Here is a 144,179-nt window from a genome sequence, read left to right on the forward strand (position 1 = left end):
TTTTGGCCGCCTGTATTTTAATGCTCAGGGTTATGTTCCTACGTTGTTGGAGAATTAGCTTGCTATGTCTTGCTCTGAAACTTGTTGGCTCTTGGGTGGAGCTTGGTTTCAGTGTAGGTATGGTGGCTTTTGGATGAGCTCTTGTCGATTGATTTTCCCTGGAGTCAGGAGTTTTCTGGTGTTCTCAAGTTTTGGATTTAAGCCTCCTGCCTCTGGCTTTCAGTCTTATTTTACAGTAGCCTCAAGACTCCTCAATCCATAAAATACTGATGATAAAAATCTAGGTTAATAGTGTAAAGATTCTCCACAGTGAGGGACACCCAGAGAGGTTCTCAGAGTTACATGGAGAAGAGAAGAGGGAGGAGGGAGATATAGGTGACTAGGAGGAGAAAGGGGGAATCAAAAGAGGAGAGAGAAATCTAGCCAGTAATCAATTCCCTTTTTGCTCTCTATACTCTGAGCACTCAGAGAGGTTCACAGAATTACACAGAGAAGAGAAGAGGGAGAAAGAAGATAGAGGTGACCAGGAGGAGAGGATGGGTAGTCAAAAAGAGAGAGACAGATCTAGCCAGTAATCAGTTCCCTAAGTGTTCTCTATAGCCTGGAACACCCAAAGAGATTCACAGAGTTGAGTAGAGAAGAGAAGGGGGAGGGAGGAGATAGAGGTGACATGGCGGAGAAAAAGGAAAGTAAAAGGTGAGAAAGCAATCAAGCCAATAATCACACTGCTAAGTAAAAATAGGTACTGAAGATTGGATTCTTAAAGGTACAAAATTGATAACAAATACCAAACAGCAAAGATTAAAAATCTTGAGTAGAGGTTAGACTCTCAAAAAGACAATATTAAAAAAATTGCAAAAATTATTTTAAAATATATGAAATTTTCTTTAAAAATAGGGTCTTTTTTTGCAAGGTGATAGTAGATTTTAAAAATGAAAATTAAAGGAGTAATAAAGAACTTAAAAATTAAAAAAAATTAAAACTAAAACAATGATAATAGTAAAATATATCTAGGTATTTCTCTGTAGCTGTTGAGGGCAGTGTGGGGTCAGTTCAGTTTCAGACATTTCTTTATTCCAGCTTATACTTCTTCTCCAGGTCTATAGCCCCTTCCAATGTAGTCAGTACTAACTACAGGGTTTTAATCTGTTGCACCTGTCAATTCCAAGGCGGTTCCCTCTTCTTTGTTTATTTTGGCTTCCTCTATTTGCAAGTCTCTTCAGTGTCTAATTTCTGCCCTGACACAAGGAGGTGAAGGTGGTCATTTATTTAGGCTTGCTTGTTCAGTTGTACTGTGGGGAGAGACAGACACTGCAAACAAATATCACTGGTGTGTGTCAGGTGTGCTCATAGTGTCTGGGCCACACTGGGCTTGCCCCCGCTCATGGTGTGTGTGCTTTCCTGGTCTACACTGCTCAGGCTCCAGGTTGCTCTGCTGGGAACTGTCTAAAGCCGGCCCTGGGTTGCGCGCACTTCCCAGGTCTAAGCCACTCAGGTTCAGGTTCTTGGGTATTCCACAAAGGCACAGATTTGGTTGGGCCTGCGTTTTATGCCCTTCCCAGGTCCAAGCAGCTCAGGCAACCAGGTGCTTGGCGAGCGCACACTCCCCAGGTACGTGGTGCATCTTATCACCTCCCCCACCCCAGCTGCTAGGTTTCCTGGGTGCTCAATGGGAGTGCCGTCTCAGGTCTGCTGTGTGTCTCCTCTGGGGTACTGATCTCTAGCTGCAGCCTGCCTGGTGGATGTCAACCGTCCAGGATCCCAGGAAGACTTGGTTAGCAACTGGGAGCCTGCTTGCAGTTTGGTGGAGGATGCCATCTCTGGGGCAGTTTGCCCCTTGACTTCCAGCTCTGGCTGTTGCCCACCTGCCTCCCTGCCTCCAGCGGCAGATGGGCTGGTCCACAGCCGGCTAGCTCTCCTCTGGTATTCACTCAGTCCTTTGTTTTATGAGAGGGCCAGCAGTGCCTTAAGTTAGAGCTTTTTGTGGGAAAGTTCTCTCTCTCTCTCCTCTTTTTTTCCCCCCTCTCTGGCTGTCCCACAGTCTGGGTTGCTATCTCACGTTAGTTCCCTCAGATTGTCCTCAGGGCATTCAGTCCCAGTCTTTACCCTAAGCAATGCAGCCCGCACCTCCCTGTTCAGCCCCCACTTGCTGGTGGCAGATGCGAGTGTCTGGGCTACTTCTTCTCTGGGAGTTGTGGTTAGGTGTATAATCTGTGGGGTTTATTAATTTTTTCCTCCCGGTTACGTTGCCCTCTGAGATTCCAAAACTCCCCACAGACTGGCTGGTGAGAGGTTTCCTGGTGTTTGGAAACTTCTCCTCTTTTACGACTCCCTCCCTGGGACAGGTCTCCCTCCCTAACTCTTTTGTCTCTCTTTTGATCTTTTATATTTTGTCCTACCTCCTTTTGAAGACAATGGGCTGCCTTTCTAGATGCCTGGTGTCCTCCGCCAGTGTTCAGAAGTTGTTTTGTGGTATTTGCTCAGCATTCAAATGATCTTTCAATGAATTTGTGGGGGGAGAAAGTGGTCTCCCCATCCTATTTCTCTGCCATCTTCTCAATCTGATTTCTGTATTGACCATTTGGTGATGTTCATGTGTAGTGTTCTTTTGGATTGTTGGAAGAGGGTGTTGCCATGACCAGTGCATTCTCTAGGCAAAACTATGTTAGCCTTTGCCCTGCTTCTTCTTGTACTCCAAGGCTAAATTTGCCTATTACTCCAGGTATCTCTTGGCTTCTTACTTTTGCATTCCAGTCCCCTGTGATTAAAAATAAATCTTTTTGGGGTGTTAGTTCTATAAGATCTTGTAGGTCTTCATAGAACTGTTCAACTTCAGCTTCTTCAGCAATACTGGTTGGGAAATAGACTTGGATTACTGTGATATTGAATGGTTTGCCTTGGAAAAGAACAGAGATCATTCTATTGTTTTCGAGATTGGACCCAAGTACTGCATTTCAGACTCTTTTCTTGACTATGAGGGGTACTCCATTTCTTCTAAGTGATTCTTGCCCATAGTAATAGACATAATGGTCATCTGAATTAAATTCACCCATTCCAGTCCATTTTAGTTCCCTGATTCCTAAAATGTTAATGTTCACTCTTTTCATCTCTGTTTGACCACTTTCAATTTACTTTCATTCGTGGACCTAACATTTCAGGTTGCTATGCAACATTGTTCTTTACAGCATTGGACTTTGCTTCCGTCACCAGTCACATCCACAACCGGGTATTGTTTTTGCTTTGGTTCTGTCTCCTCATTCTTTCTAGAGTTATTTCTCCACTCTTCTTCAGTAGTATAATGGCCTGGGCCATTCTTTTTGCCTTTTCATACTATTGATGGGACTCTCAAGACAAGAATACTGAAGTGGTTTGCCATTCCCTTCCCCAGTGGACCACGTTTTGTCTGAACTCTCCACCATGACTCATCCATATTGGGTAGCCCTATATGGTGTGGCTCAGTTTCATTGAGTTAGACAAAACTGTAGTCCATCTAATCAGTTTGCTTAGTTTTCTGTGACTGTGGTTTTCATTCTGTCTGATGGATAAGGTTAAGAGGCTTATGGGAGCTTCCTGATGGGAGAGACTGACTGTGGGGGAAACTGGGTCTTGTTCTGATGGGCAGAGCCATGCTCATTAAATCTTTAATCCAATTTTCTTTAGATGGATGGAGCTATGTTCCCTCCCTGTTTTTTGACCTGAGCCCAAACTATGGTGGAGTTAATTAAGATATTGGCCACCTCCTTCAAAAGGTCCCATGCATGCACTGTCTCACTCAGTCCCCTTGATCCTGCAGCAGGACACCACCAACCATGCCTCTGCTGGAGACTCCTGGATGCTCACAGGCAAGTCTGGGTCAGTCTCTTGTGGGGTCAATTGCCGGGAGCTGGTGAGGCATTTCACTCGTGACAAAGGTCATGAGGAAGGAGACTCGGCATACGCAAAGGCGGGATCGAGCCTCAGGAGTCCGCCCGGATATTCTCGAGCATTTTCCCCCCAAAACCAGATTCTGCCTACTTTATTGCTTTGTGCTCTCACCTCTGACTTTACTGGGGGCTGTCCCCTACCACCATCTCACTCTCTCTGTCAAAGAGTTAACTTACAGCTCCAATTAATAAAGTTCCTGGGCAATTAGGAGTGTTTAAATCCAAACCCCTCAGATGGCTCTCTAACTCGCCTGACAAGTTTACCCAGACTCCTACAGCTATGCATACGATTGTTTACAGTCTCCCAGCCTCGAGAGGCACGGGAAGCTTAAGATATTCAAATAGCTTAGAGCCTCTCAGAGAGTTAGAAACTGTCAGAATAAGACTAGTAAGGGATTTCATTGATGAGTCAATGTTTGTTGCCAAGTTTTCACATCCCCTGAATTGTATCCTTGAATATGTATTAATTAATAGTTGGTATGTAGAAAAAATAAGTAGTGGCCTTGGTGTTAGTAACTTTAGACCCTTAAGGTAATAAATTCTTTCCTTTGTTACATCTACCCTATAGGAATGCAATTTTATCTTTGGAAGATGGCAAAGTAATTAAAATAATTACTCTTAGAGAAAATAAGTCTTTGTTGATAAGTCCTTGTCAAGAGTCATAAAATATTAATAGGCCTTCTGGCCAGAAGATGATGTAAATCACCTAAACCATTTGTATACGATAAATTTGCAGGAAAAAAACCCTGGTTTTTGATAAGAAACAAAGACTGCTGACTTTGCATTCCCTATTATCCTCTATGTGTAACTTAGGGTATATAAGCCCCTGTTGAAAATAAAGCTACGGGCCTTGCTCACCAGCGCTTGGTCTCCCCATGTCATTCTTTTCACATTCTGGCTGAAGTCTCCATCTGGAGCGCGGAACCCACCATGCTTACTAATTATGCCTGGGCTTCTAAGACCCACTCGAGAAGGTGTCTAGGGTGAGGCACCTTCCGCTATTCGAGAGGGCGCCTGCGGCCTACTTAAGTGGTGCAAACTTCTTGTCTTGAAGTTTTATTGGTCTCCCGCGTAAACCAAGCTACTCAGCCTCTTTTCTCCACTGAATTTTCCTACTGAGCTATCCTCATTCTATTACTCTTATATCTCTAATTAGCATATAAATAGCCGCCTAGGCCGTCTCTCCTTCGAATACCCTGGATCAGCCGGGGCTGGTCCCCGGCAGTCAATGCTCCTTTCTCCCGGGCCCTGGTGCGCACAAAGTTTTGTTTGTGTCCTCTAAGAATCTGTTTCCCCAGTCCTGTGTAAGTTCTGTGATCAAATCCCACTGGCCTCCAAAGTCAAATTCCTTGGGGATTCTCAGTCCCTTTGCCAGATTCCCAGGTTGGGAAATCCTTTGTGGGTCCTAGAACTTCTTAACAATGTGAGAATTTATTTGGTATAATTAAATTCTTGCAATGTCATAAACATCAGATGGCAGAGTAGAAGGATGTGCAATCATCTTCTCCTATGAGAATTTCAAAATTACAACTCACTGCTGAAAAACCATCAACAGGAGAATGTTGGATCCCTCGAAGAAAAGATACCCCATGTTCAAGGACAAATGAGAAGCCCCAACAAGATGGTAAGAGGGGCAAAATTGCATTTAAAATCAAACCCCATACCTGCCAGAGATGCCCAGGGGGCTCAAACAAAAACTTGTGCACATCAGGACTCAGAGGCCCCACAGAGGCTGAGTCAGACCTGCCTTTGAGTGTCTGAGTGTCTTCTGCGGAGGTATGGGTCAGCAGTGGCCTGCCTCAGGGACAGGGGCTATGGGTACAGCAGAGCTGGGTCACATAGTGTGTGGCATAAGCCCTCTTGGAGGAGGTCACCATTAACCTCACCACAGAGTCACCGAGCAGATGACCAACAAACGGTAGAACAATTATACCAAGTAAATTGACTGTGTGGATCATAACAAACTGTGGGAAGCTCTTAAAGAGATGGGGATACCAGACCATCTTACCTATCTCCCGAGAAACCTGTATGTGAGTCAAAAAGCAACAGTTAGAGCCCTGTGTGGAACAACTGATTGGTGCAGGATTGAGAAAGGAGTACAACAGGGCTGTCTGCTGTCACCATTTACTTAAACTATACACTGAGCATATCATAGGAAATGCCAGGCTTGATGACTTACAAGCTGAAATCAAGATAGGTGGGGAAAATATCAACAACCTCAGATACACGGATAATACCACTAGAATGGCAGAAAGCAAAGAGGAGCTAAAGAGTCTGTTGATGAGGGTGAAGGAAGAGAGTGAAAGAGCCAGCTTATAGCCAAATATTAATAAAACTAAGATCATGGCATATCCAGCCCCATTACTTTATGGCAAACAGAAAGGGAAAAGTGGAAGCAGTGACAGATTTCCTTTTCTTAGGCTCTAAAATCACTGTGAATGGTGACTGCAGCCATGAAATCAGAAGATGATTGCTTCTTGGCAGGAAAGCAGTGACAAACCTGGACCCTGTGTTGAAAGCAGAGACATCACTCTGCCAAAAAAAGGTCCATATAGTCAAGGCTATGGTCCTGCCAGTGACCACCTACAGTTGTGAGAGCTGGACTGTAAGAAGGCAGAGCACCAAAAAATCGATGCCTTTGAACTGTGGTGCTGGAGAAGACTCTTGACTGTCCCTTGGATGGCAAGGAGATCAAACCAATCAATCTTAAGGGAAATCAACCCTGAATACTCATTGGAAGGACTGATGCTGAAGCTGAAACTCCAGTATTTGGGTACCCTGATGGGAACAGCCAGCTCATTGGAAAAGTCCCTGATTCTGGGAATGATTGAGGGCAGAAGGAGAAGAGGGCATCAGAGTATGATGGCTGAATGGCATCACTGATGCAATGGACATGAACTTGGGCAAACTCCAGGAGATGGTGAGGGACAGGGAGGCCTGGTGTGCTGCAGTCCATGGAGTTGCGGAGTCAAACATGATTGGGAGACTGAACAACAACAACAAAACCCCTAAAGATTAGCAAGACTTAACTCACCCTATATCAAGTATTAGCAATAATTGTCAAGGGGAAAAGAAACACATACATTGCTTTTTTTGGATTATAATCTGGGATGACCACTTTGGGAAACAATTTTGCATCATTTATGAAATTTCAACATTTCCATAACCAAACCACTGGTTATAAACTTTCAGTTTCAGCGTTAGGCAAGTTACTGTGCATGTGCATCAAGATGTGTAAACAAATATTACTATAGCATTATTCATAGATGCAAAATAAGTAAATGCACAGAATGATAATAAGAGAAACAACTCATGTCTATCCAGATTCAAATGGGTAAACAAATTATAGTACTTTCCTTGTAATATAATATTATATAGCTGCTGCTGCTGCTGCTGCTAAGTCGCTTCAGTTGTGTCCGACTCTGTGCGACCCCATAGACAGCAGCCCACCAGGCTCCCCCGTCCCTGGGATTCTCCAGGCAAGAACACTGGAGTGAGTTGCCATTTCCTTCTCCAATGTGTGAAAGTGAAGAGTGTAAGTGAAGTCACTCAGTTGTGTCTGACCCTCAGTGACCCCATGGACTGCAGCCTTCCAGGCTCCTCCATCCATGGGATTTTCCAGGCAAGAGTACTGGAGTGGGGTGCCATTGCCTTCTCTGTATTATATAGCAGTCAAAATCAATAAAACAAAGCTATATGTACCAGTACATTATCAAAAGTATCATTTAAGCAATGGAAAAACAAAACATATTATTCCATTTATATACATTTCAATAACATAAAACTAAACAGTGTTTTATTCATATATCCATAAGTGATAAGCTTGTGAGAAAAGCAAAAGAATAATTAACAAAATTTTGTGTTATGATCATTTTCCTTGGAACTTATTTCTGTTCCAATTATTATATCCTTTCAGATTAATTTCTAATTAGAAATTTTTTCTGTAATTTTAAACTTAGTATATAATAGAGGTTCCCAGGTGGCACCAATTGCAAAAAAATTGCCTGACAATGAAAGAGATGTAAGAGATGTGGGTTTTATCCTTGGGTCAGGAAGATCCCCTGGAGGAGGAAATGGCAACCCACTCCAGTATTCTTGCCTAGAGAATCCCACGGACAGAGGAGCCTGGAGGGCTACAGTCCTTAGGGTTGTAAAGAGCTGCCCAACTGAAGCGACTTAGCACACACATATACAATAGAAGTTATAAACTGTACAAAGTTTATTTGTTACCCTTCTTTTCCCAAAAATAAGGTTTAAAATAAGATGTAAAATAATCAAAAAATCAAATTATAGGGAGGATAACTGAGCCTGGAAGAACGAAAACTTGGATGAAAACATAAAATTAACCCTTGGGCAGATGTCATATGGCAGAGAAGGCAATGGCAACCCACTCCAGTACTCTTGCCTGGAAAATCCCATGGACGGAGGAGCCTGGTGGGCTGCAGTCCATGGGGTCTCGAAGAGTCCGACACCACTGAGCGACTTCACTTCCACTTTTCACTTTCATGCACTGGAGAAGGAAATGGCAAGGCACTCCAGTGTTCTTGCCTGGAGGATCCCAGGGACGGGGGAGCCTGGTGGGCTGCCGTCTATGGGGTTGCACAGGGTGGAACACAACTGAAGCGACTTAGCAGCAGCAGCACCAGACGCCATATAGAGGAATGAGTGCTCTGATTTTCCAAACATAGTGCCTTAGGAGAGAATTAGAATGAAAATCACAGAGTCATAGTAGGTAGATAGTGGCTATTTTTTAAAGTGTGTTTGTATATGTTGAACATGTATGTATTTTTAACAACAATAGATTTCAATATTTACAAATTATAAATACAATTTAAAATATAGAGATATAGTCTGATATTGTTTTCCATTTTTTAATTGAGCTATTCATTCTCTTGCTGTTGTTTTTCAGTGTTCTTTATATATTCTGGATACAGTCCTCTATCAGATATATGATTTGCAAATATTTTCTCCCAGTCTGTGACTTGTCATTTCATTCTCTTATGTGGTTTTAAACATTTGTATGATCTGCCTTGGTGTCTCTTTATTACTTTTTAATACTGGCAATTTCCTAACCCTTCCTTACTGGTAGTTTCAGTTTTCTCAAATTCTTTTGGTATAGTTTCATTTGCGTGCATAGTCGCTCAGTCATGTCCAACTCTTTGCAACTTCGCCAGGCTCCTCTATCCATAGAATTTTCCATGCAAGAATACTGGACTTCCTTCTCCTGGGGATCTTTCTAAACCAGGGAGCAAATCCATGTCTCCTGTATCTCCTGCATTGGCAGGCAGACTCTTTACCACTTGAGCCATCTAGGAAGCCCTAGTTTTTATGAAAAACAACCTATTAGCTTTTTTGATTCTAGAAAGAATTTTTGTTTCCTGTTATTTCCTGTTCCAAAATTCATTTTACTTACTTCTGTCTACATTCATTAAGTTTACTATGCTTTTCTACTTTTTTTTTTCTTTTTTTGAGATACATGCTTAGACCATGATTATTTGTCTTTTGGACATTCTTTCTGCCATACTAGTATAAGCACCTTATGTTGTCAATTATTCCATGAGCACAGAATTGGCTATATTCCACAAACTTTTTATATCATAATTTTGTAACTATTCACTTAAAATTTCATTCTAATTTGCACTTGACTCTTTTTTTTTTTAACTTTTGAAAAGAAGACAACATATTTCAGGCTATCAAAAATGTGATATTCATATTTGTCCTTTGTGTTTGATCTTTGTTAATTTGATTAATATGTGTCTTGGGGTGTTTCGCCTTAGGTTTATCCTGTTTGGGACTCTCTGGGTTTCTTGGACTTGGATGATTATTTCCTTCCCCATTTTAGGGAATTTTTCAAATATTATCTCCTCAAGTATTTTCTCATGATCTTTCTTTTTCTCTTCTTCTTCTGGGACCCCTATGATTTGAATGTTGTAGCATTTAATATTGTCCTGGAGGTCTCCGAGATTGTCCTCATTTTTTAAATTCATTTTTCTTTTATCCTCTCTGATTCATTTATTTCTACCATTCTATCTTCTAATTCACTAATCCTATCTTCTGCCTGTTATTCTACTATTTGTTGCCTCCAAAGTGTTTTTAATTTCATTTATTGCATTATTCGTTACATATTGACTCTTTTTTATTTCTTCTAGGTCCTTGTTAAACCTTTCTTGCATCTTCTCAATCCTTGTCTTCAGGTTGTTTATCTGTGATTCCATTTTGATTTCAAGATTTTGGATCAATTTCACTATCATTATTCAGAATTCTTTATCAGGTAGATTCCCTATTTCTTCCTCTTTTGTTTGGTTTGGTGGGCATTTATGCTGTTCCTTTACCTGCTGGGTATTCCTCTGTCTCTTCATCTTGTTTAAATTGCTGAGTTTGGGGTGTCCTTTCTGTATTCTGGCAGTTTGTGGAGTTCTCTTTATTGTGGCGTTTCCTCACTGTGTGTGGGTTTGTACAGGTGGCTTGTCAATATTTCCTGGTTAGGGAAGCTTGTGTCGGTGTTCTGGTGGGTGCAGCAGAAAAAGAAATAAAAGGAATCCAAATTGGAAAAGAAGAAGTAAAACTCTCACTATTTGCAGATGACATGATCCTCTACATAGAAAACCCTAAAGACTCCACCAGAAAATTACTAGAACTAATCAATGATTATAGTAAAGTTGCAGGATATAAAATCAACACACAGAAATCCCTTGCATTCCTATACACTAATAATGAGAAAACAGAAAGAGAAATTAAGGAAACAATTCCATTCACCATTGCAACGGAAAGAATAGAATACTTAGGAATATATCTACCTAAAGAAACTAAAGACCTATATATAGAAAACTATAAAACCCTGGTGAAAGAAATCAAAGAGGACACTAATAGATGGAGAAATATACCATGTTCATGGATTGGAAGAATCAATATAGTGAAAATGAGTATACTACCCAAAGCAATCTATAGATTCAACGCAATCCCTATCAAGCTACCAACGGTATTCTTCACAGAGCTAGAACAAATAATTTCACAATTTGTATGGAAATACAAAAAACCTCAAATAGCCAAAGCTATCTTGAGAAAGAAGACTGGAACTGGAGGAATCAACCTACCTGACTTCAGGCTCTATTACAAAGCCACAGTTATCAAGACAGTATGGTACTGGCACAAAGACAGAAATATAGATCAGTGGAACAAAATAGAAAGCCCAGAGATAAATCCACGCACATATGGACACCTTATCTTTGACAAAGGAGGCAAGAATATACAATGGAAAAAGACAATCTCTTTAACAAGTGGTGCTGGGAAATCTGGTCAACCACTTGTAAAAGAATGAAACTAGAACATTTTCTAACACCATACACAAAAATAAACTCAAAATGGATTAAAGATCTCAACATAAGACCAGAAACTATAAAACCCCTCGAGGAGAACATAGGCAAAACACTCTCCGACATACATCACAGCAGGATCCTCTATGACCCACCTCCCAGAATATTGGAAATAAAAGCAAAAATAAACAAATGGGACCTAATTAAACTTAAAAGCTTCTGCACAACAAAGGAAACTATTAGCAAGGTGAAAAGGCAGCCTTCAGAATGGGGAGAAAATAATAGCAAATGAAGCAACTGACAACTAATCTCAAAAATATACAAGCAACTACTACAGCTCAACTCCAGAAAAATAAATGACCCAATCAAAAAATGGGCCAAAGAACTAAATAGACATTTCTCAAAGAAGACATACAGATGGCTAACAAACACATGAAAAGATGCTCAACACCACTCATTATCAGAGAAATGCAAATCAAAACCACTATGAGGTACCATTTCACACAGTCAGAATGGCTGCGATCCAAAGTCTACAAGCAATAAATGCTGGAGAGGGTGTGGAGAAAAGGAACCCTCTTACACTGTTGGTGGGAATGCAAACTAGTACAGCCACTATGGAGAACAGTGTGGAGATTCTTTAAAAAACTGGAAATAGAACTGCCTTATGATCCAGCAATCCCACTGCTGGGCATACACACTGAGGAAACCAGAAGGGAAAGAGACACGGTACCCCAATGTTTCATCATAGCACTGTTTATAATAGCCAGGACATGGAAGCAACCTAGATGCCCATCAGCAGATGAATGGATAAGAAAGCAGTGGTACATATACACAATGGAGTATTACTCAGCCATTAAAAAGAATACATTTGAATCAGTTCTAATGAGGTGGATGAAACTGGAGCCTATTATACAGAGTGAAGTAAGCCAGAAAGAAAAACACCAATACAGTATACTAATGCATATATATGGAATTTAGAAAGATGGTAACAATAACCCTGTATGCGAGACAGCAAAGAGACACTGATGTATAGATCAGTCTTATGGACTCTGTGGGAGACGGAGAGGGTGGGAAGATTTTGGAGAATGGCATTGAAACATGTATAATATCATGTATGAAACGAGTCGCCAGTCCAGGTTCGATGCATGATACTGGATGCTTGGGGCTGGTGCACTGGGACGACCCAGAGGGAGGGTATGGGGAGGGAGGAGGGAGGAGGGTTCAGGATGGGGAACACATGTATACCTGTGGCGGATTCATTTCGATATTTGGCAAAACTAATGCAATATTGTAAAGTTTAAAAATTTAAAAAAAATGCCAGCAAAAAAAAATGTGATATTCACAAGGATACAAGTGAATATTAAAAATAAAAAATAAAGTAATATCATTTGTCCATTTTCAGTTTTGCTTGACTGTATATGCTTTGGTATGAGGTGTTTTTTCCCTAATACCTTAGTAAATGGTGTACTTAGTCCATTTTGTTCCAAGAGTTATTGTACATTGTTGTTTCTTAATTTCTAAGCAGGTAAGACTATGTTGGTAGGGTTTTTGTAATTCATTTCCAATTTCATGTGTTTTATGATAAAAATGTAATATGTACACATATTTCTTTCTCTTAAGTGTATATCATATATAATTGTGTATTGAAAAAAAAGATACTTTATGTATAGGAGAACAAAGGTAAAGTTGATTGTTGCTTTTTTATAAGAAGCTAAGTAACCAAAAGACAATGAAAAAAAATTCAACCTAGAATTCTCTTTCAAAAGAAAATGTCTATCAAAAACTAAGGTATTTCTCTAATAATGAGCAATGTTGAGCATCTTTTCATGTGTTTGTTAGCCATCTGTTTTGTGTTTTTTTTTTTTTTTTTTGTAGCACAATTCAAGTTTATTCCATTTGTTCTTGCAACACAAAACTTAAACACAGTATTATTTAGCATTCTGATGTACATGAACTAGGATAATGAGAACCCCAACTGTGTCAAATGTATTACACTGTGGAAAAAATGAACTCAAATATATCAAAATGCACAAAGCACTAGTCTTCCTCCATTACTGCTTAGAAAGATATGATTGTTTCTCCATTTACAAAATAGAATCAGGACAATTTAAATTTTTAGAATTTTGCATGCAAACACTGCAATTGCTTATGTAGGAGGGCACTTCACCAGCTTCTTCTATACACAATCGAGTATACAATATTGCATGGAAGAAAACAGCAGCTCAGTTGAAGTTTTTAGGGAAAAAATCAAATAGGTACATATAGACTTGAAATCCATTATCTGGGGAAGGAAATCAATGAATGAAGGGCCTGCTTGCTGGCAGCTTCCACCCATGGCATCCACCTACTTCTCTTTCAGGCCCCACTGGGTTTAGAAGGTTAGCTATGCAGAGAACTACTGGGTCGATTCGGTGCGTTAGCTGAACTGTAAGTCTACAGGCGCCAGTCTGAAGCTGCCAGGGGGAACCTGTTAGGATACTAATGTAGACAGGCAAACCACCTGTTTTCACTTGAAATAGTGCATATGAAAAGACTGACTTAATACAAAACTACAGAACATGCAAGATTTTTTTTTCTGAGATGTTAAATATTACTGCAGTGGAGAACAAAACTTAACCTTTTACTAATGCATGTAGTACCAAAAAAAAGCAGACAAGGTTTTAGCTTTCTTTACTCAAAATATGAACATTAAGTGTTGTAAATTTCTCTGCCAAGTGGTTCAGAAATACATTATAAATAACCTAGTTAAAAAAAAACAAACTCTAAACCATCTTGGTCAGTCTATTCTATGTTTATCTGTTATTTTCTCAAGCAACCGCTTCATAATTACGGGGTTTACAAAATGGCTGAGAAAGAAGAGGGAAGGCAAAGTAGCCTCTACTGCATTACAGGGAACACCAGGATAAACTGTACAAAGAATCACATGGTCTCTGGACCAGTGACTGGAGGAAGCAGACCAGATTTAGGAATGATAGAACAGCACACTCTCTACAGTAGCCCACTACAGAAAACACTCGGAAAGTAAAGGTGAAAACTGTGTAGAGAGTAAAAGTCGAGCCTTTTAAACAGCAGTATGCCAAGAAGCGAAAACAAAGATACCAGAACACCTTGTACGCTGACAGTACACGCTGACAGAGTGCCCTCCATCTTCAGCGAGGATCACTGTGTTTCAGTTCAGTGATGGCATAAAGCACTAATTACTGACTTCTAATCCAACTCTAATAGCCTGCATCAAGACAGCAGAATTAGCCACAGGTATCAAAGTATTTAAACCAGTATTCTGTGATTGTTTTCTTGGACGCAGGAAAATTCCAGGGTTAGGCTAGTTTTAAGTGAAAAAGCCACAGGATAAAAAAAGGGTTCACCAGGGAAAAATACACACAAACAAACCCACACATCAACCAACCAATCAGCAACTGGTAAGATTTGTTATTGGCCAGGCTGACTATTCTTGGTACTAGTTTAACCCTGTTGTAGGATGCTACATGGCCTTAAAAAATTGTCATTAATTCTTTATTAACCACAATCTGAATACAAGTCCCTAACCCACCCTCCCCCCACTTTTAAAAATTTGAGGTACATTCAATTATTGCATGACATGGCTAAGGAAAAATGCTAGTATTTTTAGTAAGCATATATGGATGGCAAGTCAAATGAATCTTATTTTATATGCAGGACAGCAAATTTAAGGGTATATGTATGTTTTAATCAGCTGTACTGATTAAACACAAACACTATTTGTGTTCTTTGGATAAATGTCTGTTTAGGTCTTTTTCCCACTTTTTAATTGGGTTGTTTGCTTTTCTGATATTGAGTTGTATGAGATACTTGTATATTTTGGAAATTAATTCTTTGTCAGTTGATTCCTTCGCTATTGTTTTATCCCATTCTGAGGTTTGTCTTTTCACCTTGCTTGTAGTTTCCTTTGCTGTGCAAAAGATGTAAGTTTAATTAGGTCTCATTTGTTTAGTTTACATTTATATGCATTACTTTAGGAGGTGGGCCATATAAGATCTGCTTTGATTTATGTCATTGAGTGTTCTGCCTGTTTTCTCAAAGAGTTTTATAGTTTTTGGTCTAACATTTAGGTATTTAATTCATTTGAGATACCACTCACACCAGTCAGGATGGCCATCATCAAAATGTCTACAAACAGTAAATGCTGGAAAGGGTGTGGAGAAAAGGGAACCCTCTTGCATTGCTAGTGGGAGGGTAAATTGATATAGCATTATGGAGATTCCTTAAAAGACAGTATGGAGATTCCTTAAAAAACTAGGAATAAAACCACCATATGACCCAGAGATTTCACTCATAGGTATATATCCTGAGGAAACCAAAGTTTAAAAAGACACACATAACCCAGTGTTCATTGCACCACTGTTTACAATAGCTAGAACACGGAAGCAACCTAAATGTCCATTGACAGATGAATGGATAAATAAATTGTGGTACATATGTACAATGGAATACTACTCAGCCATAAAAAGGAATGAATTTGAGTCATTTCCAATGAGGTAAATGAACCTAGAGCCTATTATACCAAGTGAAGTAAGTCAGAAAGAGAAATATAAATATCATATACTGATGCATATATATGGACTCTCAAAAGATGGTACTGATGAATTAATTTTCAGGGCAGCAGGGGAGAAACAGACATAGAGAAGAGACCTATGGACACTGGCATAGGGGAGGGGGGAGAGGGTGAGATGTATGGATTGGGTAATATGGAAATTTACAATACCATCTGTAAGATAGATCGCCAATGGGAACTTGCTGTATAACTCAGGGAACTCAAACAGGGGCTCTGTAACAATCTAGAAGCCTGGGATGGGGAAGGAGGCTTGGGAGAGAGGGGACGTGGGTGTCCCTATAGCTGATTCTTGTTGATGTATGACAGAAAAGCATAAAATCTGTTAAACAATTATTTTTCAATTAAAAAAATAAATAAATTGGTTTCAAAAAAGGTTAAAAAAAGAGAACACATGTATACCTGTGGCGGATTCATTTTGATATTTGGCAAAACTAATACAATTATGTAAAGTTTAAAAAAAAAAAAAAGCTGACAGACTTAAAATCTTCAAATACTTACTGCAAGAAATGCAAATAGATTTCCTCAGACAACTCTTCTAAACAAAGGAATAAAGACCACCAAAAATAAGAAATAAGTGGGCAAATATAAAAGTGAAAGGAGACACTAGGTCCATCCATGTCTCTACAAGTGACACAATTTTATTCCTTTTATGGCTGAGTAATATCCCATGGTATATATGTACCACATCTTATTTATTCATTCATCTATCAATGGACATTTAAATTTCTTCCATGTCCTGGGTATTGTAAATAGTGCTGCAATGAACATTACAGAGACATGGATGAGCCTAGAGTCTCATACAGAGTGAAGTAAATCAGAAAGAGAAAAACAAATATCATAAGTTAATGCACATATATGGAATCTAGAAAAGTGTTACAGATGGACCTATCTGCAGGGCAGGAACAGAGACTCAGATGTAGAGAATTAACATATGAACAATGCAGGGAGCAAAGAGGGTGGGATGAATTAGGAGATTGGGATTAACATATATACATTATCACATGTAAAATAGATAGCTAGTAGGAAGCTGTTGTATAGCACAGAGAGCTCAGCTTGGTGCTCTGTGATGACCTGGACAAGTGGTATGAGAGTTGGGAGGGAGGTCCAAGAAGGAAGGGATATATGTAATCACTGCAGATGGTGACAGCAGCCATGGAATTAAAAGACACTTACTCCTTAGAAGAAAAGTTATGACCAACCTAGATAGCATATTGAAAAGCAGAGATGTTACTTTTCCAACAAAAGTCCTTCTCGTCAAGGCTATGGTTTTCCCAGTGGTCATGTATGGATGCGAGAGTTGGACTGTAAAGAAAGCTGAGCGCTGAAGAATTGATGCTTTTGAACTATGGTGTTGGAAAAGACTCTTGAGAGTCCCTTGGACTGCAAGGAGATCCAACCAGTCCATTCTGAAGGAGATCAGCCCTGGGATTTCTTTGGAAGGAATGATGCTGAAGCTGAAACTCCAGTACTTTGGCCACCTCATGTGAAGAGTTGACTCATTGGAAAAGACTCTGATGCTGGGAGGGATTGGGGGCAGGAAGAGAAGGGGATGACAGAGGATGAGATGGCTGGATGGCATCACCGACTTGATGGACGTGAGTTTGAGTGAACTCTGGGAGATGGTGATGGACAGGGAGGCCTGGCGTGCTGCGATTCATGGGGTCGCAGAGTTGAACATGACTGAGCGACTGATCTGATCTGATCTGATACCTAATTCACCTTCTTGTACAGCAGAAACTAGCATATTATAAAGCAACTCTATCCCAACTAAAATATATACATAAATAAATAAAATTAATCTTTATTGAATTTTAAAAAAAAGGGAAAGTAAGAGAAAGAAAACAAAATGGAAACTTTAATCATAAGAAACCTGGAGTGGATATGATACAAAGTATACTATAAGACACCCACTCCCGAGTTCTTGCCTGGAGAATCCCAGGGACGGGGGAGCCTGGTGGGCTGCCATCTCTGGGGTCGCACAGAGTCAGACACGACTGAAGTGACTTAGCAGCAGCAGCAGCAGCATACTCTAAGGCAAAGAATAATACTGGATATAAATAGAAACATTTTACAATGATAAAAATGTCAATTTTTCAAGAAGACATAGCATTCCTAAATATATGTATACCTAATAATAAAGGTTTAAATCATGAAGCCAGCAATAACAGACTCAAAGTTAGTCTAATACTCATCACTCAATAATTAGAATAAGTATACAAAACAGTAAAGGTATAGAAAGTTTGGACAATATTATCAATAAAATGTCTTCTCAGAAAAATATATTGTCGGTGAAATAAAAGGGCAAGACTATATCCCAGGAGAAAATATTTGAAATAATTATAACTGACAAATAAGTTACATACAAAATATAAAAAGAACTCCTATATTTCAATAATAAAGAGCAAACAGCTCAATAAAAGCAAGCAAATGTTTTGGTACATGGTACCATGTCTGTCACCAAGGAAGATAAGCAAAAGGCTAATAATTATATGAAAAAAGTACCCATCACTATTAGTCATCAGCTAAATAGCTAAAATCACAATTCACCCATTAGAACGGCTAAAATTAAAAAATAGTGATACTAATTATTGATGAGAATCTGGAGCAATGGGATCTCTCATAGGTTGCTGATGCACATCTTGCAACATTTTAGTGAAAGTAAGTGTCATCCTGGGGTTAGATTTTTGCAAGTGGTGGTTTGGTGGCTTAGTCACTAACTTGTGTCCAACTCTTGTGATTCCATGGACTCTAGCCCATCAGGCTCCTCCACCCTCAGCATTTCCCAGGCAAGAATACTGGAGTGGTTTTCCATTTCCTTTTCCAGTCAATCTTCCTGACCCAGGGATTGAACTCAGGTCTCCTGCACTGCAGGCAGATTCTTTACTGACTGAGCTACCAGTGAAGGCCTTAACTGTGCAAAAGAATCTGGGGAAAAAAAATGAGCTCAGAATTTTTAACTCCTAACTTAATATTCACATGCAAGATCTAAAAATTATATAACTTCTCAGACTGACTTTTACCTCCTATAATCATAGATCCTAAAATTCTGAAAATCAAACCATATCTAACACTGTAGATGGTTGAATTACAATGCAGACTGAATCTTCAACTTCACAAGTCTTAGCTGTTAAAGCTAAGGCATTTATTGGGAAGGAATGGAATTCTGAAAATTGAGATGGGGATATAAGGGCAGATCCAGATGAAGCCACAGCTCAGTTCAGTTCAGGTGCTCAGCTGTGTCTGAGCCTTTGCAACTGCATGGACCGCAGCACACCAGGCCTCCCTGTCCATCACCAAATTCTGGAGTTTACTCAAACTCATGTCCCTTGAGTTGGTGACGCCATCCTCTGTTATCCCCTTCTTCTCCTGCCTACAATCTTTCCAAACATCAGGGTCTTTTCAAATGAGTCAGCTGCTTGCATCAGGTGGCCAAAGTACTTGAGTTTCAGCTTCAACATCAGTCCTTCAAATGAACAGTCAGGACTAATCTCCTTTAGGATGGACTTGTTGGATCTCCTTGCAGGCCAAGGGACTCACAAGAGTCTTCTCCAACACCACAGTTCAAAAGCATCAATTCTTTGGCACTCAGCTTTCTTTATAGTCCAACTCTCACATCCATACATGACTACTGAAAAAACCATAGCTTTGACTAGATGGACATTTGTTGGCAAAGTAATGTCTCTGCTTTTTAATATGCTGTCTAGATAGGTCATAACTTTCCTTCCAAGGAGTAAGCGTCTTTTAATTTCATGGCTGCAGTCACCATCTCCAGAGACTTTGGAACCCCAAAAAATAAAGTCTGCCACTGTTTCCACTGTTTCCCCATCTATTTGCCATGAAGTGATGGGACTGGGTGCCGTGATCTTTGTTTTCTGAACATTGAGCTTTAAGCCAACTTTTTCACTCTCCTCTTTCACTTTCATCAAGAGGCTCTTTAATTCTTCTTCACTTTCTGAAATAATGGTGGTGTCAGCAGCATATCTGAAGTTATTGATATTTCTTCCAGCAATCTTGATTCTAGCTTCTGCTTCATCCAGCCCAGCGTCTCTCATGATGTACTCTGCATTTAAGTTAAATAAGCAGGGTGACAATACACAGCCTTGATGTACTCTTTTTCCTATTTGGAACCAGTCTATTGTCCCATGTCCAGTTCTAACTGTTGCTTCCTGACCTGCACACAAGTCTCTCAAAAAGCAGGTCAGGTGGTCTGGTATTCCCATCTCCTGAAGAATTTTCCACAGTTTATTGTGATCCACACAGTCAAAGGCTTTGGCATAGTCAATAAAGCAGAAGTAAATGCTTTTCTGAAACTCTCTTGCTTTTTTAATGATCCAGCGGATGTTGGCAATTTGATCATTGGTTCTTCTGCCTTTTGTAAAACCAGCTTGAATATCTGGAAGTTCATGGTTTACGTACGGTTGAAGCCTGGCTTGGAGAATTTTGAGCATTACTTTACTAGTGTGTGCGATGAGTGCAATTGTGCAGTAGTTTGAGCATTCTTTTGCATTGCCTTTCTTTGGGATTGGAATGCAAACTGACCTTTTCCAGTCCTGTGTCCACTGCTGAATTTTCCAAATTTTCTGGCATATTGAGTGCAGCACTTTCACAGCATCATCTTTTAGGATTTGAAATAGCTCAGCTGGAATTCCATCATCTCCACTAGTTTTTTTTTCTAGTTATGCTTCCGAAGCCCCACTTGACTTCATATTCCAGGATATCTGGCTCTAAGTGAGTGATAACACCATTGTGATTATCTGGGTCATGAAGATATTTTTGTACAGTTCTTCTGTGTATTCTTACCATCTCTTCTTAATATCTTCTGTTTCTGTTAGGTCCATCCCATTTCTATTCTTTATTGAGCCCATCTTTGCATGAAATGTTCCCTTGGTATCTCTAATTTTCTTGAAGAGATTGCTCATCTTTCCCATTCTATTGTTTTCCTCTATTTCTTTTTTTTTTTTTAAGATTTATTTTATTTTATTGTTTAACTTTACAATATTGTATTGGTTTTGCCATATATCAAAATGAATCTGCCACAGGTATACATGTGTTCCCCATCCCGAACCCTTCTCCCTCCCCATACCATCCCTCTGGGTCGTCCCAGTGCACCAGCCCCAAGCATCCAGTATTGTGCATCAAACCTGGACTGGCGACTCGTTTCATATATGATATTATACATGATTCAATGCCATTCTCCCAAATCATCCCACCCTCTCTGAGGAAGGCTTTCTTATCTATCCTTGCTATTCTTTGGAATTCTGCATTCAAATGGGTATACCTTTCCTTTTCTCCTTTGCTTTTCACCTCTCTTTTTTTCTCAGCTATTTGTAAGGCCTCCTCAGACAGCCATTTTGCTTTTTTGCATTTCTTTTTCCTGGGGATGGTCTTGATCCCTGTCTCCTGTACAATGTCATGAACCTCTGTCCATAGTTCATCAGGCACTCTGTCTATCAGATCTAGTCCCTTAAATCACTTCCATTGTATAATTGTTAGGAATTTGATTTAGGTCATACCTGAATGGCCTAGTGGTTTTCCCTACTTTCTTCAATTTAAGTGTGAATTTGGCAATAAGGAGTTCATGATCTGAGCCACAGTCAGCTCCCAGTCTTGTTTTTGCTGACTGTAAAGAGTTTCTCCATCTTTGGCTGCAAAGGATATAATCAATCTGATTTTGGTGTTGGCCATCTGGTGATGTCCATGGGTAGAGACTTCTTCGAGGCATGTAATTTCAAGTACTGTGTATCTTCCATTTTCTCGTCCTACCACACCCAATTTTTGTTAATATCCCACCCCCCTGTAGAATCTCACTGGGTTCTACTCCCCTCCAGTTTTCTTTATCAACCACAGACTATCACCTATGTGTCCCTGGGTAGTTTACATATTCTCTTTAAAAACACTTTTTTTTTTTTTTTTAAATTTGAGGGTAATTGCTTTACAGTGTTGTGTTGGTTTCTGCTGTAGAGCAATGTGAACCAGCTATATGTATACATATATCCCCTTCCTCTTGAACGTCCCTTGTACCCCTGTATCCCACCCCTCTAGGTCATCACAGAGCAGCAAGCCAAGCTCCCTAGTTTCATAAACACAAAGAAGTCATAGGCTATGCGTATTAGGCAACCAGAGGTTACAGAGATTTTCCAAGACAGTTGCCATTTCAAGTATCCTATTCTATTTCCCAAAGTACACTTGTCAGACTACGTGTTCTGGTTTAGGGGTTAGAAAGTACATTTAGTCCAGCTAAGATGTAATTCAGCCCAGACAGACCAGGTTTGTATAACCTTGGTAATGTTAACAAATCAGCAGCTGTAGAACCTTTCATTCCTAAGCTTCAGAGGACAAACTGCTGATCCGGAGGCATCATGGATCAAATCACATACTGCCTAAGAAAACTTCTCTGAAAATGGTGGCCTAGTAGGATAAAAACAAAAATCCTGGTCTGATCCTTATGGACATTTCAGCTTATGAAGCCTTTGACAGCACTCCCAGCAGCGACTGTGGCTCCCTGCTTCTCTGCACGTTAACATTGTTCTGAATGAGATTATAGCACTTACTGCAGATGTTTTAGCTCAGTTCAGTTGCTCAGTTGTGTCCAACTCTTTGCAGCCCCATGGACCGTAACATACCAGGCTTCCCTGTCCATCACCAACTCCCAGAGCTGCAGTTGTTTAATATACACTTATTTACTGAATTCTATGTGCCAGGTCCTATGCTAGTTAGGAATACAGATATGGGTTAAACCTAGCCCCTGTTCTCCTAAGGGCCTGGGATCTAGACGGGGGGTATATGCATTAATAGAGTTCCCAAAGGTAACAAGTGACATGGTAGAGATCATGAATGTAGAATCCTAGAAGAAGGAGCCCCCAGCTTGGCATGGTAGAGCACAGTGGGTGAATTTGATCGTATATCCATACCACATGGTCACTATCTTTTATCTTCTACGTGAATGAGCTCATCAAAGAGGTCTACACTGCACACAACCACATCCATCCTCTTCATTCCTAATGCCTTTTCCCCAGCTTTACCCAACTGAGCCATTTTTAAAAGACTCAGCTTGAGGGCCACTTACGAGTGGTGTTATTCTGACCACACCTTCTACAAAATAAGACTAATTCCCTTTGCTTAATATTTTCTTTCTAAAACAGTGATATTGATAATAAAATAATTTTTGATAGGCATTTTGCCTGGCTCTTTCTGTCCATTATCATAATAGCCTCAAGAAATAAACAAGAGATATCTGTTAGCATTCCAGTTTTGAAAATGAGACAAGAGACTTAGTAACTTGCCCAAGATTGTAGTGTTTCTTATATTCATATAAACTATGAACTCTATGACTTATTTAATTGTGTAACCCAAGGAACGTAGAATAGGACTGTGCCTATGATAAATTATAATCGTAACAGATTTTTGTGGAAAGAAATTAATGATTGGATGCTAGACAAAAGTGAAGCTCAATTCACCTTCATGGTAACTTTGTGAGGTAGGTGTGGGGAAATTGACAGGATGGTGCCAGTCAGGTTCTCTCACCCCATGCTCTCATGGCCTCTTGCCCCATGATCTGTAAACAGTGATTTTGCACAGTGATGTAATGACTGAGATCATCTGGAGCCCTAGGCATGTGCATCACAAGGTACTCGCTTGGCCGTGGACTGCTGTGTGCAGTTCACCCGTGTGAGCTTCACCATGAAAGCCCTGGCTGCTGCTGCTTTTGGGCTACATTGGAGTGACATCATGTTTATGTTATATGAAGTTATGTTATGGCTCCATCATAATTATGTTGTGACTGCTCCTATGGTTGCTGAGTCAGCCAGGAGAGATACTGTGTTATGGCTGCCATGCCAGCCAGGAGAGAATAAATGTGTCTGCAGTTCCTATTGTTCCTTGAGTCTCCTTCCAGTCTCTTAGCTCATGCCTTGCTTACCCTGGGTTCAGGGAAGAGTGCAGACAGCAAGAACAGGGAGACAATTGGTCCTGTGAGCAGGATCAGCAGTGCAGTAGGGAAAGCACATGCCATTATCCCCACTTTACAGTTGAGGGAGATTAAGTAATCTGCCCAAGTCCCACAAGCAGAAAAGGCCAGACGTCCATCTCAGGACTCCTAGCCCAAGACCTGTATCCCACCATTCCTTCATCCTGTTAAAGCAGCAGATGCCTTTTCATTATGTCTTCACATGTCAAAAAGCAGAATAAAGTTATGCCAACACTAAAAAATCAAGCTGAGTTCCAGGGTTTCATTATCTGTGATCTCCTACCCCCAGAATATTGAATGCTATATTAATTAATCACAAATATTCATCAGTCACTCACTGCTCTCAGTTTTGGGCTATTAAGAAATAGTCCTGGCTGAAAAAGATTTCCCTGGTGTAGAGCAAATGGCATCTGACCAAAACTCCTTTTGGTCCCTATATGTGTGAGTCTGCTTCTTTTTCATTATATTCACTAGTTGTATTTTTTAGATTCTACATATAAATGATGTCATACAGCATTTGTCTTTGTTTGACTTATTTCTCTTAATGCAAGGTCCATCAAGTCTGTTCATGTTGCTGAAAATGGCAAAGTTTCATTGATTTTTATGGCTGAATAGTATTCCATTGTCTATAACACATCTTTATTCCTTTACCTGTTGATAAACACTAAAAATACTGTAAACTAGTGAGTAACAAAAAAGAAGCAGAGTCACAGATATAGAGAGCAAACTAGTTGTCACCAGGGGGGAGGGGGGGGAGGGGAAGAGAGGTAGGGGGAGGGGCAATATAAGAACAGAGGATTTAGAAGGTACAAGCTATTTGGTGTAAAATAAGCTACAAGGATATATTGTACACCATAGGGAATGTAACAAGTATTTTATAATAACTATAATTGGAGTATTTCCTTTAAAAATTGTGAATCACTGTATTGTACACCTGTAATATATTATACATCAACTCCATTTCAGTGTAAAAAAACTCGTTTTGGGTTTTTCAGTTCTTGATAGGTCATCACTAAAGGATTCTTTAGAAAATAAGTTTTTACCACTTTTAATAGACTTTTAATAAGTAATAATTGATTACTGCTTCCTTAAGTTAGAGAGATCAAACTCTTCAAGCAGGGGTGGAAGAACATTTTTTACTAGCGAAAAAGCTCAAGCAAATTTTGATATTCAAGGTCTGTGACTTCATCATTCATGATGATGGGGAAACAGTGGAAACAGTGACAGACTTTATTTGGGGGGGCTCCAAAATCACTGGAGATGGTGACTGCAGCCATGAAATTAAAAGACGCTTACTCCATGGAAGAAAAGTTATGACCAACCTAGACAGCATATTAAAAAGCATAGAAATTATTTTGCCAACAAAAGTCCATCTAGTTAAGGCTATGGTTTTTCCCGTAGTCATGTACGGATGCGAGAGTTGGACTATAAAGAAAGTTGAGCGCCGAAGAATTGATGCTTTTGAACTGTGGTGTTGGAGAAGACTTGAGAGTCTCTTGGCCTGCAAGGAGATCCAACCAGTCCATCCTAAAGGAAATCAGTCCTGACTGTTCATTGGAAGGACTGATGTTGAAGCTGAAACTCCAATAATTTGGCCACCTGATGCGAAGAGCTGACTCATTTGAAAAGACCCTTATGCTGAGAAAGATTGAAGTGGGGAGGAGAAGGGGACAACAGAGGGTGAGGTTGTTGGATGGCATCACCAACTCAATGGACAAGAGTTTGAGTAAACTCTGGGAGTTGGTGATGGACAGGGAGGCCTGGCATGCTGTAGTTCATGGGGTCGCAAAGAGTCGGACATGACTGAGCAACTAAACTGAAGAAGGCAAAGAGAAAATCTAGGCATTCTTCAGGATAAATCAACCTGATTTGAAGTTAAAAGGAGGGAGAATAAAACTAAAGAAGAAAGGAAAAGGGAAACACCAAGCTTGGTATTGACAGCTATCATCTATCCCAGTGTAGTCCCTTTCTAGCTGTGTGACCACAAACTTTTCACTGACTCGCCTTGAGTATTACTAGTTCCTCAGAGAAAAAAGTGGAGTAAAAGTTCTGATATCATAAAATCATATATATATTCACCAAGAATATAAGCAAATTAAATTTGAATTAAGATGAAAGTTGTATTCTATTGTATTTTTCAAACATTTTATTTAAATATAGTTTATTTACAAAGGTGTGTTAGTTTTAGGTGTATAGCAAAGTGATTTATTATATTCTTTTCCCTTATGGGATATTACAAAATATTGAGTATAGTTCCTTGTGCTATACAATAATTCCTGTTGGTGATCTACCTTATACATAGTAGCGTCAACCTTCTAATTTCTCCTTGCCCACCCCTTTCCCCTTTGGTAACCATAAGTTTGGTTTCTATGTCTATGGGTCTATTTATGCTTTGTAAATAAGTTCAGTTGTATCATTTTTTTTTTAACAATTCCACATATAAGTGATATCATATGATATTTGTCTTTCTCTGTCTGGCTTACTTCACATAGTATGATAATCTCTAGGTCCATCCATGTAGCTGCAAATGGCATTCTTTCATTTGTTTCATGGCTGAGTAATATTCCATTATGTGTGTGTATATATATATCACACACAATGAAATATGTATATTAACATATATATCATATGCTCTGTATACATTCATCTGTTGATGGACATTTAGTTTGGAAAGCTGCGTGATAGAAATTAAAAAGTAGAAAGGAGTCAAAGAAGAGGGAAAAAAGAGCAAGGTCAAAAAAGACAAGAAGAAATTAATCCCAAGAATGATGTAATCTGACCTCAAATGATATAATCTGACCTCAAAACAGAATTGCTCATGCCAGAGATACCTACAAAGACTCTAAGGAAGGAGAAATTGGAAGTAGGAAGCTATGTAATCTCATATGTAGAAATGATTTGAGAAGTTAAAGAATACATCCAGATGTGAGCAGTGACTACACACTAAAGCAATATAACCCATCACTCAATATCAGGTTTATGCAAATGGTCATAAAAGTATAATATCAGATATCAGTCTAGAGGTCCAGGTTTAGGGAAATTTGACAGATGGCCCAGCTGGCTGAAATCTAAGAACACCTTTTTAAAAAAAGGGACCAGGCAGAGGCATTATAAATAAACCTGACCACAGACTACAGAAAAATATTCACTCCTGTATCCTTCTCTTTTTCTTATCCACTTACACAAACTATGACTTTATTAATGTTAACCTCCAAAGAGGAAGATTGAAAACGAAAAATTGTATTTTTTACATGCATACACATTCACCCATGAATCTTCAATAAAGATCACAAAGACATTATTCAAGATTTTCATTCTATTACCAAACCCCAAAATATGCTTTAATGCTGAGTTTGTTAACTCCACCCTATGGAGTCTGGCATAAAAAATGAGCTCCAAAATAGAACCAGAAGATTCCTACTCTAGGCTCAGCTATGCTGATGCTAACTGTGTGACCTTGCTAAGCCCTTTAGATTTTATGAGCCTCAGATATCTCATATGTAATGTGACCATTTAAATTTTACCTACTTTAACCACTTCATAGAGTTATGATGACAATCCAGTGAAATAAGGTTGAGAAAATCTGTACAACAGCATTTATTATTAGGTCGTTGAGTAGAATATTGAGTAGAATATAGTACTGAAGAGGCTAAAGTATCTCATGTATTTGGTGGGCCTGATTAAATTATATTCTAGACTCTCAAGACACACAGATGCTAAGGAATAAGATATGGCCCCAGCCTTTATTCAGGTCACAGGAATTGGCTGGAAGAAGGGAGTAATGCGGCTGAGATAAGGACATATTCTTGATTTTTCTTCTGGCTATCCTACAGAACTGCTTACTTTCTCTGCTCATGCCTCTGATGATTGGCATTAGCGAGACATATCAAGGAGCCAACTAACCTGAATGAGACCAGGAGAAAAGAGCCTTAGTTTACAGATTTCAAAATCTTTTCATGCATAATATTTTATTTACTCCTCACCACCTCTTTGTGTTATAGAAAATCTAGGTAGTCCTGCTTTTGCACACAAGAGCCTCAGGGAGTTACTTCTGCTGCCCAAGATGGTGTAAAGGAAGAACCTAGCCTACAGCTCAAATTTCCTGATTCTAAACCATATATATTGAGCCAACAAGAAAGAAATGATGGTTGTAACTAGAAAAGCCATTTTTTTTCATTTCTAAAACCTAATACTATCTACACAAAATTTTCTGAAGTTTGCACTCATAGTTCAAAAAGGCATTGATTTAGTTTTTACCAAAATACGCCATCTGTATCTTTAAAAACCTCTTGAAGTCTATTGCCTATCTTGAGGAGCTAAGATCAGAGTAAACACTTTCATTTGAATTTCAGATGCCTTTATCTTCACCATGCAGACACTCAAGAGGTAGCCAATAAATAAAACAGAAGGTCCCTCACACAAGCTAAAAATATATACTCTTTTGCTTCTTCTACCTATTTTTGTTCATTCTCAAAGGACTCAGTTGAGAATATTTGTCAAGATAAGACACATGCAACCCTCAAATGCCAAAAGGGTGAAATTAGCCTGCTCTTCCAGTTTCTCTCTTAAAGTGAAATAGAAATGTTATTAGAATGAAAAGTCGCAATAGCTATCCACCATTAAAAACTCAATAATTACCCATTTCTTTTCTCTGTTTTTATTTTTTTAACTGTTAGCAAATTGTCTGGGATTGTGCAGGAATAAAGAACCTAAGAGATGTCTGACCTGCTTACATGGAAAATGAGCAAAGCCAGAGAGCCAAGGAAATTCAGTGCATAGCTGCCTTGAAAGAGATGAGTAGGTGGCCACCTATCTGGAAGGGTCTAAGGCAACAGGTCCCAGAGACTTCCTGTCTGTCTTGGTGCCAGCCTCCCTTCCTCTCAGACTTGGTGTTTATCACATTGGACACCAAATGTGATGGGTTGTGGGAGGAATACTGTTTCTGGAGGGCATAATTAAAAGCCAAATCATTTCCTTTCATGGATTGTCCAAGGAATTTGGGGAGAAAGGGGCATCAGAAGTTTTCATGTCCATACTTTTTCAGAAGTTAAAATACGAGACCTTTGTTTTTCCAACACTTGTCAAAGAAGAGAACCTCCTAACTGTTCCACATAATTATCCTATCCAGTCTTTAGGGACATGTCTTTGGTGGGTGTAAAGGAAGTTTCCCAGGGAAGATGGTATCTCTACTCTAATTCTTTAAAAACATGTAGGAGTTAACTAGGTGATACAGAGAGAATCTGAGGAACGTACTGTCCCATAAGCCTACAGCATATGGAAGCATGATGAACTGGAGTTCTGCAAGATGTCACCCAAGAGTGACTAGTCTAGAGAATTTTGTGTATTAGGCTAAGGATTCAGGATACTCTTCTCTAAGGCAGTGGCAAGCCAAATTTTAGAGTTACAACACATTTTTAAGAGTAAAAGCAATGTGTAAGGCATCCATATGAGAGAGGATGTAATACCATTACCTATTAATTTAAAATATTTGAAATGACAAGTTAGGAAACTCAGGTGTGTTTCTAACTGAACTTGTATTTGCTTTTAAAACTTGAGTATTTGAAACAGCTCAGCAGATAAAGAATCTGACTATAATACAAGACACATAGGAAACATGGGTTCAATCCTTGGGTCAGGAAGATTCCCCTAGAAGAGGAAATAATAATCTACTCCAATATTCTTGCCTGAAAAATCTCATAGACAGAGGAGTCTGGCGGACTCCCTTAAGGGTAGTGTCATCTGCATTTCTGAGATTACTGGTATTTCTCTCCCAGCAATCTTGACTCCAGCTTGTGCTTCATTCAGCCTGGCATTTCACATGATGTGCTCTGCATATAAGTTAAATAAGCAGGTGACAACATATAGCCTTGATGCACTCCTTTCTCATTTTGGAACCAGTCTGTTGTTCCATGTCCAGTTCTAACTGTTGCTTCTTGACCTGCATGCAGGTTTCTCAGGAGGCAGGTCAGGTGGTCTGGTAGTCCCATCTCTTGAATAATTTTCCACAGTTTGTTGTGGTCCACACAGTCAAAGTCTTTAGTGTAGTCAGTGAAGCAGATGTAGATGTTTTTCTGGAACTCTCTTGCATTTTCTATGATCCAACAGATGTTGGCAATTTGATCTCTGGTTCTTCCCTCTTTTCTAAATCAAAATGAAACATCTGGAAGTTTTCAGTTCACATACTGTTGAAGCCTAACGTGGAGAATTTTGAGCATTACTTTGTTAGTGTGTGAAATGACTGCAATTGTGTGGTAGCTTGAACATTCTTTGGCATTGCTTTTCTTTGGGATTGGAATGAAAACCGACCTTTTCCAGTGCTGAGTTTTCCACATTTGCTGGCATATTGAGTACAGCAGTTTAACAGCATCATCTTTAGGATTTGAAATACCTCAGCTGTAATTCCACCACTTCCACTAGTTTTGTTCATAGTGATGTCTCCTAAGGCCCAGTTAACATCACACTACAGGATGTCTGTCTGTAGGTGAGTGATCACCCCATAGTGATTATCTGAATCATGAAGATCTTTTTTGTATAGTTTTCTGTGTATTCTTGCGATCTCTTCTCAATATCTTCTGCTTCTCTTAGGTCCATACCATTTCTGTCCTTTATTGTGCCCATCTTTGCATGAAATGTTCCCTTTGTATCTCTCATTTTCTTGAAGAGTTCTTTAGTCTTTCCCATTCTGTTGTTTTCCTCTATTTTTTTGCATTGATCACTTAGGAAGGCTTTCTTATCTCTCCTTGCTATTCTTTGGAACTCTGCATTCAGATGCTAAAGGAGTAATTGTTAAGCATGAAGGATATCTGTTTGGGAAAATTATTATAGGGATAATGGAAAGGAGTATAGTGGCTCATATGATAAAGAATCCGCCTGCAATGCATGAGACCCAGGTTCAGTCCCTGGATTGGGAAGATCCCCTGGAGAAGGGAATGGCTACCACTCCAGTATTCTTGTCTGGAGAATCCCATGGACAAAGGAGCCTTACAGTCTATAGGCCCATAGGGTCACAAGAGTCAGACATGATGGAGCAATTAACATTTTCACTCTTTATACTTTTGAGAAGTTTTTCTGGACTAACCCTACCCTACCATTTCTCTAGTATCTTGCAGTTCTTTGATAGTAACTTTAAGAACACCTATTATTATAGACATGTGAATAAGGCATAACATGAATATTGTTCCAAAGGAAAAACACCACAGGATGCGAACCAGATCCTCCGTAAGTAGTATGTCGTTATCCAGACACATAACTTTGGACTAATCATTTCAGCTTAATGGGCCTCAGTTTTCTCATCTTTAACACAAACATGGAGAAGAATAATTTCTGAGGACAGCAGAGTGGCTTTTAGTGTGTGTGACCTATGTTACTGGACTGGTTATCCCAGGCAGTTCATCGATCTGACTGACCAGGCAAGAGGATGCCCCCTCTGTTCCCAGAGCTTCAAGTGCTTTTGCTCCCAGCCCCCTAGCTGCTGGTATCTCTGCTGAAGAGAAGCTTTGTGGAGAGAGGAGGACTGGACATTTATAAATTAATTTATTTTAATTGGAGGATAATTGCCTTACAATATTATGATGGTGTTTGCCATGCATCAACATGAGTCAGCCATAGGTATAAGGTGTCCCCTCCATCCTGAACACCTCTCCCATCTCCCAGCCCACCTTATTCCTCCAGGTTGTCACAGAGCACCAGCTGTGTGTGCACTGCATCATACATGGAACTCACACTGGCTTTCTATTTTACATATGGTAATGCACATGTTTCAATGTTACTCTCTCAAATCATCCCACCCTCTTCTCCCACTGAGTCCAAAATCTGTTCTTTACATCTGTGTCTCCTTTGCTGCCCTGCACATAGGACTGTTGGCACTATCCTTCTAGATTCCATATATATACATTAATATATGGTATTTGTCTTCTTCTCTCTGACTTACTTCACTCTGGATAATAGGCTCTAGGTTCATCCACCTCCTTAGAACTGACTCAAATGTGTTCCTTTTTATGGGGACTGGACTTTCATCCTGAGCATAAGAGAAGATTTGTAATGTCTGTTCCAGTTCTGACATTTTCTGAACCTGAATTTTTCTTGTCACCCTGAAACCATGCCTCATAGACATGACAGAAGCTGATGGATAACAGGCATTCTTGAGCTGGTCTTGCAGAGCAACTGATACTTGTTAAAATTCCTCTGTGTGAGGTGGATGAATCTAGAGCCTGTTATACAGAGTGAAGTTAAGAAAGAAAAAGACAAATATTGTGTATTAATGTTTATATACCAGCTTCCCAAATGGCTCAGCAGGTAAAGAATTTGCCTGCCAGTTCAGGAGATACAAAAGAGGCGGATTTGCTCCCTACATCAGGAAGATCCCTAGAGTAGGAAATGGCAATCCGCTCCAGTTTTCTTACCTGGAAAATTCCAAGGACAGAGGAGCCTGGTGGTCTATAGTCCATGGGGTCAGAAAGAGTCCAAAACTCATATATAGAAATCTAGAAAAATAATACTGATGAATCTGCTTGCAGGGAAGGAATGAAAATGCAGAATGAATGTGTGGACCCAGTGGGGGAAGGAGAGGGAGTGATAAATGGAGAAAGTAGCACTGACGTATGTACACTATCGAGTGTAAAACAGGTGACTGGTGGGAAGTTGCTATAACACAGGGAGCCCAGCCTAGTGTTCTGTGATGACCTAGAGGGATGGGATTGGGAGAGGGGAGGGAGACCCATGAGGGAGGGATGTATGTATAATGATGACTGATGCACGGTGTTGTATTGCAGAAACCAACACAATATTGTAAACCAATTTTCCTCCAATTAAAAAATTAAAAAAAAATCCTTCTGCTTGTAAACTGCCTTTAAGCTCATCTTAGGTTATTTTTTCCTTCTTTTGCTTCCCCTGCACCCTGTCTTTTTTTTTTTTTAAGTTTATTTTTAGCCACACCAAGAAGCATGTGGGATCTTGTTCTGCAACCAAGGATGGAACCCATGCCCCCTGCAGTGGAAGGGCCAAGACTTAACCATTGGACTACCAGGGAGTGGAAGTCCCACCATGCCACCCCAGTCACCACAGCCTTTAAATTGTATGCTTAAACAGCTTCATATAGCCTCAGGAATTTGGAGTCAGCTCTTGTCCAGTGCAACTCAGTTAAGGGTAGTTGGGGGCCACTGACCCTAAAACTGGGCCTGTGCAGTTGTCTGATGAATGTCATTGTGACATCAGAGGGCTGGAAAACTCCAGCCTCAGATCATGAGAAGCACCTCCATCTTGAATATGCAGAAGTACATAAATAAGATATGCTGTGCAGAACACTGATTACTTCATCTTTTCCCTAGGTCCAGCCACCTTTCCCCATGCCTAAGATCACCCTGCTTATCCCATAAATATCCCAACTCTCTCCCTTTCAAGGAGATAGATCTGCAACTTCTTTTCTCATTTCATCGCTTAGTTGCCTTGAGAATAAACTCCTTGGCCACAAACTTTGGAATCCAATGTTTGGCTTGCAGAGTGTTTGATAAAGAGAACTAGTTTGGTAACAATCCCTGTTCTTGTGGTCAGTAGAATTGTGAATGAAGCTCAAGTAGATACTATGGCTTTCACTGCTAAATTAAAAAGTAATAAAAATATATTCAGTTAAAAGAAATAAGCAAATATCAACCTCTGTTCATCTTTATGCATTGAATCCCCTAGGCTCTAATTCCTCTTTAAGTGTCTGTGTTGTTTTCAATGGTACAATCTGAGGTAGGAACCTATTTCTCATAGGTCACAGACAGGTCCTTCCTGTGGCAGACAAGGCACCACTTCTTCAAAATATAATAAAGTCTTCCAAAGTCACCTGCAGGAGGTGACTGCCTGTCTCACCCCTGCCTATCTGTCTCACACCTAGGATTCTCTCAAGGTGAGAGTACTTTGAAAATGTGACCTCGTTAAATAAGAGACCTGGCAGCCTGGCCATGTGGGGCTGGCTGCCAAGAACTGAGCAAAGACTGCCTCCTCAGAAGCTTGATGTTTTAATACAATTTCAATCCATGTTTTTAATTGTTTCAATACATTTAAACACTTGAGAAAGTAGAAATTGACTGAAAAGTGGAAAAGCATGGAATTTGAACTAGGAATTTGCCAAATAAAAACTAATTTAAGTGTAGAATGCACTGAGGCACTGGGGAGCCATCTGAAGAGTTAAAGGTGTTTGGAAAGTGGTTTGTGAGCAAAATAATTTTCAAGATACTCCTGATTCAGAAAATGTAAACTTAGCAAAAGATTTTGGAGACCACATAGCTTGGGGAATATGGCTTACATCACTAATAGGTGATAGAATGGACTACCACTAGGGCAGGGGTGAATTTATCCAATTTTATTCAAATTAGAATCAGCGATCTTAATGTTCTGAGGGGCACATGTGGGTCCTTTGGTCTAGTGAACTGACAGGTATCTGAGAGGCAATCTGACCTCTAAATTTTATTCTGCCACTGATTCACATACTGACCTGAGACATCACTTAATCTTTGTGGGGGAGACTAAAGTATTAGTGATCTTTGCTCTAATAATGCTTCTCAGAAAATCATCCAAGATAATGACAATAAAAAAAGGAGAATAGATGGTACTGAAATGATTCAGAGTGATAATATTTACATTCAAGCATCTACATTAAATATACCTGCTATATTGGAATTGTTAATGAGAACTTACCAAGCAGGCATTCTCTAACCTCTCAACTCCTCTCTCCCACTCTCCCTTCACATGAATTCTCATCAGTTTCTTTCTGTAAACTCATTTTATTTATGCCCCTTTTCTGCATACAAATTTTCCCTTTCACCCAGTCCAGTCCCACTAATTGTATAATTTGAACCCATTACCTAAACTATCTGAGCACCAAATCTAAGGTCATAGAACTGAGCTGTTTGCAGTGGCTCATGGATTTTAGATCTTTCACAAGTTCAGGAAGAGAAAGGAATAAATATACTCACTATTTCAGGATCCAAATGATATAATGAGCTGAGTCAGTGCTAACAGAGAATACTTACATCAGTAAGTTGTTGCCATCTGAATCCAAGGGAATGTAGTGAACAGTTAATGAATATCAGACACTTTGCTATCTCTCTTTCTGAGTTTTGCATGTCAAGCTGTATTACAGTTGATGTTTATTAGGAGAGGGATATTCCCACCTGTTGTTGTAAGGAGCATAGTGAATAAAGCAGCCCATCTTAAGGGAGAGTTTCACATCCAGAATGTTCAGGAGTCAAGAAGGAATCAGAGATTGTTATATAGATACATATTTAATATAATAAATGTGATTGTGGTTACAGATACATATTTGGTGCTTTATCAAGTAGTATGAGTTACAGAGTACACAACACGTTGGATACAAAATTTGAAGATAAACACAATTGTTCCTAAATGAAAAACATGGGATACATGCTGATGAATGGATTTCCAAACTTTCATTTCCACTCTTTTCTCCAGGCTGGTCTCCTGAAGATGAGTTGCAAGTTGTAGCAGTCTTAAAAAAAAACTCAGTCCCCCAAATTCTAATAACATGTAATATGAAAAGAACTTTTGGCAAAAATTATCCAGATTACTCCTCTCCATTGGAAAAATTTGCAACATTTCCCACTGTTTTGTTTATGCCTTAGCTTATACATGTTTCTAGATAGGGAGTTAAATGCTTTAATTGTATTCGTTATTAGATAAATGTGGTTAGACTCAATTATTTTAAATGTATCCTCATGCCAGAGGAGAAGAGAAATGGAGACATAGGTGTGAAAGAGAAAGGAAAATTTTCTCAGGTGAGAAAACAAGAGACTTATCAAACTAGATATAAATGTTGAGTGAATTTTTATCTTCTCTACTAGAAGATAAAATTATTGTTAAACTGTGAGGTGAGGATAATATTCCAAAGTTTGGTTATCTGTCTTTTTCCCTTTACTGTCTGCTGTGAGTTTCCATTCAAAACTAATAGTGTCTTAGTTGGAAGACTTGATCTTTTCCGTTACAGGATGTTGGGGGAAGCCTTTCTTTTAATATCTATTGCTCTGATCTGCCACATGACCTGTTTGGGTGAAGATACATTTAACACAGGGAGTGGTTGCTAAATTGTTAAGGAGCCTTGTCCAAAGCAACTATTAAAGACACACTTGTCTAATAGAATGGAGAGACTGGAAAACCCATAAACCGAGATTTAATAAGACCTCATGTCCAGAACCTACAGAGAGTTGTCTGGCCCTTGGGTTTGGACATTCAGATATTAGAAACTGAGTTCTCCATGCTCTGTTCTCTGGCACATGCAAACCCACTGGGGAAAGGATGCCCTCCGTGTTTCTTCTTTTATCTAATCCAAACTCCCTAGGATTTTAAAATGGAGTTTCACATCTAGCTTCATTGTTACTCAAGAAATGCCTGCCTGCAAATCTTGGTGGTGACACCAAAAAGTTATTTGATTTTCAATCAAGTGGAGTTGCTCTTAAATGTTTCCTAGTAAATGGACTCACCTTGTAAGTAAGTCTAGGCACTTACTTCTTCACCACTTCTCACTCCTCCTTTCCCCCCTTTCTTTTCTCATGACCCTATTTGTACCAAACTTGCTAAATTACTGGGAAACAAAGAAAATGACTACTAGAAGGAATGATTTCAAGGGTAAAAATCATTTCCCTGAAATATAAATAGCCTTTGAAATGATTCTCAAATTATCAAATTTATGATGGGACAGATAGATTGAAAAATCCCTGACAAAGAATGTTTATTAGTTTACCAATTGATTTGTTATACTTTGTGAAATAATTATAACTCCACTCTGTTGAAAGGGGGTGTATACAGAGAACAACAACCAAGCAAAATTGATGGCTCTATAGAAGGCAAAAATAAAAACAATTTCTTTAACAAATTCTTCTCTTTACGCACTAAAACCTGAAATATGCTTAAAGCGTAATTTGTACAGTAGAGAATGAGCACATGGGTGGTTTTGGCAGTGGGGCACAAAATGTGTTTATAAATTTGCTTCTACTGATTTGAAAGCAAAATTACTGAAACACATCAGTTCTACATTTCAGAAGGTGTCTGTGTGTGTGTTGGTGGTTGCTCATATGAACAAGCACTGAGTTAGCACATAAACATGGAACACAGTCTCCTAACTTATTCCAGAATAGATAGTCTTCCTCTTTGTTCTGGTCAAATTTGGATACTAATCTGATGCCAAGCTCAAACTATATCAAACACAAGCAGAGAGACAGGGCGTGGGGGTTACCCGGCCTCCCTAACCTTGGGTTTCTCTCAAAGATGAGAAGCATGTACTCCTGTTCCCATCGACCACCTCTCTACATCCCAGATCTACACAGGACTGTGTTACATTTTCTCCAGGGAGGAACATATCAGCACCAAGGGCTCCTCCACTGAGCTTCATACTGTACCGGGCAATTTACTCTAGGGAGATTGCGGAGGAGGGGGAGGAGGGAAAGGAAGTGATAAACAGACATTACACATTCTTTTCCTGGAAAGATCACCCCAGTTTTCCCAACTTCCCAAAATTTAAAAGAATGCTATTTTGTTTGTTTTACCATGGAAATTTTTGGTAGTTCAGTTTTTTCTCTTTTAAGTTTAAAAACACTCTCAAAATATGTCAAAGAACTTTCTAGGGCGACGTTTATATGCTTGCTCTTTCATGTGGGGCTGTGATATTTATATTCCTTTTAATTTTTTACTTAGAAGAGTGTCTGATGTGTGTGTTTATCCTGCTTTAAATTTAAAATCATGTTTACATTTATATTACATGTCACCAGTTGACTGCAAGGCATTCGTGCTTCTTGTAGCCTTCACAGCTCTGCCCTCCTGGTGCTTTTCCTGCTTTTTCTGCCTCCTGTGTTTTCAGCTTATGAAAAGGCAAGGCCCTTTTTATCCTCCACTGACAAGTCTACCCACTTACATAGGATGTGCAGTCAATTTGTGAATACGGTAAGCTTGAGTCTTTGTAACATCAACCATCTTGGTGAACTTTCTAGTCTCTAGTCAGTTCTCTGGGTGTTTGTAAACATTTGGTTACTTCAAATAATATGAATAAAAGATTTGAAATTTTAATGACATCAGAGTTTGATGCACGATACTGGATGCTTGGGGCTGGTGCACTGGGACGACCCAGAGGGATGGTATGGGGAGGGAGGAGGGAGGAGGGTTCAGGATGGGGAACACATGTATACCTGTGGCAGATTCATTTCAATATTTGGCAAAACTAACACAATACTGTCAAGTTTAAAAGTAAAATAAAATTTTAAAAAAATGTTTAAGCATTTCAGAAAAAACCTAGATTCTTTGGTTCTTACATTTTCTAGCTGCTTGAGCAAGTATAGGATTGGTGGTTTTATACCCCTTTGGGGCAGCATAGACAGATGCTGAAAAAGGTCGTGCTGGGAATTCTTGTGAATTGCTTGTCACTCTCACACAAATAGACATGGTGAGAACTTATCTTTCATGCTCTCAATGTTGACTGGGCCTGTCAACCTCTTGACAATGGAGTTTCTTTGAAGTGAGCAATATTGACACATGTGAATGAACTCATACCAGACTAGCAATTGTTGGCACTAGACCCAGTCACTCCAACCCATTTTCAGAGTTTGAAATGGCAAGTATTCAGAAAGGGCACATTAGTCTTTGAAATAACAAAAATAAGAAAAACCCAACAAATGTAGTCAGTGTTTACTCCAAGAATACAGTCATATAGTTGCTTTACTTTCAATATTCTTAGTGAATAACTGAATTAATAGGTTACAGATGTGTGAAACTAGGAGTTTTGTAAATGAAAGAAAGAAACAAAAGGAGGAAATACAAGACTAAACAATGTAATCTTCTACTTAAACATTTAAGATGTTTATTAATCCCTTAAAAATCACTTTTTTAATTAACTCACTATCCTCACTTAGTTACCCTCATACACAGTTGGTCTCTTTATTACTAGATTATGTATTGCTTAGTCAAATCTACTAAAGATAATAAAAAATGCTAGTAAGACTTATAATAATGAAATACAGCATTAAAAGTTTAAACCTACTAAAAATTGGCTATATGTAAGGCATGTACTGGTGATGGACAGGGAGGCCTGGCGTGCTGCAATTCATGGGGTTGCAAAGAGTCGGACACGACTGAGTGACTGAACTGAACTGAAGGCATGTTAGGGGTATAAATGTGTGTTTTGACTATAATACAATTCACTACTATGGTGAGCAAAATAAGGAGGGGAATGAGCAGTTGCTAGAAGATCAGATCATTTTGCAAAATGCAGGGTACTGTAAAACTCTATCTCACTTAGAAAGTCTCTGCATTTAGTCAAATTAAGTTTTCTGAAGATAATTAGCTATTTTGAAGATAATCATCATGTACTTAACAAACCGATGGCACCATCGGACAACTACCCCTTTTAGGTTTGACAAGATTTCTCCCTTGTAGTATACAGCCCTCTTGATATTGAGGAGGAAGACCACTGCAATGAGCAGCATGTTTGTGTTTTACATGATTGGAGTAAGCAATTTTGGAATTTTGCACTCACACAAATTTTAACTAATTTGAAAATGGAAACCTTGGGCCTACTTTTAGAGGCATAGATACGTTTATAAAGCAGTCCATTGGCAATCTCAGGTCACTGATTTAGTACAGAATTTGGTAACTTTATGTGTGGGAAGGTCTGAGGGAATTATAAGAAGCCCCATGGATTGTGTTCAGATTGATTTTATATAAACACAATATATTCTTGGCTGTATCTCTTGTTTATAATCTCTAGTTAACACAAAGATGGTCTCAAAGGAAGACCAATGTTTTGAATGATGTATTTGCTTAAAAAAATCAAATAGTGGTTGCCTCATAAAATGCCTACCACATTTTACTAACCAAATTCAGAAAATAATGAGGGGCCTTCCTGGATCAGAATTAAGACAACAAATGAGATCAGTTAATCTCACTTGAAATTGGTTTTTCCACGTCCATATTCTTTTTCATCCCAATTTAGATGGCAATCCATTACCAAGTGGAACCACATTCAATGATATCATATTTCTGCTTTATGTTTCCCTAAGTAGAGTTTTTCTGTTGTTCTGACTGAGTTTCACAACAACCTACAAGAGAAGAGCTTAATTGAGAACAGGGGCAGGAAGGGGAAACTGGAAAAGGAAGACATTGGGGCAATAGATAATTATCCAAAACAATGTGGGCAAAAGAGTAAGCAACCCTCCCTGGGGCTTTCCATCTAAGACTCTTTGAGCAAGCTGCTATAGGAAGATATGTGGGTTGCTGGAAAGTGCAGGGTGATTATGGGTGAAATAACTCTCAGGATGATTCTCACAGCCTGACTGCATTGCTACTTGATGAACTCCTGATAAAATTCAGAGCGCACAAAGCGAGGCAGCGAATCCTTCTCCATCAGAGCATGGATTCTTTTCTGGGCCACGTCAAAGCTACTTGGGGAAGGCTCCACCAAATTCTTCACTGTGATTTCCTTCGTGAAGTGATCAATATTCACCTGTGAGCCAGAAAACAGGGATCACTGAGTCAGCCCAGGTTGTGGGATTTGAGGAGGGGTAGGGAGAAAAGTGTTTCTCACATAACACATGAGGGGAAGAGAGGCATAGGAAATTAGAATAGCTTATCACTTCTATTTTATATACAGTAGGGTAAGGCAGCTGGTGCTTCAACAAATGCATGACTCAGATTACGATCTAACCGGTATTAGGCACCCAGTGTTAGAAATAAACAACTCATTCAGGCAGACCTCGTATAAGCTTCTCAATAACCCTAAAAAATGAGTCTTTCCTTTTCTAGGAGAAAGACAGATAGATAGGGACTTCAAGATCACAGAGCTAATAAATGTATTTGAAGGCAGAGACTCAGAATTTGAATCTAGGTATCCTGCTGCCTAATCCCATAGTCTTCCTACCACAGCATTTGGTTTGACCCCTAATGGGGAGAATGAAGAGAGAGAAATCAGGGATCCAAGACTTTATGCGTGTCTCTAGAAGAATAAGGAAACTTGGTTTTTTCCTGAAACAAACAAAGACATGTGGTTTTAGCACAACATTCATAACAATAGCAACTGATATTTATTGAGTGCTGAGAACTTTACTTTCACCAGCACTGCACTGTGAACTCCTTGAGTCTTACAACTCTGAGAGGCAATACTGACATCCACATCTTACAACTGAGGAGCAGAAGAGTTAAAGCAATTTGCCCAAGATCATAAGGGGTAGTTAGAAGATTCAAAAGCCCAGCAATGTTGCTTTTTCCCAGGAGACTGGAGTGTTGGGAGGCATCATGGCTTATTTGGCCTGAATGCAGGGCCATTCTACACTGTGTCACTCCCAGGGACATCATTCATGCTAGGGTCCATGTGAATGGTCCCCTGGGCTTGTGCAATGTACAGCCTGCCTGGGCTTGCCTGAGTATGATTTGAGAGAAATCATTGTTTATCATGTTGTTATTCCAATGACTCTTTTACCTGAGTGTACAGAAGAAAGAAACAAAACCCAAATCAACCAAGGGTTCTGAACTGAAACATTAGGAAGTGTTTGGGTCTCTCCTGGGCTGCTAAAGTTTCTTGATACTGAGAAAAGCTATCTGGGCTCAAAGAATTATGGAGTGTCTTTAGGTCAGAGTCAGGGACAAAGGTGTGACTGGAGACAGCCAGGCCAGAACAGACATGAGTGTCTGTGATCGAAGGTCCAGGACGAAGTGAGTTGAGGCTGTGACGTGCTTTCCACAGGTGAGAGCAACCTGTGTGTTTTATGCAGGAATGGTGGAAGACATCACAGACTGCGCTGGAAACGGCCTCCAAGGTGAGGTAGTCAGATGTCTGTCTTCAAAGGTGAAGACTCCGAGATCCAAAGAGGTCAATTTATATGCCTACAAACAGCTAATGAGGAACAGTCTGTTATTCTTCCTGCCACACTAAAGCAATGCTTCTTCCTTCTCTTTAATATATACTGAACTAGATGAGCAGCCAGACTGCTCATCAGCCAAAATAGTTGAAAATTTTAAAGCTAAAAATGATAAAATCTCTAACAATTATAAAGCTATCTGTTAATCCTATTTTTTAAAGAATTGATATGTTTTTTAAAGAAGTGATACATATTTTAACCTCTCTAACACATAAATGGGAGAAGGCAATGGCACCCCACTCCAGTACTCTTGCCTGGAGAATCCCATGGATGGAGGAGCCTGGTAGGCTGCAGTCCATGGGGTCGCTAAGAGTCGGACACGACTGAGCGACTTCACTTTCACTTTTCCCTTTCATGCATTGGAGAAGGAAATGGCAACCCACTCCAGTGTTCTTGCCTGGAGAATCTCAGGGACAGCGGAGCCTGGTGGGCTGCCGTCTATGGGGTCGCACAGAGTCGGACACGACTGAAGCGACTTAGCAGCAGCAGCAGGTATTTATACACATACCACACACATACATGAAATTATTACAATTAAAGAGAATTGAGAATTAAAAAGCTTTAGTTAGAAACTTGCCCAAAGTCATACATCAAGATAGGTCTGGAGTTGGTATATCTGCATCCATTCATCTCATAAACATTCACAGAGTATTTATTATGTAACAGGAGTGGGATTTACATCCCTCTGATGCTCAACTCAGAGAATGGAGGCCAAAATTATTTTAATTAGAGCCCAACGTCCTTATAATGAAGGCCATCATTTGTGTGTTCTAGTAACTCAGCAAGGGTTTTATTTATTTTGAAACTCCATTCTTAATTTCTCATATTTTCATGATACCTATGAGTGTTCTAGTAAGGAACTTTGAGAACAATGTTTTCCTAGAGCTCAGAGCAGCTAGCAATAGCCTGGATGCATCTCCATCATTTGCATATACTCAAATCCTAGACTTCTGTGAAGAGGAATGAAGGTGGTAAGAAGATAGGTTGGAAATGGGAAATCAGTCAAAGTCAGGAAATTGTGTCAAATTTAATACTAACAGTACATTAATGTCCTTGGTAACATCACAAATAGAGGTTCCATGCTGACAGAACAGGCCAGCACAAAGGCCATCAGAAGTAGGGGAAAGCCAATACATACGCATGGGGTGTGAGACTGAGAGGTAGAAGAGGGGATCTAGGGAGGATTACAAAATAATTCCCTAAGACTAAACCCAGATGCGTGCTAGGATTCTCATTTTCTCAACTTGACCAGTAGTACTCTATACCCTCTGCTCCTCACCTCCACCTCCTATGTCATGGAGGTGGCTCATTTGTTGGCATTAGGTATATAATCTAATTTGATTATTAGATTATAATAATCCATTCAGATAAAGTTGCCCTTTAAAAAGGATCAGTGATGAGTAATGCATTACCAAAGGAATAAGTCTCAAATGATAGAACCTCAAGAGTCTAGAACACCTGTGAGACAAAAAAGATATTAGGGTTTCCCTCTCTCAAATCATCTTAAGTTAATTACTACCTGCCTAAAGGGTTTGCTCAGATCATCTCTGTACCTGACCCCAAATTTTGATGAAATGTTTGATGTCCAGATTGGATTACAGTGTGCAATGTGAAATCAGTGACCTGACCAAAACACGATGAATGGGTCTTGCTGAGGCCATCCTGAATTCCACAAAAAATCTTTTCAATTCAGTTTTACAAATAGGAAAGGGCAGATAAACTGCCCTAAAGCCTCTTTGAAATCAACACACATCTTTAAGAGTTAATTAATATTGTATTGTCCTCCAACATCTGTAGCATTGTTACCGTGTGATTATTTGGTTTTCATGAGTAGAAACCTTGTCCAGATCAGAGAGTAAATGAAAAAGCCCTAGGGGAGACCAGAGGGTGGTGGAGAATGGGATGGAAAAGAGAGAATTTTCACCAAAAAAGAAAAGGAAGGAGGAAAGGAGAAAGGGGAAAAGGTGAAGTAATAGAAACATTCATCAGACATTAATTTGTTCAAATGCTGAGATATGTATTTTCACATCCACTGTTTAATTTCATCCTCACAACAATCCTGCAAAATAGTCTTCATTATCCTCATTCTCCCAAAGAAAGAAACTAAGTTCAGAGAGACTGAGTACTTCACCCAAGATCATACAACCTGTATTATCCTCATTTGTGATTACATGCTACTAAGAGAGACCCATACTGCTTAGAAAGTGGTCTAAACAGAGTTCAAGTTCACATCTGCTTGATTGTATTGCTCTCCCTTTGCGTTCAGTAGGTGTTTAAGAAAGGTGGCCCACTTTCAAATAGGAATTACCTTTAGCTGCACAATGTATTGTAGATGGAAATCCTTCCTGGGAAGTGGTTGAGCTGACCCCCATTGACCACTCTCACCCACCTTCCAGTCAGGACCAACCTCTTTAGGAGCCTCCACTTGGATGAATTCTTCATAAATTTTCTTTGCCGTCTCAGCCATCTTGACAGGGGACTTGATCTTCTTGTAATCTTCACAGGCCATCCAGAACTCAAGATTCTCCTCACTGAATTCAGACTTCAGGAAACTTTTGAAGCTGGCAAGTCCATCTAGCAAGGAAAAAGGTTATTTGAGGAAATGTATTCTATCTGATCTGTATCTATATCTGTATCTATCTGTATATCTGTATATATCTATATGTATATCTGTATCATTCTGTATATCTGTATATATCTATATGTATATCTGTATCAATCTGTATATCTGTATATATCTATATGTATATCTGTATCTATCTGTATATCTGTATATATCTATATGTATATCTGTATCTATCTGTATATCTGTATATATCTATATGTATATCTGTATCTATCATCTGTCTATCACTATATCCCATGTTATAGCCTAGGTTTATTTGTAACACATTTCTGTTATTTGCGTAAGAACTTTACTAAAGTTAACTCATTTGTTAACCATTACAAACCTAAGAGGCAGAGGCTGCTATATCCTATTTTACAAATGAGGTCAGACAGATCAAGTAACTTTCTATTAGTTAACCAGCTGGTAAGTGGCAGAGCTGGGATTCAAATACAGACAGTCCATATTTGGGTGATGAAAGTTTAACTGTACATAGCATTGAGGAACACTGTGAGCACTAACGCCATTCTGGATACTTACCAGTTACCAAAAAGAAAAAAATACACTGAAAACTTGATTTGGTAGTGTAAGGAATATTAATGTTTACTCTCATGTATCAACTACTCAGTTTTTTTCTTTCTAAAGTTGATTTTTGGAGCAAATACTATGTTCCAGGAATTATGGTAAGTAAAATAGACACGCTACTTGCCCCAGTGAAGATTCTGGGGAGGTAGAAAAGAAAATGATGAAACACATACAAAAATTGTGTACACAACAAAAGAAAGCAATATGAAAGATAGTAAGAGTAATAAAAGGGTCCTAACCTGATTTTACATTTAGAGAAGGCCTATATGAGAAAGTGAGACAGGAGACCTGAAGGAGGAGTGGTAGGGCCCTGATGAAGGGGGCCTACGTGTAGAGCAGTTACTACACCCATCAGTGAAACATCAGTCTTTAACACATATTAAATTAAGTGTGACTGTTGTGGTTCTGTTTTCAGAGTACTGTCGCTCATGTAGAATATATTGCAGCTTGTAAACCCAGGTCTCCTGCATTGAGGGCAGATTCTTTACTGTCTGAGCCACCAAGGAAGCCTATTTTATATATATATATATTATATATATATATATATATAATACAAATATGTATATTAGAGATTCTTGGGTCTGATCCTTTTGTTTTCTTTTTCTTTCTTCTAATCTTGTTCTGCTGGAGGAGGCAATGGCACCCCACTCCAGTACTCTTGCCTGGAAAATCCTATGGATAGAGGAGCCTGGTAGGCTGTAGTCCATGGGGTCGCTAAGAGTCGGACACTACTGAGCAACTTCCTTTTCACTTTTCACTTTCATGCATTGGAGAAGGAAATGGCAACCCACTCCAGTGTTCTTGCCTGGAGAATCCCAGGGGTGGGGGAGGCTGGTGGGCTTCCATCTATGGGATCGCACAGAGTCGGACACAACTGAAGCGACTTAGCAGCAGCAACCTTGTTCTGCAGCTCTAAGCTCCAAAGTGGTAGATAAGTTGAAGGCAAGGTCAGGAATTAGGAAGGCAATGAAGAGGAACAAAGGAAAAATCATTTTATACCTTCAATATTTTCCTCCTTTTAAAGGTGACATATAGATAGATAGTTAGATATATATGTAGCTAGATAGAGAGATATAGATAGGTAATTCATAAATAGATAGATACTTTTTTTAACCCCAATTCTAACAAATCTGTATGTACTGAGAGAGAATCCACACACATTTATTATGTAAGGTAAGTGGACTTCTAAAGGAAGGAGAGAAAATTTTAGCTCCCCACAGACTATATCAGAGTTACAGGCATGCCTGGCCTGGCGTTTGCCTCCCAGGCTGAAGGCTGGACTGACTGGAACCTCAAGGTCTACATTTCCTCTAACTTGTCCCTCATCAGAAGACACTTCTACAATTCATTAGTTTTACTTGGAGAACATAGTCATGTACTGAATTCACTTCCTTTGACCTAATTTCTATTTCCATTCTTCTTGAATATTTCTCCCTACTTCTTTTTATAGATTCTAACTTTCATTCATTAGTCATTGCCCAATACATCAATTTCAAACAATATGCACAAAATATCATGATTAAGCCAGAAATATAGCATTGTCAGTTTTCAATTTTCCTTCTATACATTTTGTCTTTATATCCTTCACAGTTCCCAGCAATTGCACTCAGTTTTAAAGAAACAGAATTGCTGAATTATAAATAACTTGGATTAGGGTCACTGATAATTCTGGATCCAAACAAGAAACTTTGCATTTTAATCCCTTCTCCCTGTACTTAATATAAAAACATTTCTTTTTAAATTGGGCAACACCTAAAAATACATTGGGGAGTGATGGTAGGTATGATAAACAAATTTCTCTAATAACTGACCTAGAAGAATTGCTTTAAAACCACTTAATAACGTTCACCAGAATAAGATCAGATATATTTTCCCTCACTCCTGCCCATATTTCCAGGACTATGTGATTTCATAAGCCTTTCAGGTATGACCTAAATCAAATCCTTTATAATTATACAGTGGAAGTGACAAATAGATTCAAAGGACCAGATCTGATACACAGAGTGCCTGAAGAACTACGGACAGAGGTTCGTGACTTTGTACAGGAGGCAATGATCAAAACCATCTCCAAGAAAAGGAAATGCAAAAAGGCAAAATTGTTGTCCAAGGAGGCCTTACAAATAGCTGAGAAAAGACAAGATAGGAAAGGCAAAGGAGAAAAGGAAAGATATACCCATTTGAATGCAGAGTTCCAAAGAATAGCAAGGAGAGATAAGAAAGCTTTTCTCAGTGATCAGTGAAAAGAAATAGAGGAAAACAATAGAATGGGAAAGAGTAGAGATATCCTCAAGAAAATTAGAGATACCAAGGGAATATTTCATGCAAAGATGGGCTCAATAAAGTACAGAAATGGTATGGACCTAACAGAAGCAGAAGATACTGAGAAAAGGTAGCAAGAATACACAGAAAACCTATACAAAAAAGATCTTCATGACCCAGATAACCATGATGGTGTGATCACTCACCTAGAGCCAGACATCCAGGAATGTGAAGTCAAGTGGGCCCTAGGAAGCATCACTGTGAACAAAGCTAGTGGAGGTGCTGGATTCCAGTTGAGCTATTTCAAATCCTAAAAGATGATGCTGTGAAAGTGCTGCACTCAAAGTGGAAGTGAAAGTGATGTTGCTCAGTCGTGTCCAACTCTTTGCGACCCCATGGACTGTAGCCCACCAGTCTCCTCCATCCATTGGATTTTCCAGGCAAGAATACTGGAGTGGGTTGCCATTTCCTTCTCCAGGGGATCTTCCTGACCCAGGGATCGAACCTGGGTCTCCTGCATTATAGGCAGATGCTTTACCATTTGAGCCACCAGGGAAGTCCATATGCACTCAGTAATTTGCTGCACTCAATATGCCAGCAAATTTGGAAAACTCAGCAGTGGCCACAGGACTGGAAACAGTCAGTTTTCATTCCAATCCCAAAGAAAGGCAGTGCCAAAGAATGTTCAAACTACCACACAATTGCACTCATCTCACACACTAGAAAAGTAATGCTCAAAATTCTCCAAGCCAGGCTTCAACAGTACATGAACCATGAACTTCCAGATGTTCAGATTTAGAAAAGGCAGAGGAACCAGTGATCCAATTGCCAACATCCATTGGATCATCAAAAATGCAACACAGTTTCAGAAATATATCTACTTCTCCTTCATTGACTACATTAAAGCCTTTCACTGTGTGGATCATAACAAACTGTGGAAAATTCTGAAAGCGATGGGAATACCAGACCACCTGACCTGCCTCCTGAGAAATCTGTATGCAGGTCAAGAAGCAACAGTTAGAACTGGACATGGAACAACAGACTGGTTCCAAATCGGGAAAGGAGTATGTTTATTGCTTATTTAACTTATATGCAGAGCACATCATGAGAAATGTTGGGCTGGATGAAGCACAAGCTGGAATCAAGATTGCCGGGAGAAATATCAATAACCTCAGATATGCAGATGACACCAACCTTATGGCAGAAAGTGAAGAAGAACTAAAGAGCCTCTTGATGAAAGTGAAAGAGGAGAGTGAAAAAGTTGGCTTAAAACTCAACATCAGAAAACTAGATCATGGCTTCTGGTCCCATTACTTCATGGCAAATAGATGGGGAAGAAATGGAAATAGTGACAGACTTTATTTTGGCGGCTCCAAAATCACTGCAGATGGTGACTGCAGCCATGAAATTAAAAGACGTTTGCTCCTTGGAAGAAAAGTTATGACCAACCTAGACAGCATGTTAAAAAGCAGTGACATTACTTTTCCAGCAAAGGTCCGTCTAGTCAAGGCTATGGTTCTTCCAGCGGTCATGTATGGATGTGAGAGTTGGACCTTAAAGAAAGCTGAGCGCTGAAGAATTGATGCTCTTGAACTGTGGTGTTGGAGAAGAGTCTTGAGAGTCCCTTGGACTGCAAGGATATCCAACCAGTTCATACTAAAGGAAATCAGTCCTGAATATTCACTGGAAGAATTGATGCTGAAGCTGAAACTCCAATACTTTGCCCACCTGATACAAAGAACTAACTCATTGGAAAAGACCCTGATTCTGGGAAAGATTGAAGGCAGGACGAGGAGGGGACAACAGAGGATGAGATAGTTGGATGTCATCACCAACTCGATGGACATGAGTTTGAGTAAGCTCCAGGAGTTGGTGATGAGCAGGGAAGCCTGTTGTGCTGCAGTCTATGGGGTCACAAAGAGTCGGACACAACTGAGTGACTGAGCTGAATGAACTGAACTGATGTGTTATCATTTAGTGAGACATGAATCAATAGTACATGCTGAAAGAAGAAATAAAGACTGAGTTTTCTCTCTGTCATCCTTAAAGTTTTTATTGTTCCCTGAATAAAAGGTGTCAGTTAGTCTCTGCCTAAATGAGAAAATTCCCAGGCACTTTCCAGCTGCTGGGAAATGACAATATGAATGAAGTCTTATGAGCTCCCACACTATCAGGTCTAAGACTGCAGAGGAAGCAATAACTTCACAGAATAAGTGTAGGGCAAATTAACTCTCATTAGCCTCATGTCCCCATAACATAGTGATTCAGGCGTTCTGAATCACCCTTTCCACATCTTTGAAAAAGGTAGGGCTAAAATTCTAGTCCTCCAAAACATTGTTATTTATGACCTGAGGATACATTCCAGGATGCCACAACAGTAACATTTACCACATTACCAAGACATCCTAGACAGGGAATGAGCTCAGAAAATAACATTTCCTGGATTCACGTAAGAGAAGTGATCACTTTTTTTTTGTTTTCCCATGGGATTATTTGCTACTATGACTCTTTCTCCCAGAATGCTGTTGATTATCTGAGTTCAAGATTCGAGTTTCACTTATCTTTGCCCCTCTTTCAAAAGTATCCCACCTCTTAGTGTAAATCTGTGGATCTAATATTTAATAAAGGTTCAAACTGAATAAAATAAGACTCACTGAGATAAAAATTTCCTCCTATGTCTCAAAACTGAAGAGAACAAACATTAAGGAAAAATAAATTTACTGATTTTGCTATTGCTGCAGTATTTTATTTCATGGGCAAGTTACCTAAACTCTCTCTGTCTTGGTTGCTTCTTCTGAAAAATACAAATTGTTTGCATATCTAAGTGCTAAAATTATTGAAATCATTAGATAACCTAGTATATGCAAAATGTATAGAACAGTGACTGAATAATGAATGTAAGCTATTGCTTTTTTATAACTATTGCTTTAAAGAAAGTTGTGACTACTAGTGAGTAAGATGATGATAAAGAACAGCCAGACAAAAGAAGGGAGAAAATTGGAAATCAAAGAAGAGAAGTAGAGGAGAATGCAAAGACAGAAACAAAAAGAGGAGCCAGATCCAGGCTATTCCATTCCCCATGCAAGAGTCCAAATCTCAAAGATGTTTCAAGAAAATGTTCTGACCTTTTGGAATTCCTGGGGCAAAGAGATTCACATAAAAGTTGTGTGGCTACTGGGCTATGTTTCATTCTTTCTCTGCTCTTAAAAATAGTCACATGGAAGAGTTTAATGTCACTGTCTCATTTAAACTCCCACATGCAATCTGTTTTTGTATTTAAAAAGCAGTGCATCAGTTATGTGCCCCATGGACCTTCAAAAAGAAAACAGATGGTTCTGTATATAAAACTGAAGACGAAAACATAAGAAATTGGTGTTTTCTCAGAACAGAGTCAAATATACTTGGCAATTAAAAAAGATTTTGAATAGGTTATTAGGTAAGGCCTATTAGGTTTTAATAGGCTTAATATAATCAGTAAAAAATAAATAATTATTCTGTACACAACACAGTATTGTAAGTCAATTATATATCAGTAAAGAATATTTTCTTAAATAAAAAAATAATCTTGTGGAACAGATTGAGTAGCAGCTTAACGGTCTTACTTTTTTTAAAGGTTTGGTACCAATTGATTTCATTTTCACTCAAAAAATTTTAGTAAAACATGGATTTAAGGAAGGCTTGAGGGACTGTATCAATGATGAGAATCAATATCCTATATCAGCACAAGAGAATGTCAAATGTTCCTCATAAGTCAACAAACATGACACTCTCTGAGGTTAAATGATTTAATTTATCAAACAAACATGCAAAAAGAATCATGTTTCTAGTGCATGTTTTTCAAATGTATCTTTCTTTATTACCTACTCTGAATCAATCATAGCTAATGTCAGAACCATAATAGTTCTGGTTATAGACCATTGGTTTTTGCAGATGCAAAGAATATCTCATAAGAACTGAATTGCCAAAGTTTGGCTTAGTTATTCACAATGCATGAAAGTTAGTGTCTGGGGAAATATGTCAAAAACTGTCTCTTTTAGGCTAATGGTGTTGGGGTAGAATTACTTGGGCATGCCTATCATTTCACTGGTCCTTCTTTAGAAATAGACAGAGAGAAGCAGAGACAAAGGAGCAAGAGAGATAGTGTCATAGAAGCAGAGATGGATGGGAAAAGGGAAAGACAGAAAGGAAGAGGGAGACAGAAATGTGTAACAGAGAAACAGAGGCGGGGAGGGAGAGGCTGTCCTGCGTGCCCAGGGCACCACCTCCTGTAGGGTCTGGCTCTTTTTCATTTCTCTGAGACCTCTGTATCCACACCAGAAACGCTTTTTATTATTTGTGCTGGTTTGAATGAATAAATACCCTTTCAAGGAAAGACTTTCGACTGGAACAGTTATCAAATGTTTTCCCAATTATTACTTGGGGAAATTATCCAAATCTTAAAAGTATTAATTACTTAAGAAGATAATGATGTGGAACTTAAGATTATACACACACACATATATACTCAAGACCCATACATAGTATATATAATTTTAAAATATTATATCAAATTAAAATGTGAATATTACATATATATTTGCACACACATATATATGCATATACATATTTCCCCTTTAGACGCAAAAAACATTACTGCAAGAATGTCGGATCTCAAGCTCACACCATGGAAATCAACTATTTGCAAGCTGAAAAACTTCAGTCCCAAAATGCTAGGTGTTAACACTAAGTGCCTCTGGCTTAACTTATTCTATTAATTCTCTATCTCCTAAAAGCCTGAAATATATAAACATGTGGCCCTAAGGATTAGTGTGGCTGAAAGGATTGTGAATGGGCATATAAATTTATATCTTTCTCCTTAATAGCTTTAAAAACATGACAACAGTTTTTCTAATTTTGTTTATTGATAGTAGCAATAAATACCTGTACCCAGGGTATGCATAATTCATTTGTCAGGTATTGGCCCTAAGCCACAGGTAACACAATTAATAAGTCAACTGATAAACATAAATATTTTTTTCCTAGTTGACTTCATGAAATTTCTGTGTGCCAGAAGGATAATGAAGTCAACATTAACCCAGTTACTCAATAAATGTTTGTTGAACACTTTATATGCACAAAGGAGAAAAGGAAAGATATAAGCATCTGAATGCAGATTCCAAAGAATAGCAAGAAGATGAGAAAGCCTTCCCCAGCAATCAATGCAAAGAAATAGAGGAAAACAACAGATTGGGAAAGACTAGAGACCTCTTCAATAAAATTAGAGATACCAAGGGAACATGTCATGCAAAGATGGGCTCGGTAAAGGACAGAAATGGTATGGACCTAACAGAAGCAGACGATATTAAGAAGAGGTGGCAAGAACACATAGAACTGTACAAAAAATAGCTTCATGACCCAGATAATCATGATGGTGTGATCACTCACCTAGAGCCAGACATCCTGGAATGTGAAGTCAAGTGGGCCTTAGAAAGCATCTCTACAAACAAATCTAGTGGAGGTGATAGAACTTCAGTTGAGCTATTTCAAATCCTGAAAGATAATGCTGTGAAAGTGCTGCACTCAATATGCCAGCAAATTTGGAAAACTCAGCAATGGCCATAGGACTGGAAAAGGTCAGTTTTCATTCCAACCCCAAAGAAAGGCAATGCCAAAGAATGCTCAAACTACCGCACAATTGCACTCATCTCACACGCTAGTAAAGTAATGCTCAAAATTCTCCAAGCCAGGCTTCAGCAGTACGGGAACCATGAACTTCCAGATGTTCAGGCTGGTTTTAGAAAAGCCAGAGGAACCAGAGATCAAATAGCCAACATCTGCTGGATCATGGAAAAAGCAAGAGAGTTCCAGAAAAACATCGATTTCTGCTTTATTGACTATGCCAAAGCCTTTGACTGTGTGGATCACAATAAACTGCGGAAAATTCTGAAAGAGATGGGAATCCCAGACCACCTGACCTGCCTCTTGAGAAACCTATATGCAGGTCAGGAGGCAAAAGTTAGAACTGGACATGGAACAACAGACTGGTTCCAAATAGGAAAAGGAGTATGTCAAGACTGTATATTGTCACTCTGCTTATTTAACTCATATGCAGAGTACATCATGAGAAACGCTGGGCTGGAAGAAGCACAAGCTGGAATCAAGATTGCCAGGAGAAATGTCAATAACCTCAGATATGCAGATGATGCCACCCTTATGGCAGAAAGAGAAGAGGAACTCAAAAACCTCTTCATGAAAGTGAAAGAGGAGAGTGAAAAGTTGGCTTAAAGCTCAACATTCAGAAAACTAAGATCATGGCATCCCATCCTATCACTTCACGGGAAATAGATGGGGAAACAGTGGAAACAGTGTCAGACTTTATTTTTTTGGGCTCCAAAATCATCCAGTTGGTGACTGCAGCCATGAAATTAAAAGACACTTACTCCTTGGAAGAAAAGTTATGACCAACCTAGATAGCATATTGAAAAGCAGAGACAGTACTTTGCCAACAAAAGTCCGTCTAGTCAAGGCTATGGTTTTTCCTGTGGTCATGTATGGATGTGAGAGTTGGACTGTGAAGAAGGCTGAGCACCAAAGAATTGATGCTTTTGAACTGTGGTGTTGGAGAAGACTCCTGAGAGTCCCTTGGACTGCAAGGAGATACAACCAGTCCATTCTGAAGGAGATCACACCTAGGATTTCTTTGGAAGGAATGATGCTAAAGCTGAAACTCCAGTACTTTGGCCACCTCACGCGAAGAGTTGACTCATTGGAAAAGACTCTGATGCTGGGAGGGATTGGGGGCAGGAGGAGAAGGGGATGACAGAGGATTAGATGACTGGATGGCATCACTGACTCGATGGACATGAGTCTGAGTGAACTCCGGGAGTTGGTGACTGACAGGAAGGCCTGGCGTCCTGCAATTCATGGGGTCGCAAAGAGTTGGACACGACTGAGTGACTGAACTGAACTGAACTGAATCACTTTGTAGTACAGCAGTAACACAACATTATAAATGAACTATACTTCAATAATGTAAAATTTTTTAAAAGTCAGAAGTTGATAATATTGAGAAAGTTTCAAATTAATGACTTTGGTGCTCTGCCTCCAGATATTAGATATTGATTCTATCACAGGTAAGCAGAAGATGACCTCGCCAAAAACAAGACAAAAAATGTTGTTTGTATACATTTCCTCATACATTCTTTGCCACCTATTCTATGTCTATGAATCTTGATGGTCCTGTGGGAAATATTTTTTAAATCCTTATTTTCGCAAAGCATTGAACAAAGTTTCATATTCAATTTTTATAGTGAGAATGGAAAAATGTGAGTTAGATAATTTACATAAATACTAGTTTTAGGGAGAATGATTCAAGATTTTTGTATTACCGTGCACTTCCTGTTGTGAAATTATCCAGATGAAAAAGACTAACTCCTGGATGTCAATGAGTTTATAATCTGTTATAGGAGGAAGATGCTGTGATCAGAGCACGATGCAGTGAATAACAAGTAGCGGAAAAATGTGCAAACTAACTGTGCTGTAAACTCAGAGGGAGCATAAATCATTCTGGATGGTCAAGGAAAACTAGGCATTTAGTACTTAGATTCGCTCTAGTGGGAGAGGAGAATTTCAACTGATAGAGATATGAATACAAAATCTTCTCGTCAAAGGGATGACACATAGAAATGGAGGGGAGAACAGAGCAGTTTGACTGCAGACCAGCAATAATAGTTACTATGGAGAATTCTAAGAACTAGAAATTTAAACTCGATACTTCCGACCTTGGGAGTCAGTAAGGATTTTGCATTGAGAAAAGGCAAATAGTGCTCAGGTGTATTGGTATTAACTTGGAGAGGAGATCTTGCTTTCGCTTTTGTCATGTCTTGAATGAAGATACAAAAGGCATGCTGCCAGAAGAGGAAAATAAGGTTCAGAGAGGTTAACAACCTGTGGCTGGTTCCAAAAGCAATTAATAGCAATTTGAAATACCACCCAACCCATGCCTCAGAGTTTAGTGATATGTACACTGATACACCCAATCCATATCAAGCCATTCTGAGCCCAAGCTGGAAGATGAAGTGTCTCTATTTTACTGATGAAAATTTTAAGACGAACAGAGGTCAAACTACTGGCTCTGCTCATTCAAGTAAGCAGGACAGATGGGAATACAACTTGTACTCAGGAGCCCTCCAGACAACTCATTTTCACATTCTCCCAAGGTGAGCTAGATAATCATACTCCCTTGGCATCCTTCCAAAGTTGAAGAAATATCATAATTTGAGAAGAAGGCAGTGGCAACCTAAAGCTGCCCATTTTTTTGGCCTCTTTCCCCTGACCTTTATAAAAATAATTCAAATTTACGGTTGTTCTTTTTTCCCCAAACTTACAATTGTTCTGCAGGAGCTTGTCCAGGGAATCACGCCACTGCAGGGCCTCGTCCAGCGAGGGTCTAAATTAAGCATTAGGAAAGAAAAAAGGAGACAGAAAAAGCTGCATTAGAAGAAAGTTAACCACATACACCAACAATGACTTGGACCTGCTTTTCTTTGAAATGTTATAGTTAATGACATTCTCAGAAAAAGAGAGTTACAGTTGTTTTATTCTGATCAAGTGAGTTTGATGAGCTGGGTTTGATTTCCTACATCTATCTTGCATATTTTCATCTTTGTTGAACAATGTGGTTAGGGCTGTCCCTTTTCAGAATCAGAGTGTATTTGTCATGAAGCTGTGTCTTGATATTCTTGGGTATCCCATGACAGGGTCTCCAATTGTGGTCTTTTCTTTCCAAATGTAGCTGAATAAAATCCAATTTTCCTACTATGGGTCTTGAACTCATGTTCCCTGCTTCATCAGGGCTACACTTTAAACGCCAATTTAATCCACATAGAGCATTTTTTTTCTGATCTTTGCAGGATTTATTCATTTTAAACATGCCTTTTCTCCCTAGCTTACAAGGAAATCTGCTTATTAAAGCTACAGAACTCCCAGTGGGAGATTATATGCTGACAACCAAGATTTTAGAATCCAATAAAAAATAGATAAAACTGAATCTCAAATAATACAAACAAATCATCGGTACAAACTAAAGCATGCATTTAGGAAGAAGTTTGTACTGCACATTTATAACCAGGGGCCCATGAGGCTCAGCCCTAGCCTGAGGTCACTCAAAGAGCATTTCTTTCACATTGACAGCCAATTGCCATCTCACTGGGGCTGACGGAAGATGCAAGGTGTGAAGCTGCCTCCTGGTGGAAATATTACCATAGCACGTCTACATTGAAAAAAATCTGGAATCAAAAAAAATGTGGGGGGTACTTCTCTGGTGGTCCAGTGGTTAAGACTCCGTGCTTCCAGTGCAGGGAATGCGGTTCGATCCCTAGCCCGGGGATGTGGTTCGATCCCTACTAAGGTCTCATATGCTGCATATCATGGCCAAAAAGTTTTTTTTTAATGCAGGTGCATTTTCCTGCCCAAACAGAACAGGATAATTTTTTTTTTTTTAAGATTTACTCTTTCTGAAAAGAAAAGTGAGACTGTGAATCAGTTCAGTTCAGTTGCTCAGTCATGTCCGACTCTTTGTGACCCCATGAACCACAGCACACCAGGCTTCCCTGTCCATCATAACTCCCAGAGTCCACCCAAACTCATGTCCATTGAATCGGTGATGCCATCCAGCCATCTCATCCTCTGTCGTCCCCTTCTCCTCCTGCCCTCAATCCCTCCCAGCATCAGAGTCTTTTCCAATGAGTCAACTCTTCGCATCAGGTGGCCAAAGTACTGGAGTTTCAGCTTCAGTATCAGTCCTTCCAGTGAATGTTGAGGATTGATTTCCTTTAGGATTGACTGGTTGGATCTCCTTGCAGTCCAAGGGACTCTCAAGAGTCTTCTCCAACACCACAGTTCAAAAGCATCAATTCTTTGGTGCTCAGCTTTCTTCACAGTCCAAATCTCACATCCATACATGACCACAGGAAAAACCATAGCCTTGACTAGACGGACCTTTGTTGGCAAAGTAATGTCTCTGCTTTTCAATATGCTATCTAGGTTGGTCATAACTTTCCTTCCAAGGAGTAAGCGTCATTTAATTTCATGGGTTCAGTCACCATCTGCAGTGATTTTGGAGCCCCAAAAAATAAAGTCTGACACTGTTTCCACTGTTTCCCCATCTATTTCCCCAAAAGTGATGGGACCAGATGCCATGATCTTTGTTTTCTGAATGTTGAGCTTTAAGCCAACTTTTTCACTCTCCTCTTTCACTTTCATCAAGAGGCTTTTTAGTTCCTCTTCACTTTTTGCCATAAGGCTGGTGTAATCTGCATATCTGAGGTTATTGATATTTCTCCTGGCAATCTTGATTCCAGCTTGTGCTTCTTCCAGCCCAGCGTTTCTCAAGATGTCCTCTGCATATAAGTTAAATAAGCAAGGTGACAATATACAGCCTTGATGTACTCCTTTTCCTATTTGGAACCAGTCTGTTGTTTCATGTCCAGTTCTAACTGTTGCTTCCTGACCTGCATATAGGTTTCTCAAGAGGTCGGTTAAAATAAGCCAAAAATGGGAGTAACAGATCTGATTAAGTAATCTTTAGTGGTTTAATTTTCCTGACTAGAAACACAGATGTAATGAATCAAAAACTCAACAAGAATTCCTTGGAAATTTATATTTAACAAGAAACTACCTTCTCACCTCCCTTTTTCTTCTGATTAGTATAAAGGAACACAGGGAGGAGAGAGGAGAAATGACATGAGGAAGGAATTACAAGCATGCCCCTATATTTTTCTGCCTCATTTTATTTCTAACCAGAAAAGGAGCTATTTTCTACAAGTCAATAACTCCTCTGGGCTCTTCTATATTACCTCATACTGAGAATTTTTCCTTTGCATATACTAGTTTGTACCTACATCTTTTTCACAAATGGCCTTATCCATCTTAATTTTTTCACTACAGTGGGTTTAGTATTATGCATATGACACCCACCAAGTGTTTATTGATTGCTGACAGAAACAAGAAGACATTAAATAATTGAACAAAAGAAACAGAGCAAAGGAAAGACTGAATTGGCTTCTGATTTTATAAATACCTTTGTAAAATGAAGTCGCCTTCCTGTCCTCCATCTCCTCAGGCTAGTGTGGAGGGGCACAGGGAGAAGAAATGGCAAGAGCAGGCACACCAAACTCAGGCACATTACCACATCCAATTTGTCTCAAATGGTCTTGCTAGAATGAGGCTAATGGTCACTATCAACAGCACATCACAGCCAAGATTAAATTCCTGAAAACGATGTGTGCAGAACTTGCTTGGGGGTAATATTAGTCCAAATTGATTCAAGAACACAGTCAAGCAGAACACATCCCCCACAGCATGAAGCCCAGTACTCTGATTATCAGCCTAGGAGGTGCCACAGGTTCATCCTGTCCTGATTCTCAGAATTTGCCATTAAGTCTGACTTCTTTGAAACGAGATAGGTGCAGATCTAAATGACCAGTAAGTATCCTGGTTTACAAGGTCATTGCTGACCACAGAGAGTGGGCACAGAGTTTCTGTCTGTGGATTTGGAGGAGAGGAGGAAACCAGTCCAAATGAAAGGCAAGATAAACATTTATAGAGATGCTTAACTGTTTTATAATAGCCAGTGTAAATACCACTTGGTCCAGGAAGTGATGATCTCAACTGGAAGAGCTCTCTTCCTCTACTGAACTCTTATCACGTTTACTTTTTGAATCTTCTACAAGGCAATGATACTCACTGCCTAGATGAGCATACTCACTGCCTAGATGCCATAGCTTGTCAGTCACAGAGAGATTTTTCCATTCTACTTGCTGATGGTGCATTCCCTGCAGTATTAATCTACCCTGCAATATGCATGTCAGATTAATGCATAAATTAATAATGGTTCAGTTTGCCCAAGTTTAGTCTAATTGATGAAAGCTACAAATTACCCAAAAACTTAGAGTACAAATATTTTAGCCCCATGAACTGTGACTATAGTTATAAGCAACTCTGGCACTTCCTTAACTAGAACCATGGGAGAATATTTTATTCTCTCTAAGCACTGGTGGTTTTCTTTTTTATTTTCTTCATAAAAAAAAAAAACTACATAGTCTCTGGCACATATTTAAAGTTGCTTTATGGTGTTCTCGCTCTTGACAAGAAAAATGAAATCCAGGTTATTTATTGGCATTTAAGTGCCTGTTCAGCTCTCCCTTCTTTCCTGCAATATGTCTGCTCATGTCCAGCCTCAAGTTCATAGACATTTATTGAGGTTTCACCCCAAGACCAACAGTGACCTGAGCACCGTGGATGGGGATACATATAAACACACCTGCCACTTTTTGATGTCTATTCACTTGTCAGACATTGTGCATCCATCTTTAATCCTCACAACAGAGCTCACTCTGCAGTTTACCAGGCTGGAGTATGTGTAGGACACCACTTTCTAATTGTTCTCTCCTATGCAATCAGTCCATTCTGAAGAAGATCAGCCCTGGGATTTCTTTGGAAGGAATGATGCTAGAGCTGAAACTCCAGTACTTTGGCTACCTCATGCGAAGGTGAGGTGACTCATTGACTCATTGGAAAAGACTCTGATGCTGGGAGGGATCGGGAGCAGGAGGAGAAGGGGACAACAGAGGATGAGATGGCTGGATGGCATCACTGACTCAATGGACGTGAGTCTGAGTGAACTCCGGGAGTTGGTGATGGACAGGGAGGCCTGGTGTGCTGTGATTCATGGGGTTGCAAAGAGTCGGACACGAATGAGCCACTGAACTGAACTGAACTGATGCACAGGCTAGGGACTTTTACATGTACAGGTCATTCTAGAGTTATAAAGTGGTAAAACAATAACAAAAACGCAGGTAAAAATTAGTGACCTTGACAGAGAGAAAAGGAACATCTAGAATATAAAATAAACTATAAAAATATCTACATCATCTCCTGAGCATTTTGCAATTGATTATTTCATGAGCCATGATAACAGTTATTGTAAGCTATATATTCATGGTTTCATGACACGTTTATTGTTCATTATGAGGACCTGTAGTGGAGTCTTAGGGAATGCTCACATATAGAGGGAGGGCAAAAGTGGGAGCCCTTAGAGAGAGAGAGGGCAGGGGGAGAATTTAAAGTTAGAAGTTAAGGAGGAGAGATTTAAGACGGCCAACTGGTGAGCAGAGTCAAATTCGGCCCACAAGTCAGGAGTTAGCCCTTAATGATAACAGTTTCAGTGAAGTAGTAAGGTTTCGACCTGATAAAGGGAGTTAAAGAAGAAATGGAAAGCAGTGATTTTCCATTCCTAGAGTTACCCAATGAAAGCAAAAGGAAGGGATAGGAATAGAAGAGATGACGTGCTTGTGGCTGGGGGTGGCAGGGTGCACGTTTTTCAGACTGGAGCATGGTACTTGTTTGCTTTATTGGAAAACAGTCCAGAGGGGGGAAAAAGCAGTCAAGAGCACTAAAATGGTAACAGAAGCTGGCCTTGGGCAGGAGGGATATAGGCAACTTTTTTCTATTTTTTCCAATGGTTCAATTTTTTTTTTCTAATGAGAGGAATGAAATTATATTTAAAATAGAGAAAATGCTTTTTTAAAAGGGATTGCTTTTTTTAAAAGATGAGAGGAGTTAAAAATACCTTCCATCCGGAGAAAGTCTATTTTTTCCTCTGAGGTTTATTTTCTTCTCCTTGAGAACAACGTGGGTAAAAGGAAAAAAATACAGAGAATCTTGAAAGTGAGGGGAACAGAGATCAGTTGAGCTCATGCAGAACACAGTCTTCTCCTGCTAGTAAAAAGGCATGGAAATGTGCCAAATATAAGGTGGTGAAAGGGGTTTAGGAGTTTGGCAGAAGATGGGAAAGCTTTGTAGTGGTCACTGTTAAAAATGCAGTAAGAGACACACAAATATTCTCTAAGGATAAGAAGGATTTTTCCAAAACAATTCAAACTTCTGGAAGAAAAAGGGGGCTGGAAGACAAGAGAAGAAAATAATCCAGTAAACGTGAGCCTCAGGTTTTCTTCCAAAACTGCTTCTCCCTGAATCCCTGTTCAGCCAAATATTTCAAGTATCTATGTGGGATATTAAAGCCGAGAATCAAAGCAGGAAATGTAGCACTATATTTATTTTTTAAAAGTTAATTCCAACAGATCAATAACCTCCACATTGTTTATTTCGAAACAGACTTTTTGATCTTCTGCTATAATGAAATATGGTTCTTATTCTCTCCCAGTGCTTGGTTCCTGCTCTCTACATTAAATTAACTTCCCTTTTTCTAAATGCAGAAAACTCAATTATGCCTCACTTCCGGTTTGGGATCACTTTGAAGTAATAAAAGGAGGAGAGTGGAAATATCCACTTAGACTGATGAAAAAAAAAATTTGAAAGGAATAACCCATCTCTCTAGCTCCCAACCAATCCAGCTACATTAGTGGAAAGGTCATTTGGAGAAAAGATTGTCCAATTTATACAAATGTTAAATTTTAAAAGAAATGGAGGTTCAAAGGCATTCCTCTATTTTTACCACACTTCTGTGATCTCTGCAAAGCTTTTAGGTAGTAGAGTGAATGGTCTTGAATACATTTAGCTCTTCTTCTCACTTTCCTTTCTTGATTTTAGGGGTGTCATTGTTTTAAAGAGAAGATGGAGTGCATTTGTCTAGTCGGTCATCGGCCGTGTATTTAGTGGACCAACAGTAAACACCGAGAATTCTGTGAGTAGTGATGTTGCTGCTGCTGCTGCTAAGTCACTTCAGTCGTGTCCGACTCTGTGCGACCCCATAGACAGCAGCCCACCAGGCTCCCCCGTCCCTGGGATTCTCCAGGCAAGAACACTGGAGTGGGTTGCCATTTCCTTCTCCAATGCATGAAAGGGAAAAGTGAAAGTGAATTCGCTCAGTTGTGCCCGACTCTTAGCGACCCCATGGACTGCAGCCTACCAGGCTCCTCTCTCCATGGGATTTTCCAGGCAAGAGTGCTGGAGTGGGTTGCCATTGCCTTCTCCGGAGTAGTGATGTTAAGTTACAGTAATATCAATGAAATTGTGGATTAGGTTCACTGCTGTAACATCTTGAATCTTTGGAATTATAGTTTCCCTCCATGCCTAAATATGTGGGGTGGTGGCGGAGGACTGCAGAAGTCCTATAGAAATATTAATTTATGGACTAGGGAAGAGCTGTTTGATGTGCTTTAAATAGAAGCATCTGGTCAAGTATTCATTCCTGCACCAAGCAACAGTCTTCGTTTCCTCTGTGGGACCTTGAAGGGACAATGGGTTGGAGAAGAAACTATTAGACTTGTTTCTCTTGATGCCAGCCTCTTCTTGAGTGAACTGTTCCCACTTATATCTCCCTGCTGAGGAAGCAGTCTTGCATATTTCCTGAGCAGGTGAGCATCCGGTCATCGTAATTAATTGGATCAAGAATGCTCACCTCACCCAAGGACAGCAAGTGAACAGGTATTTTAAAACATACTTACGATGTCCCAAGATGAGGTCTTATCGTTTTTGTTTAAGCATCCTGCCAGTAAGCAATATTATGCTCCATATACAGGAGAGTGTAAAAAAAAAAAAAATCCTGCTTATCAATACAAACCAACTCTCTGAGGACTCTTATAATTCTTGATGAGTCACTGAAGGGAGTAGTTCTACAGAGGGATGGTTCTCTCCACTTGAAGAATAGCCATCCTCCAGAAGTAGAGAGTGGAATCCATAATCATGACTCACTTCTGGGTCTTGGCTGGCTTCTCCGGCTTCTCATTGTATGGAATGACAAGGTCAATGGCAGATTCCGGCTTTTGGAGGAGAATTCCCAACTTGATCTTAATCTCCTTGGCCCTGAAAAATGAGACATATGAGGGGAAAAGAACACTGCATCAGCATAGAGATCTAAAAAAGATTTCTTTGCATGTCAGAGAAACAAAAATGAAGAAAAAACCATTTCACTGTGGTGGTGGAAAGAATACTAAAATAGAAATTGGGTTACATAAATTCTAATAACATTTATCAAGCTCTTAATACATCCCTGGATAATACGTGTTATCTCATTTTAATCTCAATTGTTTCATATGTATTTTTTCACATTATATGTAGCAGATAGTATAGTATTCCCACTTTACAGATGAAGAAACTAATGACAGAGAATTCAAATAACTTAAGATAACCCAGCCAGTATGTGATAGAAATGGACCTCACCCCAAGCTGTCTGATTTTAAATTCACAAGTGCAACTCACTGTATTGCCTACCAGGGCTCTGGTCCTAGCTCTGCCACTAATTAAACACGTAACATTTGGGAAAAGGTAATCATTTTTTTTTTTTATTGCCAGACCTCAGTTCCCTCATCTGTAAAATAACAGTTAACCTAGATGTTTCCTTTAGCCATTTCCAGCTATAAAGTTAAATTATTCTGCTTTATGATTAATTCTCTATAAAATGTTCTTTTATATGCATTTGATTTTCTGCACCCCCTTGCCCATTGTTCCACAGTGGCTCTTGTAGCAGCATCGTCTATGCAGAAAGCCTTCAGTAGATGAGTATTAATTATCAATGGACTGACTGTAACAGCATTATACTACTCCTTTCTGTCTTCAACATTTTAGTGAATACATGTGGTCCGAAGTCTGGGTACTTCTCCATCCTAGGATACAACTCTTTTTATGCCCAGTTTCAAAACTAACTTCCTAAATTACTCATTATTTTCTCACAAGTCTGAATTTATAAAGCACCAAGCAGATCTTAAAAATGAATCCATATGACAAGCCATTGTATATTGAGAGAGACCCAAAAAGCTGTCCTCTCACTGCCACCTTAGCACTTCACTCATGCTTTTAAGATATGGTTTATCATATTGCAGGACTTCCTGGTGGCTCATCGGTGAAGAATCTACCTGCGGGCATAGGAAATGCAGACTTGATCTCTGTCTGGGAAGATCCCCTGGAGAAGGAAATGGCAAGCCACTTCAGTATTCTTGTCTGGGAAAATCCTATGGACAAGAGGAGCATGGCAGGCTACAGTACACGAGATTGCAAAGAGATAGGCGTGACTTAGCGACTGAACAATTATCATATTGCATTATGGTTACTGACTTATGTGTCTGTTTCCCAAGCTGGATATAAGACCTCTTTGCAGGAGGGAATTGAGTCTTAAATACCTTTTAACTCCAGTGTATAGCATGAAGCTTGGCAGCATAGTCAACTTTCAAAAATATTTGCCAAAGTGAACTAAACATATCTTGATTTTTGTTCCTTACAAATCTGCTAACATTTATCTCCCAGTCAATGCTGATCATAATCAAAGTCTCAGAGGGCTGTAATGGGATTGTGAAGTCATGTTGTGGTCTGATAGAATTGTGTTACTATAAACACACTTTCTTCATCCATTCACGTGAAGATGGTACTGAGGCAATTAAAAAATATAAAATACATGAGATTAGCAATTATGGCCACTAGGGAGAAAAAGGAAATATACTGTATAACTTTATAAAATCATAGATAATCAATCATATCATAGGTTCCTTTAGTACAGTAAATGTGATTTTGGAATTATTGGTCACTCTCACAGTGTCTTTTCCTTTTCAGTTCTTCCTGCTTCTCTTCTTTCCCTGGGACCCACTGTCTGACATAAACCAACTCAGGTACCACACTATAGCAGCCTGAACTCAGCTGTGTACAACATTATGGCTGAACTGAGAATGTTCTGCTAAGCGAGCTTATATAAAACATGAGAAGAAGAATAAGCATCAGTTTGATTCCAGACTTTATAAGTTGCTTAAATTATCTAATGTTTAGTTTTTTGCCTAGAAACTGGGACTAATAAAATAGTACATACTCATAGAATTTTGTGATGATTTAATACACTAATGCATGTGAATCCCTTAGAGCAGCATTTGGCATGTAATACTGCTGCTTCAAAGTTAGTCCTAACTACACAATCATTCTTTTCCAGCCAAATTCAAGCCATGTTCCCTAGCTTTGAGTACCAAAGTAAAATATTCAAAAACTTCCCACATGTTACTAAGAATTAATACATCCACTTCCTCCCATATTCTACCTCTAGAGACAAGAACTGCCAATTTTATATTTATCTGAAGGAAGAAAACAGTATTTGGCTGTGAAAATGCTGGCCGTGTGTGTGGCTGCCCTCTGCTGGCCAGTGTGTAGAACTACAACCAGAAACACTAGGCTCACCTTTTCATCAAAACAGGATAATCTACTTAGACCTTGAAGAGTTCCATCCAGGATACCTCTCCTCCTGGTCCCATAAGCCCCTCACTTCCTGACCATAGGAGAAGGCATGAAGCAATTGTTTCACTTGACCCAATAGTTCACTCACCAATATTTAGATAAAGATTATCTGTGCTGTGCTTATTTGTGTCCGACTCTCTGCGACCTCATGGACTACAGCCCAACCAGGCTTCTCTGTCCATGGGAATTCTCCAGGCAAGAATGCTGGAGTGGGTTGCCATGCCCTCCTCCAGGGGATCTTCCCAATCGAACCAAGGTCTCCTGCATTGCAGGCAGCTTCGTTGCCATCTGAACCACCAGGGAATGGTTCTCATGTTTTGCTTTTTCCCCCTCTCAACTTCTATATCTTTTCCTCTTTTGCTCCACTTGCCTTTGTAAAAAGGCAGAGAGATATTTGTGTTTGATTGCCTAGTGAAAGAGTAAGCTGGACACAAAGAGGTTATTAGAATGAAGGTGTTGAACATTTTCAGATTTCGTTTATTCATTCCTACTTTGCTCCTTGATCGTGTTTACTGTGGCATCAGTATGCAGAAAACAAACACTCAGAGAGTTTTGCCTTTACCTGCAAGGTGCTGACAGCCTATTGACGTCTCAAGCTTGTGAACAAGAACAGTGGTTGTTCAAGAAGAAGGCAGCAGAGCATGGTGGAGGAGCCCAGCGCTCACGAGGAGGAGCCAGGAGGGCTTCTCAGAAAAGGCAAGGGTGGAATAGCAGTCAGCAAGGTCGGCGAGAAAAGGCTGGGACCTCCGGGGTAAGAAGAGAATGTTCATATCATTTGAAAGCATTAGTCGCTCAGTCGTGTTCGACTCTTTGTGACCCCATGAACTGTAGCCCTCCAGGCTCCTCTGTCCATGGAATTCTCCAGGCAAGAATACTGGAGTGGGTTGCCATTCCCTTCTCCAGGGGATCTTCCTGACCCAGGGACTGAGCCTGACTCTCCCACGCTGCAGGCCGATTCTTTACCGAGCCACTAGGGAAGTCCATTTGAAGGTATGCAAAAAGTGCTTCTCCATTGCCTGAGTGTAAAGTAATTGGAGAGAGCAGAAAGCAATATTGATGAAGTCTGTTCACTCTGTCTCCCCTTCCTGATAGAAGGATGGATGAGAGAGGAACCTCTGTATAGTATGCAGCCTTCAGCAAATTCTGTATGAGAGACCGAAAAGAGGTAAAATTATTGAAAGTTGCCTTCAAAGAGGTGGCATCCTATCTTATAAACCTGTTTCAAATTTTTGTTTGCTAACTCTTTCAGATGCATTTACTCATTTAAAAATACTGTCTATAAACAGTGGTTAAATTCTCCAAGACATCCTACAAAAGCCTTTTAAAACCAGAGTGAATCAGAACCCTTGTACAATTTTATCTATATCATTATTTAAACTTGTCTTTTTGAAAGATAGTCTGGAAATCAACTGCAATTTATAATATTGCCTATAGAAAATCATATTTCACTTCCTCAAAGTAGAGAAACACACGAGAACATACGATTCCTCTTTTCCTCATACTTGCCCTGGGGGTGTAAGGGAGAAAGGAGATGCAGTGCTTCAGAAAATACTTCTTTCTATGTTTAGTGTAGGTTCCAATGTATGATGTTAAAATGTCAGCGCACTTGAGAAGTCTGTTTGATTGAATTAGGGTTTTGAGAGAATACAGAGAGTGAATAATATTACTGTTTTTCTTATAAAACAATAAAAGTTTAAAAGCTGAACAGTTCGACTGATGCTGAGGTATAAACCACTTGAAATACCTTACTCTTTTTGGAAGAATAAACAGCGTTACTACATTTGTTTTTCTCAAGATTCCTGGATTACTTTCCCTCCACTTTCACCCCTTCCTCCCCACCATAGTGACACACACAGATATGGGAATGAAACAACAACAACTGGAAAATCAAGCAGAACAAAAGCTCAAACCTTTCTATTTATTTTCCCCTTTAAAACACAAGGCTTCCCTGTGGCTCAGCTGAATCTGCCTGCAATGTGGGAGACCTGGGTTGGATCCCTGGGTTGAGAAGATCCCCTAGAGAAGGGAAAGGCTACCCACTCCAGTATTCTGGCCTGGAGAATTCATAGACTGGATAGTTCATGGGTTTGCAAAGATTCAGACACGACTGAGCAACTTTCACTTCACTTTAAAGGCAAGCTTGAATGTATCTGACATTCATTTAATGTCAAAACAACTCCATCCAGAGGAGGAAACTTTCTAATGTGACTTCACCTCAGTCCTTGGCTCTATTTGACCGCCCACCAGGCAGTTTTCCTAGCTTTATTACATTAAGGCTTGTTAACAGGAATCGAATCATATCGCCTCTTGTCTCACCCCCAACCTTGCTATCTTTGGTTTTACAAAGAAAAACTTGTTTTGAAATAAAATCATTGGAAATGCCTGGGTGAAAATTTTAATTAAGGGTTCAGAGGAAGATAATCTTTTCCCTAGATTACTCACATTACTGATTTCAAACTGAAAAGAGTTTGAATAATTGTATGGTTGTGAAATTTTAAATCCGTCCCTTGTGTGGGTATGTTTTCAGAAGGCCCTGGGCTGCTTCAGTCCTTCCGACTAATTGGTGAATTGAGGGAAAGCTGTTACCTTAAAAGGTGAGTAAGTGTGGAAAACAGTACAAGCAATCACTAAAACAAAAATGTAGCAGAATAAAAATGCATATTTTAATTATGTTCAAATAAACTTTGTCAATAACCAACTATATATAAAGTCCTGTGCTGGGTGTTTCAAGGGTTACAAAGACGTCCCTTGTCTAAGAGATACGTGGGACAGGTGAGTGTAAGACACATACGTGTAAATTATTTGCTACATACTTTGCTAATCATGGATAAAAGTGGAGGGGATATATTAAAAAAAAAAAAAAAAGTAGGCCCTAGCCTCAAGGAGCTCCAATGTGATAACATGAAAACCATATAATGGCAGGCACGTGCTCCAACAGCTGCTCCTACTGTATTCTCTAGAGCCCTCTGTATTGTTCATTTGTGGTCTTTGTCAATTTACATTATATCTCTGCATATTTATTTGAGTACCATCTGTCCCTCTCCCACTAGAATGTCAGGTCCCAAGAGGGTTAATATCTGTTTTGTTCACAACTTCAGGTTCAGTACTTAGCCCAGGGCCAGGCACTTAACAGGCATGTAATAAGGATTTACTATGTAAAGCGATGAATCAGTAAATGAATGAATAAATTGCTAGGTTATAGTAAAACTGCATTTTGGAGTGGGTGGGTGAAATCCTGGGATGAAGCACAGAAGAAGTCATCAAGGACTAAGCTGTCTCTGCTTTGGTTAACTGGGGAGAGGTTAGAGTCATTAAATGACTAGAAGGACTCTCACTGAATTCAATTTCTGTCTGAGAAGTTGGAAACAGACAAGTGAGGGCTCAAACTGAGTCTGCTCTTCAGTCCCTCACACCAGGTAGAAAAGGCAGGCAGAGTAATTACAGTCATTAACAGTCTGACTAGAATCCATTATGAGGCCACAGTTTATCAGGTTTTACTTAAACAGAAGTAGCCGCGAGGCACAGACTAGTTCTGAGGTTGGATGTATGTTTTAAACAGCCAGGAAAGAAGACAGGATGGAAGAAAATCAGGAAGTATAGGACAGGATTTTACAATACATTTCCAAAAGAAGTGTTCTAACCTGTCCCCTATCAAGGACAATCCAATTTTAAGCCAATCCAATTTAGATCTGTGTTGCAGACTTAAATCTGTGTTGCCGGACACAGGACGGTGAGCTCATCAGTGAAGCACGTCTGTTCCCTGCTGCTGCCTCCTGAAGAAACACTACAAACCTTGTTTCTACAGGGGCAAAAAGGACATGACCTTTCTTGGCTCCAAAAAGAAATGTAATAAATACCCATGAAAGATAAATAAAAGTTCCTAAAGCACTGATTTGCAATAAGACCACAGCTGGAGAGTACTGGCAACCGGATCTGAAAGCAGAGGAATAAAGGAGCTCTCTGAGTTCTTGCTGCCGAGATCCGAGTCATGTAGACAGAACCCCCGCAGAGGCTGATGGAGAGAAGGGGGCCCAGGGTGTGTGTTCACTGTGCTGAACCCACCCAGAGAGATTCATTTGGTTCAAGACTGGACAAGCCCTTGTTTCAATGAACAAGCTGTTCATTGAAAACTTGTTATCAGTAGAGTTTGTCTCTCATGAGAGACAAGGGTGATCTTGAAAAACCTCAGAAGAACATAAGGAAATATCACTGGAAAATCAGGTCAATTCTCAAACTCCACAGGATCCCCCTTAAAATCAAGATTGATTCTCACGTGCAGGGAGAAGGCCCTCCAGGGTCATTTTGGTGGAAAGAGAATGTATAATTTTGGCATCTACCATTTTCCTGAAATAACCTTCTTCTATCTGAACTAAAGAAAATCCACTCGTTGCTCATCAGAAAGTGGAAGAGTAATTTACTAATGCACTGAGATACCATGTTAAAATATGCATTTTTTTTTTTACCTGACATATATTATTAATATGATACATTGTGGAAAATGACTCTGGGTTACTCAATATGAAATACCCCTTAGTGGTCCAAATGATAGAATGATGAAGAAAATGCTAAAGCATACACAGTATTATTATTACTTATGCATTAGGATATAACTCCAAAGTGACAGCTCCGTTTCCAGACACAATTGAATCATCCTTGGTAGCGCTTTAAGTTCTCACTTATATGAAATCAGTTAAATAGCCAGCACTGTCACACTATAAGATGGCTAAAAAAAATTGAATTGACGTCAGTTGTGCTCAATGGATGCATAATACATTTGTCTATTGTAACCTCTCAACATTTAATGTTTTCTGATCTCTTCATTGGGCTTCCCAAGTGGCTCAAGCGGTAAAGAATCCACCTGCTAATGCAGGGGACCCAAGACATTGGTTCGATCCCTGGGTGGGGAAGATCCCCTGGAGAAGGAAATAGCAATCCACTCCAGTAACTGTTGCCTGGAAAATCCCAGGGACAGAGGAGCCTGGTGGGCTACAGTCCATGGGGTCACAAAGAGTCGGACATGACTGAGCACACACACATGCACACATGCACACACGCACATACTTTCAGTAAGTTCTCGTAATAACAGCTACTTTCATTCTAATGCTCAAGTTCTTAACTGCTCCAGATTAACTCAGCATCAGGGCCCTAGACAGGCAACTGCAGTAACCGACTATGGACCTCGTCTACAAGCTGACTGACTTTATTTCATAGATTCACATTGAGATAGAAAAGACTGGCCTTAGTAGCTTCTCCTTTTGCTCACTTATTTATTCAACAAATTAAAAGTATGTTTATTAAATGCTTGCCATGTGCCATAGACTATTACAGGTTTTGAAATTCTTGTGAAACATAAAGACAAGATCTTCTCACAGAGTTTACGTTTCGGTGGGGTGAGACAAACACAAAATCAGGAATCCAAACAGTGAAATGAAAACTTTCAGCTGCTTGTAATTGCTACCGTGTGACACTGTGTAAGCATTAGCTTCAACTATTTGTCCTAATCACAGTGGTCAGCAGGCTTTTGAAAAAGCCCACGGGGTGGCTGCTGTAGGTGCCTTAGTTGTCCTTACAGAGGGCAGACCCCATCAGATGCCTTGTCAATTACCAGAGCACGTTAGAAGTGAGTTTTTACTCGTAGATTTGTTCATTAGAGAATGGGCTCTCTACAGTCACAATGATAGTCAAGTCATTTGTACTGGTGATACTATTGTGGAAACTCACATCCACCCCATAGAAAGGTTGCTGCTGCTGCTGCTAAGTCGCTTCAGTCGTGTCCGACTCTGTGCGATCCCATAGACGGCAGCTCACCAGGCTCCCCCGTCCCTGGGATTCTCCAGGCAAGAGCACTGGAGTGGGTTGCCATTTCCTTCTCCAATGCATGAAAGTGAAAGTGAAGTTGCTCAGTCGTGGCCGACTCTTAGCAACCCCATGGACTGCAGCCTACCAGGCTCCTCCATCCATGGGATTTTCCGGGCAAGAGTACTGGAGTTGGGTGCCATTGCCTTCTCCCATAGAAAGGTTATAAGGATGTAAATAGCTCTTCCCTCTTATAGATGGCAGCTGTGACTTCATTCCTAAGTAGTCCTATATCCCCTTGATTCAGAGGTTTCTTGTTGACTGATACCAGCTACAAAGGTATTAGAATCCCACCTCAGGGGCCTCCCTGGTAGCTCAGGGATAAAGAATACACCAGCCAATGCAGGAGACAGAGGTTCTATCCCTGGTCTGGGAGATCCCATATGCTGAGGAGCAACTAAGCCCATGTGCTACAAATACTGAGCCTGTGCTCTAGAGACGTGGAGTCCCTGTGCCACAAGTACTGAAGCCTGCGCACCCCAGAGCCCATGCTCCACCGTAGGAGAAACCACTGCGATGAGAAGCCTACGTGCCAAACTAAAGAAAAGCCTGCAGCAATGAAGGCCCAGCACAGCCAAAAAAAAAAAAAAAAGGATCCCAGCTCAGAATTTTATTGTCAGGGTGAAATTTTCCTGCAAGTTATAGTCAGAGCACAAAGAAGAAGCCTTTATTAAAAGTACAGAACAAGTTGTGTACATATTTTGCACCAATGTTAACAATTATATGCCTAAGTAAGTATGGAACGTTGGGTTTCATTATACATATGGTGATCTTGCTTTTATAAGCTGGTAGTGAAGCTGTGCAGAAAGAACTAAGCATCATCCACCACTAACCAGTAATAGCTAGCTACAGTTATCTACAAGAAGAACCTAAGAGTGACAGGAATAAGTTGATTTAGGCTAGTTTTCAACAGCCACTTAGAATCTATGGCACCTTAGACAAGTTATATAATGTCTCTTGGCCTCAGTTACATCATCTGTAAAATGAGGAAAACATTACTACGTATGTGCTGTGAAAAGTTTCCATGTGGTATGTATGAGATGATGCATGCAAAAGTTAGCTCAGTGCCTAGCACATACATGGCATGCAATGCATGGCAACCATCATCATTATCTCTACTTATTTAACACCCATCTTGTTTCGCCTAGTATTACAGTTTATAGCAGTTACTTTTAACTTCTGGGATATTAGTATTTGATTTCATTAAGCTCCTTTTCTCTTCATGGGATGAGTGAATTATATGCCCTAAACACTACTTTCCTGGTGAAATCACAAAGATACTAAAGCCTGAGAACTGGGAAAAGTCAGAAGCAATTTCTGGTGACTCTATACTGGGGAAGATAGAGGGAAAGCTCCACATTGAAAGCCAGGAAGATATTTGGGCTGCAAAGCAATGATGAAAACAGAAAGTGAGGCCCTCACTCACTTAGAGGCAGTTGGGGAAAGTCTTCGTTTGTTTGTTCCCTGTCGGTCAAATGCAGGCTGGGCATGGGAAGATCCATAGAGCCTGATGATGCGTTCTCTTCCTCGGTCACTTGAGGGAGAAACACATTCTGTCTCTCCACACCCCTGATATTTCCACGTGTCACTGGACTTTCATTCTAATCACATGATCCCTGAATCTAGGTGCAAGGACTCTAGCTGTGGGCAAGAGTTCCCTCCTCACGGTACGCAGGCAGAGAACAAGTGGTCTGCAGCAACTCTTAAAGATAATCATGATAACATATAAAATGTTAATGAACTGAGGTGTCAGTTCATGCTTTTCTATACTAATAGTTTTTCTTCTGACCTTCAAGAATGTAGGTGCTTCTTGAAAGGATTTGTGCTTTCTTACTTCTGAAGGAATTGTGCTGTAAGGCCCAAAGCAGATATTGATTGAAGATAATATCTCATTTCTAGCTTTTGTTTTCCAAGACCCTAAACTCGCTGGGGAGATACACAGGCTTGATCCTCAAGAGAAATGTTGCTTTTGATGAGTGATAAAGAAAGAGGCAGAGAAACAGAGGGGAAAAGACGGAATCTTTGAGACAAGTTTACAGGACTCTGGTTTAGGGTTCTTTAGCTGATCAACACCCCCACTCTCCCCTGCCACACACACACATTTGTGGGACTCCAGGGAAATGCCAGGATCACAGACAGGGACAGCTATATGGTGCTCATAATGAGACGACCTTTTTAGTCCTGGAGCTCCCGGCTTCACTCAAGCTAATACCCAGACACAAACAAGGTTCTTGGAATGACTTCAAGGCATTATGATGCTTCAAAAAAGAACATTGAAACATGTAAAATATCATGTAAGAAACGAGTTGCCAGCCCAGGTTCGATGCACGATACTGGATGCTTGGGGCTAGTGCACTGGGACGACCCAGAGGGATGGTATGGGGAGGGAGGAGGGAGGAGGGTTCAGGATGGGGAACACATGTATACCTGTGGCAGATTCATTTTGATATTTGGCAAAACTAATACAATTATGTAAAGTTTAAAAATAAAATAAAATTAAAAAAAAAAGATAAATAACGATGTTGTTGTTGTTCAGCCACTAAATTGTGTCTGACTCTTTTCAACCCTATGGACTGTAGCATGCCAGACAGACTCCTCTGTCCTCCACTGTCTCCTGGAGTTTGCTCAAATTCATGTCCATTGAGTCATAAATAATGATATCTGCCTTTTGAAAATTGTTCAAAAGTCATCCTTCTATAAGTGTGAAAAAAAAACCCCTTAAAAAAAACAGGAAGCATTCAAGAGAACTTACTAACCATATGGTTGATGAAACCATGGAAACTGAGCTAAATGTGGCCAACTTTCCATTGCTGAAGAAAATTCACCAAGAAAAGACAAAACCAGCTGTTGTGGATAAGCTCTAAGTCATATGACATCTGGATCAGTCCAGATGATTTCATAAGATACTTTCCAGATCTCGAGTTCCTTATTGCAGTCACAAGCAACATGTTGGATTGTGTTCAATCTTTCCCCTGCCCTTGGCAGAGAAAATACCCAACTCCTAACTGTGGCAAAACTCCCATCTCAAGTTATATAACTGAAAGAATTTGCCAAGCAAGTAGGCTACAGGTCAAAGAGGCTGTTATGAGAGAGAAAGTGAAGTGGAACTCTTCCCAGTAGAATCTGGCTAATGCCAAAATTAAGCAATTTTTTTCCTAAAAGGCATTAGCCAGTATAGCACAGTGGTTAAGGGAATGAAGGCTGAAGTCAAACTGACCAGATTTATCTTACTATGTGTATGACTTTTGGCAGATTTCTAAACCTTACCTTGCTTCAGTTTTCTCATCTATAAACTAGAGATACTAATGATACCTACCTCAAAAGTTTTTCATGGTGAAGAAATTAGTTCTTTTATATGAGATGCTTATAGTATTGCCTAGCACAGACAATGGAATCCATAAATGACAGGGACTATTATTATTATTTACTAACTCCTGTGCTAATGAAGGAACATGTCTAGCTTATTTACACACAAAAAAGACAACTGTCAACATATAACAGTAGGAAGGAAACTTAGGAAAGAGTGAACAGTAACATTTGCCATTGACTAAACCCTGTTTTCAACTCTGTCACTAATTTGCTGGGTGAGCTTAAGAAATTTGGGTTCTCTTGTCTTCAGTCAAAAATAAGGAGAGAGGAAGGAAACAAGTTTAGTGAGAAAACCTGTAATATCTTCTTTAGCTATTATAAATTAAGACTTCAAGATTATCATACTCAACATCTTGAGAATATAAATGAGAAAGCCAGGACTTGAGATGTGAAATGACTTGTGAATGGTACCATGGATTCCTTTTCTCTTCCATCCTCCTTCCCAACATCTCATCAGTTCAGTTCAGTTCAGTCACTCAGTCGTGTCCGACTCTTTGACACCCCACAGACTGCAGCGCACCAGGCCTCCCTGTCCATCACCAGCTCCCAGAGTTTACTCAGACTCATGTCCACCAAGTCACTGATGCCATCCAACCATCTGATCCTCTGTCATCCCCTTCTCCTCCTGCCTTCAATCTTTCCCAGCATCAAAGTCTTTTCAAATGAGTCAGTTCTTTGCGTGGCCAAAGTATTGGAGTTTCAGCTTCAGCATAAGTCCTTCCAATGAATATTATCCCAACATCCCATGTTTATCTATAATTAGAATGTTCTCCTTCTCATAATTTACAAAATCTGTGATTCACATTTGACTGTCTTCTTCATTTCCAATAGCTAATCTGTCACAAATGTTGTTCAATCTTCCTAGAAAATTCTTTTACGTGTGCTTTTTCTTCTCCATATCTAAATTTAGCACCTTTCTCCAGGCCTGAACTAGGATTCCCACCTCACCATTTCCATCTTTCTACTTGAATGTATCCTACACTCACTACCAGAGTACAATTTTCTCCTTGTTTGTAATGGCTTTCTAGTATTTACGATGATTCTCAAACTTGAATATGCACCCCAGTCACCAGCATGTCTGGTTAAAACACAGATTTCTCAGACTCATCCCAGAATTTCTCATTCAAGAGGTCTGAAGTGGGGCCAAATATATAAATTCTCTGCTCCCAGGACCACACTTTGGAGTATCTCTGATCAACTGTATCAATTTCAAACATCACTTTCTAAGCTTCTTTCCCTTAGTTCCCCAAAACTACTTGTGTACCTAATCCCAATGGCCAACTCTTTAACCCCCAAGCACACAATCTCTGCCTTCTTCCACTCATGTGATGATTAAAACTCTTCTAATGCTCGAAGACCAAAACGATCTCATTTTTTAAATCCTGAAACCTCCGTAACTACTCCAGTCTGTAATGATTTATCTCTTCTCTAACATCAGATCACAAAACAGAGGCATATTTGATGGAGCTTACAGAGCTTTTAATTTGCTCTTTCCTTGTTTTAAAAGTAAAAAACTAAGGTTTGTATAAGATCTTATCCTTAGATCTCCAGTAAGTTATGGAGCAAAGGATAGAATGCTTTTCTTCGGCTGAACTTATGGACAGAACATTTTCACCCAATTACTCTAGTTTCTCATCAATGCATATCTAAGAGTTCCATGTATATGTACTCCCAGTGAGATAATAAGCTCATTGATGGTGGGGGCCATTTTTTACTTCCTTGGTTTCCCAAAGCATCTTGAAAATAATTAAGTACTTTAAAGTTGCTTTAACTCCTAGGATGGTGTAAAGGATAAAAGTACAAGTATATACTAGTTTGTTTATATTATCTTACTTACTAGCTAAGTGACTTTGGGCAAGTTACTTAAATTCTAAGCTTCCAATTTTCTACATAAAATTGATAATATAGTTGATAATATAGTTGATTAATATATTGATAATATAATATAGTGATAATATAGTTCCTACCTCATTTATGTGTATATACGTATGTCTATATATGTTGATCATTTGCTCAGTCGTGTCCTATTCCTTGCAACCCCATAGACTCCAGCATGCCAGGCTTGTATTTTACACTATCTCCTGAAGTTTGTTCAAAGTCCTCTTGGTTGAGTCGGTGATGCCATCCAACCATGTCATCCTCTGTCCCCCCCTTCTCCTCTAGCCCTCAATCATATATATCATTCCCAAGCATCATATATATATATATATAAAAAGAGAGAGAGAGAGACACACACACACACACACACATATATATATATATATATATATATATGTGTGTGTGTGTGTATATATAATGGAGCTAAATATGTCAAGGCATTAACATGTTTAGGAAAGAAATTTGTGTGCTAAGTTGCTTCAGTCATGTCTGACTCTTTGTGACTCTATGGACATGTAGGCCACCAGCCTCCTCTGTCCGTGGAATGCCCCAGGCAAGAGTAGGTTGCCATGCCCTCCCCCAGGGGATCTTCCCGACGTCTCCTGCATCAGCAGGAGGGTTCTTTACCATTAGGGCCAACTGGGGAGCGCCTAGGGGAGCTCTTACCACATATTAAATATTCCTTAAATATTTCTTATTACTATTACTGTTCTACCATGTTTGTTCTACTATCCTATCACAGAAACTTGCACCTGGCTTTGGGAAAACAAATGCTTATTAAATAAATAGACTAGAATAGAATTCAACAAAGATCCTTCTGACTGACATACAAGATATGCTCCTTTCAGAAGGTTTCCACCTTGAAATAATGCAACTCATTCTGAAAGCACAGAGAATATACATTTCTGGGCAACGATCCCACAGAAAGACAAAGAAAGCAAATTGGAAGACCTTTGCTGCTGCCTCCCACAGCTCAGAGTTATATTAGAATATCACCAGCCTTGTGCTGCTATTTTAAAATGAAAAAAATAATAGTATTGTTTTTCCCAAGAACTGGTTACACCCTACCCAAGGATTCCCATGGAAATTGAGGAAATTCCCATGGTTTTATGGCCTGTCTCTGACATAGTCATCGCTCAGAGTAGGTTATTAAGGGTAATGAGATAGTGGAGAGACAAGACAGACAGAGTAGAGGGCTTTTTTTCCCTCTTTGACCTTCAATTTTCTGTCTTATTCGAAATATTGTTGGCAGGATTTCTGGACTTTTTGTAATTCATTTTGGAAGCCAGATAATAAACAGTGGGAAAATGGTCTTCAAGTTGAGGAAGACAGAAATTTGTGGTTTATTTTGAGTTCCAAAGGTGGAGGGGTCAGAAGCCATTCCCACGAGAGCCTCTCTGAACACTGGTGTGACCGTGGCTTTTGAACATCTCCATCTCATTCTGCTTTAAATTATAAAGAAGGACTTTCTAGAATGAAATTTTCTAGCTGTCCATGGACTCTAGTGGTTTTATATCTTACAAAAGCAGGAAATAAAGGTGGCAAAAAGGGGTACTGGAAAAGAAGGGAAAGAAAGAGGAGTAAGTAAAATTTACTTAAAACTTAATGAACATAAACATATAAATAACATCACTTAGTAAAACTATGATTCTCAGAATTAATGTGTCTGGTAATGAATTTATACAATAGACACAAATTCATTAGCTCAGATTATAAGAACACTTGGTCATTTGTCTTTGCCAAATTATTATGTGTGCAGTATAGCAATGACATAACCATGAGGAGTAAGAAGACTGTTACTTGTCTGAAGTATAGAAGTACATTTCAGACCATTTCTTCTCTCCTTCCCTCAATATATTGTAATAATACCCTATTATCTCAAGATTTCTATTTTTAAGAGTTATCTATTTATTGCTTCACAAATCCATTTATCCATTCACTTATCATACTCTAATAGAGTAACTACTGTGTGTCAGGCACCATACCAGACAGTAAGGAGAACGCTTTACAAAATTAATAAGAGATTGTTCCAGACCTTAAGCAGTTCCCATTTTACAAAGAAGATGTGTGTACGGTTGTCCCTGGTATGCATGGAAGACTGGTTCCAGGGCCATCCCCACTTCCCATGGATATCAAAATCTGCAAATGCTCAAGTTTCATATAAAATGGTGTGGTACTCACATATAACCTATACATAATCTCCTATATACTTTAAATCATCTCTAGATTACTTATATTACCCAATACAAAATACATGTCATGTAAATAGTTGTGAATACAATGCAAATGCTATGAAAACAGTTTGCCAGCATGCAGTAGATCCAAGTTTTGCTTTTTAGAGCTTCCTGGATTTTTTTCAAATACTTAAAAAAAAATTACTGGAGTACAGTTGATTTAAAATGTTGGGTTAGTTTCAGCTGTACAGCAAAGTGAATCAGTGATATGTATACACATATCCACTCTTTTTAATATTCTTTTCCCATATAGGCCATTAGAAAGTATTGAGTAGAATTCCCTGTGCTATACAGTAGGTCCTTACTAGTTATCTCTTTTATATATATAACTGTGTCTATGTCAATCTCAATCTCCCAATTTATCCCTCGCCATAGTAACCATGACTTTGTTTCTTACATCTGCAACTCTATTTCTGTTTTGTAGATAGGTTCATCTGTACTTTTTTTTTTTGATTCCACATATAAGTGATACCAAATGATATTTATCCTTCTTTGTCTGACTTACTTATTACTTTCTCTGTCTGACTTACTTTCTCTGTCTGATTCCCTGATTGGTTGAATCTGTAGAAGCTCCAGGGACTATGGGCCAGCTATATACATAGATTTATTTGGGTGCAGCTATGACATGGTGTGGAGAAGGTAATGGCAAGCCACTCCAGTACTCTTGCTTGGAAAATCCCATGGATGGAGGAGCCTGGTGGGCTGCAGTCCATGGGGTCGCTACTAGTCGGACACGACTGAGCGACTTCACTTTCACTTTTCACTTTCATGCATTGGAGAAGGAAATGGCAACCCACTCCAGTGTTCTTGCCTGGAGAATCCCAGGGACGGGGGAGCCTGGTGGGCTGCTGTCTCTGGGGTCGCACAGAGTCGGACATGACTGAAGCGACTTAGCAGTAGCAGCATGACATGGTGGAATGGTCCCAGGTTTGAAACTGGCACACCAGAACTCAGTGTATCAGTGTATGGAGTGTATCATCTGACCTTGGGCCAAACATTTAATTCATCTGTGTTTCTTTGTTGGCAAAATAGTGGTGTTGATAATATCTACCTTGCAGGGTTCGAATAAGAATTAATTTAGGTCACTTCAAATACCCAACCAAATTTGAATCTGAGGAAAGCTGCTTAGGAAGTGATATAAAATACAAGGAAGATGAAAAAGCTCTGAGAGTTCAGTGGATGGAGAATCAGTTTCTCTTTGAGGGAGAAAAGAGAAGGCTTCTCAGAGGGTTGAGGTTTGAGGACATATGATTTAGCTGGACTCCTGTGTGACCAGGGAGGAGAGGTTATTTGTTTGGATCCCAAAAGCAGGTGCTCTTCCCCTGTCCTTCTCCCAGGTCCCCCAGAGATCCTTCCCAAAGTTTAATATGGAAGTCTCCATCTTCCTCATATATTTTCTAAATGTTCCAAAGAAACTTTTGAGGTCCATGCATATATCACAGGGGCATAATCTTGGAAACTTCTTTCCAGCATCCTTAGAACATTCCCTCATTTTTCTCCCAATGAGCAATGAATTCTGATCTGAGGTATTCATGCATCGTGACTCGGTGCATAGGGATTCCTCCAACTGTGTGTTTATTGAGTTAGGAGTTACTAAGTTAGAAGTCTATATGTCAACATTTAGTTATCTAAATTTCCTCCCTGGACAAGTTATTCTTCTCTAATCTTGCTCCTTCTCTCCTAGACCCCAAAGCTCAAACTAGACATAGGGTCCTGTTGGCTTCATTATTATGGTGTAACTCTCTAGGAGTGATTATCTAGGGTCTTTTTTTTTTTTTCTCTAGAGTCTTGCATATAGCATTTACAGTTAGTTTTTTTTTTTTTAATCAAATTAATTTGGTAACTATAAAACTATCAGAAAAGTCAGGATAAGGTGTTCTGACTTGACATCATCTGAGATTTCCCAAAGGAGAAGACCAGGTAAGACCAGATAAAGAGGAATAACCTCATTACCTACCCTAGGCAAACATATTCTGTCCGTAGTGCATTTGCTCCATCAACCCCAGGCTCAGAGGTGTTACCTGTGATCCTCCTTCTCTCCTGCTCCCTCTTACCTGCTGTCTCATTTGCTGTCATTTTTTTTTTTTTTTTTGCAATGTGTCTTTCCATTTGTGTCCCTTTTCCATACTTCTTGTTTAACTCTGTAGGGAGATGAAGGTAGTTTGTGGATGCAGACTCTTCTGATTTGGCTGCAAGGGTCTCTCAACATAAAAATAACTAAGAGAAATCACACACTTAGAGAAAGCACATGTTCCCCAGGTAACTAAATGTTTTACTGAATCCATATAATATATAACCCTATTTAGTGTTTATAACAATCCTGAGGGAAGTATAAATATTGTTTCCATCTTGCACTGACAAAACGGAGTCACAGAGAGATTAAATGATCTGCCCCAAAATCGCCCAGTAAATGAGTCAAACCCATCTCACTTCAACTCCTGAGCTCTTAATTACTATGCAATATCACCTCTCTTGTGAGTTCAGATGTTGTCACTGGCAGCTATAGGCATAGTTTTGTTAAATCATTTTTTTCTTAAAGACTACAGTTTGTTTCCTAATCAACACCCTTTTGAAAGATGATGATGGCTTGTGTAAGAATAGATATTTTAAAAGTGTAGAAACAAAATTCATAAATTAAAGTTCATCAGACCAAATGAAATGAAGATGATAGGTAAATCCAGAGACCTTGAAGTATCTGCAACTGTAACTAGCTATGTGGTCTTGGACAAGTCACCAAAAAGTCTGGTAACATCGCATCGCATCTCAAGGGGCAGAATCTATGAATCTGGATCACTCAGACTTTATTATGCGTATACACATAATCAAAATTGTGCTAGATTCTCAATTCTACAACTGTCACAATTGTTGGTTGTCTTTGCTCATCTTGTCTTTTTCATTCTCTTAAGCTGGTATCCATCTGACAAAATATATTCCTTAAGTAGCTAATGAAAGCTACATATTCCTTTCCTTCAGCTGCAGTCCAGCCATCTGCACTCACGTGTCAGCATAATTGCAAACAACAAGACCCTGTCTGAACCAGGAAGGGAGGCAAAGGTTAAGCTATTCTTAGAGGATCTGGAAGATAAAAACTAGAAGGCAATTGGAAAAAAAGTAATTTAAGGCTTTTCAAATGGTCAAATTTGAATTTTAAGACAATCCCAAGTTACAGAAAGTGTTTTTCTTCACTGTTGCCAGCTAAAGGAAAAAGTGTAAAATTCAACCTGTGAAGAGAAGAAAAAATCCCCATTGATCTACAATGAATCCATATGAAAGAAAAAATTGCTTCCTCCTAGACAATACAGACACTTTCAAGCTGTCTACATGGATCTCTGATTTCAACCAAGTTATCTTTTCTCCAAGTCATAAAAAAATCAGGTGTGTGTGGGTGTGCACATGTGCACAAGCATGCGTGTGTGTGTCCAAGTGATATACTATTTGGTCTTGGGGGATTCAGAAACAAAGTCCAAGACTCTGGAAACTTGTAATCAGAAAGCACCAGACCTTAGACAGTGGGCTCTTCTGGGAAAGTCTGCAAGTCTTGGGACGCATTGTTGACCTTGTCCCAAAGTGCACAGGTCATTCAGTCCCATGCTCCTGTCGACCCAGATATCTCTTGAAAACTATTACTTAAAATAAGTTGCCAAATATAACAAACTACTTTGTTAATGAAACATCTTGATTCTTTCTAAACTTCCTGAATTCTCACAGACAAGTGCCTCATCAAGAAATATATGGTCTTCACAAAATTTGTCAAACAGTAGTAGCTTGACGAAACAACTCCACTCAGTTCACTAGCAATGCTGAGCACTTACGCAGTTTATCACGTCACGTTTTTCAAGTATCATATTTTGTCTCTTCTCTTCTTCTGAGTCTAATATGATAGTTCTAACATCTTTCTAGAATGTAGAGTTTAAGAATCTGAACACTATTTTATCTAAAGGGTTAGGTATTGTTTTAAGAAGTGTCTGGAGGAGCAGTTGGAAAAGAGAAAGGAAAGCATGCAGAATATAGAATAATGGTCTTAGCCTTATTTGCTGTTTATAAAGCCTGCTGATTATCAGGTATCTATGACCAAAGCATTAGCTGAATCTTTTCAATCTTGCAATATTTCCTTTTTGAAAGAGAAGAAATGTCCGGACAAGGTATTTTATCTCAGCATGCCAAATGAATAGTATGCTTTGCAAGGAAATACTTCATCTGGACTTTCCAAGAGAACGATGGTCAGGGTGATTAAGCCCAAAGTCACATGTGCCTTAGCTGTGTTGGTGATGCATGCATGCTATGATTCAGCTGGCCTCATCTATATATTTTCCAAGAAAGGCCCACTTTCTAATGCCTGGCCTACAGGCAAGGTATATGTCCTCATTCTAGTCAGAAATTGCAGTCCCTGTGCATTCACGTGCCTGACCTGGATTCATGCCGTCAGAAGCAGTATTCATGCCACTTTGAGAACTGCCTGTACTCCATGATCTACTCAACTGGTAGATGAGAACTGGCTCGTTATATAAAAGCCAAGAAACCCCGATTCACCCTTCTGATTGCAGCCTTCCTAGTGGCTCAGATGCTAAAGAATCTACATACAATGCAGAAGACCCAGGTTCGATTCCCTGGTCAGGAAGTTCCCCTGGAGAAGAGAATGGCTACCCACACCAGTATTCTTGCCTGGAAAATCCCATGGACAGAGGAACCTGTTGGACTACAGTCCACGAGTTTGCAAAGAGTAGGACACAACTGAGCAACTAACACTTGATTAACACTTGAATTTCACTTGATGGCAGCCTCAGGATGGAAACTCACTGTTAAGTCAAAGGATGAGTATCTTTCTGGGCAGCTTTCAGAAGAGCCTGAGTGGGCCACCAATTCCACTCCCTGGAGAAACACGTGACACAGTGTGAAGGCAGTCAGGAGCACCGTGCACCAAAGGTGAGGTGTGTTTGTGTCTTTATTTCACTTTCCTCCCCGATCTTGAGGAACTTGTACTCCAGAGATAAGAGAGAACTAAATTAACTGTAAGCAAAATACCTTTGAACGACAAGGATTTGAACTGCACAGGTCCACTTAGACGTGGATTTTTTTCAGTAGTAAATACTACAGAACCGCACCATCAGCACTTGGTTGAGTCAGCAAAGAGGCAGAACCATGGATCCAGAGGAGCCAGTGGATTTTTCATTCCAAGGAGGTTGGTACCCATAACCCTCGAGTGGTTCAGGGGTCAACTGCACAAGAATTTTAGATTGTTAGAATCCATGATCTCTGATCCTAATTCACCCTTGAATTGTGTAAGAAACCAAAACCATTTGTTTCTTTCGTGGAATTCACCAAAATAAAGACCAAGTCACTTTTCACTACTTATATGTTTTTCATAAACTAGGAGTTTATTCTGAATTTGGTACAAATATTTTTTAAGAAACATAGGGTACTGAACTTAGCCATTGAGATCCAAGTGACTAGAACAAAAATGCATACTTTTAATTGGTGCTTTCAAGCTATAATACATTGAGAAGTTAGTTCCCAGGCCTTTCTGTAGGACCTGAGAAGTGTAGAAAATTAGAATAAAAATACAATCTTTCTTCAGAATATACAGTGTCCAAATCAAGAACAATGAAGTAGTGGAGCTGGAAGGAGTGCAGAGGACTATATAATTGGATTTCTCAGTCTTTTACAAATACAGTAATGAGGAGGAGGAAGGGAGGGACTGATTCATGACTTGCCCTCTGCTATTTAGTAGAACCTAAGGTTACAGCTCAGAATCCCTGGATTCCCCACCCAGTATCATTTCCACATGCTACATAGCCTTTTATATTTAATTGAAAGTAAAAAGAGAAATAAAAGCAGGAAACCAGTTGATCAGGAGAGATTGAAGAGGCTCTGAATCAATCTCGGTGTGTGACCCTGGGGTCTCTGTGGTATTGGTGCCTGGGTGGTGACTTGGGGTTGCTCATTCAGTCTTGAGGGGAGGGTGACTTGTGTCTGAACCTCAGGATTCAACCTCAGTTCAACAGTACCTCAGGGAAGATGGGCTAGTTTCCTCACTGTTCAGGAGTAGAATGGAGAAAGGATTTGTGCCCCAGCAGGCTTGCAGCCCTGGGTGTGGTGTGCTACACACAGTAGGAGCTTAATAAACATGATTTGATGTAGAAGAGTCAATGGGGAGCCCAGGGAGAAGCTTCCTGCAATGACTAATGGAATGTGAGAGGTGGGTGTAAGGGCACCTGAGACAAACCCCTCAGGTCGGCTTGCTTAAGAACCGTGGGTGCCTCACTGCACGCCACTCTATCAAACCACTCCAAACTAAGACAGCTAATGTGTCCCTGACTTCCAGGTGCTGCTAGTGGTCAAGAACCCACCTGCCAATGCAGGAGACATAAGAAATGTGAATTTAATCCCTGGGTCAGGAAGATCCCTGGAGGAGGAAATGGCAACCCACACCCATCAGGTAGAAGACATTTGTCTCGCAGTTTCTAGAGGTCCTTAAAGGACATTTGCAAGAAGTGCCTTTCTGCAGTTAGAGCCCAATTAATTGTAGAAAGAACACTAGCCTGAGACTTCCCTGGCAGTCCTGTGGTTAAGACTCCATTCTGTCAGTGAATGAAATTGATTACTAGTGTTTATCAGTCTAATAATAAAATTTAATAGCAGCCCTCCAAAATGTGTGACCCTCATTTAGACTCTGAGGGGTCAAACAATCCAACTACCAAAAGATCATTGAGGATATTGGGATACTTACTGAATATGTAAGGATATTAAAGAATTGTTAATTTGTCAGTATAATCATGGTTTTTAATGCTTTGTTAAGAGCTCTGCAAAGGGATACCTGCTGAAAGAATTATGGGTGAAATGGTAAAAATAGTATACTATTATGCAAACTCATTGTTATTGTTTTTAAAAATGAGATTATGATTTTTTTTCTGACTACACATAAAGAAGGAAGGGCTTCCCTGGTGGCTCAGACCACAAAGAATCTGCCTGCAATGCAGAAAACCAGGGTTTGATCCCTGGGTAAGGAAGATCCCCTGGAGGAGGGCATGACAACCTATTCCAATATTCTTGCCAAGAGAACTCCATAGACAGAGGAGCCCGGCAGCTAAAGTCCATAGGATCTCAAAGAGATGAACACGACTGAGAGACTAATACACATACATATACACACACACAGAGAGCAAGGAGAATGGAAGGAAATTTGATAGTTAATAGTCATCCACCTACAAAAACCTAGTTACCTTGTATTATTTCATTTATTATTTATGGCATCTCTCCTTAACAAGATAAATATCCTCGTTTATGGATAAGGATATGAAGCTCAGAGAGGCTTAGATTTTCAAGTTTATACAACTAAGGAAGTAATAGAGGTGGAGTTACCATGTCCATTTTTTGTACTCCACTACATTGCTGATGTTAAGGCAGGGAATATAGACTGTGAATTTACATCCTTTCTTATGCTGGATTTTCTTTAATATCCCTGAAATGTGTAAACTTAGGAGCTATTTTCTCAGTCAAAAACAATTAGGCTTTCATGGTCTTTATCCTCTGGGTGACTCAGCCTTTAAAACGGAGTGCAGGTTTAATGTTATCTAATGAACTTAAAGGAAGAAAGATATAGGAACCTGTTATCTTCTGGCCTCCAACCACATCCTGTTACTAATGATTGATCCTGACTGAACTAAGTAAAGTTTAGTTCCTTTCCTTTCCGGCCAGCAGGACAGACAAAAGCTATTAACACTGGCCCCAGAAATATAAACTCATTCCCTAGATATCATCTATCCCATAACAGTCTTTGCTAAAGAAGGAGAAACAAATTAGATTATCTTTCAGGGATCCTTCTAAATTTAAGATTCTGGAGTCTAAAAGTGTTGTGTATTGGTGTTTCAACATAGCCCAGGCCAAATGAAAGAAATACTAAGAAGAGGTAACAGTTGGAATACAGATTATAATTCCTTAAAGAAGCTGGGACAGGAACTGCATGAGAAACAACAGTGATACAATTTCATGAGGTTTACCAGTAGCTAAAAGCTATCAATAGAAAAAAAAAAAAAAAGATTCATCTCTTTAACAAGGTTTTTCCTGATGAAATTATAGAAAAGCTTTCCCCCCACCACATCCAATCTCATCCAGTGCCCCTTAGCAGGAATCCCTCTTTATTTTACAAGATACTCTCTTTATCCTATTTCAGCCTAAAAGTCACTGCTACTGTCCTCCTCAATCCTTTTGGAAAGAGAGAAAGCACCAAGACGGCCTGCAAGCAGGTTTTTCTCTACTTGCTGTACATTTATATGTGGATTCTTTTGACAAAATATTTGTTAAGTGCCTACTACTTTCCAAATACAGATTATCTTTTTAGTAATTGAAGTCTTTAGGCAAAGGAAGGGAAAATCTTTTTCATGAACAGATCTTTTCAATCTTCAGATTTGGAGTGGATGGGCACTAGGTGAGTCCCAAGGAGACAGTATGAAGGACAAGCTGCGCAGGAGGTTAACTGCGATTGGAAATTCATAATTGTCTCCTTACTTGCCTGGGAGAGACAGTACGGATTGCACAAAGATGTTACAACATCAGTAAGACTCTCTGGACTTTCTCACCCCCTGCCTTCGCACATGCAGACCTGTTCCTTAGCCTGGAATGTCTTTCTTCTCTCTCTTCTTCCTTTCTGGACCTAACCAACTCCTTGGTCCTTTCAGGCTTAGCTCTTAAACCTTAGGCATCAGTCCCCTGAGACTTCTTACAGTTTTGCATGACTACCCAAAGCTCTATTAGCTCCCTGCCCACTTTCTCCACTTTTATGCTTCTTGGCACTCAATTCATTTGTTCCTCCATAGTTGGTCTTAGCAGAGAGTTACTTTATTCTTATTCATTTCCCTTGTTATTATTTTGTCACTAAGTTGTGTCTGACTCTTCTGTGATCCCATGGACTGTAGCCTGCCAGGCTGTTCCATACATGGGATTTCCCAGGCAAGAATACTGGAGTGGATTGCCATTTCCTTCTCCAAAGGATCTTTCTGAATCAGGATCAAACCCACATCTGCAGTGGCAGACAGATTCTTTACCCCTGAGCCACTAGAGAAGCCCAGATTTATCTCCCTACCTGAATTGCAATTTCCCAGAGAGATATTTTATCCTTATGCCTATGGCAAGTATGGAGGTTTGAAAAGCAATCCAGAGAAACAGTCAAAATCAGTAAGAATTGAAACAAAGTTTTTCTTAGGGACACCTCCTCCTTATTTTATTATACACTTTATTCACTTCCTTAAGATTACAGAGTTTCTCTGAAATATTTGCCAGTAAGTCACACAACTCTCTATCAGCAACAGCAAGCTTCAAATTCACACTTGTTTCCAAAGAGCATGATCTCAAACTCTACTATCTCTTTAGGCTTCCTTGATGATCCTGTGTCCATTCTGACTCATTTATCATTTATTCAAGTTCATTGCTATGGTGTTTCAATTCTTTATGTACTTATCTTTTCTCTATAATTTGCCCAAGGATTTGCTCATGCCTTTGGAAAAAGCTGTATTTACTTAATTCTGTGAACCCAGGAGTCTTGATCCATTCTATTTGTTGCTTCTGTGTGGCTTGAAAACCTTAAAAGTTACTTGATTAGGCACCTTTCTCCTCTAAATTGTCAATACTTAGATCCACATAATTAAAGAAGATGGGGGAAAACTGGATGTTTAGCAAAATGATAATAAACAACTAGATGAAGCATCACTTCCCCCATTTACTTTCTATAGTGCTGAAATTCCCAGCATTGTCATATACTTGAGATGACCAGAAGCACCTGTGTGAGCCATGGATTAAACACACTCGTCATTAGCAACCCACAAAAATCAGATGTATGTCAAATACGTCAAACTCTTCTATAGAGGAGAGTTTGTGACACTTTATTAACAGTTCGGGAAAATTCTTGGTCAGTAGTTGCTGTCTTCATTACTCTTTTACTCCCCTTTATTTAGTAGAGATTGTAGATTTGGTATCAGGGGTAATCAACACCACCAGACAAAAATAATAATAACCACATTGGTTGCTTTATATAATGGTAATAACTTCTGGGAATCATAATAATACTTTTTATTTCAGAAGACTTTCATTGTTTTCCAAAGAGCAATATTTAAAAATTAAACTTGTTCAGAGACATTCAAGAGACTTAAAATGAATGAATTTTTAAAAGAAGCCTAAAAGTCATAGTTGAATATCACTGGTAAAAATAAGTCTTTCAATTGATTCAGCTCTTTCCTTTTCCATTGACTTTCTAATATTCCCACACATATAGCATTAGGTTTCAGTATAACAGAAGGTAAAAGTTGTGGGGTGGTGGTCATTCATTTCTCAAATGTTTATTGTAGGTCTTTTTAAATATATAAAAATATCTGAGGCCAACTTTGAGTTTTAATGAGTAATAGTCTTAAAAATCTAAATAAATAGTAGAAGAATAGTTTCTACAAATACATCAAAGTTGACTCTGGCTTAATGCTTTCTTAAACATTGAGAAAGAACTGTTTTCTAAAGCTTCCCTTACATTAAGTCAATGTTGCTTTTTTTGTAAGTCAGAGTCTCACTGAGTAGATTACTTCTGCCACAGCCATGATTTCAACACAGGGTTGAATTCTTGATGATTTTCACTAATTGACTTCTAAGCTTTCAGAAAGAAATAAATTAAGAAAACCTTCCCTTTAATTGCAACTCTCATTATTCACTGAAATCAGGTGTGTCTCACTTTATTTAAGTTATAGAACACCTAATCCAAAGTTCATTTACTAAGAAAGAAAATAGAAATTCCAGGAAAGTGAAATAAATTGCTCATGGACACAAATTAGTTAATGACAAAACTAAGTCTGTTCCTTACTCCCTAACCTTTCCACCATGAGTACAGCCAAGGAAAGCAGATTTGGAAGGATTTATTCAAGTATCATTTTCCCCTTAGAATAAACAATCTTTCCATAAATATTTCCTAACAGCTCCAAATCATGGCTGTGGCAGAAGTGATCTACTCAGCGAGACTCTGACTTACAAGAAAGTAACATTTACTTCATGTAAGGGAAGCTTTAGAAAATAGTTCTTTCTCAATGTTTAGGAAAGCATTAAGCCAGAGTCCACTTTGATGTATTTGTAGAAATATCTCCACAATTCCACTTCTCCAAATCACTCATTACAGGTAGCACTTAATTGGAAATATGACTGCAATGGTAACAGATCATGAAAAAATATACATAATATGACACCATAATTGCAGGATTCTACCATATACCTTAAAAGTTTCAGGTAATCTATGCAAAAAAAGCTTGCTCCTTGGTTGCTCTTTAATATTCAATGTGAACATTAGTTATATCCTGAAGCATGAGAATTTACTTTGACTTACAAAAATTGTAAAGTGAATCAATAACAATTTAGGTAGTAAATTAATGAATCAGATATGAAACAGTTATAGGAATCAATTTAAAAAATGTTGAATCCATGTGTCTCAGTAAACATTATGCATATGTATAAGAACAAATAGGGAAATATTAGTAACACTGCCAAACTTTCAATACAATTTATTGAGTATTCACTAAATGCCAAGCAGTAGATCATACAATCACACAATGACCAGCAGATCAATGATTTAATCCTTCTGAGTAGAGAGTCCATCAATTAATAAGGTAAGATTTATCCATTACAGGAAAGTACATGATTTCAAACAATAAATGGGCTAAAGATATATATTAAAATTGTGGTAAAAGTCAGATATGCAATCTCAGAGTTGAAAAAATGGAAAAAGAAAGAATTATGCATCATGTCATGTTCCAGAAAGAGTCTTTCACCCCGGTGTTGTGTTTTGGGCTTTCTATAGAGGGAGAGGTAGTCTGAGATCAGTAAATGGTATCCAGCAATGAAACCTGTCTTCCTCCCCAGGTTTGGTCCAAAGGCCAATATCACCCACCTACTTACCATCTCACTACTAATTACTGAAGTCCTACTTCTCTTTTATATATATATATATATATATATACATACATACATACATCTTAAAAAAAAAAATCTGTGCTTTTGACAGTACAAAGTGAGAGTAGGCTTTATTCCCAGTCACTTATCAGTATTGTTGGAGACAAATTACTTTGTTAGGATGTTACCTCTTTAAAATCATTTTGAGATTATTTCTAAGGTTGAAGTCGTCAAAAAGAAAACCTGAGCTCATTAAAGACAGAGTATAGATCTACTGAACAGCACAACCTTCTTAGGCAAACATTGCCACTGCCTTTAGGAATGAAGTTAGGCTGTACAAGGATCATCTTTATTTCCTTTAAATAATGTAGGATCAAACAAAATGTAATCAAATTCATTCTTAAGAAAGGAGAACCCTACTTCTTTACATCAGGTAGGACTGTTGGGTTAAATTCTCTAACAAGTCAGATGCTTCTTCTCCTTAAGTTTACTTAGTCTAGATACTTAGGATTCCCTCTAGAATATTGTCCAGTCTAAGGATAATCACAGAGCCTCAAAGGCATTCCTCTATGTCAAAAAAAAAAAAAAAAAAAAAGGCACAATGTTAGCTGATAAATAATCTCTACATCCCAAGGACTGTCTTCTGTCCAGCAACCCAGCTTCTTCTGATGGTATCCAGCCAGAAGAAAAAGAGCAGTGAGAAGTCCTCTCTGCTTCATTGCAAAGCTGAGTGTTCCTCTCTGAGTTCATGTACATTAATAAAGGTTAACATTTATGCAGTTCTGATATGTGCCAGACAGTGTTCTGAGAGTTTCACACACAGTAATTCATTCAGCCCTCGTAACCAGCTAGTAAGATAGACACACAGACCCATTTTACCAGTAGGGACCCTGAGATACAGAGAGTTAAAATAAGTTGCCCAAGACCACACAAATAGTAAGTAATGGAACCAGGATTCAAACTCAAGCAGTTTGATGTTGGAATCCATGCTCTTAACCATACACTTTTGAGTCTGCACAAGCACCTATAAAATAGGAGGAAATCCTTGGAGGAAGTGATGTTCTGGATACAAACGATGTATGCTATATCTCATATTGTATCAGTCTCCTAGCTCAGATCTTTCAAAACTTTGTCATTTAACAGAGGAGACAATTCCCAGTCTACAATCAACCACCTGTTTTGCCACAAACCACAGTGACCCCTGAGTGAAGATTCTCCTTATCTCCATCTCTTAAACCAAAATAACTCATTCTCACCTTTCCAGGCATGAGTGGGGCAAGGCTGCAAGTCCTTTGCACATTTTGGCAAGTGGCTTAGCTCCTCAGCTTTGAACACAAGTCCTTATCAGCAGAGCAAGTCTTTGAAAACTTCAAAACCGTCTGAGACTGCCTTTTTCTCCGGGGAATATATAGAGGCTCTCTTCCAGCCCTCTGTCACTCTGTGGACCAATCCAGAGCCTTAGAAGAAATTGCAAGCTGGAGAGCAACAGCGCTGTGTGGGAGGTGGAGGCTGGAATCTTTCCTCTGCGGCAGGCACTGCCACATTAGGTTTTCAACTGCTCTTATCAGAACACTGCTTCTGCCAGAGCAGGGGTAGGCCCTAAACTGTGCACAGGTTGTTCATGCTTTAACTCATAAATTTGAACCCATCACAGCAAAGATGTGGTTTTTGTTATGAAGCAGAGTGCTTTGGGCTACTTCGGATGTGTCAGTCACAAGATTGTTAGGACTACAAGGGCCCTCGCAGATCATGTAGCCCAGCTTTGTTCCACAGTACAGGAAACAGTTTTAGAGAACTCTGGGGGACATATATGTGAATCCCTATGACGTGCCAGGCACTGAGCTGGATGCTGGAAATTCAAGTGAAAAGGTACTCTATGCTCTCAAGATCCCAAACGTCATATAAATATGGTATAAGTGAGTGATGGAGGCAGGCCCAGAATGCTGTGAGCTTTTAAGCACCAGAAAAGAAGATTTTTTTGGAGGAAATAACACCTGAGCTGAGTGATGAAAAAGATAAAATACCTTACATGATTCTATCTACTATATTTTATCCTCTGTTCTAATTCTGTAAATGATCTTCTGATTGTCCTTTTACTTTGATGACTAGGTTAGGTTATTCTCTGGAGTAACACCCCCATGGACCCACTCATCCTTGGTTGGGTTTATCATGCTTTCCCCTTCAACATTTTCCTGTTTCCTATCATTCAAGGATTATTTTCACCAAAATTTACCTTCTTTGTGTTTCATCCTGTTAGGATTCAAGGGGCTAATACATTAATAAGTGCATGCCTGCTAAGTTGCTTCAGTTGTGTCCCACTCTTTGCTACCCTGTGGATTGTTGCCTGCCAGGCTCCTCTGTTCCTGGGATTTTCCAGGCAAGAATGCTGGAGTGGGTTATCATGCCCTCCTCCAGGGGATCTTCTGGACCCAGGGATTGAACCTGTGTCTTTTATGTCTCCTGCATTTGCAGGCAATTTTTTTTTTTTTTGCTACTAACACCACCTGGGAAGCCCTGAATTTATCATTAGTATGTAATGATATTTATTATATCATATTATATCAATAGTGTAATGATATTTATCATTAGCATGTAAATGCAGATGGCTAAGGGGTTAGCAAGAGTCTAAGGTAAAAATAAGCAGCATCATATAATCTGTAAGAAAAGCTCTAAACTTGGAATTAAAGGTGATTCTCATAACATTCCACATTATCTGAAATTGTTTTAAACTGTTTTAACTATTGATCAGAACCTGTAAAGTCAATATAGTATATTATAACCTGGTGCTTTAAAGCAAATAAATAGAATATAATACACAAATATTCAACTGCATTGTGTGAAGAAAAGACACTGTTTTCTGAAATTTTTGCTTTAATTAACCATATGTGTGAATAGGATCATTAGTTAAACTGTATCTCTGACTATAAATAATGATCATAAAGGTTTGAAAGCTATTACTCTATACCGTACATTATTTTAGATTTTTTAAATGTGGACCATTTTTAAAAAAGCCTTTATTGAATTTATTACAATATTGCTTCTTTTTTTTTCTTTAATGATTTGGTTTTTAGGCCAGGATCCAACCCATACCTCCTGCATTGGAAGGAAAAGTCTTAACCACTGGGCCACCAGGGAAGTCCCTACCATACATTTTTAAAAATAGGGAACCCTATTGTAGTCAATTCTGACTTTGCACAACATCAGGCACATAGACATTTACAAAGATTGCTTCAACTAAATACAGCTGTCCAAGTTCTGCCATTACTGGCCACGCAAACATCAACAAATCAATTAATCTGAGTGATTCAGTGTTCATAGAAATATAAACACTGTTATTGATGACTGAGTCTCATAATAGGAATATGTGTAAAGCTAGCAGAAGAAACTCCTTAGAGCCAAAGCCTAAATTACTGTTTGATACACAAATGGCCTAGAGGAGAAAATAATATGAAAAAAATTAATGTAGAACATTGGAGAGTGATGCTTTGGCTAGGGCTGAAGTTCAAAGCAGGTTTCTGACTATCCCAGAAGAGTGATGAGTGGAGTTATTCAAAACTAAAAATTATATCTATCATTGTAAATCATGAACTAGAACACAAAACGAAAAAAAGCGAACTCAAATAGAAATAAATCCAGCACATATTTGTTTTAAAAACTTCATGAGGAGGGCATGTAAAAGAGTTTGCTCATTGTATTAGGGTTCTGAGGAGATATCCACAGAGATGTGTTATAAGGAATTGACTCACTTGATTCTGGACATTGAGAAGTTCCAAGATCTGTAGTCAGAAAGCTGAAGACCCAGGAGAGCCCAGGTATGTGCTAGTCCAGAGGCCTGAGAAGCAGAAGCAATGGTATAAGTTCCAATCTGAGTCCAAGTCCTAGTCTGAAGGTAGGAGATGATCCATGTTTCAATGAAGACAGGAAGAAAGGATGAAATGTCCCTTTTTCCGCTTTATGTTCTATACAGGCTATCAATGGATTGGATGAGGCTCACTCATATTGGGGAAGGCAATCAGATTTACTCCATCTTCTGATTCAAATGTTCGTCTCATTCAGAAACACCCTCATAGATACACTCAGGATATTTGACCAACTATTTGGGATCCTGGTGGTCCAGTCACCTTGACATATAAATAGAGTCATCAGTTCAGTTCAGTTCAGTTGCTCAGTCGTGTCCAACTCTTTGTGACCCCATGTATCGCAGCACGCTAGGCCTCCCGGTCCATCACCAACTCCTGGAGTTCACTCAGACTCACGTCCATCAAGTCGGTGATGCCATCCAGCCATCTCATCCTCTTGCATCCCCTTCTTCTCCTGCCCCCAATTCCTCCCAACATCAGAGTCTTGTCCAATGAGTCAACTCTTTGCATGAGGTGGCCAAAATACTGGAGTTTCATCTTCAGCATCATTCCCTTCAAAGAAATCCCAGGGCTGATCTCCTTCAGAATGGACTGGTTGGATCTCCTTGCAGTCCAAGGGACTCTCAAGAGTCTTCTCCAACACCACAGTTCAAAAGCATCAATTCTTCAGTGCTCAGCTTTCTTCACAGTCCAACTCTTACATCCATACATGACCACTGGAAAAACCATAGCCTTGACTAGACGGACCTTTGTTGGCAAAGTACTGTCTCTGCTTTTCAATATGCTATCTAGGTTGGTCATAACTTTTCTTCCAAGGAGTAAGCGTCTTTTAATTTCATGGCTGCAGTCACCATCTGCAGTGATTTTGGAGCCCCAAAAAATAAAGTCTGATGCAGCTTCCACTGTGTCCCCATCTATTTCCCCAAAAGTGATGGGACCAGATGCCATGATCTTTGTTTTCTGAATGTTGAGCTTTAAGCCCACTTTTTAACTCTCCTCTTTCACTTTCATCAAGAGGCTTTTTAGTTCCTCTTCACTTTCTGCCATAAGGGTGGTGTCATCTGCATATCTGAGGTTATTGATATTTCTCACAGCAATCTTGATTCCAGCTTGTGCTACTTCCAGCCCAGCGTTTCTCATGATGTACTCTGCATAGAAGTTAAATAAGCAGGGTGACAATATACAGCCTTGACATACTCCTTTTCCTATTTGGAACCAGTCTGTTGTTCCATGTCCAGTTCTAACTGTTGGTTCCTGACCTGCATATAGGTTTCTCAAGAGGCAGGTCAGGTGGTCTGGGATTCCCATCTCTTTCAGAATTTTCCACAGTTTATTGTGATCCACACAGTCAAAGGCTTTGGCATAGTCAATAAAGCAGAAATCAATGTTTTCTGGAACTCTCTTGCTTTTCCCATGATCCAGTGGATGTTGGTAATTTGATCTCTGGTTCCTCTGCCTTTTCTAAAACCAGCTTGAACATCAGGAAGTTCATGGTTCACGTATTGCTGAAGCCTGGCTTGGAGAATTTTGAGCATTATTTTACTAGCGTGTGAGATGAGTGCAATTGTGGGGTAGTTTGAGCTGTTTTTGGCATTGCCTTTCTTTGGGATTAGAATGAAAACTGACCTTTTCCAGTCCTGTGGCCACTGCTGAGTTTTCCAAATTTGCTGGCATATTGAGTGCAGCATTTTCACAGCATCATCTTTCAGGATTTGAAACAGCTCAACTGGAATTCCATCACCTCCACTAGCCTTGTTCGTAGTGATGCTTTCTAAGGCCCACTTGACTTCACATTCCAGGATGTCTGGCTCTAGGTGAGTGATCACACCATCGTGATTATCGTGGTCATGAAGATCTTTTTTGTACAGTTCTTCTGTGTATTCTTGGAGAAGGAAATGGCAACTCACTCCAGTGTTCTTGCTTGGAGAATCCTGTGTATTCTTGCCACCTGTTCTTAATATCTTCTGCTTCTGTTAGGTCCATACCATTTCTGTCCTTTATTGAGCCCATCTTTGCATGAAATATTCCCTTGGTATCTCTAATTTACTTGAAGAGATCTCTAGTTTTTCTCATTCTGTTGTTTTACTCTATTTCTTTGCATTGATCACTGAGGAAGGCTTTCTTAAATCTTCTTATTATTTTTGGAACTCTGCATTCAGATGCTTATATCTTTCCTTTTCTCCTTTGCTTTTCGCTTCTCTTCTTTTCACAGCTATTTGCAAGGCCTCCCCAGACAGCCATTTTGCTTTTTTGCATTTCTTTTCCATGGGAATGGTCTTGATCCCTGTCTCCTGTACAATGTCACGAACCTCCATCCATAGTTCATCAGGCACTCTATCTATCTGATCTAGCCCCTTAAATCTATTTCTCACTTCCACTGTATAATCATAAGGGATTTGATTTAGGTCATACCTGAATGGTCTAGTGGTTTTCCCTACTTTCTTCAATTTAAGTCTGAATTTGGCAATAAGTAATTCATGATCTGAGCCACAGTCAGCTCCTGGTCTTGTTTTTGTTGACTGTATAGAGCTTCTCCATCTTTGGCTGCAAAGAATATAATCAATCTGATTTCAGTGTTGACCATATGATGATGTCCATGTGTAGAGTCTTCTCTTGTGTTGTTGGAAGATGGTGTTGCTATATCCAGTGCATTTTTGGGGCAAAACTCTATTAGTTTTTGCCCTGCTTTATTTATGTATTCCAAGGCCAAATTTGCCTGTTACTCCAGATGTTTCTTGACTTCCTATTTTTGCATTCCAGTCCCCTATAATGAAAAGGACATCTTTTTTGGGTGTTAATTCTAAAAGGTCTTGTAGGTCTTCATAGAACCGTTCAACTTCAGCTTCTTCAGCATTACCGGTTGGGGCATAGACTTGAATTACTGTGATACTGAATGGTTTGCCTTGAAAGTGAACAGAGATCATTCTGTCATTTTTGAGATTGTATCCAAGTACTGCATTTCGGACTCTTTTGTTGACCATGATGGCCACTCCATTTCTTCTAAGGGATTTCTGCCCGCAGTAATAGATATAATGGTCCTCTGAGTTAAATTCACCCATTCCAGTCCATTTTAGTTCGCTGATTCCTAGAATGTCGATGTTCACTCTTGCCATCTCCCGTTTGACCACTTCCAATTTGCCTTGATTCATGGACCTGACATTCCAGGTTCCTATGCAATATTGCTCTTTACAGCATCGAACCTTGCTTCCATTGCCAGTCACATCCACAACTGGGTGGTGTTTCTGCTTTGGCTCCATCCCCCTTCATTCTTTATGGAGTTATTTCTCCACTGATCTCCAGGACCATATTGGACACCTACTGACCTGGGGAGTTCCTCTTTCAGTATCCTATCATTTTGCCTTTTCATACTGTTCATGGGGTTCTCAAGGCAAGAATACTGAAGTGGTATGCCATTCCCTTCTCCAGTGGACCACATTCTGTCAGCCCTCTTCACCATGCCCGCCCATCTTGGGTTGCCCCAAGGGCATTGCTTAGTTTCATTGAGTTAGACAAGGCTGTGGTCCTAGTATGATTAGATTGACTAGTTTTCTGTGAGTATGGTTTCAGTGTGTCTGCCCTCTGATGCCCTCTTGCAATGCCTACCATCTTACTTGGGTTTCTCTTACCTTGGACATGGGGTATCTCTTCATGGCTGCTCCAGCAAAGCACAGCCGCTGCTCCTTACCTTGGACAAGGGAGGGTAATCATTAGTCCTTGCCAAATCAAGGGGGAGATATAGTAAAAACCATCCCACTAATCCAGATTAATGTTAGACAAAGTAGATTGTAAGAAACAGAACAGATGAATGGATAAGAAAGCAGTGGTACATATACACCATGGAGTATTACTCAGCCATTAAAAAGAATGCATTTGAATCAGTTCTAATGAGGTGGATGAAACTGGAGCCTGTTATACAGAGTGAAGTAAGCCAGAAAGAAAAACACCAATACAGTATACTAATGCATATATATGGAATTTAGAAAGATGGTAACAATAACCCTGTATACAAGACAGCAAAAGAGACACTGATGTATAGAACAGTCTTTTGGACTCTGTGGGAGAGGAAGAGGGTGGGATGACTTGGGAGAATGGCATTGAAATGTATAATATCATATATGAAATGAGTCGCCAGTCCAGGTTTGATGCACGATACTGGATGCTTGGGGCTGGTGCACTGGGACGACCCATAGGGATGGTATGGGGAGGGAGGAGGGAGGAGGGTTCAGGATGGGGAACACGTGTATACCTGTGGTGGATTCATGTTGATATATGGCAAAACCAATACAATAATGTAAAGTTTAAAAATTAAATAAAAAAAAAAAAGAAACAGGGCACTGATGGAGGCAAAGACAGTCAAGTTTGAATAATCATGCCTTTCGATATTAAATTTGATACAAGTGGACGAAAGTTACTGAGCTTTATTTGCACGCAGGTGTTAACTTGCTCAGTGATGAATTCATATGCTGAAACGACAACATTCAACATATTCAGCTCTCTCTCTCCTCTCTCCCTCTATATCTGTCTCTGTCTGTCTCTTTCTCCCTCTCTTCTCTAAAACCACTCCTTGCCACAAACCATATACAAAAATAGATAAAAAAATCCACATGTAACTGCTAGAAGTATAAGACTTTGAGAGAAAAACAAAATAGAGTCATAGATGTAGGAAAAAAAAAAAAGACAGCTATTGGGGATGAGGGGAAAAGGGAGGGGAGGGATAAATTGGAAGACTAGGACTCATACACACACATAGTAAAATATATAACTGTGCTATAGAGTAGGTCCTTATTGGCTATCCATTCTAAATACAGCAGTATGTACCTGTCCATCCCAAACTCCCTAACTATTCCTCCCCCCACCCTCCTCCATTACCATAAATTTGCTCTCTTTGTGACTCTGTTTCTGTTTTGTAAATAAGCTCATTTGTATCTTTTTTTTTGTTTAGATTCCACATACAAAGGATATCATACAATATTTCTTTTTCTCTGAGTTACTTCATTCAGTGTGACAAGATCTAGGTCCATCCATGTTTCAGCAAATGGCTCAGTATTACATAACAATCTAAATGGGAAAAGAATTTGAAAAAGAGTAGGTACATGTATGTTTGCATGCTAAGTCATTTCAGTCCTGTCCAACTCTTTGTACCCCAAAGGACTGTAGCCCACCAGGCTCCTCTGTGCATGGAATTCTTCAGGCAAGAATGCTGGAGTGGGTTGTCATGCCCTCTAATACTCAATCTTCCTGACCCAGGGAACAAACACATTCTCTTATGTCTCAAGCATTGGCAGACAGATTCTTTACCTGTGTTACTTCAGTTCAGTTTAGTTACTAAGTTGTGTCCGACTCTGCGAAATCATGGATCACAGCATGCCAGGCTTCCCAGTCCATCACCAACTCCTGGAGCTTCCTCAAACTCATGTCCATTGAGTCGGTGATGCCATCCAACCATCTCATCCTCTGTTATCCCTTTCTCCTCCTGCTTTCTATCTTTCCCAGCATCAGGGTCTTCTCAATGAGTCAGTTCTTCGCATCACATGGCCAACGTATTGGAGTTTCAGCTTCAGCATCAGTCCTTCCAATGACTATTCAGGACTGATTTCTTTTAGGATTGACTGGTTGGATCCCATTGCAGTCCAGGGGACTCTCAAGAGTCTTCTGCAACACCATAGTTCAAAAGCATCAGTTCTTTGGCACTCAGCTTTCTTTATAGTCCAAGTCTCACATCCATACATGACTACTGGAAAAATGATAGCTTTGACTAGATGGCCCTTTGTTGGCAAAGTAATGTCTCTGTTTTTTAACATGCTGTCTAGGTTGGTCATAGCTTTTCTTTCAAGGAGCAAGCGTCTTTTAATTTCATGTCTGCAGTCACCATCTGCAGTGATTTTGGAGCCCCGAAAAATAAAGTCTGACACTGTTTCTATTGTTTCCCCATCTATTTGCCATGGTGGGGCCAGATGCCATTTTCTTAGTTTTCTGAATGTTGAGCTTTAAGCCCACTTTTTCACTCTCCTCTTTCACTTGCATCAAGAGGCCCTTTAGTTCTTCACATTCTGCCATAAGGGTGGTGTCATCTGCATATCTGAGGTTATTGATATGTCTCGCAGCAATCTTAATTCCAGCTTGTGTTTCTTCCAGCCCAGCGTTTCTCATGATGTACCCTGCATAGAAGTTAAATAAGCAGGGTGACAATATACAGCCTTGATGTACTCCTCTCCCAATTTGGAACCAGTCTGTTGTTCCATGTCCAGTTCTAACTGTTGCTTCTTGACCTGCATATGGATTTCTCAAGAGGCAGGTCAGGTGGTCTGGTATTCTCATCTCTTGAAGAATTTTCCACAGTTTATTGTGATCCACACAGTCAAAGGTTTTGGGATAGTCAATAAAGAAGAAATAGATGTTTTTCTGGAACTCTCTTGCTTTTTCAATGATCCAATGGATGTTGGCAATTTGCTCTCTGGGTCCTCTGCCTTTTCTAAATCCAGCTTGAACATCTGGAACTTCACTGTTCATGTACTGTTGAAGCCTGTCTTGGAGAGTTTTAAGCATTACTTTGCTAGCGTGTGAGATGAGTACAATTGCGCAGTAGTTTGAGCATTCTTTGGCATTGCCTTTCTTTGGGATTGGGATGAAAACTGACCTTTTCCTGTCCTGTGGCCACTGCTGAGTTTTCCAAATTTGCTGGCATATTGAGTGCAGCACTTTCACAGCATCATCTTTTAAGATTTGAAATAGCTCTGCTGGAATTCCATCACCTCCACTAGCCTTATTCAATATGATGCTTCCTAAGGCCCACTTGACCCCACATTCCTGGATGTCTGGCTCTAGGTTGGTGAAGAACTATGGACGGAGGTTCGTGACATTGTACAGGAGGCAGGGATCAAGACCATCCCCAAGGAAAAGAAAAGCAAAAAAGCAAAATAATTGTCTGAGGACCCCTTGCAAATAACTGTGAATAAAAGAGAAGTGAAAAGCAAAGGAGAAAAGGAAAGGTATACCCATTTGAATGCAGAGTTCCAAAGAATAGCAAGGAGAGATAAGAAAGTCTTCCTCAGTGACCAATGCAAAGAAATAGAGGAAAGGAACAGTAAAGGTAGCAAAACACCCAAAAGGAAATAATAAAGATAAAAGTTGAAGAAGAGGTGGTGAAAGAAAAATAGTAAATCCAATCTGTAAACAAATCCTTGCTTGAAAAAAAAAATGAACAAAAAGGAGAAATAACTAGTAAAATCTTAAACAGGAAAAAGGAAGCAATCAGCACAAATAAGATATTTTTAGACTGTACAAATATAATCTAGATGAAATGGATAATTTTCAATGGGAACACTGATTATTAAAATGGATCTCATGTAAATTAGAAATCCTAAACAGTCCAATTTCCATTAAAAAAAAGTGTCATAAGTTTTTAAGCAAAGGGTCCAAGTAATTTCACATGGCAATTCAACTAAATCTTCAAAAACCAGGTAGCCCCAATGCTCTATAAATTGTTCTAGCACATTGAAAATGAAGGAAAACTTTCTATTCCTTATATGAGGTATGTTTAATATTAATATCTAAATGTGATAAAGACAAAAATATATAGACATGTATCACTCAAAAATATTAGATAAAATACTTACAAACAGAATCAACATGAGAAAATAATATGCTGTATCAAAGCACAACTTATTCTAGGATGCAAGGTTGGTTTAATATTAGTAAACCCAGTAATATCATATGTCATGTTAATAAATCTGAGTGACAAAATTCATAATTATCTCCATAGATGCTGAGGTGTCATTTGCAAAATTGGAACACTCAATAAAAACTGAGCAATAAATGACATTTCCTTACAAGAATAATTGTATATTTACATATTTTATATATTTATATTATCTAAATATATATACATATTTAATAAATACATATTCTCCAAAGTACATTACCAATCTGATTAATTGGCAATTGAGGATTTACTCAATGAGGAAACAACGGGAAATTTTCACTAAACTCACAAATAAAGCAAAAGATGCCCTTTGTAATATTGTACAGGTGTATTACATAAAATATTCAAAGGAACTCATTTGGAGGCATAAAAGTTGTTAAAGAAAAAGTAAAAAGCATCTCTTTTGTGGAAGACATGGTAGTAGCCCTCAAATACCCTGAAGAATCAATGACAAAATTAACTCAAACCGTAAAGAATTCAGTAAGTTATCATAATATACAATTAACAAAAAATTGATTAGAAGTCACAATGTTACAGAGGAAATCCACTTATAAACTAAGAAGATTAAATACTTAGGAAAAAACTTAAGAAACATAAAAAACTAACACAAGGAAAATTTTAAATATTTCTAGCAGACACGAAAGTTAAGTCTATCAAATGAAAAGATATTCTTCTTTTTGATCAGTATGACTCAACATTATAAAGGTGTCAGTTCTCCTAAATTAAGTTCTAAATTTAACACAATCCTCATAACAATTCCAGAAGGTTTTTTTTTTTTTAAAGGAGTTAGCCAACTAGATACTAAAGTTCAACTTGGAAAAAATAAATATGTATAAATATCAGGACATTAACATACTATGTAGAGCCTCTATAATTAAAACAGTGTAGCATGGGTATATGAATAGACAAATATACAGGAAAATCAAAATGGCTCAGAAATAGACCCAAGTATGCTTGAAAATTAAGTATGAAACAAAGATATATCAAAACACTGGGACCAAAATAGACATAATAAGTGGTGCCAGACAGTTGGTTTGCCATTTGGAAAAAGATGAAATTAGATCCATACCTCATATTCAAGAGTATAGGTCAAATGGATTAAAGATCTAAAGGTACAAAATGAAGCCCTGAACACTAGAGGAAAACATGGGTGGATTGCTCTTTAACCTCAGTATAGGGAATGGCTTTACTAGTCAGTCAGTCAGTTCAGTCGCTCAGTCGTGTCCTACTCCTTGCGACCCCATGAATTGCAGCACGCCAGGCCTCCCTGTCCATCACCAACTCCCAGAGTTCACTCAGACTCACGTCCATTGAGTCAGTGATGCTATCCAGTCATCTTGTCCTCTGTCGTCCCCTTCTCCTCCTGCCCCCAATCCCTCCCAGCATCACAGTCTTTTCCAATGAGTCACCTCTTCGCATGAGGTGGCCAAAGTATTGGAGTTTCAGCTTTAGCATCATTCCTTCCAAAGAAATCCCAGGGCTGATCTCCTTCAGAATGGACTGGTTGGATCTCCTAACCAGTGTTCAAAATTCAAAGACAATAAAGAAACAAAATTGGTAAATTTTATACACTAAATAATAATAATGCTGCTGCTGCTGCTAAGTCACTTCAGTTGTGTCCAACTCTGTGCAACCCCATAGACGGCAGCCCACCAGGCACTCCTGTCCCTGGGATTCTCCAGGCAAGAACCTAGAGTGGGTTGCCATTTCCTTCTCCAATGCATGAAAGTGAAAAGCAAAAGTGAAGTGGCTCAGTCATGTCCGACTCTTCGCGACCCCATGGACTGCAGCCTACCAGGCTCCTCCGTCCATGGGATTTTCCAGGCAAGAGTACTGGAGTGGGGTGCCATGGCCTTCTCCGAAATAAAAATAATAAGTCAAGATAAAAATCTCAAAACTAAAATCAAAAGAAAGTACAAACTGGGAGAAAATTTGTAGCACAATTCCCAAAGGGCTGATATTCCTAACCCCTATCATAAACTTTAAAATTGAGGACCAAAGAACCAAAACAAAATAGAAAAAAGAGGAAAAGACATATTGGCCTTTATTTTTCAAAAGTATTAAAGTCATGAAAAGAAAGAAAACTGACTACCATCACATACTAAAAGAGACAGGCCATGTGGGGTCCTGGCTTAGATCCTAGATAAGAAAAACAGCATTAGTAGGACAACTGGAAAAACTCAAATAAGCTAATAGTATTTTTTCAATGTTTAAGTCCTGGTTTTGAACATTTTACTTGGGTTATGTAAGTTTTAACATTAAGAAAAGTTGGGTGGAATGTATATAGGAATACCACAATTTTGCAACTTTTTCATAAGACTGAGAGTATTTCAAAATTTAAAAAGTAGGTTATTACGTATATATTCTAATCTTAATCCATTGCTTTACAAATATATTTTCCTCTTTTGTAGCTTATCATTTTGTCTGTAGTATATTTTGATTTTGTTGTTTACCTAATTTTTTCTCTACTTACAAGATTTTTAGTCATGTAAAAAAGCTTTCACTACAAAAAGTTCATAAAGATAATCTCCTATATTTTTGCTTATTTTTATTTTTGTTGTTTACAAATTTACTCCCTTATTAGCCTTATCAGAGAACTAATTTTAGTTAGTGGTGACCGTCTCTTTTTCTTTGTATTCTATTACTTTGTTTTTGTATTTTATTGCTTTGTATTTTCTATATTTTAAAGTTTGTTTTCTTGTGTGTATTTTTAAAACTGGTTTATAATTTAAATACTTGGATAATTCATATTTAGTTTTTCTTTTGTTTGAAGCCATAAATTATTTTCTAAATACTTGCATTATTTTCATTATATGTGTTAGTATGTTATTTGTCTAAATATAGTTTTCATTATAGTATCCTTTTAATCCATGATTACGGAGAAATGTGAGTTTTAGTTTTAGTATTTTACTTTCTAGAAGCATAATTTTGAAAGAAAAACTTTCTATTTTGGGCTTTAATTTAACTCCATTATCAGTTCAGTTCAGTCGCTCAGTCATGTCCGACTCTTTGCGACCCCATGAATCGCAGCACGCCAGGCCTCCCTGTCCATCACCAACTCCCAGAGTTCACTCAGACTCCCATCCATCGAGTCAGTGATGCCATCCAGCCGTCTCATCCTCTGTCGTCCCCTTCTCCTCCTGCCCCCAATCCCTCCCAGCATCAGAGTCTTTTCCAATGAGTCACCTCTTCGCATGAGGTGGCCAAAGTATTGGAGTTTCAGCTTTAGCATCAGTCCTTCCAAAGAAATCCCAGGGCTGATCTCCTTCAGAATGGACTGGTTGGATCTCCTTGCAATCCAAGGGACTCTCAAGAGTCTTCTTTAATGCCACAGTTCAAAAGCATCAATTCTTCGGCGCTCAGCCTTCTTCACAGTCCAACTCTCACATCCATACATTATAGTCAAGATAAATTCCTTATCTGTTTGGAAAAATGTTTATTTTCTTTTTGTTGGGTATAGGCAAGGTTCAGTACCTCTCAATTTATTGTAATTATTCATTGTATTAATTCTTTGCTCTGTTTACTTATTATGTCTATCAGTTCCTCGGGGGAGATATTTTAATACTTCCCAGTATAACAAGGATTTTTCAGTTTCGTCTAGTAACTGAGACAGTATTTGCTTTGTATATTATGAAACTATATTTTCAGAAGCCTGAAAAGTCATGATTGCTATACCTTTTGAGTGGTTTAAAAAAAATCTGTATGTAATATCTGTCACTGTTTCTTTTAATAAATTTTGCTCCAAAATCTATGTTATATAGTATTAACATTTCTATGTCACCTTTGCTTTGGTAAGTATTTGCCTATGCTCATAATTTTTGAGTATTTCTTTTAAATTAAAAAAAAAGCATATCTCTGAGTTTCAAATTCAATAGTCTATGTTCCTTAATAATTGGCAGGTATAGTTTTTTTCCTATTGTGCTCAACAGTATATTTGAATGCATTTTTGCAATCCTATTTTATATTAACATTTCCTTCCCTTTTTAATCTTCTCTTTGAGACACAATTTCTTTTGTTTTTCATTTCTATTATACTTTACCTATTTAACATTTGTAGATTCCATTATTTTAATGGTCACTAACAGATGTTTAATATATATATTAAATAAATTTTAACAGTCTAAACATTACTTAGTATTTCTCTCTTCCCCCTCAAAGAAAATTCTTAGCTTCTATACACTATCTCCTTCTCTCATGTTATTATTTTATTGCTGAAAGAAGACAAAAAACCCACAAAACAGTAAGCTATTGTTTCCCTTAAAAGTATTTCATCTTCCCTATATATGAAAGTTTATTCTCAGGTCATGCTGATTTTTTTGGTCTATTGCTTTTCATCTCCTATTTTTTTTTCTTTATAATTCATTTTTCTCCTTTTTGTAGTTGTTTCAGCAAGGATCTGTGAGAGTATATGTTGAGATCCTCGTATTTCTAGGGAAAAAATGTTAGGCTGCTTGCAGAATTTTAGTTCACAATCTTTTGTACTGAGCACTTTGAAGATATTTACTTAAGTGTTTTCCAGATTCTATTTGGTGCTGATGCAAATTATCCTGTCAATGTGCTTACTCTGTTGTAAGCAGTCTCTGAGAGCCTTTAGGATTTTCTTCCATTTCAGTACAAAGGGTGTACTGTAGCTTTATTTATTTTTTTAAACTTTTTTTATTATTTATTTTTTACTTTACAATATTGTATTGGTTTTGCCATACATCAACATGCATCCACCACGGGTGTACACGTGTTCCCCATCCTGAACCCCCCTCCCACCTCCCTGCCCATACCATCCCTCTTTCTGCTTGATAGCAAGGACTTTTTAAACTGACGTTCCATCTCAGTTCTAGAAATTCTCAGCCATTCTCTACATATTACTTCTTTTCTCAGTAGTCTCTATTCTTTCTTGAAGCTTCCTACAAACAGTGTTGAGCATCACATTCTATCATCCCTTTCTTTACTTCACTTTTATATTCTCCATCACTTTAAATTTCTGAGTAACTTTCTGAAGTACTTTCTCAAATTTATCTTCCTAGTTCACTAAATCTGAATTTAGCTGTGATAATTCCACTACTTAACCTTAAAATGAGATGTTTTCTTTCTTAAAGTTGTAACAGTCATAAATTTAATTTCTATGATTTCTATTTGATCCATTTCAGTAACTATCTTAGTTCTAGTTTTATAGATACAATGTCCTATTCTATTGCCTTGCAATTTTAAAAACATCTTATTTTAAAGTATTTCAGTGGCCTTTCAGGGAAGCAGTATAACATAATGATTAAGAGCATACCTCCATGGAGGAGGAAATGGCAACCCACTCCAGTATTCTTGCCTGGAAAATTCCATGGACAGAGGAGCCTGGTGAGCTACAGTCCACAGGGTCGCACAGAGTTGGACACGACCGAATGCACACAGTAAGAGCATGTACTGCAGAGACAGAAGTGAAGTCAAAGTGAAAGTCGCTCAGTCGTGTCCGACTCTGTGCGACCCCATGGACTATACAGTCCATGGAATTCTCCAGGCCAGAATACTGCAGTGGGTAGCCTTTTCCCCAAGAGTTTCCTGGGGTTCAGATACTGCATTATGGTCAGGGTTTTATGCTGTCTGCCATGTTATGCTAGATGGACTGGTTTTATTTTTCCTTTATTTTTTACATGTGTCTATTTTTTAAAAATTGGAGTATAATTGCTTTACCATGCTGTGTTACTTTCTGATATACAAGGAAGTGAACCAGCTATATGTATACACAGATACCCCCTCTCTCAGAACCCCCGTCTTACCCACCTAGGTCAGCAGAGGGCACCAAGCTGAGCTCCTGTGCTATATGCCACAGTCCCTTATCTATTTCACACAGGATAGTGTGTTTATATCAAACCTAATCACCCAGTTTAAACCAGGTCTTGTCTTAATTTGGTAAGCCTGGAGGATGGAGTGGGGAGATGAACACTTTCTATCTGTATCACATTTATGAAAGATCTACACTAAAACGGCAGTGTTCCTGAACTCAGCCAGCAGCAAACAGAAGTGAGAGCTGTGTCTGCTTGTTTCAGGTTTTAGTTTAGTTGGTTGACTGAGAAAATAAATTGAAGCTCACCATTTCTGAGAAGTTGTGGGTGCAGAATGTTAAGAAATTTTCTAGTGAATAGGTGTTGAAGGGGTTTCCCAGGTGGCTCAAACAGTGAAGAATCTGCCTGCAATGCAGGAGACCTGGATTCGATCCCTGGGTTGGAAAGATCCCCTGGAGAAGATAATTGCTACCCACTCCAGTATTCTTCCCTAGAGAATTCCTTGAGCAGAGGAGTCTAGCAGGCTACAGTCAATGGGGTCTCAAAGAATCAGACACAAATGAGTGACTCACACACACACACACACACACACACACACACACGCACACAGGAGTTGAAGATGTTGAAGCAATTAGTAGACTATTCTTTCAATATGTTGAGGGTGATTGGAAGGGAGACAAATGATATGGTAACCTGAGCAACAATCAGTAAGAATTACTTTTCAAAGTATGAATGAGATATGAGCATGTCTACAAGGCGGCTAGTGGACAAGTTGAGGTTTGGAAAGAAAGTAGATCCATCTGAGATTAAATAGAAGGAAAATGAAAGAATGGTACTTCTGAGGATACTGATGGCAAAGGGAACAGAAGATAGTGAGCCTTCTTTGTTAACCCCAATCTATCCACTGAGGAAGAAGAGAAGGCATAGAAGCTGTGAAAAGATTCTCACTCACACTTTCCATTAGGTTCATGGAAGAATTAGAAGCAGAAATGCAGTATTTTGTTAAATTATTAAATATTTTTGTAAATTGAATTGTCTTTTAAGGATGGCCTCACTGTATCTAAACACAAGATAATTCACATGGAAACCCTACAAAGCTCTTATTATGTATGTTGAATCAGAGGTAGAATGGAGTTGGGTGCAGACTCCAAACTTTTTTGCCTCTAGAAGGCATTAAAAACAAGGAGTCCTACTTTGCTTCTAAAGGGAACAAACAGCATAGTTCTGTGAAAGCTGATCTTCTGATATTAAACTTATGTAGTATTTTTCTTCAAGGTCAGTAGTGGCTGTTAAAATGGTTGTCCCTTTCCCTGGAGAACAGCATCTTCCCCTGACATATAATTTCTGTTGGAAGAACATTCTGTAAGTCCATGTTCTCACTACAAATATTATCCAACTTAGCAATGAAGGACATTAAAAAAAAAAAAAGCCTTTCCTGACCTTTCTGAGACAAAACAGACCTAATTCTCTTTACACGAAATAAGCAGCATCTTCTAGATGGAGCACTAATCTTTCAATCCTTAATCTCTTCTTCTATACAAGTGGGTGTGTTTTGTATTTTGCCTTTGGTTACCACATCTGAATGAGGGATTTGGATAGATGACTTCTAAGTTCCCTTCCATTTCTAACATGCTCAGTTCAGTTCAGTTCAGTTCAATTGCTCAGTCGTGTCTGACTCTTTGCGACCCCATGAATTGCAGCACGCCAGGCCTCCCTGTCCATCACCAACTCCCGGGGTTCACTCAAACTCACATCCATCAAGTCAGTGATGCCATCCAGACATCTCATCCTCTGTCATCCCCTTCTCCTCCTGCCTCCAATCCCTCCCAGAATCAGAGTCTTTTCCAATGAGTCAGCTCTTCACATGAGGTGCCCAAAGTATTGGAGTTTCAGCTTTAGCATCATTCCTTCCAAACACCCAGGACTGATCTCCTTCAGAATGGACTGGTTGGATCTCCTTGCAGTCCAAGGGACTCTCAAGAGTCTTCTCCAACACCACAGTTCAAAAGCATCAATTCTTCGGCACTCAGCTTTCTTCACAGTACAACTCTCACATCCATACATGACCACTGGAAAAACCATAGCCTTGACTAGATGGACCTTTGTTGGCAAAGTAATGTCTCTGCTTTTGAATATGCTATCTAGGTTGGTCATAACTTTCCTTCCAAGGAGTAAGCATCTTTTAATTTCATGGCTGCAATCACCATCCAAGTGATTTTGGAGCCCCAAAAAATAAAGTCTGACACTGTTTCCACTGTTTCCCCATCTATTTCCCATGAAGTGATGGGACCAGATGCCATGATATTCGTTTTCTGAATGTTGAGCTTTAAGCCAATGTTTTCACTCTCCTCTTTCACTTTCATTAAGAGGCTTTTTAGTTCCTCTTCACTTTCTGCCATAAGGGTGGTGTCATCTGCATATCTGAGGTTATTGATGTTTCTCCTGGCAATCTTGATTCCAGCTTGGGCTTCTTCCAGCCCAGCTTTTCTCATGATATACTCTGCATAGAAGTTAAATAAGCAGGGTGACAATATACAGCCTTGATGTACTCCTTTTCCTATTTGGAACCAGTCTGTTGTTTCATGTCCAGTTCTAACTGTTGCTTCCTGACCTGCATATAGGTTTCTCAAGAGGCAGGTCAGGTGGTCTGGGATTCCCATCTCTTTCAGAATTTTCCACAGTTTATTGTGATCCACACAGTCAAAGGCTTTGGCATAGTCAATAAAGCAGAAATAGATGCTAGAGCTCTTTGAAAGTGAAGTGAAGTCGCTCAGTCGTGTCTGACTCTTTGTGATCCCATGGACTGTAGCCCAGCAGGCTCCTCCGTCCATGGGATTCTCCAGGCAAGAATACGGGAGTGGGTTGCCATTTCCTTCTCCAGAGCTCTGGGCAATTACAGCAATCTGTGTCTCATATCCATACTACAGTCAAGGATACTTGAGGCTCAATAGGGAACACACTTTGTCTTTGGGTTCCCCAAAACACATAGGATGGAGTGCTTCTATCAGTAAATCTGTTACTGAAAATATAAATGAATTAATTAAATAATGATAATACTTCTAAATAGCACAGCTTTGACCAAGGATAGCCTACATAGAATTAGAGAAAGAAAGGCCATTCTGGGTGGACAAAACACCTAACCACATGGCTTCATTGATGGAGCATGAGTTGGGGCTCATCTCAGCCTCCTTTATTGGTCATGTGCTCTTGGGCAGAATACAAGCTCTATGACTGCATTGGGTGGCCCCGCTGCTCCCTACATCATCTTACCTCTCATGAAGCCAGAGGCGCAGGCCCCCTCATAACTCCTTTGTAGGCCTGCATGTAACCGAGGGGACAACTGTCCTGGGAACCATCATGCCACTAACATAAGTATCTAATCCACAACCGAAAGGAAATACACAACCTTGTCTGAATTGCTGCTAGGGATCAATATCATCATGCCTCCTATCCCTCTGTACCTCAAGAACCTCCAGAAATAAAACCTTGCCCTTCATCACTATTAACTTCATACTTTTCTGAACCAACCCCTTTTTCCCTTACAGTCACATCACTGGAACTTCCATAGCTCTGAATTTATAAATTGGCTTATTTTCCTTAAGCTTCTCTTACCATTAACTGTAATTTAACTTCTCAAAATCGAGGATTTTTATTTTTGCTATTGTAGTTTTATTGTGTATCTTGTAGTTTTGTTTTGTATCTTCATATCCTTCATATCCATGTTTCATTTCCTATTTCTGACTTCAGGATCAGGAGATATCTACATTTTCTCCCTTACCATGTGTTGTTATTTCAAGATTCATATGCTTATGTGCTCTCACAATATCATCTGTCCTTTAAGACTCACATCTCCTGCATATAATACATTGCAGATGCTGCAAGTTGCCTATATATTACCTGTTCTTTATTTTTTTTCTCCAAAGCAGAAAACTGATTTCATATGGAGTATACCCAGATTTTTAAAAAATAATTTAAAAATTCCCTTGAAGCTAGATTAGCCAAGTCACATGGTTTTATCTAATGTGGTGAAAACAGAAATCAATGGATAGAATTTGCAGGAACTCACTCAAGAAGGAAGCAGACTCAGCTAGATCTCTACTTTTGTGCCCCTTCTTTCCCTTCTTGCTGACTGTTGTGACAACTTCTGTCTACATGTAGCATTTAGTTGGCATTTCATCCTGATAACCATGAGGCAGCAGGCATGAGGGCAATAGTCAGAAGCTAAAAATTGCTTAAAGAGAAAAAAAAAATCCTGTTGGTATCAGCTTAGAGAGCCTATATCCAGACTTCTTGTTATGAAACCAAAAAAAGCTCTTCATTTATTTGACCCACGTCTGAAGTTAAATAAACATCTAACTTCTCTGGCTACTCATTCTCCGAGGACTTTGACAGAGGGATCACAGTCTTTCTCTAACATTCTGTGCCTTAATTCTAACCATCATTCATTGTGGTATCAATATCCAAGTGGTGGTGGTGGTGGTAGTGGGGCAATCAACATTTACACCTAAAGATTTTTTTAAACACATTTCTTATTAGCTGTCTCACTCCACCAAGTACTCACTCAGGATTTTGTCATGAGCCAAAACAGCACCACCCAAAAATCTAAAATCCCAAACTTCTTGTAGAACATTCCTATCCTATAAGATTAATTGATCAAGCCATCCCATTAAAATAATCTTCTGACTTTGTCAGATCACCAAGCCATTGAACTCGTCACTGTATCACCAACCGTAAAATCCTTCCTCTCTTTACTTCCTTACTTTCCCAGGTTAGACTCTGTGAACCTGAAGTGTGACCACTCTTTGCAAACATTCTCAACACTATTGACTCCTGCTCCCTCCAGTGAATTCACAGGGTGAAACCTACATCAAGTGTTACCATGCACTTCAACATTCTTGAAGAGAATTCACAGATTTTCAAACAACGGAGGTAGGTTCCACGCTAATTTTGTGATCAACTTCAAATGGGTCCTCAGCTGTCCCCAGCAATTCCAGTAGGTCGTTCATTTCCCTACTTGCTGAAATAATTAAAGAATTGTCTTATATCTTCTCTTCAGGGTCTTGCATCTTATTTCATTATGGGGGGAGAGGAAGAACTTCAAGACTCCAGAAACTAACACCTTCATATTTCCCTCACCATAAGATGGTATGAAAAAATCCAAATAAGCTTATGGCCAACCCGATTCTTCCTCCTCATTTAAAGCTCCCAGGGACCTTCCTCCTTCAAATAATCCCCCTTTGTCCTCCTCACCATCAGCCTCTCCCTTCCTACTGGTTCTGTCGCCTTTATCATATAACCAAGCTTCAGTCTCTCTCTCATCTTCACAAACCTTAAGTGAAGTGACAGTCGCTCAAACATGTTCAACTCTGCAATCCCATGGACTGGAGCCCACCAGACTTCTCTGTCCATGGAATTCTCCAGGCAAGTGGAGTGGGTTGCCATTCCCTTCTCCAGGGGATCTTCCTGACCGAGGGATGAAACCTGGGTCTCCCATGATGCAGGCAGATTCTTTACCATCTGAGCCATAGGGGAACCTATCCTTGATCTCAACTCCTGCCCACAGCTGCCTCTAACTCTCTCCTTCCCTTTTGGGTCAAAGTCCTTTAAAACAATTTTCTCCACACCCAATCTTCATACTTTCACCTCCTATTTTCTATTCACATGTACAGTTCTTTTAATGCTTTGTCATTTTTTTTTTTTTTTTTGAAAATGGGCTTAAATTTTTTAAAGGCAACATAATATAGCAAACACTCATGATCTAGAATCAACAATTGCTAACACTTTTGTCTTTTTTCCTTTTTTCCAGAGTATTTCAAGTTTTGTTTTGTTTTGTTTTGTTTGCTTTGTTCTTTACTTTTTATTGATATACAATTGACATATAATATTCTATTGGTTTCAAATGTAGAACATAAGTATCTGATAAAATATATTGTGTGTGTGTGTGTATATATATATATATATATATATATAAAATATATATATCTAAATCCTCTAAAGAAGGAAATGGCTACCAATCCAGTAGTCTTGCCCAGAGAATTCCATGGACAGAGGATACATACACAAACCGGAATATTATTCAGTCATAAAAAAGAAGGGAATCTTGTTATTTTGTGACAGCAAAGATGGACCTTGAGCACATTATGTTAAGTAAATAAGTCAGAAAAAGAAAGACAAAGACCATATGATCTCCATTATGCATAAAATCTAAAACAAAAATCAAACCAAAATAAAACAAAATCAGGAACTTATAGATACAGAGAAGAAATTAGTGCTTGTCAGAGACAAGGGATGTGGGTAGGCAAATGGGTAAAAGTACAAATTTCCAGTCATAAAATAAGTAAGACCTGGGAATATAATGTAATGTACTATAGCTAATAACACTGTATTGTATATTTGAAAGTAGTTAGGAGAGTGGATTGTAAGGGTTCTTTCTCATCATAGAAACAGAAAGGATAACTGCATAGTGATGGATGTTAATTAGATTTTATTGCATGTTTTGTTGTTTTAAGTGAATAAACCATCACAGGTAAAGTGGAAATCCCCTTTACTCTCTTCCCTAGACATTTTTTATTACCTAAAAGGTCATTATGATGTATTTAGTTTACACCCAAATCATTTTTTACTATGTATAAATATGTGTGTGCTAAGTGACTTCAGTCCTGTCTGAATCTTTATGACTCCATAGATTATGCTCCACCTTTGTTCACAGGATTCTCCAGGCAAAAATACTAGAGTGGGTTGTCATGCCCTCCTCCAGGGATCTTCCTGACCCAGGAATCAAACTCACTTCTCTTAAGTCTCCTGCATTGGCAGGTGGATTCTTTGCCACTAGCGCCACCTGGAAAGCCTACTACATATATATATATATCTTTTAATTTTTATTTTATATACTATAAAAATAAATATCTCTATCTATACAAATATACAGAGAAGGCAATGGCACCCCACTCCAGTACTCTTGCCTGGAAAATCCCATGGACGGAGGAGCCTGGAAGGCTGCAGTCCATGGGGTCGCTAAGGGTCGGGCACGACTGAGTGACTTCACTTTCACTTTTCAACTTTCATGCATTGGAGAAGGAAATGGCAACCCACTCCAGTGTTCTTGCCTGGAGAATCTCAGGGACGGCGGAGCCTGGTGGGCGGCCCTCTATGGTGTTGCACAGAGCCAGACACGACTGAAGTGACTTAGCAGCAGTAGCATACAAATATATATCCATAAATAATCTAAATCTAGTTTTATGTATTTATTTTAAAATATACATAAAATGGAATGATTCTGAAACTTTTTTTTTTATCAGATTTAGACTTTTGAGGTTTCTCATGTTGATTCATATTTATTTACATCATTCACTGTAAATATTCCATCATGTGTGTTCAAAATTCACTTATTTGAGAGGCTGCATTGTATGGTAATTAGGATCAGGGGCTCTGGAACTAGGCTGCCTGGGTTTATTCCATGCACCTGTCAAATCCTAAGTGTGTGACTTTAGGCAAGTTACTTTAACTCTCTGACATCAGTCACTCCATCTCTAAGATGTTGGCAGTACACACAGCTGCATTCTTTAATCAGATGAGGGTTAAATGAGTTACCTATGTGAAGCGCCTAGATCCTCCATGGCTTACGACAAGCACGCAATGCTGGTGTGACTGTAGGAAAGCAGATGGCACTCTCAAATTAGGATAATTGGACAAGGGCTCCCTTATGCAAGGGCTAATTATAGAAGTGTAGGCAGAGAAGGGAAGGGGTAAGGAACAGGACAGTCAGCCACTGGCAGCAGGAGGGCCTGTTAGTACTGCTAGGCCAGAACAAAAATAAATGTATCGTTAAGAAACAGATTGTTACAAATGAATTGAAATCTGGCTCTGCTCCCTTCTCAGTCTTCTTCCTTCCCCTGTTTCAAGGGAACTGCTGATAGACCTTTGGTTTGTATCCAAACAATATTTAAAAACTTTTATATAGACATATACGCAGATACCTAAACCTGCTCAAAGAAAGAGGTCCCCAGAACCCAGGGTAGAGTTGTGTGATAGAGGTTTCCTTCTAAGAGGAGCCGGGTCCTTCCATTGGAGGACACAGCTTGGACTGCCTTCAAAGGGAGGGAACCGCAGAACTGTTTACTCTGACGTCTTTCTTGTCTCTTCCATCAGTCTCTTTCCAGGGTTCTCTATTGGCCAAACCCAACCAGGAGCCAAAGGGCAAGGAAGTCTCTTCTTTAAGGGCCAGTCTCCCAGGGCAGATTACATTTGGAAGGTGAGTAGAGTAAGCAAACGGCTTACTGGATTTGTCCTTCCTTCCCTTCCTCCTGTTTGTAAGGACAACCTGATACCGGAAGCAGAGCAACCATCATGCAACCTTGAAACAACCAAGGTGAGAACAGAAAAGAAAGTGAAAGTGAAGTCGCTCAGTAGTGTCCAACCCCTTGCGACCCCACGGACTGTAGCCTACCAGGCTCCTCCATTCATGGGATTTTCCAGGCAAGAGTACTGGAGTGGGGTGCCATTTAGTGAAAAGGAAAAGAGTCTGTGTCACTGTTGACATCGCATGGTCATTATATCAGCCTGGATAGCCTACACCAAACTTTCTGCTATTTAAGAAAAACAAAACCCTTAATTAATTAATTGTAGAACTGGGATATTTATTTCTTTTCTCCAAAATTTAAATTCACAGTCTGTTCAACAGGGTTTTTTTTTTTTTTTTAATTTTTGTGCTTTTTAAAGATAGTATGTTATTGAAGTATAGTTGATTTACAATGTTAAATTCTGCTATACAGCAGAGTGATTCAGTGATACCTATATACACATTCTTTTAAAATCCTTAGTTTATTTAAGTTACTGTTTGAGGTTAAATGGAACAACTACCCTTAACCCTGCTTCCTTGGTGGATCAGTGGTAAAGAATCCATCTGCTGTGCAAGAGACACAGGAGACACCAGTTCCATCTCTGGGTCAGGAAGATCCCTTGGAGGAGAGCATAGCAACCCACTCCAGTATTCTTGCCTGGAAAATCCCATTGACAGAGGAGATTGGCTGACTATAGCCCATGGAGTCACAAAGAGTCAGACACAATTTAGCAATTAAAAAATAACACTTACCCTCGCCTTCCTGGTGCGGTGCTGTGCTTAGTTGCTCAGGCATGTCCAACTCTTTGTGACCTCATGGATGGTAGCCCACCAGGCTTCTTTGCCCATGGGATTCTCCAGGCAAGAATATTGGAGTGGGTTGCCGTGACCTCCTCCAGGGGATTTTCCCAATCCAGGGATAGAACTCAGGCCTCCTGCATTTCAGGTGGATTCTTTACAGTCTGAGCCACCCAGGAAGCCCAAGAATACTGGAGTGGGTAGCCTATCCCTTCTTCAGGGGATCTTCTCAACCCAGGAATCAAACCCAGGTCTCCTGCATTGCAGGCAGATTCTTTACCAGCTGAGCTACCATGGAAGTCCCACCCTTCTGGCATCTCCTTCTTAATCTCAATGTCTTTTAACTCTTAGCTCACAATTTCCTTAACAACACTGTAATTGGTTCTTGTTATCATTCATTATGACCTCAATATTCATGTGACATTTCCAGACAACATTCTGTATTTTTTGAGAAGGGTGGAAAGAGGTTCTGGAGGGAAGGATCTAAGATATCAAGCACTGTCCACCCTTCTTACTCGTCTACATTCACTCTTGTCCTTAATCTAGGAGAAAAGTTTGTGAGCTGAACACAGGGTACAAAGTCATATCAGCTGCCATATTATCACGGGAAGAGGTCAATTCGTTATACTCTGACATAAGACATAAAATGTTATTTGGCATTTACATGTTTTTACATTAGAAACCAGTGTATTGCATGAATATGCACCATTATCACACACCACCTTTGATATACAAGGTAATGTTGGATGAACGGGCAATGCCGTATGGCATGTTACAGTGATTAATAGGGCATTTTGTAAGACTTTCAGTGACAGTGCTGGAAGAAATGCTGCAGCAGTAAAGGTAAACCCATACCGGAATATTGGTCTGTCTCTGTGAATCAAAATGCCGCCCTCTCTCCCTTCTACTAGTTACAGTAAATGATCATTTCAGAGGATCAGCGCTGGCCTCTAACTTTGACAAACTGAATATTTTCCCTCTGGGTTTGGAGAAGATAGTATGCTTCAACGTGCATATTCAAAAATGCCATCTTTACCACCTATATTCATTTGAACTGTAAACTTACTGTAGACACATTTTTAAAAAGAAACCTGTGGGATTATGCCATTTGCATTATCTGACTGAAGAAAGCATAAATAATCTTTGAAAAGGTCTTAGGTTCCCTTCTTTCTACCTGGAGGTTCATCTTTTTCCTTTTTTTTCCCATTAGCTTATTCATCAGTGGAGCAGTGGATACAAATCTGATTGGCTAGATTCCTAGGCACAGATCAGTGTGGGTACATAAGGGCAAGAGATCTCATATGTGGTCCCTGCCTCCACGTGATAAGCCAACCTAAGCAAGACATGATCTTTTAGTGTATGCTGGCCTTCACCTTTCATCTCTCTTTTTGATCCCAGGCTTGTTTGCAGGGTCTATTGAGTTAGGACATCTCTTGGGGCTGAGGTTTCTTCACATCCTTATTCTCCATTTTGTTCTTTTCTCTTTCTTCTCATCTCTTCTTTCTACTATCCTGTCTCCTCTCTCATACTTTCCTCCTGTTATCTCTCATATTTCCTTCTCTTGATGGGATTCAGGACATGATAACACAAAATATGGCTCCTTGGCATACTGAATAAGCTGAAGGTGTTTGAGAAACTGGCAGAAGGAAGACAGTCTCTTTGACTTTCCTTCTCCCTTTCTCCCCTGAAGTAGGTCATAGGACCCTCATATGAAAAGTGCCCTGCCTGTTCATGAGGAAAGGAGTTTCCTATTTCTAAGATGGAGGGACACCAATCAGAACCCAAAGGAATGGGCCTTGCGAATTTCTCCCAATTTACAACACTTGGCTCATGCTATTTGACCTATCATATTTCCCTGTGCCTTTCCACTCTTCATCAAGTCTAACATAAAAATACTCAAGTTTAGTCGATTCTTCAGATCTTCATTTCCTTAGGAAGGATCCCTTGTCACATAAACATGTGTTAAATAAATTTGTAGGTTTTCCCCCATTAATCTGTTTTTGTTTAAAATCAGTTCAATTTTCAGACCTAGTCAGAGACTCTAAGGGAGTCAAGGAAAACTTCTTCTTCCTCTACACTAGTCATTCTTGCCTCTGCCTTTCCTCTTTCTAGCTCCATTTGACCTCATGATAAGATGGTGTTACCCTCAAAAATCAAGTCCACAGGATACCTTACCAGCTTCTTCTCTTCCTGTTCTTTCCTCTCTGGTGTATATCTGTGTGGATAGGAGTTTTAAAAATCCAACTCTTTCTTCTTAACTTACTTTCTTTATATGGCCAGCCAAAGAATGGTAAAATCCAATATTTAAAATGTTCTCAACCAGGTCTTTAACAAAGTTTTTATTGATGAATCAGAGCTCGTTAAGTTATGTTGATGTATGGCAAAACCAATACAATATTATAATTAGCCTCCAATTAAAATAAATAAATTTTAATAAATAAATAAATAAATAATAAAGTTATTAACAGAATAGTAATCCTGGTGTCCTTTCTGCTAATGATTTTGAAAAGGCTAGCAAATACAATACTATTTGCCAGAGTATTTTTTGACAACCCTCAGTCTTTTGCTCATAATAGTCCTAAATCTCCATTCTGCTGCTGCTGCTAAGTCGCTTCAGTCGTGTCCAACTCTCCGCGACCCCATAGACGGCAGCCCACCAGGCTCCCCTATCCCTGGGATTCTCCAGGCAAGAACACTGGAGTGGGTTGCCATTTCCTCCTCCAATGCATGAAAGTGAAAAGTGAAAGTGAAGTCGCTCAGTCGTGTCTGACTCTTAGCGACCCCATGAACTGCAGCCTACCAGGCTCCTCCATCCATGGGATTTTCCAGGCAAGAGTACTGGAGTAGGGTGCCATTGCCTTCTCTGAAATCTCCATTCTAATCAAACACAATTTTGACATGAATAAATACCAATAATTTATACCTTAAAAAGGTATAAGTACAGGTTTCCTGTTTCATAGTGTCTATATTTTAAACCCATTCTCTAATTGCTTTCTGAAAGAATTTTTTTTTCTAATAGTTCATGCATTAGTGAACAATCAGGAAAATTTCTGGTGATGATATTATAAGAAAATTAAGTAGGGTCACCCATTTCATCACTGATGGATGTCAGGCAAATTCTTCACTGTCATCACCTGTACTAAAACAGAAGGGAAAATCTCTCTCTAACAAAAGCGTCCCCCTGCATTTCTTCAGCAATACTACCACCTCATACACAACCCACTGAACTCAGAATATACTACAGTTTTGAGGAAACAAATTTGTTTTTACTATAACGTAAGAGCATTTCAAAATCCAAACTGAATACGGGTGAGGTAAATCATGTATGTGGATTTACCTGGTTTAGTTCTATTAGGTCAGTTGGGAGCACTGTACTCTCATCAGATGACCCTGAAATCATGCCAGGTGAGTCACTGTCCAGAGGTCTCTGTGAAGCTAATCAGTTCTTCAAATGGCCAGACACAATTCAGGTAAGAAAGGACAGATAATTCAAGCCCTAAAGGAAGATTCACTCTCAGAAAGGCAGGAAGTTTACATCCAATTCAGGGCTGTTCCTGAAATAACTGTGTTCTTCATAAAAGCGAGACATCACAGTTGGTTAAGGCATATAGGCTCTACTGCTGGTTCCCGAATGAAAAGTTTAGGATATTTACAGTTCCCATTTCACAAAGTTATTCTAAGGCTTTGTTGTTTTTCAGTGACTCAATCGTGTATGACTCTTTGTGACCCCATGGACTGCAGCACTCCAGGCTTCCCTGTCCAACACTATCTCCCAAAGCTTGCTCAGACTCATGTCCACTGAGTTGGTGATGCCATCTAACCTTTTCATTGCCCTCTTGTCCTCCTGCCCTCATTCTTTGCAGCATCAGGATCTTTTCCAATGATTCTGTTGTTCCCACCAGGTGGCCAAAGTGTTGGAGTTTCAGCTTCAGCATCAGTCCTTCTAATGAATATTCAGGGATGATTTCCTTTAGGATTGACTGATTTGATCTCCTTGCAATCCATGAGACTCTTAAAAAGTCTTCTCCAGTACCATGGCTCAAAAGCATCAATTCTTTGGTGCTCAGCTTCCTTATGAACCAACTCTCACATCCACACATGACTACTGAAAAAACCATAGCTTCGACTATATGGACCTTTGTAGACAAAGTGATGTCTCTGCTTCTTAATATACTCTCTAGGTTCATCACAGCTTTTCTTTCAAGGGTCAAGCATCTTTTAATTTCATGGCTGCAGTCACTATCTGCAGTGATTTTGGAACCCAAGTAAATAAAGTATGTCACTGTTTCCATTTTTTCCCTATCTATTGCTGTGAAGTGATGGGACCAGATGCCATGATCTTGGTTTTTTGAATGTTGAGTTTTAAACCAAAATTTTTACTCTCCTCTTTCACTTTCATCGAAAGGCTCTTTAATTTCTCTTCATTTTCTGCCATTAGGATGGTGTCATCTGCATATCTGAGGGTATTGATATTTCTCCCAGCAATCTTGGTGCCAGTTTGTGCTTCATCCCACCCAACATTTCTCATGATGTTCTTCGCCTTGTTGTTGTTGTTCGGTCTCTCTGTAATGTCTAGCTCTTTGTGACCCCATGGACTGCAGCACGCCAGGCTTCCCTGCCCTTTACCATCACCCAGAGCTTGCTCAAACTAATGGCCATTGAGTCGGTGATGCCATCCAACCATCTCATCCTCTGACATCCCCTTTTCCTCCTGCCTTCAATCTTTCCCAGCTTCAGGGTCTTTTCCAATGAATTGGCTCTTCGCATCAGGTAGCCAAAGTATTGAAGCTTCAGCTGTAGCATCAGTCCTTCTAATGAATATTTAGGATTGATTTCCTTTAGGAATGACTGATTTGATCCCTTTGCTGTCCAAGGGACTCTCAAGAGTCTTCTCAAGCACCACAGTTCAAAGGCATCAGTTCTTCAGCACACAGCCTTTTTTTATTGTCCAGCTTTCACATCCATACATGACTACTGGAAAAACCATAGCTTTGGCTATAGGGATCTTTGTTGGCAAAGTAATGTCTCTGCTTTTAATTTTTTTTCAAAAACTGAATAAGTAGTTATTGTCCCAGAAGGTACATTGCTTTTTATACATATTTTATAAATAATACAGGATTTTTACACATCTTCAATATTTTGCTATTTGTTTAAAGGACATTTCTTCTAGGTTTGTCATTACTTTTCCTCCGAGGAGCAAGCATCTTTTAATTTCATGGCTGCAGTCACCATCCACAGTGATTTTGGAGTCCAAGAAAATAAAGTCTCACTTTTCCAATGTTTCTCCCATCTATTTGCCACGAAGTGATGGGATCAGAGTTCATGATCTTAGTTTTTTGAATGCTGAGTTTTAAGCCAGCTTTTTCACTCTCCTCTTCACTTTCATTAAGTGGCTCTTTAAGTCCTCTTCACTTTCTGCCTTATGGGTTGTGACATCTGCGTGTCTGAGGTTGTTGATATTTCTCCCAGCAGCAGAGAATGATTCCAGCTTGTGCTTCATCCAGCCTGGCATTTCTCGTGATGTTCTCTGTAGAAAAGTTAAATAAACAAGGTGACAGTACATACTTGACCTACTCCTCTACCAATTTTGAAACAGTTCATTGTTCCATGTCCAGTTCTAACTTTTGCTTCTTGACCTGCATACAGATTTCTCAGGAGGCAGGAAAGGTGATCTGATATCCCCATTTCTTGAGGAATTTTCCACAGCTTGTTGTGATCCACATGGTCAAAGTCTTTGGGGGTAGTCAATGAAGCAGAATTAGATGTTTTTCTGGAAAACCCTTCTTTTTTCTATGATCCAATGGATGTTGGCAATTTGATCTCGGGTTCCTCTGCCTTTTCCAAATCCAGTTTGTACATCTGGAATTTCTCAACTCGCACAGTATTGAAGCCCAGCTTAAAGGATTTTGAGCGTTACCTTGCTAGCATGTGAAATGAGGGCAATTGTGCAGTAGTTTGAACATTGTTTGGCATTTCCCTTTTTTGGGACTGGAATGAAAACTGATCTTTCCAGTCCTGTGGCCACTGTTTTCCAAATTTGCTGGCATATTGAAAAGAAGCACTTTCACAGCATCATCCTTTAAGATTTGAAATAGCTCAGCTGAAATTCCATAGTCTCCATTAGCCATGTTCGTAGTAATGTTCCCCAAGGCCCACTTAACTTCACACCCTAAGATGTCTGGCTCTAGGTGAGTGATCACACCATCATGGTTATCAGGGTCATTAAGTTCTTTTGTGTATAGCTCTTCTGTGTAGAATTAATTACAGTAATACAAGTTAAATATAACATCATGCCTGGCACAAAATAATGGCTTATTAAACGTTAGTGATTGTTATTCACAACTTTGTGAAAACAGAAGTAAGTGCATTAGTTGCCAATAAAACCAAAATATTATAGAAAAGCCTTGTTTCAATATCTTATAGGCATCTGTACACACTTATACGTACACTGAAAAATTTTGGAAATATACAAAGTATTGAACCCTAACAAGCATTTGGCTCTTTATTTTCCTCTGTCTCATTTAGCAAACAATTTAATAAAATGAGAGAAACATTAAGACAGAAATGCCATGCTGTTTACCTTTTTCTGCTTTGGCAGTTCATCCTGTGTTTTTTTTTTTTTTTTCCCCACTTACTTTTTCCACTCCCAAATCTCTTACTCCAGATTCTGCTAATATATTTTGATTCTCTAGATTTTCTGAGAACATTTTAAAGATTTATTTATATGTCTTACATTCTTTGTCGGATAAAATCAGTCACAATTTCAGTTCAGTTCAGTTGCTCAGTCATGTCCGACTCTTTGCAACCCCATGGACTGCAGCACACCAAGTCTCTCTGTCCATCACCAACTCCTGGAGCTTGCTCAAACTCATGTCCATCGAGTTGGTGATGCCATCCAACCATCTCTCCTCTGTCATCCCCTTCTCTTCCTGCCTTCAATCTTTCCCAGCATCAGGGTCTTTTCCAATGAGTCAGTTCTTCGCATCAGGTGGCCAAGATATTGAAGCATTAGCTTCAGCATCAGTCCTTTCAATGAATATTCAGGACTGATTTCCTTTAGGATGGACTGGTTGGCTCTCCTTGCAGTCCAAGGGACTATCAAGAGTCTTCTCCACAGTTCAAAAGCATCAATTCTTTGGCACTCAGCTGTCTTTATAGTCCAACTCACATCCATACATGACCACGGGAAAAACCATAGCTTTGACTAGACAGACCTTTGTTGGCAAAGTAATGTCTCTGCTTTTTATTATGCTGTCTAGGTTGGTCATAGCTTTTAGTCAAATTTATGATCCAATAAATGCCAAGATTGTTATGGGAATGACAGAACAACAACATTTATGACAGAGCCAACTAACACAAAAGAAGACATCTCCTCTTTTTCTCCTGAAAAGACCAAGAATACAGTGGTCAGGTGATCTTTTCTCTTTCTTTGATTCTATAAAGATTTAATGAGTCTTTATTGCATGCCTACCCATTCTCTTGGTTGCTTAAAATTTTATGTGTTAAAAAAATTTGAAAAAAATTTGGGTGACAAAACAAACTTTACTTAACACTTCATGAAGCAGGCAGTCTGTGTTCTCAAGAGTCCAGAGAACTCTGAGGCAGGGGAAAATTGGCACATTTTTAGAGAAAATGGAAAAGAGAAAGATGAAAAATGAGCAGGGAACAAGGAAAACTTTGGAAGTAGTAGGTGATTAGGGATTGGTTACCTGAATGGGGTGACTTCCAGGAAGATGGAATCTCTACAAGAATATGGAACATTAAATGTTAGGTTTTGGTTTGCTGATGTAATCTCACAGTTTACTGAGGAAAGGCCACTCACTGTTAGGTTGATTAAATATTTCAACATAAGGCATAAAATGCTTGCAAAGCAAACAGAAGGCAGAATTTAATGTCTGCTTTCCACCAGTGTTTCCCAGAGTTTGTTCAGTGGAGCCCTAGCGTGTCAGTGGGCTTCTTCTCAAACAATTTTAAAAACAGTTACACAATTCTTTACACAGAGATGTCTTAGAATGTTAGTTGTGTTAGAGTGGGAGTCAAGGACAAGTCCAAAAATTCACATGGGGATAGATGGACTGGTTAGATGAAGTACTAGAATTAGAGACAGTGTTTTCAGATGGAACATGGCCCAGGATTTCATACCAGTTCTTGAAACTACTTTGACCACTGTACCCATTATCAACTACATGGACATAGTTTGCTTGGCCTAGAGATGTCTGAATTCCACATCAAAGACCAACTCCTTGAAGAGTAAAAACAGAACAGACAGAAAATGAAGCTCATTACATCTGCTCTATTATTATATTTTTAATCTCAAAAATCTATGCAAACAAACAAAAAAAACTATTAAAACTTAACAATAAGAAAATAAAGAACCCAATTTAAAAATGGGCTAAAGATCTGAACGGGCTCCTCACCAAAGAGGATATACATGAGAGATAAATGTAGATAAAGATAATCCACATCATACAAAGCAGTGAGACATCATTGCACCTTGATTAGAATGGCAAAAATCCAAAACACTGACAATATCAATGCTGGTGAAGTTTCACAGCAACAAGAATTCTGTTTCATTGTTGGTGGAGATGCAAAAAGATAAAACCACTTTGGGAGACAGTTTGGCAGTTTCTTTTAAAACTAGACCTACTCTTACCACATGATACAGCAATCATGCTATTAAATATCTACCCAGTTAAGTTGAAAACTTGTCTCCACATAAAAACATGAATATTTATATTTATACAAGTTTATTCATAATTACCTAAACTTAGAGAAACCAAGATATCCTGGGTGAATGGATAAACGCATAAACTGTGGTACACATCCAGGCAGTGAAATATTATTCAGTGCTAAACAGCAAGGGACTATCAAATCACAAAAATGATATGAAGAAATCTTAAATGCATAATACTAAATAAAAGAAGCCAATCTGAAAAGACAACATACTGTATGATTCCAACTATAGGACATACGGGAAAAGGCAGAACTATAGAGACAGGGAAAGGATTAGTGGTTGCCAGAGGGTTGGGGAGAGAGGGATGTATAGACAGAGTACACAGGATTTTTAGGGCAGTGAAACTACTTGAGATTTTATATATATATATATATATATATATATATATATATATATATATATATATATATATCTGCCAATATACATTTGTCAAGGTGCTTCCCTGGTGGCTCAGTGGTAAAGAATCCATCTGCCAATGCAGGAGATGTGGGTTCAGTCTCTGGTTTGGGAAGATCCCCTGAAGAAGGAAATGGCAATCCACTCCAGTATTCCTGTCTGGAAAATCCCATGGACAGAGGAGCCTTGTGGGCTCTAACCCATACAAAGAGTCGGACATGACTTAGCAACTGAGCACAAGCAGGATACACGTGTCAAGACATGGAGAGATGTGAGAACTCTGCTTTTGTCTCAATTTTGCTCCAAACCTAAAACTTCTCTATAAAATCTATGCTAATTAAATAAAATATGTACAGCATTTGAAAAATTGTATTTATCAGTCATGTGTACTATCATAAAGAAGTTTATGTGACTATAAAATATTTCACATATTGTGTGAATTTTATTATAGGCCACTTCATAGGTAAGCACTTATCTGGAATAGATGTAACTGATAAGATTATTAGAATAAAAATACGTTGATTAAAAAATAAACACAAAAGACAATCATCTGTGTCAGGCACCCTGCTAGGTAGCATGCAAAAAACTTTAATTAAAACAAATACCACCCCTACACTTGAGAATCAAGTTAAAGAACCTTACTTTAAAAAGAAAATTCACTGGTACTTTGTCTTCAAGGAATAAAATGTACACCTGTAGCTTATTCTACTGACATCTCCATTTACCTTCATAAATTATCAAGTGTAAAAGGTGAATCCTAAAAGTCATTGATTAAACCAAGCTTATGTTTGTCATTTTTTAATTTAAACAATGTCTGGTTATTCATATTTATACTGATTTTTAGATATTCTTTAATATCAACACTTTGACATGGATTTCAACTATATTTCTACCTTTATCACTTGATTTTCACCTTGTTTATGGCATCTTTTCCCAAATATTATATGAGTAACAGTTTTTAGTCTTCCGGTTAAAGTTTCTATCTTGTGCAATGCTTTATTTTTTTGTCCTTATATGTCTTCCTTTTTGTAACTTTACTTCATCTGGAATTAATTTTTTGGATGATATTTTTAAATGTTTTGTCCATTATCTCTACTACAGAGCTTTTATTAAAAAAAAAATCTGTATGCACCATTTTTTTCTGTAACAATGACAAGTTGCTGCCTCTTTCAGATGAAAAGTTTCAACTAGTCAATCCACCTTCCCTGTGGAACAGAATAAAACCACTCATACCTTTACATTTACATCTTTTTTAGATGAAGAAACACTGGTTGGTATAGAATGCCCCCAGGAAGACATCATCGTTTGGAATTAATTTCATTGCAGAGAGAAGAAATTTGGAGCCTACACCAGAGTACAATAAATATATTTCCACAGATTCTTTCCTATAAATATAATATTAAATTAAATCATTTAAGACTAATATTTGTACATACATATATATGTTAATTAGCATTGTGAATCTATAAAATGAGAATACTCTATGAAATATTTCCTAAGCATATATGTTCACTGGACTTTTGTTTCTTCCTTTGTTTTACCAGACATCCCTTTCCTGGGATTAATATCATCCTGTAGAATCATTTTAGAAAATAATGCTGGGAGAGGTACAGAGAATAGTTACATTGCTGAGCTACTGATGAAAATAATTCTGAACCTGAATTCTACTATTATTTGAGACTTATGTGTGATTAATTAATTCTTATTGCTTAAAACTGCTTGAATCAGAGCTTAAATTATTTACAATGCAAACTAGCATGTAAAAAAGTTGGTACTCAGAGTATGGTGCTGTAAATAACAAAATCTAAAATGCAGAATCAAGTATAAGAAATTGGACATGGAACAATGAGGAACCGACTATTTATAATGTTGGTTTGTGTTGACCGTTTGTTGTAGATCTGTACAAGATAAAGAAAAGCTAACTCTAAAAGGGGCCAACCTAAAAAGAGAAGGGGGAAATGTGACTTAACTACAGTCTGTAGAACAGATGGACAGAGAGTCTGGTAATTTCAGTTCAGTTCAGTTCAGTCACTCAGTCGTGTCTGACTCTTTGTGACTCCATGGACTGCTGGGAGCCAGCGTGAGGAACTCTGCCCATGGCAAAGATCATGAGGAAGGAGGCTCGGCATACGCAAAGGCGGGATCGAGCCTCAGGAGTCCCCCTGGAAATTCTCGAGCATCTACCCCCAAAACCAGAGTCTGCCTACTTTACTGCTTTGTGCTCTCACCTACGCCTCTGACTTTACGGGGGGCCATTCCCCACCACCTCTATCTGAAAAAGAGTTAACTTACAGCTCCAGTTAATAAAGTTCCTGGGTGTGACAAGAGTGTTTCAACCTACAAACTCCTTTGGAAGTCCTCTGCTGCTGCTGTTGCTGCTAAGTCGCTTCAGTCGTGTCAGACTCTGCGCGACCCCACAGACGGCAGTCCACCAGGCTCTGCCATCCCTGGGATTCTCCAGGCAAGAACACTGGAGTGGGTTGCCATTGCCTTCTCCATTGTGTGAAAGTGAAAAGTGAAAGTGAAGTCGCTCAGTCGTGTCTGACTCATAGCGACCCCATGGACTGCAGCCTACCAGGCTCCTCCATCCATGGGATTTTCTAGACAAGAGTACTGGAGTGGCTTGCCATTGCCTTCTCCGTTGGAAGGCCTCTAGCCTGCCTGAACAGGTTCTTCCGGCCACATGTGATTGTTCACAGCCTCCCAACCATGAGAGGCATGAGATGTTCTAAACTGTCTAAATACAGATTCCTTTGAGCAGTTAAAAGATTGATTAGAAATTGTATTGGTGAAGGGTTTTTTCACTTGTTGTGCCAATGTTTGCTGCTAAGTTTCCATATCCCTTACCTACTGTGTCCCTGGGAGTGTATTGATTAATATTATTGATGTATAGGAATGTAAGTAGTAGCTTTAATGTTTGTAACCTTGGACCCTTGAGTTAATTATTTTCTTGTTATAGTCCACCACACCTTTGCCCTATAGGAATGCAACTTTATCTAATGCTTTTGGAGGGTGGAGCCTGACTTTAGAATAATCACCTTTAGAGAAAAATAAGTTTTCTGAAGAAAGGATCATAAAATGTTAACAGGCCTCCTGGCCAGAAGATGATGTAAATCACCTAAACTTTTGCATATAGTAAGTTTGAAGGAAGAAAGCCTGGCTTACTGCTGACTCTACCCCTTCCCCCATTATCCTCTATGCACAACTTAAGGTAAAAACTACTTTGGAAAATAAAGTGCGGGCCTTGCTCACCAAGCTTGGTCTCCCCATGTTGTTCTTTCTCTCACCTTCTGGCTGAATTCCCATCTGGACCATGGAGGCTCTGCAAGCCTACTAATTTTGCCTGGGCTTCTAAGATCTGACCGGGGAGGCCTTAGTGTCTCCTCTCCTTCGGAAGAACGGGAGGACGCCTGCGGCCTACATAGGTGACGCAAATTCCTTGTCTTGGAATTTTATTGGCTTTCCACATAAACCAAGTTATTCAGCCTCTTTTCTCCACTGAATTTTCTCACTGAGCTATCCTTATTTAACCACTCTTTATATCTTTAATTCTATCGTATCCTGATCGCTGAAGCCATCTCCCCTTCAAATTCCCTGGATCCACCGGGGCTGGACCTCGGTAATGGACTGCAGCACACCAGGTCTCCCTGTCCATCACCAACTCCTGGAGTTTACTCAAACATGTACACTGAGTCATTGATGACATCCAACCATCTCATCCTGTGTCGTCCCCTTCTCCTCTCATCTTCAGTCTTTCCCAGCATCGGCGTTTTTCCAGTGAGTTAGCTCTTTGCACCAGGTGGCCAGAGTATTGGAGTTTCAGCTACAAATTCAGTCTTTCCACTGTAAAACCATAGCCTTGACTAGACAGACTTTGTTGGCAAATTACTGACTCTACTTTTGAATATGCTATCTAGGTTGGTAATAACTTTCCTTCCAAGGAGTAAGAATCTTTTAATTTCATGGCTGCAATCACCATCTGCAGTGATTTTGGAGCCCCCCAAAAATGAAGTTTGACACTGTTTCCACTGTTCCCCCATCTATTTCTCATAAAGTGAAGGGACCAGATGCCATAATCTTAGTTTTCTCAATGTTGAGCTTGAAGCCAACGTTTTCACTCTCCTCTTTCACTTTCATCAAGAGGCTTTTTAGTTCCTCTTCACTTTCTGCCACAAGGGTGGTGTCATCTGCATATCTGAGGTTATTGATATTTCTCCCGGCAATCTTGATTCCAGCTTGGGCTTCTTCCAGCCCTGGGTTTCTCATGATGTACCTTGCACAGAAGTTAAATAAGCAGGGTGACAATATACAGCCTTGACATACTCCTTTTCCTATTTGGAACCAGGCTGTTGTTCCATGTTCAGTTCTAACTGTTGCTTCCTGACCTGCATACAAATTTCTCAAGAGGCAGGTCAGGTGGTGTGATATTCCCATCTCTTTCAGAATTTTCCACAGTTTATTGTGATCCACACAGTCAAAGGCTTTGGCATAGTCAATAAAGCAGAAGTAGATGTTTTTCTGGAACTCTCTTGCTTTTTCCATGACCCATCGGATGTTGGGAATTTGATCTCTGGTTCCTCTGCCTTTTCTAAAACCAGCTTGAGCATCTGGAAGTTCACAATTCACGTATTGCTGAAGCCTGGCTTGGAGAATTTTGAGCATTACTTTACTAGCGTGTGAGATGAGTGCAATTGTGCGGTAGTTTGAGCATTCTTTGGCATCGCCTTTCTTTGGGATTGGAATGAAAACTGACATTTTTCAGTCCTGTGGCCACTGCTGAATTTTCCAAATTTGCTGGCATATTGAGTGCAGCCCTTTCACAGCATCATCTTTCAGGATTTGAAATAGCTCAACTGGAATTCCATCACCTCCACTAGCTTTGTTCATAGTGATGCTTCCTAAGGCCCACCTGACTTCACATTCCAGGATGTCCGGGTTTTGGTGTGTGTGAGTGATCACACCTTTGTGATTATCTGGGTTGTGAAGATCTTTTTTGTACAGTTCTTCTGTGTATTCTTGCCACCTCTTCTTAATATCTTCTGCTTCTGTTAGGTCTATGCCATTTCTGTCCTTTATCGAGCCCATCTTTGCATGAAATGTTCCCTTGGTATCTCTAATTTTCTTGAAGAGATCTCTAGTCTTTCTCATTCTATTGTTTTCCTCTATTTCTTTGCATTGATCACTGAAGAAGGCTTTCTTATGTATCCTTGCTATTTTTTGGAACTCTGCATTCAAATGGGTATATGGTTCCTTTTCTCCTTTGCCTTTCACCTCTCTTCTTTTCCCAGCTATTTGTAAGGACTCCCCAGACAGCCATTTTGCTTTTTTTCATTTCTTTTTCTTGGGTATGGTCTTGATTCCTGTCTCCTGTACAATGTCACGAACCTCTGTCCATGGTTCATCAGCCACTCTGTCTATCAGATCTAGTCCCTTAAATCTATTTCTCACTTCCACTGCATAGTCATAAAGGATTTGATTTAGTTCATACCTGAATGATCTAGTGGTTTTCCCCAATTTCTTCAATTTAAGCCTGAATTTGGCAATAAGGAGTTCATGATCTGAGTCACAGTTAGCTCCTGGTCTTGTTTTTTCTGACTGGATAGAGCTTCTCCATCTTTGGCTGCAAAGTATATAATCAATCTGATTTCGGTGTTGACCATCTGGTGATGTCCATGTGTAGAGTATGCTCTTGTGTTGTTGGAAGAGGGTTTTTGCTCTGACCAGTGTGTTCTCTTGGCAGAACTGTATTAGCCTTTTCCCTGCTTCATTCTGTACTCCAAGGCCAAATTTGCCTGTTACTCCAGGTGTTTCTTGACTTCCTACTTTTGCATTCCAGTCCCCTATAATGAAAAGGACATCTTTTTTGTATGTTAGTTCTAGAAGGTCTTGTAGGTCTTCACAGAACAGTTCAACTTCAGCTTCTTCAGCATTACTGGTTGGGGCATAGACTTGGATTACCATGATATTAAATGGTTTGCCTTGGAAAAAAACAGATAAGTCTGTTGTTTTTGAGATTGCATTCAAGTACTGCATTTCGGACTCTTTTGTTTGCTATGAGGGCTACTCCGTATCTTCTAAGGGATTCCTACCCACAGTAGTAGATATAATGGTCATGTGAGTTAAATTCACCCATTTCAGTCCATCTTAGTTCGCTGAATCCTAGAATGTCTATGTTCACTCTTGTCATCTCCTGTTTGACCACTTCCAATTTGCCTTGATTCATGGACCTAACATTCCAGGTTCCTATGCAACATTGCTCTTTACAGCATCAGACCTTGCTTCTATCACCAGTCCCACCCACAACTGGGTGTTTTTTCTTCTTTGGCTCCATCCCTTCATTCTTTCTGGAGTTATTTCTCCACTGATCTCCAGTAGCATATTGGGCATCTACCAATCTGGGGAGTTCCTCTTTCAGTGTCCTATCATTTTGCATTTTCATACTGTTCATGGGGTTCTCAAGGCAAGAATACTGAAGTGGTTTGCCATTCCCTTCTCCAGTGGACCACATTCTGTCAGACCTCTCCACCATGACTTGTCCATCTTGGGTGACTCCACCTGGCATGGCTTAGTTTCATTGAATGCCTTCTTACTGGTTTACATTTTGCTACCTTCTCATTTATCTTCACTTGGCAGAAAGAGTGAAATAGCTCTATTCCTCTTTTTATAAAGATGATAATATCATGGGGACATGACCTAATTACCTCCCAAATGGCCCATCTCCTGAGACCTTCACAAAAATGCAGTCCATAACAGCAATTACTCTTGATATTTATCACCAGCTGAATTAGTTAGAATATACAAGGTACTATGCATTTAACAGAGTGATATTCTCTAAGTTGGTCCTATTTCATTGTTTTTACATAATTTATCCTGTTTAATTATTATACATATTCACCTACTTTATAAACAGTTGTTGAATCAACTATAGGAAAATTTTCAAAAAATCCAATATGTTGCTTGGTCAAAGACATACAAATCTACTTGGCAAATTGGAGCTATGTTAAAACTCAGTTAATTCTCCACCATTGAAATCATTAATAGGACATTATAAATTTAATCACAAATTCATTTAATGTTCTTTAACATTTATTGAATGTGCCTCTCTTTTCTCCGCAGACATCTCTAAGTTCATTATCTGATGAATAGACACATCATAAATCAAATCTGTTCAAATGACTGAATCATTGATGTACCATCATTATCACTTCCAAAATGTTTTGAGCTTTTTGAAATATAAATTACCATATATGCTTTACAAAATACTCCAGTTCACCTTATGACTGTATCAGGAGATTTTGACTGTATATTATTTCTGGGGGAAAATTTGTATTAATTATCTTAAAAATTAATCCATTTTGACATATATCTTTAGAAATACTCAAAATTGTTTAATAGAGGTTTGTCCTGAAATACCTGTAGTTATTTTCCTAATTAGTAAAAATCTTAAAGGAATATTTAGCACTTAATAAGAATATTAGTTATAATTCCCCATTTTCCTTCTCACAGCCAAAATAACCAAGTATATTTAAATTACTGACATTTTTGAAAATAAAATAGATGTCTTCATGATATAAGTAAAAGTAACGTAATAAAAAGAGAGTGATGGGGGCTTTCCTCGTGGTCCAATGGTTAAGAATCTGTCTGCCAAGGCAGGGGACACAGATTTGATCTCTGGTCCAGGAAGATCCAACATGCCACTCAGCAACTAAGCCTGTGTACCACAACTACTGACCCAGGGCTCTGGAGGCTGCAAGTTGCGACTACTGAAGCCTGTGTGCCTAGAGCCTGTGCTCTAAGCAAGAGAGTAGCCCCCTCACACAGCTAGAGAGAAGCCATGCACAGCAATGAAGACCCAGCACAGACGAAAATAAGTTAAAAAATTTTTTTAAAGACTGATAAATTGAAAATATACTCGCAACACATGACAAAAACATTAATTTTTGTGAGGAGAAGAATTTATAGGGCTCTAAATAAAGAATACAAGTGAACATTAGACATGAAAAACAGCTTTATTTATAAGAAGATTAAATCTTACACTTGGTTTTGTCTAGGAAAATCTGGTGATTCAGGAATAGTAGAAATGGGTGGAGATTGTAGTAGGCGTGGGACGGGCACACAGTCAAAATTATAAGACCCTTAGCCCAGGGGTTAGAGGTTATGCTCTACCATAGGGCAACCTATCAGCAATCCTCTCAAGAGAGTGTGGTGAGAATCGGACAGAGGCCTTCTCCACGTGCTATCCAGGCCCTCAGGCCTCAGGGCAGGTGGGTGAGATGGGGGCTCAGGACAGTCTGAGGACTGTGTCCCACAGAGCTCCAGAGCCCTCACCATGGGTGCCCATTGGCTAGGTCCAGGCCTCAAAGTAGCCTTGACCTCTCCCCCATCCCTACCTCCATGACCTGTAGGCAGTAGCAGTCCACTTGGGTGGTGGTTCCCAGAACCCTTGGCAGCTGGAAGATATGACACTGGCTATTAAGGTAAGAGCTTCATCAGCTTCTGTTTCTCCATTCACGCTTCCACACTTGGTACAGTATTGACCACTGTACCATTGATCATTGTCCACTCCCAGGAGGTGGCGGGAGGTTAGGGTTGAAGTGCAAAGATCTTATACATCATTACTTCCAGCTCACCTCTGTGGTTGGGACCTCTCTCAAAGAGGGTAATTGTTGTGAACTGGGAATTAACCCAATTGATATTTGCTACAAGAGATTCTCTCCAGTTTAAATGAAAAGCTACCATTAAATGAAAAGTACCAGGCTGGGTTCCGGGCACCAGGCTCCCTCAGTGATAAAGGTTGGGTGGGGTCTGGGGACTTGACTCTGAGGCTGCTGCCTGCTGAGACCTGCCCCCTCAGCCAGGGTTGGGCACTGGCAGAGGACCCAAACTGGGTGCTGGATGGATGCCCTCTGGGCAGGAAAACCAGCCAGCCCAGGACCCTTCCCCTTGGCCTGGGCCTGGACCTCAGAGGTAGAGGGTGGTGCCTTGAGACTTGAACCTTTGTTGTCAGAACTGAGAGTAGCATTTGTTTTGGTGGCGGTTTACAGGAACATCATGACCTGACCTCAAGAACAAAGGCTCTGACACCAGAAGTAACCAGGCCACTCTCTCAGCTTTCCTAGAAAAGGGCTTTTCTGAAAGCTTTCAGGGAACTCAGGTTTGTTTGTCTTTTCTCCTTGTGTGGCCCTGAAATAAGCCTTTCTCTGCTCTAGACTCCTGATGTTTTGGTATTGTTTGGCCTCACTGTGTGTTAGGAACACAAACTTGTGATCAGTACCAAGATGATATTCTAATCAAGAACAGAATCTCTTTTTATTCTCAGTGGGTTAGCACTGTCCCTCCTCACCCTGAAATGTTCACTATGATCTATGTTTGGGAGGAAGGCCATTTTCTCTCATATAAATTATTTTCTTAATCAGAGAGGAATGTGTGAGCCTGAGATTCAATTTTTGAAATAAAATGCTGATTCTGAAAAACCAAGCTTGTCCACAGAAGCACAGTTCTGGACGGTAGCAGTTGGACTCATCCTGCACAGAGTCCAGTTCACTCTGAAAGTTCTGTGATGTATCTTCACCGTGCTAATGTGATAATACACATTCTGCATTTTATATCAATGGCCACTTTTTGAGTTGAGAGGTTCACATATGGCCAAGTGAGAAGGGCTCATCTTCAACCTTGAGAACTTGAAAATGGGCAACTTGAACTGTTGTTCTGGAGGTAGGGTCCTACTGATCTTCTGATGGGTGTTCCTTCAAATGGGCTGGTTAACTTTTTTTTTAATTTAAATTTATTTATTTTAATTAGAGGCTAATTACTTTACAATATTGTATTGATGTACTTTCCTCATCTTTTTTTTTTTTTCTTTTCCATCACTCTAATTTATCTACAGGGTTATAAATGTATTTTATAGCTTTGTTTTATCCCTTAAATTATATTTTTGATTCTTCTGTCAGCTGGTTGCCATAAATAACTTCCTAAATTTAGAAAACTGTACAATTTCCCAGTGCCAGTTTTGTACACACTCTACCAGAGAACAGATGGAAAGAACTGAAGCAGGAGAACCATGATGTCTCCCCCAAAATGGACATTACAGGAAAAGGGAATTACAGCTCAACACTTCTAAATGTAGCTGCTCAAATCTACAAGTACTAGCAGTGTAAATCCAGAGACGTTTTCAAAGGAAAGAAACTGGGATTTATTGGTGGGATTTGCATGGGTTGATGTGGACAGGATCACTGTCTGGCTGTTGCCAGGGAGTTTGGTGAGACGGGGCAGTGCTGTCAGGTTAGTAGGATGAACGTTTGGTCACTGAGGGAAGGTCTGCCTACTAACCCTCAAGGAGAATCTTGGGCTGTGATCTCCAAGCTGTGAGTATGGAAATGATTTTCCAAAAGAATACGGGGCTCTGTGGTCTTCCACTACAGAGGCTACAGTGTGATGAGGAGTTGATAGAGTCAGAAGTTGTAGTGAGAAAAGATGAATTCCTGCCCATTCTTAGCTAATGCTTGGTCCAGGCTGTTCAAATCAGTACTCAGATCAGCTGTGAGACTTTGAGCATCACAGATTTAATTAAGCCACCAAAGCCCAGCACGGATGGCCACCTCCCCAGTTAATTCACATTAACTGCTCAGCCAGATTTGGTCAGTTGAAGGGAAGCTAATTCTTGGTAGTCATCATGTGGTGTTTGGTTCTGAGCTCTGAGCCAACTTAGCAGCCAAACAGACCACTGGTCACTCAGCAAGGTGACCTGGGCACTGGGAAGGCTGCTTGTGAGATGGTTGAGCATGGGAAGAGGCTGGGAAGGGTGGACAGAATTGGAATCCTATGATCTTTCTGAGGGGCTTTGCTCAGAAGGAAATTGTATTTTGGATCAGGAATTGAAGAGACAAATGGTAGGAGGGTTTGAGTTCTTTTTTAGGCGTAGGCATCTTCTCCATAACATCAGCTCCCATCCAGAAAACCAGAAAGAAGGAGAATTTGAGTTGTGGCGCATGGGATCTTCATTGCGCCATGCAGATCTTTTGTTGCAGTGCTCTGACTCTCCAGTTGTGGTGCTTGGGCTCGGTAGTTGCAGCATGCGGGCCTAGTTGCTTGAAGGCATGTGGGATCTTAGTTCCCTGACCAGAAATCAAACGCCTATCCCCTGCATTGCAAGCCAATTCTTAACCTCTGACTACCAGGGAAGTTCCTCCTTTATTTTTCTAATACTTTACCTGTATTTAATCATTCTTGACCTCATAATACTAAAAATAGGCCATATTAACATTTCTCCAACTTATGACAGGGAACTGAGGCAAAGGGAGATCCATATGTCTTTCCCAAGTATGTGCTTCTCCTAACGGGATTTGAATCCACTCCATCAGGCACTGTCACTATGCTCTGCTGAGCTTATAGGTCTCAGTTAAATGAGATATTTGCCTGCACAAGCAGTCTGTTGGGTATTTTCAGTGCATATCAAACTGCAGATCTTCCTGAGTCCACCTTGGATTCAGGAGGCCCTGATAGGCATCTGGTGAGGAAGGGAACCAGAGGATTGAATTGTGGATCAATTATTACTGGTTTCCCTGTGGTCTTCTGCCATCAAGATGTCAACAGCTCTCTCCACTGTATTGCATTTCCCAGGATACTGTGCTGGGAAGGCGAGAAGAAGAAACATTAAGAACATCAACCGCCAACTGCGTCAAGAGGGCTGGTAGCAGGCCACACAATAGAGTGCACCCTATAACTGACCCAGTTGACGGTACTGTGGAAATGTTCTCAGTAAGTACGTTCAATAATAATTATTGTAGTATGTTCAGTGCCTCATATTTAAGAAAAAAATAAAATATTAAGTAATGCTCTTCTTTTATTTCATGTGTTCAAATTGAAACTTACTACATCAGTTGGTACTGTTTTAACTATGGAAGGAAAGATGCATTTTAAATTCAACATTTGATTCATGTTTAAGCATGAAGATGGTCTCTAGCTATGGTTTAGGCATTAACTAATTTTTTAACATTAGCTGTGATATGTTCTTCTCTGAAACCATGTTTCAAGATTTCTTTCAATTATTAGATTTTATTTAGAACAGGATTACATTGACCTAAAAGGTGTACAGACAGTTCCTATATCTTATCACTCCAGTTTCATCTAGCATACATTACTAATAGATAACATATGTGTGGTACATTTATTAAAATTAGTGAGATAATAAATTTTTAGTAATTAAAAGTCCATAGTTCACCTGAGATTCAGACTTTGTGTTGTTACATTCAATGATATTTTAAATATGCACAATATTATTTATCACCCTTATGGTACCATACAGAAATCTGTACACTAATGTTCATAGTGTATTCTTAGAGGTCAAAAGATAGAAACAACCCAAAGGCCATCATGTGAAGAAAATGAAATATGATATATAACACAGAATAGAATACTATTCAGGCACAAAAATGAGCTAAGGATTGAAATGTGCACAAAATGGATGGACAAAATAATACAAAAATACATTGTGGTTAGTGAAATAGGGCAGACACAGAAAGATAATATTGTATGATTCCACTGGTTTAAGGCACATAAAAGGCAAACCTGTCTGAGGCAAACTCTTGGAAACTGAAAGTAGAAATTACCAAAGAAGTAGAAATTAGAAATTACCAAAGTAGAAGTAGTAATTACCAAAGCTAGGAGGCAATAGGGAGGGTGGATTATGACTTAATGGATACAGAGGTTATATTGGATCTGATGAAAAAGATTTAGATGTAGATGGTGTTGATAGGTACACATCATTGTGAAAGTTAATGCTACAGAAATTTTTAATTCTTAAAAACTATGAAAAGAATAAATATAATGTATATTTGATCACAACACTCAGTAGCTAAATTGTGGCTGACCCTTTGTGAGCCCGTGGACTGCAGCATACCAGGCTTTGCTGTCCTTCACTATCTCCCAGAATTTACTCAAATTCATGTCAACTGAGTCAGTGATGTCATCCAACCATCTCATCTTCTGTGGCCCCCTGCTTCTCCTCCTGCCCTCAATCTTTCCCAGAATTAGGGTCTTTTCCAATTAGTCTGCTCTTCATATTGGGTGGTCAAAGTATTGGAACTTCAGCATCAGTCCTTCCAATGAATATTCAGGGTTGATTTCTTTTAGTATTAACTGGTTTGATCTCCTTGCTGTCCAAGGGATCTCAAGAGTCTTCAGTACCACAGTTCGAAGTATCAATTCTTTGGCACTTAGCCTTCTTTAGGATCCAAGTCTCACATCCATACATTACTACTGAAACTTAGTGTGATTTTAGTGTTTCCCTTTGTTAGACTGACAATTACAAATTAATCAGGTTCCCCTTAGCTAGAAACCTAAAGATGTCTCATTTTTGAAATGCAGATCTCCTTTGCCTTCCTCCACCCACCAGGAAGGTTGTCCTACAGATCTCGGCCCACACTTGTTAACCACCCACATCCATACACTCCACCCATGTGTCCACATTAACAAGATCTTCCCGATCAGCATCACAGATGTCCTGACAATTCCTGTATGTCCTCCTAGAGCTCCCTGAGGACCAGCTGGAGGTGCTGTTCAATTTAAAGTCATAGGAACATATTCTTCCCACCTTCATGATAAGTGTCCTTATTTATCTGAGACAGAAGTGTTCATTCATGTTTTATTTTTCAGTTGAATTCAGATAAAGGTCATAATATTCAGGACAGCTGATATATACAGTTTTTAATTGGATGGGTGAATGTTGAATCTTTCTGAGCAGATAACTTATTCAAAAATTTTAAAAATGACATCAATTAGAAACTGGAGTTGGAAGGACATTCTTCAGCAGAAAATGTTCTTTCTTGAAATAAAAGTTTGTAGTTGCTGGTCAAAATGGTCTTGAGAGATCTTCCAGGAAAAGCTCCAGCCTTTCCCAGAGGTGCCCTCTCTGTTTTCTTCTGGGGCCATGGACTCAACAACAGTTTGGTTCTCTGAGAAGGAAAACGAGAACGAAAAACCTGCATGCACAGGACCCAAGATGCTGACACCCTCACATTTTTTCCTTCTCTAATGTCAGGTGCATGGAAGAGCCAATGGAAACTGCTCCCATGCAGTTTCCCCCACTCCTCTGCTGAGGAGCAATCTAGTTGATGAAGGTGGTGCTCTCTGTCTGGCTTTGGTTGGAGAAGTGCCCTGACTTAGGGTCCCTACAAGGGGTGAGGGCTGGGAGTGCCGAGCAAGAGACTAATCTCCTGGGTAAGAGCAACGTCTGTGTGCTATGGTCCCTGGAAACAATTACATCATTTTGATGCTGTGGGTTTGTCTGAATCAAGGCTGGGGGCACATGTGTGAGCCCACGTGGTATGATTCTAAAGCTCTGTGTGTGTGTGGCTCAGGAGATATTTCCTTCTTACACAGCCCAAGTCAACTGTCAACTTTCTAAACACTTTTCATCACCACTGGACACTGGCTATCCACCACCTGATTCTTCCCTCAACTCAGACATTCCCCAGCTTTGGTTAATATTCATTTTCCTCAGATGGAGATGGTGCACAGACAAATGGCCCAAGCTCCTAAGTGGAAATGCCAAACTGAGAACCTAAAGGTGGTCCCAGGGTGGCTGCGCTGGACTGATCACTCAGCCATGAGAACTCGGTCATGGAGTAAGGGTGGGGGGGTCCCTGCATTTATGTCCATGCCTGGGGGTACTAGCAGCTCCATAAGTCCAGATCCTGCCCATCGTCATAAGGTAGCCTCAAGTGGTCACAGAACCCAGGGCAACTCTAGGTGGATTAACAGTCAACTTTGGCACAGTTATTAGTGTGAAAGACACCTCAGGACTCACGTCCTTCTAGCCAACTCACACATTCTCTCACTTCATATTCTCCCAGTCAAGGGAATTGTCTGTATCTAGAAAGAACACCCTCAACTACTCATAGCTTAATTCTACTGAAAAAGAAATGAACCAATATTTCTATCTCAGACCAGAAAAAACAAGCTTGCCTTGGAGACACAGGAAGTCTCTTCTGTCCTATCACAAGGTGGGTTTACTGTCACATATTCAGTAAAAGCTAGAGGGACACAGAGTAGCTGTCAGAACACTGGTGAGGCTGCTCAGGAATCACTCGGGGTTTTTTTCTTGATGGGGACGTGGGGTGGAGTATATGCACGAGAGAGTTGTGTGGCCTCGTGTAGACAATGTAGGCCGTATCTGTTGGTGATAGTGTCATTGCTTAAACAAGGACAAAAGCAGATAAGGATCATGGAGATATTTCATTGCATTGAGTGACATGGTCATAAGCCTTGTATTGATTAAACTCTGCAGCACACTCTCAAGGAAATGTGTCAAATAGATCTCACAGTGGAACTTGATAAATAGCCTAGTGACCATGACTCTTGTAAATCTCCTGCACAGCTGGGTCAGAGGCAGTCCGTATTCACCGCACGGCTCCTCTCCATAATGAACTGTCCCAGTAAATGTATGACTTCTGTGAGTGTGGAGAGCCACTGACTCAGTGGACATGCATGCCTTGTCTGGAAAATGAAGACTGGGAAAAAAATTACATGATTGATAATAGCTATTTTGAAAAAGTAGGATTGAATTCAGTCCTCTAACAGAGTTTGCTTTTAATCAAGAACAAAGTCTCATAGAAAGACTTAGTAAGTACAATAGCTGCAACTGTGGATCCTGGGAGGCAGTGACTGGGGAGAAATCCAGAAGACAGGGGTGATTCAGCAGAAGCTCAAAACAGGCAGGAGGGTCACGTGTCTCTGTCATGGAAAGCTAGCATACATTTTAATGTTTCTTTTTCGCCATTGGTTATGTTCCCATTAGTTAAAATCCTGAGCTGTTTTAAATTTCTTTCCTGTTCCTCTCCTTTGCTCTCTCTCCTTCATCCAGCAAAGAGGATGATTCAATGGCAGCTCGGTCCTTGGCTACTAACTTCTCTCATGCATATACTCCACCCCGTGTCCCATCAAGAAAACCACGCACTCCCCCAGCCAGTGATTCCTGAGCAGCCTCACCAGTGTCTGACAGCTACTCTGTGTCCCTCTAGCTTTCACTAAGTATGTGCTAGTAAACCCACCTTGTGATAGGACAGAAGAGACTTCCTGTATCTTCAAGGCAAGCTTGTTTTTTCTGGTCTGAGATAGATATATTGATTCATTTCTCTTTCAGTAGAATTAAGCTATGAGTAGTTGAGGGTGTTCTTTCCAGATACAGGCGATTCCCTTGACTGGGAGAATATGAAGTGAGAGTCATATTACCAAGTCATGATGCCTCAGTCCACAGAAGAACTCTACAAAAAAGATCTTCATGACCAAGATAATCATGATGGTATGGTCACTCACCTAGAGCCAGACATCCTGGAATGTGAAGTCAAGTGGGCCTTAGAAAGCATCACTACGAACAAAGCTAGTGGAGGTGATGGAATTCCAGTTGAGCTATTTCAAATCCTGAAAGATGAGGCTGTGAAAGTGCAACACTCAATATGCCAGCAAATTTGGAAAACTCAGCAGTGGCCACAGGACTGGAAAAGGTCAGTTTTCATTCCAATCCCAAAGAAAGGCAAGGCCAAAGGATGCTCAAACTACCGCACAATTGCACTCATCTCACACACTAGTAGAGTGATGCTCAAAATTCTCCAAGCCAGGCTTCAGCAATACGTGAACCGTGAACTTCCTGATGTTCAAGCTGGTTTTAGAAAAGGCAGAGGAACCAGAGATCAAATTGCCAACATCCACTGGATCATGAAAAAAGCAAGAGAGTTCCAGAAAAACATCTATTTCTGCTTTATTGACTATGCCAAAGCCTTTGACTGTGTGAATCACAATAAACTGTGGAAAATTCTGAAGAGATGGTAATACCAGACCACCTGACCTACCTCTTGAGAAATCTGTATGCAGGTCAGGAAGCAACAGTTAAAACTGGACATGGAACAACAGACTGGTTGCAAATAGGAAAAGGAGTTTGTCAAGGCTGTATATTGTCACCCTGCTTATTTAAATTCTATACAGAGTACATCATGAGAAACGCTGGGCTGGAAGAAGCACAAGCTAGAATCAAGACTGCCAAGAGACATATCAATAACCTCAGATATGCAGATGACACCACCCTTATGGCAGAAAGTGAAGAGGAACTAAAAAGCCTCTTGATGAAAGTGAAAGAGGAGAGTGAAAAAGTTGGCTTAAAGCTCAACATTCAGAAAACGAAGATTATGGCATCTGGTCCCATCACTTCATGAGAAATAGATGGGGAAACAGTGGAAACAGTGTCAGACTATTTTGGGGGGGCTCCAAAATCACTGCAGATGGTGACTGCAGACATGAAATTAAAAGACGCTTACTCCTTAGAAGAAAAGTTATGACCAACCTAGATAGCATATTGAAAAGCAGAGACAGTACTTTGCCAACAAAGGTCCATCTAGTCAAGGCTATGGTTTTTCCAGTGATGATGTATGGATGCAAGAGTTGGACTGTGAAGAAAGCTGAGTGCAGAAGAATTGATGCTTTTGAACTGTGGTGTTGGAGAAGACTCTTGAGAGTCCCTTGGACTGCAAGGAGATCCAACCAGTCCATTCTAAAGGAGATCAGCCCTGGGTGTTCTTTGGAAGGAATGATGCTAAAGCTGAAACTCCAGTATTTTGGCCACCTCATGTGAAGAGTTAACTCATTGGAAAAGACTCTGATTCTGGGAGGGATTGGGGGCAGGAAGAAAAGGGGATGACAGAGGATAAGATGGCTGGATGGCATCACTGACTCGATGGACGAGAGTTTGTGTGAACTCTGAGAGTTGGTGATGGACAGGGAGGCCTGGCGTGCTGCGATTCATGGGGTTGCAAAGAGTCACATGACTGAGCCACTGAACTGACTGACCCATGAAAATGTTTAGAGGATTTTGTTTAAATTTTTATTAATTTTTTTATTGGCTGTGCTGGGTCTTCATTGCTGTGCAGGCTTTTCTCCTCTTGGGGAGAGCAACGCCTACTCTCTAGTTATGGTGCATAGGCGTCTCTCTGT

The 144,179-nt window shown here is 39.5% G+C and overlaps 1 protein-coding gene and 1 non-coding gene across 2 annotated transcripts; both read right to left on the bottom strand.

Moving 5' to 3' along the window:
• Positions 1-35,041: 35,041 nt before the first annotated feature.
• On the bottom strand, positions 35,042-92,013 carry RGS5 (regulator of G protein signaling 5). Its single transcript, XM_005909257.3, has 5 exons — positions 91,856-92,013; positions 62,833-62,943; positions 55,506-55,567; positions 44,098-44,264; positions 35,042-40,279 (listed from the first exon to the last, which is right to left on the bottom strand). The coding sequence occupies exons 1-5, from the start codon at positions 91,897-91,899 to the stop codon at positions 40,118-40,120; spliced, it is 546 nt and encodes a 181-aa protein (XP_005909319.1). The 5' UTR covers positions 91,900-92,013; the 3' UTR covers positions 35,042-40,117.
• Positions 47,623-47,695, bottom strand: TRNAY-AUA (transfer RNA tyrosine (anticodon AUA)). Its single transcript has one exon. It is a non-coding gene; the product is annotated as a tRNA-Tyr (tRNA).
• Positions 92,014-144,179: the final 52,166 nt, after the last annotated feature.

This window comes from Bos mutus, chromosome 3 (assembly GCF_027580195.1).
Source record: "Bos mutus isolate GX-2022 chromosome 3, NWIPB_WYAK_1.1, whole genome shotgun sequence".
NCBI lineage: Eukaryota > Metazoa > Chordata > Mammalia > Artiodactyla > Bovidae > Bos > Bos mutus.

Excerpts from the sequence above, each read along its gene's own strand:
- RGS5 (XM_005909257.3), bottom strand. The coding sequence starts at position 91,899 with ATGTGCAAAGGACTTGCAGCCTTGCCCCACTCATGCCTGGAAAG. Across the intron at positions 62,944-91,855 it reads CCCCACTCATGCCTGGAAAG|GGCCAAGGAGATTAAGATCA; the intron begins GTGAGAATGAGT and ends CTCATTTTTCAG. Across the intron at positions 40,280-44,097 it reads AAGTGGAGGCTCCTAAAGAG|GTGAATATTGATCACTTCAC; the intron begins GTTGGTCCTGAC and ends TCTGGCTCACAG.